Raw genomic sequence first — 144,179 nt, 5'->3', positions numbered from 1 at the left:
GGATGAAGATCGCCAATCCTTGATTTTCAATAACGTGCTTGCAGGCAGCTGGAGATTCATCTGTAAGATTCCAAAGTGCTTTCAAAGTAAACAAGAAGGTGACGTCATCTAAATTCTCAGTAGTCTTTTGTTTTACTATTGCTAGAAGTTCCTAAAAAACAAAGAGACGGAGTAAGATGCCCTAGTGACTGACTCAATTCCAGTATAAGGAAAGCAATGGTTAAGAAAAGCTTTAGAATCAAACCTCGGTTCTAAACCCAAGTCCTACCACTTAATAGCCCTGTGACCCACTTTCTCTCTATAAAATGACTTACACCTATTTTTTAGGGTTTTTGTGAGGAAAAAATATTAAAGTTTATCAAGCACTTAATCTAGTTCTTGGTGCTTGTTAATAAACCTCATAATCAAGTACATATCAGCTATTCCATTATTCACATATTGAGAATGTTTAGTCAACATCTTTTGGAAGTCAGGCACATATTCAGATAAGAGTGACAGATTAAAAAAAACAGTTTATCTCAACTAAATAAAATAATTTTTAGTTTTGGTAAATGCTCTGAAGGAAACACATAAAAGCCTAAGAATTTTCTTTAGAAAAGGTGGGAGAGGGAAGACTCCATACAAAGGTAATATGTAAAAGAGACCAAAAGAAAAAAAGGACAAGGCAGCTAAGCAAGGAATGAGGACATAAAAGGGGGCGGGGGGCAAATATTCCAGGCAAAAAAAAAAGTTTGCTGTTCTACACCACTGAGCAGGTCAGTATGGCTACAGGATAGCACTAGTTTGTAGTATAATATGTCCTAATAGCTTGAAGAAACCACTGACTTATTTAACAGAGATTCCAATATACCATTTCAAATCAGAATTTTTCTAGACAAAAGTTAAGCCAGTATTCATGGTTTCTTTCAAACATACTAGACTGTCATGTGAAAGGAAAAAGACAGCCATTTCCACTTAACCAGCTAATGAAAAGATACATAAAGTATAACAACGCTAAACAAACCAGATTATGTCTGTTTTCAGGAGGAATGAGACCATCTCAAATATTTTACCCAATCAGGAGAGAACACATCAAGAGAATTCACGAAAATGAAGCTGTTAGAGCCAGAAGAAGAATATGAGTGCACACCACGCAGGTAGCAATCACCTAGACAGCCAACAGGGTGAGTGCACCAAGGGAGGGAGCAGAAAGTGAGGCTGACCGGGAAAGCAACGACAGCTGTGGTCAGGCCCATGGTTAGATGCTTTACACAGTTTATCTTAATAATACTCAAAATAACTGCAAAATATTACTCCCATGTCCAATGTCAGTCTTTCAGATAAAGAATCTGAGGCGCAGAGGAGATAAGTCAATTACCTAAGGGCTATGGCTAGTTAGTGGCTGAACCTAGTTTGTTTTAATCTGAAGCCTGAACTTTTTTTTTTTAATTTTTGAATTTTATTTTATTTATTTTTTTATACAGCAGGTTCTTATTGTCACCCATTTTATACACATCAGTGTATACATGTCAATCCCAATCGCCCAATTCATCACACCCCCACCCCCACCCCCCGCCGCTTTCCCCCCTTGGTGTCCATACGTTTGTTCTCTACCTCTGTGTCTCAATTTCTGACCTGCAAACCGGTTCATCTGTGCCATTTTTCTAGGTTCCACATATATGCGTTAATATACGATATTTGTTTTTCTCTTTCTGACTTACTTCACTCTGTATGACAGTCTCTAGATCCATCCACGTTAAAGCCTGAACTTTTGGTACCACTACCTAAAATGGTTTCTCCAAGAACTACAGGGCTACACTTCCCTCCGTGTTATTTTAAGCACTTGCTCTCCATATCGATATCTATCTCTCTCTACCTCTATCTATTACTGTTAGCATTCCCAGTAACTCAGTGTTCTTCCACCACATCATCTTGGCAAAACTGCTACCTTAGTTAAACCCTACTTCATGCCCCACCTCCAAAATCTGAATATTGAAAAAGACTGTGCTCGAGTCTCACTCTTAATATCTGCCTCAAAATTTCAAAAGGGCATTCAACTGTACTGGCAATCCTACTATATTTCTCAATGAATTCACTCCAAAGACTACTATTTCATAATTCTCACTCCCCAAACTTTAACTGCCATCTTCTTGTTCCTCTCATTTGATCAATTCATCTAAGTTTTCACTGGGAACCATAGCTATGCTTCCTAACAAAATCTAACAACCTGCTTGCCCTTGCATCAGTGTACTCTGCCTTCCATTCTGCTCCAAACTAAAGCCAGCATCTGGGGACTTTCCTGGTGGTCCAGTGGCTAAGACTCCACGCTCCCAATGCAGGGGGCCTGGGTTCGATCCCTGGTCAGGGAACTAGATCCTGCATGCACGTCGCAACTAAGAAGTTCATGTGCCGCACAAAGATCCAGCGTGCCGCAACTAAGACCCTTTGTAGCCAAAATACACAAATAAATATTTTTTAAAAGCCCAATGACAAAAATTTCTCCTTTAAAAAAAAAAGAAAAGAATAAATTCAACAACATAAAATTTTTTTAAAAATTTACTGCATACCAAATCATGCCATAAATAAAGTAAAAACAGACTAACAGCCAACTGGGGGAAAATTACATGCATCCTATAAACATAAAGGAATCCTATAAATTAGAAAAAAGCCAGCAGCCCTAAAGAAAAACTAAAGGCCATGAACAGACAATTCACAGAAATTATAAATGCCTCTTCCAAAAAAAAGAAAAAGGCTCAAGCCTCACCTCAGAATAAGAGAAGTGCAAAATAAAACAATGATGTACATTTTTTCATAATCAATGTTAGCATAATCATAATGTAGACATTGATTTATTAAAACTTGTAATATAAATTTATTGGGGGTTGGGAAAGGAGGTAATTTGTATAGATGTATGTAGGAGAGCCAAATTCTTATTTACCATACCAGCAGAATCACAAGATAACATCTAAAACTGATCAATCTTTTTTTTTTAATTCGAGTATAGTTGCTTTACAGTTTTGTTAGTTTCTGCTGTACAACGAAGTGAATCAGCTATATGTATACATATATCCCCTTCCTCTTGGACCTCCCTCCCACGCCCCCCTCCCCGGCCATCCCACCCATCTAGGTCATCACAGAGCACCAAGCTGACAGCTCCCTGTGCTATACAGCAGGTTCCCACTAGCTATCTATTTTACACATGGTAGTGTATTTATGTCAATCCTAATCTCCCAATTCGTCCCACCCTCCCCGTCCCCTCATGTCCACATATCTGTTCTCTATGTCTGCGTCTCTATTCCTGCCCTGGATATAGGTCCATCTGTACCATTTTTCTAGATTCCACATGTATGCTTTAATATACGATATTTGTTTTTCTCTTTCTGACTTACTTCACTCTGTATGACAGACTGAAACCACAATTATAAGCATTTTATTTAGAGATATGGAGAAGAAATAGCTATATGAGTACAGAATAGTTTCTTCTGGGTAGCAGGTCTTACAGATTGTTCATTTTATAAGCTTTTTAAAATGATTTAATTTTGTAAACTATGTTCACAAATTACTTTTACTGAAAAAAAAAGTTATAAAAGTGACAATTAACCTACCTTAACTGCCATGAAGAGCTCTTCTTTAAGTTGTGCAGTTTGCTCAGGTGAGAGCTATAAACAAACAAAAAGCCGAAAGTGAAATGTTAGACCTCCATCAAAGCTCCACCAAGACTAGGGAGAGAGAAATTTTGCATTTAGCGATCACATACCTGCAGGGCTAGAATAGAGGTTATGCTCACTGCCATTGTTTGCATCTTGGGGTTTTCATGCTTACAGAGCCATCTCATAACAAATTTGGCAGCATCGAACCTAAAAAACAGTATTTTTCTCACAATAAAGTTTGTGAAACTACATGAGAAGTGAAGAAATCAGTTAGCCTCCCCAACAAATCTTGTTTAACAAAAATAGTCTTGGACTTGTAAAGCCTCCGCCATGAAAGCAAAGAGCATTTGGCAAAAAGAAGAGAAAATCAGAAGAGGAAAAGGAGAGCATGCAAAAAAGAACATGAGTGGGAACTGCACAGCAGGCCAGTGGTTAGGACTATGCGTTTTCACTGCCAAGAGCCCAGGTTCGATCCCTTGTCAGGAACTAAGATCCCAAAAGCCACGAGGCATGGCGATAAAAAAAAGAATGTGAGCAAAATGCACAAGATTCAAAGATTGACAGACCTAAAAAAGACTTATTTTTAGCAGTTTCAACTATGATGGGTCCGAAAAAGGAAATAAGTTCCCAAGAGGTAGTAATTTATAATCTGAATCGCAGACGGTGCTAAAATGCCACAGCAAACAAATCACTTAGCTAGACAGAATTCATGGCCCTTTATTCACGGCTTTTACTCAGCTCCAACAGATGACTGCTATACAGGAATGAAGGCTAGTTGAAAAAGAGCTTCCAACTTGTCAAAAGAAAGTGAAAATACAGATTTTTTTTTTTTTAATGAGGAAGACCACCTTCCCCCTACTGTACTTTTAAAAGTCAACTCTCATGTTAAGTACACACTTTAATTAGATTTGAGAATGGCTTAGCCTACAACCTTGCATGCATAAATCATGGGCTTTGTTCATATCAGGCTGTGGCTAATTTTCCTGTTGGCAGCAACTATTATTAATGGCAACGATTATTAATGTTTTGGAACTCATGAATCTGAGAGATTACAATGGCCTCAAGAGGAACCCCTCTGGAGTCTACAATGATGTTTTGTGTGTGTTTTTTTTTTTTTTAAAAAAAAAGCATTATCAATAAAATAATAACAAAAAGAATGGTTAATATTTAGAACAGTCTGCACTCTTATGCTAGGCACTGTGGTAAGTACCTTACAAACATCATATCTAATCCTCCTAAGAGTCACTATTTTAAAAATGAGGAAACTTACACACAAAGATAATGAAAGGGCTAGGACTTGATTCGATGTTTTACTCTCTGGAGCCCATGTTCTTACCACCCACTGCCCTAAACTGGAATCACACTTTGGGAGACAACACTTGCAAGTATAGTACTTCCGAACACCTCTGTGGAAAAATCTCAACAGAACATTCTCCCCAAACACTTTATCCCAGCCTTAATCAGACCCTTGCTAGGCTAACAACCAAAAGCCAACAATGCTCAGAGTAACACTGGTCAACACCCCAAAATCAGATAATCCAATTTTATACTTGCCTGTCAAACGGAACATCCACAAGAATCCTGGAATTGGTTAAGGAGAGAAGGCAATTCTTCTGTAACTTAACGGAATAAAGAAAAGTAATTCTGAGCAAATGTATACTCATTCTAAATAAAGATTCTAATTAAACATTTGGAAGGTGCTACTAATAAGCTTTTCTTATTGAGAGCTCGTCGTGTACCTGGTCCTCTCCAAGTTCTTCATTTAATCTTACTATTAAACTCTGTAACATTCACCTTTGCCTAAAGAACAATCTTTCCCTTTTTTGGCAAAGAGGAGGTCTCCCTTCTCCCTGAACCCTAGAAGGATCTATGTGGAGAGTTGCCTGCCTGTGTGTCAGTCCAAATCAATTACCGGAAGTCTGGCCCATCTACTGAATGATAAATGCCTTTACCAGATCTCATAACTAATTCTGTGATAGAGCTTCTACTTTCTACCTATGATTGGTAGGGATTGAACTATGTCTTTAAAGATAGGAAAGAAAGAGAAAAGGCCTTCTAGGAAAGCTTTAGGAATAGAAAAATATAACAGCTCTTTGAAAGGCCATGAGTAGGCCAGTGACATGCACTGCCATGACAGCAGTGTATGAGGCAGGGATAGCAAACCTGAAATGCCAGCAGGAACTAGGCAGTAACATAAACAAGTGAAGAAAGCAGAGTACGAAACAATAGGGTAGTGGTAGGAATTATGACAAACTGGAGAATTCATACCCTTCTATAGGGGCAGCTGTTACTCAGCTCCAACTGATGACTGCCATGCAGGAATTAAGACTGAATTGAGAAGGATCATCTAACTTTTCAAGAGAAAGTGGAAATACAGATTTTTTTTTAAACAAGGAAAGACCACCTTCCTTGTATTTTTAATAAATTGATTCCCATTTTAAGTACACACTTCAATTAGATTTGACAAATTTATAAAGATGTGTAACAATACCACCCACCACCACCACAAGCAACATAAAAAATATTTCCATCACCCCAAAGAGTTCCACTGTGCCCCCTTCCACTCAGTCCCAACCCTGAAAATTCCAGCCCCAGAAAATTATACTGTCGTTACAGATTAGCCTTTATTAAGATTTCACATAAGTAAAATCATATGGTATCTACTCTTTTGCGTCTGGCTTATTTTGCTCAGCATATAATGTTTTTGAGATTCATCCATGTTGTATATGTATCAGTACTTCATTCCTTCGTATCACCAAGTAGTATTTCCTTATATGAATGTATCACAATTTGTTTATCTACTCACCTGCCGCTGGACATTAAGTTTTCAGTTTGGGGGGGATTAAGAATAAAGATATTATGAGCATTTGTGTATAAGTCGTTATATGGTTATATGATTTCATTTCTCTAGGAGTAAAATGACTACGTAGCATGAAAGAGGACTTTCATGTCTAACTTTCAAAGGAATTACCAGACTGTCGAACTGGTGGTTTTACCATTTTATCTTAACATCAATATATGAGAATTTCAGTTTCTCTACACTCTTGTCAACACTTGGTATTGTCAGTTTTTTATTTCAATCAATCTAGGGGATGTGTAGTGGTACCTAGGTGTGCAGTGGTATCCAAATGTGCTTTTAATTTGCATTTCCCTGATGGCTAAAGATACTGAGCATCTTTTCATGTGCTCATTTACCATCTGCCTATCTTCTTTGGTGAAGTATCTGTTCAAATCTTTTGCCTTCTTAAAAAATTGGTTTGTTTGTCTTGTGTCACAAGGCAAACAGTTCTTCACATTCTGGATAAAAGTCCTCTGTCATATACATAAAATGAACATTTTCCCCAGCCCTGGATTACCTTTTCATTTTTTAATGTCTGTGTGTGTTTGAGCAGAAGCTTCTAACTTTGATGAATTCCAATTTGTTATTTTTCTTTTATGATGTATGCTTTTTGTATCCTAAGGAAACTTTGCTTACTCTGACATCACGTTTTCTTCTAGAAGTTTTTAGCTTTTATATTATTTAGACCTTTAATTTAGCTTTTATATTTAGGTCTATGATTCAATTCAGTTTAATTTCACACATGATGTTAAGCCTATAGGATGTGCTAAAGTGTTAATAGTAGATGTTTCTGGGTAACTGGTTTCTGATCAATTTAAAAATTTTAAACCCTATTACTTATTTATATTTCTTATTTTTTCTATAACAAACATGAATTCCTTACCTATTTCTCTCTCCCTCCCTTCCTCCCTCTTTCTCTCTCTCTCAGGATGAAAAATCAGAACTAAATAAAAAATATTTTTCATATATTTGTCCTCAAGTAAGCAGCAGTCAAATATTCAAACCAAATTACCTGCTGGTAATGGGGGAAATTTTTCAGAGCCTTGAAAAGTAGACAGGTAACCTCTGACAACAGACGAACAGGCATCCCCCTGGCCAGGTCCTGGCGTGTTAAGTTGAGGGCACAAGCACTGGCTGTGAACTGCACTGGCAAATCCAATGGATGATTCCTCATTCCTATAGCCACAAGCTGAAGATGAACTTGTTTTTAGTGGCATGTGACAACATTAGCATTCTTTACACAGTCTTATTTTTGTGTTAGTTGTCAAAAATATTTGCTTATTGGGACAAAAAGTAACAGATTTCCCCCTTCCTCGGCATTTATTTTTTAGGACACCAGCAATACCTTTCAATCCAAATGTAGCCATTAACTAGCTGTGTGACTTTAGGTAACTCACTTCCTTTCTCTGGACCTCTGTTTCATCATCTGTGCCTTCACAGTCATTTATTGAGCCTCAATCCACCCAAGACATTACGATAAGCACTACAGGGGACATAACATCAATCACTTATACCCTACTCCTGAGCATAAGGCCTTATGAAAGAAATAAGGTATGTTAACAAATAACACTGTAAGGGAGGTCAAAACATGAAGCTGAAAAAAAGCACCAAAAGAGAGGTGTAAATAAAGTGCTGCCTAAGGTGGTTATGCGGGGAACAATCATTTCTGGTACGGAAGTCAAAGGCTTCATTCAGAGGACGCATTTAGGCAGGGTCTCAGATGGGATCTGGATAGGAGATGGAGGTAGGGGTGGAATGGAGAGGAATTCCTAGGGAAGGGAAATGTGATAAGAAAAAACATAAAGTGGACAAAAAGGTGGGATGAGTCCACCAAGAGAAGGGGAAGAAATCTGAATTTGAAATAATCTGAAAAGTGGTAAAACCTAATATTAGGGAGTTCCCTGGTGGCCCAGTGGTTAGGATTTGGTGCTTTCACTGCTGTGACCGGGTTCAATCCCTGGTCGGGGATCTGGGATCCCACAAGCCATGCAACACAGCCACAAACAACAAAAAAAACCCGTAACATTAGAAAGGCAACTAGAAGAGAGACTGCGTAAGACCTAGAAACAAATGTAAAATGAAGGTGTTATACTAAGCTTAGACCATACCTGCTCTAACATGCAGGGACAACGTGGTCTGCTTTGTCTATCCAATAGGGATAATCATCCTTACCCACCTCAGAGACCAGTCTGCTGATACACGCATGAACCATGATTTTATGAACTGTTAAGAGACCAGAGCCCCTGACTTTGACACCTACATGAACTCAGACCTGGGATACACTTCTCCTATGGAAAATGTCTTTTCTATATTGCTAAACTGCTCTTAGGATTTCACTGGATTGCCATCATCGACAATATAAACATGTATGAAGTAAAATAAACATGATTTTCAAAATCAAAAATCACACAGTCTTAGATATGAAAAGGACTTTTAGAACATCTAATTCAAACTCCTCCTTACAGATGGGAAACAAAGATCCCCAGTTTTTTCCTTTATACAGTACCATTTTTAAGTTATGAATAAATCTAATCTCCCATGGTACAGAAATAGCCCTAGTTTTATGGAACTACAAAAAGTTACAAATGATAAAAACAAGGTGACTTTAAGACTCTTCATTTTTATGTTACATTTAATTTTAAATAATTGCAGTTTTCCTTCCCAAACCACTTAAAACTTCCAATTACATTTAAAATAAATTCATTCTTCCGTAAACCAAAGCAAAGTTGGCCCGATCGATACTGGTAATTTTACTTTATTCACAAAATAACTTTAAACGGTAGACTTGGTTACCTTCAATTATTGTTATTTTGTTCTGTTCTTATTGGGGATACTGTGTTTTCTTTCAGAAAACCATATTTTAGATTTTAAAGAGTAAAGAAATAAAACAATGTTTAGGCAAAGTGAATTCATGTTTAAAGATTAAGTCCTGCTTTAGACAAAATAGTGCAATGCTTCTAGAATCCCCTGCTCAGACCAAATTCAAAAATTTGAATGATTCTAATTGATTCAGAGGCTCAAAACAAGAGATGTTCTAGCAGTTTAAGCCTAACACCATTCTCCTCTATTTGTGAGGGCACTTTGCCTCACGATAGAATAAGGCATATAAGTTAACCATATTCATCGTGTCTGATGAACAACTTTAATTGAACCAAATAATAAGTAGTAATAAAAACTACATTTCTGAGGTGCAGTTACCTTTAAAATAGCAGGCATGGCTACTTGCGTTGCAAATGTCTCTGCGAAGAGCTTGTAGAGAGCTTCCTTCATAAAACATGACCTATTCCTGTATCGGCTCAGTGCTTCTGAAATCTGACTCATATTGGCTCCTCCGGCAACCTGGAAAACAAGGATGTTACCAATAGGTTTCACCATTCACCTTCAAGCACAGGCTTTTAGAGCGTGTCCAGTGTTTGAAACAACAGATTTTCACTTAAATGTTTTAAGAGCTTAAATGTTTTAAGAGCTTGATCTCATTCAATCATAATTCTAGTAGGTAAAAGTTCTTCTCAACCTCATTTCTACATGGTGGGTCCAGAGAGGTGATGTACATTGTTAAATGTAACAAACCAGTTAAGTGGTGGGGCCAGATTCAAATACCATCTCCCTACAACTATACTACAGTTGAGACCGCAACTGAATACTAGCTAGCATGGAAATTCTTAAACAACCAATAAATAACCATGAATGCACGTCTTCTAAGTACTCATATAGAATGAATTAGACAATAAAAGACAGGGAAAAGACCACGTAAAATAACTAAGATGAAAAAGGAGTTAACCAGTTATATAATTAATTAATTAATATTAATATAATTCTTCCTTGCTACCACTGAAGTAATAATTTCAGAAAGTCTATATATAGACTTTGGGTCTGGAGGATAATGGTATCCTCCTGATCCAAACCATCAAATCAACAAAGAATGTAGATAAAACTAGATATTATGCAGTTTTCAGCATTCCTGGGTGGTGAAGAAAAGAAGAAAATAAAGGGGTAAAATTCAGGATCCTACAAAATGAAAAGAAGAAAAACAACCTCTTCTCCACTCCACCATGACCAGTAGTCACATCACCCATTGAAGAAACATCACATCATTAAATTGACAGAAGAGTGCTTTTGAATTAGGAACCCTGTCAATTAAATGCCAATAAATAAAAAGATTCAAACCAATTCCATAAAAGCTACTGTAAGAAATTTTTTAAAAAGCAAATCTACACATTTCAGCTGAGAAAAACTCTTCCCATAAACCAACAACAAATCAGAAGAAAATTGTAACACAGGACTTTAAACTGAATTAAATCTTCTTAATCAGCATGTTAGGATGTGAAAAAACACCTTCAACAGAAAGATGAAACAAGGGATGATTAAACTCAGGAAAAAGACAAAATCATATCAAACAAAAATTAAGTTACAAAGTACCCAAGGAAGAGTAGAGTTGAATAAATATTTAGTAAGGAGAAGAAATGCAAGAAATAAACAAGAGAAAGAAATTTTAAGAAAGAAGAAGTAAAAAGGAATCTAAGATTGAGTGCTTATATAGAAAAAAATAAAGAAGATCCAACACACATATACTTGAAGTTCCTGGGGAAGAAATGAACTAATGTTTAAAACTACTACCAAGAAAAACTTTCCAGAAATAAAAAAAAGACCTAAATCAATACACTGAAATAATCTACCAGCTACCTGGGAAAACTGACCCAGATCAAGTCTGAGACATAGCACAATATAAGGATTAAATTTAAAGATAAAGAAAAAAATCTTCAGGGCCTTCACATAAAAAGATCAAACAAATTAGAGAATTAGATTGTCATCAGACTTAACAAGCAACACACAAAGCAATGTAACAGTGGACAAGCATTTTCAAGAAATAAGGAAAAAAAAAGTAAACAAAGGAGTTTATATCCATGCTTGCAACTTCTAGAGGAAGTATGGACAGTAAATTGTGGTTCAATTCCATAAATTTCAGCTCTTACCACAATAACCGCTGTCCATGCCCCAACCTACCCCCCAGACACCAGCACATGCTCCTAGAGCTCCCTGCACTTAGCTTGTGAGAGCCCATGTGGGAAAACGGACCCTGCCCTCCAAATATCAGGGATCCGTGCTCTGATCACTGCTTGCTGCTTCTGATAACAGGTACAAAGAGGTGAGCAGCCACTGTTGTTGCACCCCCACCCCACCAACTGTTCAAAGCCCCTCTCCCACAGCTAAAGTGACTTCCAGGGGATTTAAAGGGCTGCCCCTTCATTGTTTTCTTTTTCCCCTTTTAGGAGACATTAATGACTATGACATTCAAAACAACTGCATATACAAAGGAAATTCCAAAGTGACTGCACATGCCCAGGAAAAGGCTCAAAAAAGACCTAAAAAGACCTTAAAGTTTATACTTCAGGCTGATCCTCAACACAGACCCAAAATACAAAAACAATAACAAAAGCATCAAAACCCAGGAAAGGAAAAAAACCTGATTTCCAGAGTTTCCATATTATTAGTTTCAAATGTCCAGTTTTCAACAACAACAAAAACAAATCATAAAGCATATTAAAAAATAGGAAAGCATAGTCCATTCAAAAGGAAAAAGAAGAAAAATCAAAAGACACAGTCCCTGGGGCTTCCCTGGTGGCGCAGTGGTTAAGAATCCACCTGCCAATGCAGGGGACACGGGTTTGAGCCCTGGTCCGGGAAGATCCCACGTGCCACGGAGCAACTAAACCCATGTGCCACAACTACTGAGCCTGTGTTCTAGAGCCCACGAGCCACAACTACTGAGCCCACGTGCCACAACTATTGAAGCCCGCACACCTAGAGCCCGTGCTCCGCAACAAGAGAAGCCACCTCAATGAGAAGCCCATGCACCGCAATGAAGAGTAGCCCCCACTCGCCACAACTAGAGAAAGCCCACACGCAGCAACAACAAAGACCCAATACAGCCAAATTTTTTTTAAATTAATAGTTTTTAAAAATCTTACAATAAAAAAATCAACTCAAAATGGATCAAAGACTTAAATTTATGACCTAAAACTATAAAACTCTTACAAGGAAACATGGGGCAAAATCTTCACAATATTATACTTGGCAGTGATTTCTTGGATATGACACCAAAGGAACAAGCAACAAAAGAAATGCAGACAAACTGAACTTCATGAAAAAAGACAACCCAGAGAATGGGAGAAAATATTTGAAAATCATATATCATAAGGAATTAATATCCAGACTACATAAAGAACTCCTATAACTCAACAACAACAACAAAAAAAACCCCAAGCAACCTGATTTAAAAGTTGGCAAAGGACTTCATCAGACGTTTCTTCAAAGACATACCAATGGTCAATAAGCTCCTTATAAAAGACGCCCAATATCACTGATCAGTATGGAAATGCAAATCAAAACTTCAAGGGATTTCTCTGGCAGCCCAGTGGTTAAGACTCCGTGCTTCCAATGCAAGAAGTGTCGGTTCGATTCCTGGTCAGGGAATTAAAATGCCACAGGCCGCACAGTACAGCCAAAAAAATAAATAAAATAAAAATTAAAAGGGTTATCCCTGTAAAAAGAAAAAAAACTTCAATGAGATACCACCTCACATCCATTAGTATGGCTACTACTAAAAAATTTAAAAACAGGGATTTCCCTGGTGGCACAGTGGTTAAGAATCCACCTGCCAATGCAGGGGACATGGGTTTGATCCCTGGTCTCAGAAGATCCCACGAGCCATGGAGCAACTAAGTCCGTGCGCCAAAACTACTGAGCCTGTGCTCTAGAGCCCACAAGCCACAACTACTGAAGTCCATGTGCCCTAGAGCCCGCATGCCACAACTACTGAGCCCACACGCCACAACTACTGAGCCCACACACAACTACTGAAGCCCATACACTCTAGGGACCACGTGCCACAATTACTGAGCCCGTGTGCTGCAAATACTGAAGCCCACACGTCTAGAGCCTGTGCTCCACAACAAGAGAAGCCACCGCAATGAGAAGCCTGTGCACCGCAACAAAGAGTAGCCCCCCGCTTGCCACAAATAGAAAGAAAGCCTGTGTGCAGCAACAAAGACCCAACCGAGCCAAAAATAAATTTAAAAAAATTTTTTTAAAGTCTCTGCTGCTATTTACAATAGCCAGACAGATGAATGGACAAAGAAGATGTGGCACATATATACAATGCAATATTACTCAGCCATAAAAAGAAACAATAAAATTGAGTTATTTGTAGTGAGGTAGATGGACCAAACTCTGTCATACTGAGTGAGGTAAGTCAGAAAGAGAAAAACAAATACCGTATGCTAATACATATATATGGAATCTTAAAAAAAAAAAAAAAAACGGTTCTGGAGAACCTAGGGGCAGGAGGAATAAAGACACAGATGTAGAGAATGGACCTGAGGACATGGGGAGGGGGAAGGGTACGCTGGGATGAAGTGAGAGAGTGGCATGGACATATATGCCAAATGTAAAACAGCTAGCTAGTGGGAAGCAGCCGCATAGCACAGGGAGATCAGCTCGGTGCTCTGTGTCCACCTAGAGGGGTGGGATAGGGAGGGTGGGAGGGAGACGCAAGAGGGAGGGAATATGGGGATATATGTATACATATAGCTGATTCACTTTGTTATACAGAAGAAACTAACACATCATTGTAAAGCAATTATACTCCAATAAAGATGTTAAAAAAATTTTTTAATGTCTCTGCTAACCTTTAAAAAATAAAAAATTTAAAATTAAAAAACAGAAAATAATATATGTTCGCAAGTATGTGAAGAAAACGGAAGATTTGTGCACTGTTAGTGGGAATGTAAAATTGTACAGCTGCTGTAGAAAACAGTATGGCAGTTCTTCAAAAAATTAATAGAATTACCATAAGATCTAGCAATTCCACTTCAGGATATATACCAAAAGAATTAAAAGCAGGGTCTTGGGAGTTCCCTGGTGGCCTAGTGGTTAGGATTCCGGGCTTTCACTGCTGTGGCCCAGGTTCAATCCCTGGAACTGAGATCCCTCAAGCTGTGTGGCACAGCAAAAAAAAAACAAAGGCAGGGTCTCAAAGAGATATTTGTATACCCATGCTTGTAACAACATTATTCACAATTACCAACACAGCCAAAACATGGAAGCAACCCAAGTGTTCATCGATGATAAACAGAGAAGCAAAATGTGGTAAACACATAATGGATGTTATTCAACCTGAAAAAGGCAGTATGCCACAACACGGATGAACCCTGAGGACGCTATGCAAAGTGAAATGAGCCAGTCACAAAAAGACAAGTACTGTATGATTCCACTTACATGAGGTAGTTAGAATAGTCAAATTCATAGGGACAAAAGTAGAATGGGAGTTGTCAGGGTCCAGGGAGAAGGGGTAATGGGAGTTACAGTTTAATGGGTATAGAATTTCAGCCTTACAAGATGAAAAGAGCTATGAAGATGAATGGTGGTGACGGTTGAACAAAATTATGAATGTATGTAAAACCACTGAACTATACACTTAAAAAAGATTAAAATGATAAATTTTATGTTATATGTATTTTACCATCCCCTCCCAAAAAACGGGAACATGAACTGACACAGGATGATTTCCAAGACATACTGCTTAGTAAAAAAAGCAAAGTGTAGAGTACATATACTATGCTACCTATTGTGTAAGAAGAGGAAATTTTAAAACCTAAATATATGTGCTTAGTACTTTGACGATACTCTCAGTCAAGAGGGAAAAGAAAGAACTGCAAACATATCTTCAACTTTTTTTAGTAGGTTTGTGTTTCATAGTATAGGTGTGGGACTTCCCTGGTGGCGCAGTGTTTAAGACTCTGCGCTCCAATGCAGGGGGCCCGGGTTCAATCCCTGGCCAGGGTACTAGATCCCACATGCATGCCTCAACTAAGAGTTCCATGCCACAACTAAGGAGCCGGAGACCCGCAACTAAGGAGCCCTCCTGCTGCAACTAAGACCCGGCGCAACCGAATAAATAAATAAATAATGTAAAAGAAAAAAACAAGTAGTATAGGTGTAGCAACTCTGAAACTATTTTATATGTGTTGTAGGATTAAGCAAATGTGCTGACGCTTTTGAGAGCCAAAGTTCTCACTGTGGGAAAGAGAGATACAAATACAGAATGTGGAAGGGCAAAGAACAGTGTGAGGATGGTCATGTGGAAGTATCACTTTTAAACTTACTTCATCTATTTCTTGGCTCTGTTTGCTGAAAGGGCTTAAAAACACATCTAGTACTCAAATATTGGTTTCCTCCTAAAAGGAACCAGGGCTTCTGGGAGAAATGTCTAATTCCAAGGCCAAAACAGAGAAGTATAAGAAGCCTAGAAAATCTTAGTTTGCCAGAAAGTAAAGAAGTACTCAAAATAATAACAACAACAAAAATGGGGGCATGTAAAAACTGACACGGGAGCTCTCATTGGCCAACCTGTGACAAATTGAGCATCACAATAATTAAGAAGAGTAATGAGGGGCTTCCCTGGTGGTGCAGTGGTTGAGAGTCCGCCTGCCGATGCAGGGGACACGGGTTCGTGCCCTGGTCCGGGAAGATCCCACATGCCGCGGAGTGGCTGGGCCCGTGAGCCATGGCCGCTGAGCCTGCGTGTCCGGAGCCTGTGCTCCGCAACGGGAGAGGCCACAACAGTGAGAGGCCCACATACCGCAAAATAAAAGAAAAAAAAAAAAAAAGAGTAATGAACTATAAATCATTGAAAACATCAGGAATCAATGAGTCCACATTAAGGATACGTTAGACATGCTAAATGTAGAAAGGAGAGCTGGAGTTGGAAAATCACCACTTCGCAACCACTGCAGTAAAGATTGGTTCAGGTAAGAAACATCAATGGATGCTGTATCTAGATCAGAAAGTTTGATGAGGACCAGGATATTGGCATAGTCTTCTAATATCTTATATATTGCTTATTAGTTTCAAGAGGAATAGTATTACCTATGTAGTGTAGAAACAATACAACAGTATATAGATAATATTTTATCTGCACCTGGCTATTTTACCTAGTACCTGAACAATACTTTGACCAAGTGATGAAAAGTAACTTCACTAATGAGGGGCACTGTGTGCTTCATGTTGTAATATACTTGAGAAGGACACAACAACCCTTATGTGGTATTCCGGGCAGAGATGGGAGAACCTGAATATAATTATGAGGAAGCATCAGACTAACCCAAAATGAGGAGTATTCTTCAAAAAAGCCAACGAAACAATGCTGGTCTGTATTCTTCAAAAATATCAATGTAACAAAGGACAGGAAGGACTAAGGAACTCTTCTAGTTTAAATTATAAAGAAATATGACGACTGAATGCAAAAATAATCCTGGACTAAAAGGAAAAATATTTTATAAAGGGCATTACTGGGATAATATATATAGTAGATTATATAAAAGTATTGCATCAATGCTAAATTCCCTGAAATTTGATAGCTGCACTGTGGTCATCCTTGAGACTATCCTTGCTCTCGGAAGAGTCCAGGAGACTATCCTTGCTCTAGGATATACAAACTAAAGTATGTTAAGGGGCAGAGGGACATGATGTATGCAACCTACCCTCAAGAAAAAAACTCTGTGCGTGTGTGTGTGCACGTGTGTGTACACGTGCATATAGAGATAAAATATGAAAAAACAAATTTGGAAAAATGTTTAAAGTTAGTGATCTGCAAAGTTAAAAATTATTTAAAAATAATTTTTCAAGTACTATACATAGATCAACTGCCCAACGACCTACACATTATTAAGAATCTAAACGCTGGATATATTCTAAAATTTTTTAAATTTTTGTGATCATCCAGATGTAAGAGCTGAAAGAGAAACAAAGGATAAGCCATAGTAAGGCTAAGCGGAAGACCAGATAGCTGTTGCATCACCCTCTCTCTCCAGGGCTTCCTACAGATGTCATTACAAAACAATCCTCAAAAGGGATTCTTGCTACGCCCCACCAGTGGATCAACAAGGATTTCTTAGCAAATGAAAATGTTACATGGCTCTTAATACTAATGGCGGGTGCCCTTTCCACCCATTTTAAAGCAATTAAGTACACGTTGCCCACTCTAACACTGGGTGCAGGAAATAACACATACTTGTTCTGTTAGGTTTTCACTAACACTTAATTTTATCCATTTTAATTTAAGCAAACTTTTGATTAACCCAAACAAAAATACTTAGTATATTTTGCATCTGATTCTAGCAATACATGTTTCTCTTAAATATAAGATTTTCTGAAAAACACCTTTTAAACTTACCATACCTTACACTCCATGTAAGTCTAGATTAAGATCTTTAGAGTTTCTTAGTACTAGGAAGATTATGGTCTCTCCTCTCCATCCCCACAATATCCAACACTGTATATAAGGCATAATTTAAAATTTTCAAAATAAACTAAACTTACATGTATACCAGATAAAGGTTACTGAAAGAAGACTTCTCTCATTTTCTTTTGGTGTACCCACTTTGACAGTATCTTAACTACATGCATAATCTGCCTACAGAATAGTCTAGCACTTGTCCAATATTACTGTATATATCAGGAGTTGATGTGTTAAAATCTATTTTTTTAAATCACTGTGGTCTTTTGATCATTGTGACACTAAATGCCATTAATCTGAAACTGGCCTAGGTGTTCATTCATGGTAAACATCTCTACTATACACATTTAATTTGAAAGTTCAAATTATCTATTTGTAGCCTAATGATGTAACTGATGGCTTCCACCTTCATTAACAAGCCAGAAAATTAAAAGGACTTTAAAATACAACAATTGCTATTTTCAAATCAAAAGAATAAAACTGTGAAAACAACTAATGACTGTAAATCACTTTTCTCTCTCACCCTAGGAAAAATTACATACGGTATAATTATTTTTTTAAAGGGGTTCTTTTAAAGTGGTGGTTCTGAACCTCGGCTGCACGCTAGAATTACGTGCAAGCTTTCAAAATCCTGATGCCCAGAACAAGTCCCAGACCAATGAAATCAGAATCTCTGGGGAGAAATTCAGTGTATTTTAAAGCTCCCAAAGTGTTTATAATGTACAACTGAGGTAGAAAGCCACTGTTTTAAAAGAGAAATATTCTAGATATTTAAATATATGCTGCTTTAAAAACAGCACCATGAGAGGCTATAAACATATTCCAGCAGTGTTCAATGCTTTTTTCTTAAGACTCTTCTAAAAATTGCTTTTTGTCATACCTTCACCAAAAAAGGTGTTAGGCATATTGATCACCTGCCTTATTCATTATATTTAGCTGTTACTAGAGGTGAAAACACTAGCTTTAGAGTCACAAAGACCAGGATACAAGTCTCAGCTCTATCATTTAATACTTCTATGACTGTGGATAAGTAGCTTAACTTCCCTGAGCTTCCATTTCCTCATCCATAAAAAACAATGTGCATGACATCTGGCACATAAGAGGTAATGTATAAATGGCTCTGCTTATCATTATCAAACCAGACTCGAAGACGTGGAGGCTAGGACTGTATCTTGTTTACAGTTATATTTTCACAACCTACCACACAGTAGCTACGCAATAATTCTTAATTAAGCTCCTTAAGAATTTTTTAATCTGTCTTTGTAACCCTAATGCCTAGTACAGATTCTGATATACAACAAAAACTTAAAACTGTTTTGAACAAATGAAACAAACTTATTTCAGTAAAGAACAAACCCTCAAGTCTTGCGCTGTAGCAAAGAATTCAGAATAACCAGCATCCGTAGCCAACAGTCCCACAAATTGCATCGCAGGCCGCTGCTGTATAAACAGTTCTACAGCTTCATCAGTGATGCAACTGCCCCCAGAAATGTCCAGTGACACAATGTTAGGCAGAATATCCTTCTGCTGTAGCAAATGAAAAGCTAGATCTGACTTGAGTTGCCTGTGATCAGATATATCAAGGTGAAGCAGACATTTAAGTTCTCTAATGACTGCGAGAATCTGTGGTTTGGTCATGGTCAGGCATTTTAGATAGTGCATTGTGAGAGATCTGAGTCGATCCTTACAGGTGAGGAGTGCAGAGATGTTAGTGACCAGAGTATTAGAGATATCCAAGCTTTCCAGTCTGGGTAACTGAGAAACATTAGCCAGGTCTTCACTATGAAAACAAACACTGAAAACACTTAAGATGCGAAGACCGGTGAGCTGACCAAAGAACAACAGTCTTGAATTGCGAGGGATGCTTGCTGAGTCCAACAGGAGACATCGGAGGTTTTGCTGGATCCAGCTATTGCTGCAGAGTCCACTTAGGATGTCTGGAATTGAGAGGTCAGTGTGTACTGCAGTAGCATCCAGTTCAATGAGTCTGTGATGGCAGAAGGCTTGTATGAACGCAGCTGTAGATATTTTAGCTTTCTGAATACTGACCAGCTTCAGTTTCATTTGGTTGCCTCGGAAAATGCTTGCCGTTCTATCAGTCAGCTTGCCTATAAGAGAACAAGAACCAGCTCGTAATAACAACTAAATCTCATGCCTTTTCCAGGAGGTGTTATGGCCAAAGAACTTTGACAGATGCTAATAATAACAACAATAATGACCTACATTTACTGCTTACTCTGTGCCAAGCACTGTTCTAAACCCTTTACTCAAATCATCTCATTTACTCTTTACAATAACACCATAAAAGAACTATGATTATTACCATCTTATAGCTGAGGAAACTCGAGCTTAAAGAGGTTAAGTAACTTGCTCAAGGTCAAAATGTGTGGAAGAATCAAGCATCAAAACCAGTTTGACTCCAGAGCCCACAGTTTTAACCACAGCAACCTTGTTCACAGAAAAAAAAGAACAAAATAAAAGAGGTAGGTAAGTATAGGGTATATAATATGAAAACAGCACTAATGACTACTTTTAACCAAATTAGTGCACAGCCTTTGGTAAGTCACTTACCTCTCTAGGCCTCATTTTCCTCATCTGTAAAATGAGTGGGTTACACTAGATTTCATTTAGAAACGATTTACTAAGCATCTTCTATGTGTGAGATCCCACGTTAAGTAATAGGCTCACAAGGTAATTAGACACCTGTGACCATAAAGAATTCAGTCTAGGAAGCATGTCAGGCAAATAAATTATTATAATAATGTATTATATCCAATGGTGATTCATACCAGGTACTGAATTAATACAAATGAGGTTAACATCGGGGAAGGTTTTTAAGATGGAATATCAGTCTCCCAGGGTGAAGGTGGAAGGTGGAAGAACACGCCAAAGACACGGAGGCACAGAACAACAGATTTTCCAGAATGACCCTAAGTAGATCAGTGCTACTGGCCCATAGCGTACAAGGGGAAGCATGGCTGGAAGTGAAAGTGGAGAGGGAGGTAAAAGGCAGATGGGGCCCGTAAACAAAGCTAGGAAACGCAGACATTTACCCTATAAACAACAATGAACAACTCAAAATTTTTAAGCAAAAACAAAATGGTCATAATTATTTTTTTAGAAAGACCAATTATGTGATAATGTAACAAGAATTAGGATGGTATTTGATGGGAGTGAGATGGGGCAAGAGATTATTAATGATTTTAATGATGAGAAATGAAAGTTTAAACTGACAGAACATGGTAGCTGAATGGACTAGGGGAAAGAATTGAGGAAAAAGGTGTATAAGATGGTTCACAAGTTCCCAGTTTGAGTTGGTCTGTGCTACTAAGATAGGAAAAAGGAAACCCCAATATTCAAGGCTTTGAGAAGGAACTTATTACATTTATTCAACAAATATCAAGTGCTCAAGGTATGCAAAGTGCTATGCTACAAGCTGAGGACGGTGAATGAGACAGACATGGCTCCTGCCATCTTGGGGTTTATTTACATCCTAGAAGGAGAACACAGATACAAAAGAATATAAAACAAGCAGAATACTACTAACATTAAAAATGTAGTCAGTGTTCTAAAGGAAACAAACAAGACAAGAATATAATACAGGGGTGGGGAAAAGGAGGAGGAGGACAAGAATCTTCTGTCTCTCGGTGAGGTATGAGGAGGCGACATTTAAGCTGAGACCAAAAGGATATGAAAAGCAAAGGCAGCTGTCATTCCAGACACGAGGAGCTAAAGACCTGATATGGGAAAGAGCTTGGCTTTTTCTGTGAAATGAGAGAAAAGCAGTGTGGCTGAAGCATAGTTGGTGAACGGGATACCAGCATCTGACAGGTTAGAGACAGAGGCAAGAGTCAGACCTTACAGGCCAGGGTAAATAATTGGCATTTTATCCTAAGTACAAGGAGAAGCCTTTAAAGAGTGACAGAGGTGTAGACAGATCTGATTAAGGTATGAGAGGACTGCTCTCTGCCGTGTGGCAGAGCTTGGCGAGCGGCAGAATTGGAGGTAAGGAAACCATTTGGGAGACCAGGGGAGAAGTAAGAGAAAGGTGTCAATGACAGGGGCTAGGAGGAAAAGAACGTTTGAGATATGTATTTTGAAGACAGAAAATGTGTCAACAGAATCAAGGGTAGAGGGAGGAGGAATGAAAAATGACTCCTAAGTCACTGAACAACTAGGAAGATTTTGAGATGGGAGGAAATGGCAGTGTAGCAGATGCTGTGATGGGACACCAGATCACATTTAGAGATAAAGGACTTACTACTTGAGCTGCTGGGAATGCCACCAACTGACAGCCCTCATCTATGGGGACTGCATCAGCTGAAAAGAACTGCTTCACCCATGGTCATACCACTTTCCCATGGAAACCCATATCCCAAGACTGTGTTGGGAGGTATAAAGATCCAGCCCTCACGCCCTAATGCAACACAGATCTGAGTAGTTATTCCACCTTCAGGACTTCCCATAAGATCAGCCGAGGCCTTCTCAGTTCTACATATTTTAAATCTAAAAGACTGAAGCATAAATATTTGGAATTAATCAGCATAGAGACAGTATTTAAAACCATGGGAATGGATGACATGAGAATGTAAGAAGAAGAGGAACAAGGACCAAGTACCAAAAAGCATCTACGTTTAAGATCAAATAGCAGAATGAGGAATAATAGCCATGATAATAACTAACCATTTTTGAATGTTCTGAACATTTTAGATATACTAACTCCCTGAATCCTCATAAAACCCAATGAAGTATGTATTACTATTAGTCATACTTTACAGATGAGATGAGGCATAAGGAACTTAAGTAACTGGCCCATGGAAATGGTGGCAAACCCAAATAGTCTGGCACCAAAGCCAGAACTCTTACCCTTTCTGTACTACCCTTCAAGGGAAGCTAGATGAGCAGACAGATAAGCAGCAGCCACTGAGGTAGAAGAAAAACCAAAAGAATATGATGATTCAGCAGCCCAGAGAAGAGTTATAAGATATGTAAGAGGCATCCTGGATATGTGGTTCTGGAGCTTAGAATAAAGACTTGCACTGGAAACTCTGGGAAATTCAAGTAGAAGTGGTAGCTAAATCAAACAAAATTACCCAGGTAGTGTACAAAGTGAGAAGGGTACCCAAGACAGAAACTTGAGGAACATAAAACATTTCACATATATATGGAGAAACAGAGGCATACAAACGAAACTGTGGAATAGTAACCAAGGATAAAATTAAAAAACAGAAAAACAAAGTACTCTAAGCCAGGAAAGTTGAGAGTAATAAACATTGTCATACATACAAGAACCCCTGATGATTTAATAAATCTAGGAAGGTAACAATCATCTGGCCACCAAAAGTGAAAAACAACCAGGCAATCAGACTTTATTCACACCCTTAAGAAGTATAGGGCACTACCAAACATCAAACCTGAATCTGATCAAGACTCTACCTCTAATTTCCAATTTATAGGAATTACAAGGATCAGAGAAACATGTCAAATCATTGCAGTCAAACAATGGTAAAGTCCAGATTGTAGGACACTTTACAAAACAAATGACCAGTTTCTTTAAAAAAAAAGAAAATAACTGGAAAATCCCAAAATACATGGAGATTAAACAACACACTTCTAAATAACATGAGTCAAAGAAAAAATGTGAAGAGAAACTGAAAAATATTTTGAATTAAATGAAAATGAAAACACAACTTATCAATATCTATGGGATGCAGCAAAGGCAGTGCTTAGAGGGGAAGTTATAGCCCTGAATGCATATATTAGAAAAGAAAGATCTAAAATCAATAATCTAAGTTCCCATTTTAGGAAACTAGAAAAAGAAGAGCAAATTAAATTCAAAGTAAGCAGAAGAAAAGAAATAAGAATTAGAGCAGAGAGAGTAACATCAGCAACATGGCAGAGTGAAACACTACCGTGGTCTCTCCCCTTCAGTCTACAACCAATAAAACATCCATCCACAATGCACATATAAACAGCTCATACAACTCAATATCAAAAAAACAAACAACTCGATTTAAAAATGGGCAAAGACCTGAAAAGACATTTCTCCAAAGACATGCATATGCCCAACAGGCATAAAAAAAGATGCTCAACATCCCTAATCACCAGGGAAATGCAAATCAAAACCACAATGAGATGTCACCTTATACCTGTCAGAATGGCTATCATCAAAAAGAACACAAATAACAAATGTTGGCGAGGATGTGGAGAAAAGGGAACCCTCATATGCTGTTGGGTGGGAATGTAAATTGGTACAGCTACTGGGGAAAACATCATGGAGGTTTCTCAAAAAAACTGAACTACCATATGACCAGCAATTCCACTCCTGGGTATACATCCGAAGAAAAAATGAAAACACTAATCTGAAAAGATACATACATCCCAATGTTCATAGCAGCATTATTTACAACTACCAAGATACAGAAGCAGGGCTTCCCTGGTGGCGCAGTGGTGAAGAATCTGCCTGCCAATGCAGGGGACACGGGTTCGAGCCCTGGTCCAGGAAGATCTCACATGCTGTGGAGCAACTAAGCCCGTGCACCACAACGACTGAGTCTTCACTCTAGAGACCACGAGCCACAACTACTGAAGCCCACGCGCCTAGAGCCTGTGCTCCGCAACGAGAAGCCACCACAATGGGAAGCCCATGCACTGCAACAAAGAGTAGCTCCTGCTCTATGCAACCAGAGAAAGCCCGCGCGCAACAACTAACACCCAACGCAGCCAAAAATAAATAAATAAAATTAAAAAATAAAATAAAAAAAGACACGGAAGCAACCGAAGTGTCCATCAACAGATGAATGGACACCAGCCTTACAACAAATGTTAAATGAACTTCTCTAGGTGGGAAACACAAGAGAAAAAGACCTACAAAAACAAACCCAAAATAATTAAGAAAATGGCAACAGGAACATACATAAAGATGAATGGATAAAGAAGGTGTGTATATGTATGTGTGTGTGTGTGTATATATATATAACATTTATATTTATATATTACATTTTTATATATAATTTTTATATTTATATATTTTATATATTTATATTTATATAAAATTGACTACTACTCAGCCATAAAAGAGAACAAACTTTGCCCATTTGCAGCAACATGGATGGATTCAGAAAGCATGATGCTAAGTGAAATAAGTCAGACAAAGAAAGACAAATACTGTATGATATCACTTATATGTGGAGCTTAAAAAAAATACAACAAACTAGTGAATATAACAGAAAAGAAGAAGACACACAGATATAGAGAACAAACTAGTGACTACCAGTGTGTGTATGTGGGCAATAATAGAGGTAGGGGACTGGGAAGTACAAACTACTGGTGTAAGAAAGGCTACGAAGATGTACTGTACAACACAGTAAATATAGCCAATATTCTGTAATAACTGTAAATGGACTATAACCTTTAAAAATTATACACAAATTTGAAAATTAAAAAAATAAAGAGGATGAATGATGTACCAAAAAAACCCTATTATCAAAATGGCAAGAAATAAGTACTGGCAAGGATGTGGGAACCCTCATACACTGTTAGTGGGAATGTAGATTGGTGCAGTCACTATGGAAAACAGTATGGAGAGTCCCACAAAATTACAAATAGAACTGCCATATAATCTAGCTATCCCACTTCTGGGTAGTTATCCAAAGAATACAAAAACATTAATTCAAAAAGATACATGCGCCCCTATGGTGACTGCAGCATTGTTTACAATAACAAAGATATGGAAACAATCTAAGTGCCCATCAACAGATGAATGGATAAAGAAGATGCGGAATATGTACAATGCAATACTACTCAGCCATTAAAAAAAATGAAATCTTAGCATTTCTGACAACATGGATGGACCTTGACGGTATTATGCTCAGTGAAATTAGTCAGACAGAGAAAGACAAATACCATATAATTTCACTCTTATGTGGAATATAAACAAACAAAATAAGAAAAACTAAAGCAAACAGAAACATGTAGATAGAAAAAACAGAGTAGTGTTTATCAGACAGGAAGAAGTGGAGGGGAGGGCAAAACAGGTAAAGGGGATCAACTGTATGGTGACAGAGGAAACTAAATTTTTGGTGGTGGGTACACCATATTTCTATACGGAAGTAGAAATATATTCTGTACGTGTAAAACTAGTAATGTTATAAACCAATGTTACCTCAGATCAATAAAGGAAAAATCAATAAAACCATAAACTGGTTCTTTGACAAGACCAATAAAATCAGTAAGACTCTAGCCAGACTAAAATAAAGAGACAAATTACCAATATCAGAAATGAGAGAGAGGACATCACTACAGATCTCATGGACATTAAAAGGATATGATGGGGCTTCCCTGGTGGTGCAGTGGGTGAGAGTCCGTCCGCCTGCCAATGCAGGGGACACGGGTTCGTGCCCTGGTCCGGGAAGACCCCACATGCCGCGGAGCGGCTGGGCCCGTGAGCCATGGCCGCTGAGCCTGCCTGTCCGGAGCCTGTGCTCTGCAAGGGGAGAGGCCACAACAGTGAGAGGCCCGCATACCACAAAAAAAAAAAAAAAAAAAAAAAGAATATGATGGGCTTCCCTGGTGGTGCAGTGGTTGAAAAGCCGCCGGCCAATGCAGGGGACATGGGTTCGAGCCCTGGTCTGGGAAGATCCCACATGCCTCAGAGCAGCTAAGCCTGTGCACCACAACTACTAAGCCTGCACTCTAGGGCCCACGTGCCTCAACTACTGAGCCCATGTGCCACAACTACTGGGCCTGCACTCTAGAGCCCATGAGCCACAACTACTGAGCCCGCATGCCACAGCTATTGAAGCCTGCACGCTTGGAGCCTGTGCTCCGCAGCAAGAGACGCCTCCGCAATGAGAAGCCTGTGCACTGCAACAAAGACCCAATGCAGCCAAAAATAAATAAATTTATTAATTTTTTAAAAGAAGGATATGAAAGGAATACTATGAACAGCTCTATGCCCACAAGTTTGATAACCTAAATTAAATGGACCAAATCCTTGAAAGGCACAATCTACCAAAACTCACACAAAAAGAAATAGACAATGTGAATGGATCTGTATCTATTAAAGAAATTGAATCAATAATTAATAACCTTCCAAAACAAAAAGCACCTGGATGGGTTCACTGGTGAATTCTACCAGACATTTAAGGAAGAAATTGTACCAGTTCTCTACAATTTCTTGCAGAGCATAGTAGCACAGTGGATACCTCCTAACTCATTCTTTGAGGCCAGCATTACCCTAACACCAGAACCACAGAGCACCTGGGACTTTCCTGGTGGAACAGTGGATAAGACTCCATACTCCCAATGCAGGGGGCCCGGGTTCAATCCCTGGTCAGGGGACTAGATCTCATATGCATGCCGCAACTAAGAGTTTGCAAGCCACAACTAAGGAGCCTGCATGCCGCAACTAAGGAGCCTGCCTGCCGCAACTAAGACCTGGTGCAACCAAATAAATAAAAAATAAAATAAGAAACAAACCACAGAGCTACTATGAAAGAAAACTATAGACCAATATCTCTCATGAACACAGATGCAAAAATCCTCAACAATAACAAAAAAACCTCAACAAAATATTAGCAAATCAAATCTAACAATGTATTTTTTCTTAGGGTGGGGGGGCTGCATTGGATCTTTGTTGCTGCACACGGGCTTTCTCTAGTTGCAGCAAGCAGGGGCTGCTCTTCGTTGCAGTGCGCGGGCTTCTCATTGCAGTGTTTTCTCTTGTTGCACAGCACAGGCTCTAGGCACGCAGGCTTCAGTAGTCGTGGCAAGCGGGCTAAGTAGTTGTGGCTCATGGGCTCTAGAGCACGGGCTCAGTAGTAGTGGCACACAGGCTTAGTTGTTCTGCGGCATGTGGGATCTTCCCAGACCAGGGCTCGAACCCGTGTCCCCTGCATTGGCAGGCAGATTCTTAACCACCGTGCCACCAGGGAAGTCCCAACAATATATTTTAAAAGTACATGTATATCCTATTTAGCATGAATAACAAAAAGGATTAAAAAACTATTTTCTATACAGAAAAACTACAAAAGATTGACAGTGAAATAGAAGATTAAAACAATTATAAACCAACTAGATCTAACAGAAATCTACAGAACAACTCACCCAATAATGGCAGAATATATATTCTTCTCAAATGCACTTGGAACATTCTCCAAAATAGAGCACATATTGGGCCAAAAAACAAATCTCAATAAATTTTTTAAAACTGAAATAAAGTATGTTCTCAAAGTACAGTTAAATGAATTTAAAAATCAATAACAAAGAAACCTGGAAATTCAAAAGTATTTGGAAATTAAACAATATATTCCTTAAAACACAGTGGGTCAAAGAAGAAATCAAAAGGGAAAAATCAGAAAATAATTTGAGATGAATGAAAAATAAAGACAACATACAAACACTTACAGGATGCAGCTAAAGCAGTGCTTGAAGGAAATTTATAGCTCTAATTGCATATATTTAAAAAAGAAGCTCTCAAATCAATAACCTAAACTTCTACCTTAAGACACAGGGAAAAGAAAAGCAAACCAAACACAAAATGAGCAGGAGGAAGGAAATAATAAAAATTATAATGAGAATTAATGAAATGGAGGACAGAAAAGAAAATAAAGTAAAAAAAAAAAATCAATGAAATCAAAAGATGGTTTTTGAAAAGATCAACAAAGTTGACAAAACTTAGCTCTACTGACCAAGAAAAAAAGAGAACTCAAATTTCTAGAATGAGAATTGAAAGGGACAGAACTACTGACCTTGCAGAAATATGAATTGTAAAGAATGAATTGTAAAGAAATATCACGAACAGACTGTATGCTGACAAATCTGATAATTTAAATGAAACGGATAAATTGACAGAATAACACAAACTACCAAAGCTACTGAAGAAGAAACAGACAATATGAATACACCTATAACAAGTAAACAGATTGAATTAATCATCAAAAAACTATCCACATAAAGAGGCCAAGAGGGCTTTACTGTTGAAATCTACCAAACATTTAAAGAAGAATACATACCAATTCTTCACAAACTCCTCTAAAAAAAAAAAAAAGAGAACACCTCCCAATTCATTGAGGTCAGTTTTAGCCTGATGACAAAAATCCATATAAAGACATCACAAGAACAGAATATCACAGACCAAAATCCTTTTAAATTATGGATGCAAAAATCTTCATCAAATTACCAGCAAACTGAATCTAGTAATAAACAAAAAGATTTATACAATGTGACCAAGTGGGATTTATCCCAGAAAAGCATGGATTAACATCCAAAAGCAAATTAATGTAATACACCACATTAAAAGAATAAAAAACAAAACCCACGTGAACATTTCAACAAATGCAGAAAAAGCCAACACCCTCTTCCTGATGAATACATTCAACAAACTAAAATAGAAGGGAACCTCCTCAGCCTGTTAAGGGCAATTACAAAAAACCCAAAGCTAAAATCACTCTTAATGGTAAAAGACTAGATGCTTTCCCCCTAAGATCAGGAAAAGAAAAGGGTGAATGTTTCAATACTTCAACTTTGTATTGGAGGTTCTAGCCAGGGAAGTTAGACAAGAAAATCAAATAAAGGCATCCAAATTGGAAAGGAAGAAGTAAAACCATTTCCATTTGCAGATGACATGATCTTGTATACAGAAAATTCTAAGAAATCCTTTAAACTATTAAAACACATAAATCAATTCAGCAAGTTTCCAGGGTATATGATTAACATAAAAAATCAATTGTAGGGACTTCCCTGGTGGTCCAGAGGTTAAGACTCCGTGCTTTCAATGCAGGGGGCACGGGTTTGATCCCTGGATGGGGAACTAAGATCCTACATGCCGCATGGCACAGCCTAATAAAAATTTTAAAAATAATTTAAAAAAATCAATTGGGGGCTTCCCTGGTGGCTCAGTGGTTGAGAGTCCGCCTGCTGATGCAGGGGACACGGGTTCATGCCCCGGTCCGGGAAGATCCCACATGCCGCGGAGTGGCTGGGCCTGTGAGCCATGGCCGCTGAGCCTGCGCGTCCAGAGCCTGTGCTCCGCAACGGGAGAGGCCACAACAGTGAGAGGCCCGCGTACCGCAAAAACAAAAAAACAAAAAAAAAAATCAATTGGATTTCTGTACACTAAAAATGAACAATCCAAAAATGAAATTAAGAAAGCAATTGTGTAACAGCATCAAGAATAAAATACTTAGAAATAAATTTAACAAAGATGTAAACTTATACCCATAAATTAGAAAACATTGTTGAAATAAATTAAAGATCTATTTTAAATAAATAGAAAGCTCTCCCACGCTCATGTATTAAGGATTTCAGATCGTTAAGATGGTAAAACACTGGTGAAAATAACTAAAGATGATCTAAATAAATAGAAAGACATCATATTCATGGATCAGAAGACTTAATGCTGTTAGGATGGCAATAATCCCCAAATTGATTATACATATTTGATGCAATTCCTATTCAAATCCCAGCTGGACTGTTTGTAGAAACTGACAAGTCAATTCTCAAATTCACATGGAAATATCAGGAACCCAGAATAACCAAAACAATCCTGAAAAAGGTGAACAAAGTTGGAAGACTCACACTTAACAATTTCAAAACTCACTACAAAGCAAACAGTAATCAAGCTACTTGGTACTGACATAAGGATAGACACATCGATCAATGGAATAGAATTGAGAGTACAAAAATAAACCCATACATCAATGGTCAACTGATTTCCAACAAGGATGCCAAGACTATTCAACACAAAAAAAAGAACAGCCTTTTTAACAAATAGTGCTGGGACAACTGTATAGCCACATGCAAAATAATGAAGCTGGACCCTTACACCTCATGCCAAAAATTATTTCAAAATGGACCAAAGTACTAAACATAAGAGTGAAAGCAATGAGACTCTTAAAAGAAAATGTAGGTGTAAAATCTTTAGCACTTCGCAATGGCTTTGGCAATGGGTTCTTAGATATGATACCAAAAGTATAAGCAACAGAAGATAAATTGGACTTCATCAAAATTAAAAACTTTTGTGAGTAAAAGGACACTATCAACAAAGTGAAAAGTAATCTACAGAATGGGAGAAAATAACTGCAAACCATGTTTGATGAGGGACATATCTTACAACTCAATGATAAAAGGCAAATAACCTAGTAAGAAATAGGCAAAAAATCTGAATAGAGCCTTCTCCGAAGAGAAAAAACAAATGGCCAACAAGGACATGAAAAAATGCTCAACATAATTAGTCACTAGGGAAATGCAAATCAAAATCACAATAGATGCCACTTCACATCCACCAGGATGGCTATCAGAAAGTCAGATAACAAGTTTTGGTGAGGATGTGGAGAAATCTGAACTCTTGTAACACTGCTGGTGGGAACATAAAACGGTGCAGCCACTTTGGAAAAGAGTTTGGAAGTTCCTCAGAAAGTTAAACACAGCAATTCCACTCCTGGGTATACACCCCAATCCAGCATTTCCATTTTATCCAGCAATTAATCCAGCAATTCCACTCCTGGGTATACACCCAAAAGAAATAAAAACATATGCCCACACACAAATGTGTACACTAATGTTTATAGTAGCATTATTTATAATAGCCAAAATGTAAAAACAACCCAATGTTCATCAACTGAGAAATGAATAAAAAGGGGTATATCAATACAGTGGGATATTATGCAGCCATAAAAATTCAGTCGTGATTGATGTTACAACATGGATGAACCTTGACAATGCTATGTTGAGTGAAAGAAGCCAGACACAAGAGGCCACATGTTGAATGATTCCATTTATATTAAATGTTCAGAAAAGGCAAATCCGTACAGGTAGAAAGTAGATTATGACTGCTTAAAATTAGGGTGGAATGGATAAGGAGATTTTTTTTAAGGTGATGAAAATTGACTGTGATGATGGCTGCACAAATCTGTGAATATACTAAAAAAGTAAAAAATAAAAAAATAACTGAATTGTATACTTTAAATGGATGAATTATACAGTACGTGAATTTTATCTCAATAATGTGTTACCCCCCAAAATTTTTCATTAAGAAAAAACTGTAACATCGCAAATTAAACATAGCTCTTTGAAAGCCCCACTACAATAGGAGGTAAAGGAAAAAAATTTAAAGGTTCATATTCACAAAGAAAAGAATGGGATGAGACTATAGCAAGAGCAGGGCAAGCCTAGATGCAAGACAATTTCCATCAAGGGATCCCAGAAAGATTTGGAGAACCAACCTCCACACAAATAAAATGGGAATAACTTCTGTATTTCTCACCGGGTTGCTGTGAGGAGCAAAACAGGAATTATATGTGAAAGTGCTTTTCAAATAGTAAAGTGCTATAAAAGTACACTATAAAGGAGCCTTATCATTACCTTGCCAAGTCATGACCCCAACGAATTGATCAGCTAATTCCTGAGGGAAACTCCAATGCTCCGGAAGACAAAGTGTTCCATCAGATCTTTCAGAACACAATTTCTCCAGGTTAGCAACCAGGACGTTCAGGCAGATGTTGACCAAAGAGTAGGGAGACGCCTCCTCCTAGCAAACAAACCCCCAAAGAAATTTGTTAGAACACATCTATAAAAATACAACATAAAAGTGGTCATGCCATACATCAAACTACTTAATGAGGATATCTTAAGATACATTTTCCTCACTCTAATGATTTATATGTAATAAAACTACCTTATTCCAACTATTAACTGAATGGAAGACTTCTATCTGTTGTAGCTTCTGTTGTATCTTTAAAAAAAATTAAGTTCTCTCAACCCTTCACTTATCTCCTGTTCTCTGCCAGCCACTGAAAATACAGGGATGAGTAAGATATAGTTCTAATCTTTTTGGAGCTAACAGTTTAGTGTGGAATACATCCAATAAATCTGACAACTTCATACAACATAAGGGACTAATCAAGCAGAAATCACATGGTCATTCATTCAATAAATATTTATTGAATGATTACTACATGCCAGAGGATAAGAAGGCCTGCCTATTCCCACCCTCATAAGTGTTCACACTGTAAAAGGTTGCTATACCCAGGAGGTTGTAGAAGAATTAGAACTGACAGATGTAAAACATCTTCTCTAAGAGACTAGCATTTGTTCATTCTACAAATATTTGAGGGACTTCCTGGTGGTCCAGTGGCTAGGACTCCATACTCCCAATGCAGGGGCCCTGGGTTCGATCCCTAGTCAGGGAAGTAGATCCCACATGCCTCAACTAAGAGTTCGCATGTTGCAACTACAGATCCCACATGCTGCAACCACGACCCGGTGCAGCCAAATAAATAAATTTTTAAAAACATATATTTGAAAGGTATGGCACTCAGACATGAAGAGAGAGTGATTAGCCAGAGACTGCATTTTTGTCAAAGGTTTCAACATGCAATACATTCACTGACCTCCACCTCACTTTTAACTGATTAAATTCCCTCCATAGTCCGAAGTATAAATTACTCCTTTACACATATCCTCAACTCCTTGTTCCCTCTCCTCCATTACACTCTAAGACATTCTCCTGGAAGAACTTCACTATTCACCTTTTTTATGGCAACACCCAGCAGCTAATCATCTATGAAGAGGGGAAGAGGGGACTACCCTGGTGGTCCAGTGGTAAAGAATCCACCTTACAATGCAGGAGACCTGGGTTCGATCCCTGGTCAGGGAACTAAGATCCCACATGCCACAGGGCAATTAAGCCCACGCGCCACACCTACTGAGCTCGCACACCTCAACTAGAGCCCATGTATCCCAAACTACAGAGCTCACGTGCCCCAAACTACAGAGCCCACACACCCTGGAACCTGCAGGCCACAACTAGATAGAAGCCCGTGCACCACAATGAAAGATCCCACATGCCTCAATGAAGACCCTGTGTGCCGCAACTAAGACTCAACACAGCCAAAAATAAATAAATAAATATTTTTTAAAAAAGAAGAAGAGGGGAAGAGTCACACAACATAGTATGTCATGGAAAATTCATAAACATTAACTTCAAATGAGCCCTCAGTAGCTGGAAATCCTTCAAGGTCTCTTTAGACAGGGCACTTTCTCACCATCAGGCAAGAATTATTTCATGCCTTCTACTTGTTCCTCAAACCCATTTCATGCTGGTAACAGAATCTGACTCACTTCAGTGAGAAAAATGAAGCCACCTCACCATCAAATTTAGTTTGGAACTGCATGCATCTTTTCCTTGGTCTCCTCTTATATGGAAAACATGTACCTCCTTGCAAAGACCAACACTTCCACGTGTGCTGGCTGGATTTCATCCCTCCTGCCTTAGCCCCTCCTTGTTATTTCTTCATTCATGCACATCTTCAAACTCTCCTTCTCAAATGGATCATTCTTTTTTTTTTTTTTGGCCAGGCCACACAGCTTGCGGGATCTTAGTACCCTGAGCAGGAACTGAACCTGAGCCCAGGCAGTGAAAGCACCAAGTCCTAACCTCTGGACCACCAGGGAATTCCCATCAAATGGATCACCCTTTTTTTTTTTTTTTCCAATAAATTTATTTATTTTTGGCTATGTTGGGTCTTCATTGCTGTGGTGGGCTTTCTCTAGTTGCGGTGAGCGGAGGTTTCTCTTCGTTGCAGTGTGCGGGTTTCTCATTGCGGTGGTTTCTCTTGTTGCAGAGCACAGGCTCTAGGCACACAGGCCTCAGTAGTTGTGGCACACGGGCTTCAGCAGTTGTGGCACGTGGGCTCAGCAGTTGTGGCTCGTGGGTTCTAGAGTGCAGGCTCAGTAGTTGTGGCGCACGGGCTTAGTTTCTCTGCAGCATGTGGGATCTTCCCAGACCAGGGCTCGAACCTGTGTCCCCTGCATTGGCAGGCGGATTCTTAACCACTGCGCCACCAGGGAAGCCCCTGGATCACTCTTAACATACAATTTATGCTCTATTATTTGCCTTAAAAACAAAAGCCTTCTGTTGACCCCCACATCCTCTTCAACCATATTTCTTCAGTAAGTTTACCCTGCACACTGTAATCACTATCCTGTTATTCATTTTTGTTTTTCTTTTAACTGTGGTCTAATTTACATATAGCAAAAAAATTACTTTTTGGTGTAGTTAGTTCAACAAGTTTTGACTGATGCATACAGTCGTGTACTACCACCATAATAAAGATATAGAACAGTTCCATGACCCCAAAATTCTCTAGTGTCCCTCTGCAGACAATCCCTCCCACCAACCCCAAGCAACCACTTATCTTCTTTCTGTCCCCAGTGTTCTGCCTTCTCCAAAATGTCATATAAGTAGAATCATTAAGTAACTGGGCCTTTTGAATCTGACATCTTTCATTTTGCATAATGCATTTAACAAAGATTCATCTGTGTTGCTGCATGTTTTTGTAATTTGTTCCTTTTTATTGCTGAGAAGCATTCCACTGCAATGAATATACCACAATTTCTTTATTCACCAACTGAAGGGCATCTGGATTACTTGAAGTTTTTGACAATTTTGAATAAAGCCGCTATAACTATTCACAAAGTCTTGTGGGAACACAGTTTTCATTTTTCTTGGGTAGTTACCTAAAAATGGGATTCCTGGGTCCCTGGAATTCAACACTTCCTACATGTTAAGCATGTATTTAACTTTACATAACAGAGTGCTAACCCGTTCTTAGAATGTGACTGTACTATTTTGCATTCCCAAAAGAACATATGAGAGTTTCAACTGCTCCAAATCCTCGCCATTTCAGAATTCATGTCAGAAAGGAGCCAACGAAGCAAAAAAATTCCCTGAAACAGTCTCAGTGGACTTTTACTTGGGTCTCATACCCAGAATTGGTTCATATGCCCATGTGAAAATGGAAATTCTGCTTCCTGTGGGTAATTTCTCTAGATCTATCTTCCAGGTTACTATTTCTTTATTCTGTGGCATTTAGTTCTTCATTGTTGAATTGTATATTGTTCTTTTTTCATTTTTATTTCATCTTTTATTTCTTTAATAAATTTTAAATACACTTATTTTATACTGTTTCAGTAATACCATTTTCTGAAGTCTCTGGGAATCTAATTCTGTTAGTTATTGATTCTGTTGATTTAAGATTTTTTTTTTAATGTGGACCATTTTTAAAGTCTTTATTAAGTTTGTTACAATATTGCTTCTGCTTTACGTTTTGGTTTTTTGGTTGTGAGGCATGTGGGATCTTAGCTCCCTGACCAAGGACTGAACCTGCACCCCCTGCATTGGAAGGCGAAGTCTTAACCATTGGACCACCAGGGAAGTCCCTCTGTTGACTCTTAATCATAGAGGTTCATGTTTTATAATTTAAGATTGTGAGCTAATTTTTTTTTTTTTAAGGCCACACAGCATGGCATACAGGATCTTAGTTCCCTGATCAGGGATCGAACCCGTGCCCCCTGCATTGGGAGCGCAGAGTCTTAACCACTGGACTGTCAGGGAAGTCCATGAGCTAATCTTTAGTGAGAGTTTACTAGACTCCTGTGAAGCCTGGGAAGAAGATATGTCACATCAGAGAGATTATGCTAAATGCTACTTACTTAGGGGCATCACCAGGGGCCATTTTGATAATTTCTCAGCTACACATTTCCTGAACCAAGCTAGAAATGTCAGTGAAAACCCTTAGTCTGTATGAGGACAGACCTGTCATAGCAAATTTTTAGGACATATTTTTCTCACTCAAAATCCAAGCCAAAACTGACAAGCTTCCCTGTTTCCCTTTCCCATAAGCAGATTGTTTCAGACCTACCATTTCACTGAAGTATGACCAGGCTTTGTCAACCCATGTTTACATATACACATATATATGTATATATTACAGTTCACAGTCTCCATTCAAACTTCCCGCCGGCTTTTGGCAAATGTCTAGTCTCTAATATTTGGTTATTTTAGGGCCTGCTTACAGTGGTGATTTCCAGCTTCTTTGAATTGGGTGGGGATGCTCGGGATTTTCCTTACTTTGCATTTGAAAGTGTTTGTTATATTTTATCCAGAATATTTCCTTTTAAGACTTTATGACATTATTTGCCATATTATTGGACATGGCAGCCTCGTTTTCAAAATACAGTAAAGGGGACTTCCCTGGTGGTGCAGTGGTTAAGACTCCGTGCTCCCAATGCTGGAGGCCGGGGTTCAATCCCTGTCAGGGAACTAGATCCCACATGCATGCTGCAACTAAGAGTTCACATGTCACAACTAAGGAGCCCATGTGCTGCAACTAAAGACCCAGCAAAAGCAAATAAATATTTTTTAAATACAGTAAAGATTAAATCCATATAAAAGATGTTTAGAACATATGTAAAATATTTAAATAATATAATAAAATATAAAACAATATAAATATTTTTAGATATGGGGATATATGTATATGTATAGCTGATTCACTTTGTTATAGAGCAGAAATTAACACACCATTGTAAAGCAATTATACTCCAATAAAGATGTTAAAGATAAATAAATAGGGGGCTTCCCTGGTGGCGCAGTGGTTGAGAGTCCGCCTGCCGATGCAGGGGACACAGGTTCGTGCCCAGGTCTGGGAAGATCCCACATGCCGCGGAGCGGTTGGGCCCGTGAGCCATGGCTGCTGAGCCTGCGCGTCCGGAGCCTGTCTCCGCAACGGGAGAGGCCACAACAGTGAGAGGCCCACGTACCACAAATAAATAAATAAATAGATAGATAGATAAATAAATAAATAATAAAAATAAAAAGAACTCGAACACAGTAAAATATATATATATATAAATACTTTTAAAACATTCTTGTATTCACCACACAGCTTAAATAGAATATACCAAATTTTTGAAGTTCCTTATATACCCTTCCCTGATGCTACTCCTCATCCCTTCACCCAGAGGTAATCATTATCCTGAATACTGTTTAGTTCTGCATGTTTTTGAACTTTATATAAATAGAATTATACTACAGTATTCTGTTACTGGTTTTTGTTTTATAAATCAGTAGCATGTTTTAGAGATTGATTTCCCATCAAGACCACTAATGACTAACGACTCTGCCTCTATAATATCTAACTACTGATTACATGATTCTAAATATTATCTATAAATCCAATGAATTCTAGATTACTACCTCCAGGTCAGATCTCTCTTTAAGCCACAGTGTTAGATAACCAGTTGTCTCCTTGACATATCTACTTAACTGTGTCACAAATACTTCAAACTCACCATGTATGAAACTGAACTTCCCCGGTCTTTCCCTACTCAGTAAACAGCATCACATCTACTCAGCTGCTTAATCTTTACTGACATTTCCTTACCCTTAATCAACATCCCACACAAGACAGACATCCAATAAATTAGCAAATCCTGTTGGTTCTACTTGTGCCAGACATCTTCCATTTGCTACCTACCTCACACCCAGACCCACTCCTTAATCTTCTCTACCTCTACTCTGAGGTGACTTGTGTGGAATCACTTCAGATAATTTCCCCAGCTCTTTCTCTTTTAAAGTACCCTGGGCTGGCTATGTCTCCCTCATCACTCCTCTAAAATCAGTCCTCTCTCCTGCTACTGACTAAAGGTTTGCATTCTTCTGAAGTTTTTTTTTTTTTTTAAATATTTATTTATTTATTTGGCTGCACCAGGTCTTACTTATGGCACGCGGGATCTCCATTGCCACCTGCAAGATCTTCATTACAGCATGCGGGATCTTTAGTTCCGCATGTGAGATCTTCAGTTGAGGCCAGTGGGACCTTCACTTGTGGCCTGCAGGCTCTTAGTTGCAGCATGTGGGATCTAGTTCCCTGACCAGGAATTGAACCCAGGCCTCCTGCATTGGGTCATGGAGTCTTAACCACTGCACCACCAGGAAAGTCCCCCCAAAATTCTTATGTTGAAATCTAACCTCTAATTTGATGATATCTGGAGGGAGGAACCTCAGGAAGTCATTAGGTCACGAGGGTGAAGCCCTCACTGAATGGAAGTAGTGCCCCTATCAGAGAGACCCCAGAGAGTTCCCTTGTCCTTTCTGCCATGTGAGAACACGGTAAAAAGATGTATATGAACCAGGAATTGGGCTCTCACCAGACACCAAATCCCCAGCACCTTGATCTTGGACTTCCTAGCTTCCAGAACAGTGAGAAATAAATTTATGTTGTTTATAAGTCACCCAGTCTACAGTATTTTAGTTATAGCGGCCCAGATGAACTAAGATATTCCTTCTGAGAGGTCCTTTGGGCCTAGGGGTGGCAATAGCTACTGTTACTGGACATTGAGTAGTATATTATTGTGGTTTTCCATACCTCTCCCTTATCTTTGGAAGTAGTCCCTTAATTAAACTCTCATTAAATTATCCCTATTCTGAATGTGTCATCTATTTCCTGCTGTGAGTATGACTGTTAAACCTCCCAAATAAATTTCTAGTTCATCCCCTTCTTTCTAGCTCCACTACTAATTTCTAATCCAAGTCACTACCATATCTTTTCCTAGAATACTAAAAAACTGCAAATTAGTTTCTCTACTTTCACTCTTAATCCTTTTCCAATCCATCTCTACCCAGAGTTTAGACTCATCATTTCTAAAATATAAACAGTACTATATAACTCTCCTAATGAACATGCTTTAATGGGTACAAGGTAAAAAAACAAAACAAAACAAAAGCTGCATTTTATATACAACTGACAATTAATTGGAAAATTAAATTTAAAAAATTTACAATAGCATTTTTGTTTTCTTTTGATTTGATTTTTGGCCACACCATGTGGCATGCGAGATCTTAGTTCCCCAACCATGGATCAAACCCGTGCCCCCTGCGCTTGGGAGCGCAGAGTCTTAACCACTGGGCTGCCAGGGAATTCCCCACAATAGCACTTTAAAAACCTCAGTGGGGACTTCCCTGGCGATCTAGTGGTAAAGAATCTGCCTTCTGGGCTTCCCTGGTGGCACAGTGGTTGAGAGTCCGCCTGCCGATGCAGGGGACACGGGTTCGTGACCCGGTCCGGGAGGATCCCACATGCTGCAGAGCAGTTGGGCCTGTGAGCCATGGCCACTGAGCCTGCGCGTCTGGAGCCTGTGCTCTGCAACGGGAGAGGCCACAACAGTGAGAGGTCCGCGTACCGCAAAAAAAAAAAAAAAAAAAAAAGAATCCGCCTTCCAATGCAGGGGACCAGGGTTCGATCCCTGGTCAGGGAACTAGGATCCCGCATGCCACAACTACTGAACTTGAGCGTCTCAACAAGAAAGCCTGTGTGCCCCAAACTACAGAGCCCACGTGCCCTGGAGCCTTTGTGCCACAACCAGAGAGAGAAAACCTGCATGCCACAACTAGAGAGAAGCCTGTGCACCGCAATGAAAGATCCTGCATGACTCAATGAAGATCGTGTGGGCTTCCCTGATGGCGCAGTGATTGAGAGTCCGCCTGCCGATGCAGGGGACACGGGTTCGTCCCCCAGTCCGGGAAGATCCCACATGCCACGGAGCGGCTGGGCCCGTGAGCCATGGCTGCTGAGCCTGCACGTCCGGAGCCTGTGCTCCGCAACGGGAGAGGCCACAACAGTGAGACCCGCATACCGCAAAAAAAAGAAAAAAAAAAAAGATCATATGTGCTGCAACTGAGACCCAATGCAGACAAAATAAATAAATAATAAATTTTTAAAAAATAATTGAACAAAAATTTAAAAATTAAAACCTCAGGGAATTCCCTGGCGGTCCAGTGATTAGGAATATGTACTTCCACTGCTGGGAGCACGAATACAATCCCTGATCAGGGAACTAAGGACCCGCATGCCCCAAGGCATGGTCCCCCCTAAAAAAAAATCTGTTTTAAAAACCTCACATACAGGCCTGACTCAGGAAGACGACAAAAATCTAAATACAATAGTATCCATAAAGTTTAGCTTACAATAAAATATGGTAAGAATCAGGACAGAAAATAAAATTAGTCAACAGAAACAGACCCAGGGAATCCCCTGGAGGTCCAGTGGTTAGGACTCCGTGCTTTCACTTTCACTGCCTAGGGTGCGGGTTCAATCCCTGGTCAGGGAACTGAGATCCCACAAGCTGCGCAATGCCAGGAAGGGAGGGAGGGAGGAAGGAACCCAGAAATAACATAATTAGCAGACAAGAACTTTAAAACAGATATTATAATTCATGGATATAGAGGAGAATATGAATATAATGAGGGAATAAATACGCAATCTCAACACAGAAGTGCAAGATCTGAAAAAGACCCAAATGGAACTTTCAGAGTTGAAAAATACATTATTTAATGTAAACAACACATTAGATGATATTATCAACAGATTAGATACTACAAAATTAAAGATAAGTGAAGTTGAAGGTAGCGCAATAGAAACTATCTAAACTGAAACAGAAAAAGTCTGGGAAAAAAAAAGTGGAGAATCATAGAACTCTAAGGGACAATCTTAAGCAGTTTAATACAAATGTATAATTAAAACTCCAGAAGAGAGGAGTTATTGGGGAAGAAAAAATATTTTAAGAAATAATGGTCAAGGAGGACAATGTCCTACACTTGGAATCTATGAAATTATTTTACAGTGTAATATTTATTGAATTACACAGTTAATTCACCAGGTACAAAGAACAACAAACTTAATAGCTTTCTTTTTTAAAAAGTCAAAAAATATTGACTTTAGATACAAAATATAAACCCACTGATCCCAGAAGCAAAAATGGACCCAAAGTGAAATAAACAAAAGATACCACAACATAATAAATGTCTAGAAACCAACAATAAAGAGAAAAACCTTAAGACTGGGGGAGGGGGGAACCAGAGGTAATGTGGACACAGTTTAAAAAAAAAAAAAAGGAAGTATGACCACTAAATTTTCATCAGAAGCAATACTAGCCAGAAGACAATGAAATAACATTTTCAGGGATTTCCCTGGTGGGTCAGCGGTTACGACTCCACGCTCCCAATGCAGGGGGCCCAGGTTTGATCCGTGGTCAGGGAACTAGATCCCATGTGCCACAACTAAGAGTTAGAATGCCACAACTAAAGATGTCGCATGCCACAACTAAGAACCAGTGCAGCCAAATAAATAAATATTAAAAAAAAAAGAAAAACTAAGTGCAATGAAAATATCTTTCAGAAATAAAAGTAAAATAAAGACATTTTCAGACTTTTTTTCTTATTTCCTAATTCCTTTAAGAAATAATTGATTGATCAAAGAAAAAGTAAAAACAATATATTGTGCAATTTCTAACATGGAGAAGTAAAATGTATTATTTCAAAAGTACAAAGTACAGGAAAGAGGTTAGAAAATGAAAGAATACTGTTGTAAGGTGAAGCGATATATTTAAAAGTAGACTGTGGTAAGTCAAACATGTATATTTTAAAACCTGGAGCTGTGACTCTCAAACTTAGAACCGCTTTATACTCTTAAAAATTGTATTACATCTTTCAACATTTTCTGCATTAAAACTAAGAAATCTTTAAAATATGTATTAATTCATTTAGAAATAATAAAAGTTAAAATAAAAATCAAATGTTGACACAAAGAACATTTTTTTTTTTTTTGGCCACACCGTGTGGCTTGCAGGATCTTAGTTCCCAGACCAGGGATTGAACCCTGGCCTCGGCAGTAAAAGCACCAAGTCCTAACCACTGGACCTCCAGGGAATTCCCAAGAAAGAACATTTTTTTAAAACAGCTATATTTTCAAAAAGAATTTTTAAAAGTTTAGTGACAACGGCAGCACTGTTTTACATTTTTGCAAATTTCATTAATGTGTGACTTAATGAAAGAGAATGCAGTCTTAGAGACCCCAGAGGTCTTGAGTCCACATTTAAAAAACTGCTATCTTTGAGTGACCATTAAAGAGAGTTGGGGTGGGGCAGGGAAAGGAGAGGAACAGAACTAGTAAGTCAACAGAAGAGATAAAATGAAACTTTAAAAATACTCAACTGAGGGAATTCCCTGGCAGTCCAGTGGTTAGGACTCCATGCTTTCACTTCTGAGGGTGCAAATTCAATCCCTGGTCGCAGAACTAAGGTTCCGCAAGCTGCGCAGCATGGCCACAAAATATATATGTGTATACTCAGTTGAAAAGAAGCCAGGCAAAGGAGAAACATGACAACAAACACATAGGACAAATAGAACACAAACAGCAACTTAAACACAACAATTTTGATAATTATATTTACTCTAATTTAAAAGGCACAGACTGTCAAACTGGATTAAAAAAGCAAGCCTGCTGTTTACAAGAGATGGGCTTTAAACAACACAGCATTGTTTAAAAAACACTAACCATACGGACCCTGGAGTGACTATGTTAATGTCAGAAAAAGAAGCCTTCAGGAAAAGAATATTATCAGAAATCAAGATGGACATTTCATAATGATAAAAGGATGAATTCATCAAGAAGACATAATTCCTAATGTATATGCACTTACTAACAGCTTCAAAGTTCATAAAGTAAAAACTGAAAGAATAAACAGAAAAATTGATGATTACAGTTGGAAGTTAACACTTGTCTTCAGCAACTGATAAAAACAAGTAGATGGAAAATGAATAAGAATATAGATTAACATTGGGAAATCCCTGGCAGTCCAGTGCTTAGGACTCTGCGCTTCCACTGCAGGGGGCACAGGTTGGATCCCTGGTAGGGGAACTAAGATCCTGCATGCCACACTGTGTGGCCAAAAAAAAAAATGAATATAGATTAACATTCTCAATCAACTTGACCTGACATTCATAGAATACTATACCCAACTACAGAACACATACTCCTTTTAAGTGCACATGAACATGCACCAAGATAGATAATATCTGAGCCATAAAACAAATCTCAATAAATATAAATGGATTGAAATCATAGAGCATGTTTTCTGACAACAATGTATTTGCATTAAACAAAAAGATATGTGGAACATCCCCAACTATTTGGGAATTAGGCAGTACACTTCTAAATATCCCATGGGTCAAAGAAGGACTCTTAACAGTACTTATAAAGTATTTTTAACAATATATCAAAATTTATGAGCACTTCCCCCAAGAAGTAGATATAGTTTAAAACCTTCCCTCAGGGGGAGGGATAAATTGGGAGTTTAGGATTGACATAACACACTACTATATTTAAAACAGATAACCAACAAGGACCTACTGTATAGCACAGGAAACTGCTCAATATATTCTGTAATAACCTAAAGAGGAAAAGAATTTGAAAAAGAATAGATATATGTATAACTGAATCACTTTGCTGTACACCTGAAACTAACACAACATTGTAAATCAACTATAGTCCAATATAAAATAAAAATTAAAAATAAAATAAAATAAATTTTTTTTTTAAATCCCCCAAAGAAATTAAAGTCTCAGTGGTTTCACTGGTGAATTCTGTTAAACATCTAAGGAATAAATAATACCAATATCCCACAAACTCAAAAAACTGAATAGGGAACACTTCCCAACTCATATTTTAAGGCCAACATTATCTAGATACTAAAACCAGATAATTTTTTTTTTTTTTTTGCCCTTGCCGCGTGGCTTGTGGGATCTTAGTTCCTAGACTAGGGATCAAACCCGGGCCCACAGCAGTGAAAACGCAGAGTCCTAACCACTGGACCACCAGGGAATTCCCAGATAAAATATTTTTAAAGAGCAATTTGCCTCATAAACATGGACATAAACAATATTTCAAAAATATTAGCAATAGAATTCTTCGATATATAAAAATAATACATCATGACCAGGTGGTGTTTATTCCTAGAATGTAAAGTTAAATTCACAATCAATAAAATCCAGCACATTAACACAATAAAGAACAAAAACATCTTATTAAATGCTGAAAAAGCACTGAACAAAATTCAACACACATTCATGATTTAAAAAAACAAAAACAGGGCTTCCCTGGTGGCGCAGTGGTTGAGAGTCCGCCTGCTGATGCAGGGGACATGGGTTCGTGCCCCGGTCTGGGAGGATCCCACATGCCGCGGAGCGGCTGGGCCCGTGAGCCATGGCCGCTGAGCCTGCGCGTCCGGAGCCTGTGCTCCGCAACGGGAGAGGCCACAACAGTGAGAGGCCCGCGTACCACACACACAAAAAAAACTCATTAAACTAGGAATAGAAGAAAAATTCCTTAATTTGACAAAGGGCATCTAACGGAAAAACCTACAGCCAGTATCATACTTGGAGGTGAAAGATCTAGAACAATACAAATATGTCTATTCTCACCACTTCTACATTCTACAAAAGGTCCTAGAAAATGCATTTTAAAAAAAAGAAAATAAAAAGCACAGACTGAAAGAGAATAAGTAAAGCTGCCTTTATTTGCAGATGACAGATTGTAAAGAAAATCTTAAGAAATCTTAAAAAAACTGGAGAAAATAGGTGGCTTTAGCGAAGTTGTAGGATACAAGATCAATATACCCCCCAAATTATAAACTGTTAAAAAGTATTTACAGAGCTTCCCTGGTGGCGCAGTGGTTGAGAGTCCACCTGCCGATGCAGGGGACACAGGTTTGTGCCCCGGTCCGGGAAGATCCCACATGCCGCGGAGCGGCTGGGCCCGTGAGCCATGGCCGCTGAGCCTGCGCGTCTGGAGCCTGTGCTCCGCAATGGGAGAGGCCACAACAGTGAGAGGCCCGCGTACCGCAAAAAAAAAAAAAAAAAAAGTATTTACAGTACTACCAAAAACAGGGATAAATTTAACAAAATATGTAAAAGACCTTTACACCAAAAACTACAAAACACTGCTAAATAAAATTAAAAACAGCATAGAGAAATATATCTAAAGGAAAAGTATTCATGCATTGTACAACTTTTAAAATTAATTAAAAATAAAATCTTAACCAAAAAAACGAGTGTACACAGTACAGTATGGAACCAGACAGAAAATGGATTATTAGTCTGATCACTTTTCTAAAGAAAACCTTGTTTTTCAATTCCAGTCAGCGCCAACAAAAAATGTGCTTGATACCCTGTATCAGTACATACATTAAAAACGCAGCTTTTCCATTAGCTACAAACAAATTTACAAATTATTTAGGCAGCTTTCAAAAGTGAGTCCAAAAGGGTCTACAGGAATACAGGCTAGATCTTTGAAGGACACAAAAGCCAACACGGCGTCAGCGTGTAAAGTACAACCTCAATCAGGATACTTCCTTCCCCCCCCCCCATACTAATTGTGGGTTGAGCGTTCATTAGATTTTGAGTTCTAAGAGCGGTAGCCCTTGGGATGTTGTAGAACATGGAGTCTGACATCAGAACAACTGATGTCAGGCTCCAGATCATTAGAAAGTCAAGGAACGGTTCTCAATTTCCCTCTACACCAGTAAAATGCCTACAAAAAAATCCGAGATTACTCTAGAAATGCAATACCTGACACACAGTAGGCGCCAAATACAAACTCTTTTGGTTTGCATTTTACTCAGTTTAGTCTAACAGGCATTCCGACGGAAAAGAGAGGGAAACAAACACGTGGAATTTAAGGAATTTCAGTCTTCCGGGCTCCAGTGCCCCCCGCCGGGCTCAGAAGGTCTTTCCTGTTAACGATCCCGGGACCGACAGGTCACGGCCTCTGGGAAGCAACAGATCCCCAACACACGGGGAACGGTCGAGGTTTGAGGCATTTGGGTGCATCATGACAAAAAGCGCCACCGTCTACTACGGGCCAAGTCTAAAGCCATGCCCAGCACTTACGTCTACATTTACACCACCCTGCAAAATAGCTGCCGCCCTCGCAGGCACAGTTGAGCATCAGAGACCTGAGCAGGGGACTCGCCCAAGGTCACGCGGGAGGCGGGACTCATCCCGCCGCCCCTCCTCTCAGCTGCGCAGGGTCTGCTCGCTCGGCTCCAAGGCTGGGACGCCCTGGGAGGAAAACTCTTCTCCGGCATGCACTTCCCATAAAAGATAGAAGCCTGGCAGGGGGCTCAGCCTCTTCAGACTTTACCCCCGCGTCGGTCAAACGAGCCAACAAGTGCCTCAACACAGTCCCCGACGACTCGCCGTGCTCGCCAGGGGCCTGGCGTCCCACCTAGGCTCGCGTTCCCCCCTCCCCCTCCCCGGTGCTCACCTGCGCTACGCCGCAGCCCAGGTCGTCCTTATGAGCGTCCGGAGGGACGATAGTCCGGGGCGAGAGGCCTGGGTGCAAGAAGTGAACCATGGCGAGCCCCGCCGGAGAGGCGTCGAGGAGAGAGCGGCCGTCGAGCGGGCCCGGATCCCGCGAGAGGTGGTCTCGACCGGCACCGGAAAGCAGCTGAACAGCGCCCGCTCGGTGGGCAGGCACTCTGCGCTCTTGCGGAAGGTTTGGGCTTTTGTAAAGCACTCGTCCGCCGCAGACCCCGCCCCCAGGACGGCCTTCCCCACCCACACCGGGCCGACCACCCCTCCACGCCTTGAGGGCCCAACAGCCCTTCTTCCGCCTTTTTGACGCTCCAGAGACCAACCTTAAGCCTTCCGAACCACTCGCCCAACTCCTACACATCCCTCTGAGACCGTCTCCCTCCAACCGACACCATAGGGCTAGGTACCACATTCTTGTCGCCGGTCAAAGGCATGGCCATGGACCAGCTCTGTGGAGTTGGGAAATAGAATGTGGTGGGCCCTCCGTGTCCCCAGGGACATTGGTTTCAGGATCCACCATATGCAAATCCTCTGAAACTGAAGTACCTTATATAAAATGGTGTAACATTTGCATATAACCTAGGCACCTTGTCCACTATACTTCAAATCACCTCTAGAGTGCTTATACTAATACAATGTAAATGCTGTGTAAATAGTGGCTGGTACTGGCAAATTCAACTTTTGCTTTTTGAAATTTTATGGAATTTTTTTCCTGAACATCTTCCATAGCGGTTGAATCCAGGGATGGAGAGCCCGTGGATAAGGAGGGCTGATTGTATACATTTTTTAATTACTTATGGCTGTGTTGGGTCCTCGTTGCTGGGCACAGGCTTTCTCTAGTTGCGGCGAGCAGGGGCTACTCATTGCGGTGGCTTCTCGTTGCGGAGCACGGGCTCTAGGGCATGCAGGCTTCAGTAGTTGTGGCACACGGGCTCAGTAGTTGTGGCTCACAGGCTCTAGAGCACAGTCTCAGTAGTTTTGGCGCACAGGCTTAGTTGCTCCGCAGCACGAGGTATCCTCCCAGTCCAGGGATCGAACCTGTGTCCCCTGCATTGGCAGCGCAGGCGGATTCTTAACCACTGCACCACCAGGGAAGCCCCTACATTTTGAAATCTATTTTTTAAAGTCCTTTCTCCTACACATCTGGCAACAGCACCTCTCTTATATCAGACCTCTGTTTCACCTTCTACTGACATTGGATGAATCAAATATCAAAACCACTTCTGATCTAGTAAGTACACAAACTGAACTGCTCAGCTTTCTTGTGACCTAAAAAGTATGGAGAAGACCCTTCTAACCTGCTGCAAGAAAGAAACCCTGAGAGAGAGTAGTGAATTAGTACACTTTAGCTAATTTAAGAGAAAATATGTCTTGGAAAAGGATAGTTATTGAGAGTAGGGGGCTTGGATTTGAATCCTGCTTTGGAATGCCTGCTCAGCCACCTACTAACTTGTGAACCTTGGACAAGGTTTTTAATTTCTCTGAAGCTCAACTTCCCCATCAGTAAAATGGGATGAGAATGCCTTATCTCACAGGGTTAATATAAGGATTAAATAAGATAATGTATGTAGGGAGTTCCCTGGTGGCCTAGTGGTTAGGATTCCACGCTTTCACTGCCATGGTCCAGGTTCAATCCCTGGTAGGGGAACTGAAATCCCTCAGCTGCACGACAAAAAAAAAAAAATAGAAAAAAAAAGATTATGTAAAACACATGAAAATGAGTAATGAAACAAGTCCTTGATAAGTGGATTCAAATGTTAAAGTTATTTTTCAAGTTCAAATAACTGCAAAATGCTTTCCTTTCACATTTATTCTTTTATTTAATCCTCATACAAATAGAAATCCCAGGCCTTAGGTATCTCCATTTTACCCATAGAGAAACTGAACTACCTGAGGGATTGAGCAGACAAGTTAAATTTTACCTACATGATGCGTGGAAAACCTGGGAGTCAAAGTTGAGTTTTCTAAATCCAAATCCAATCAATGTTCTTTTTTTAATTTAATTTTTATTTTAGATTGGACTATAGTTGATTTACAATGTTGTGTTAGTTTCAGGTATACTTTTTTAAATTTAATTTTTATTTTATATTAGAGTACATTAAACGGACTATTTCCTAACTTCTGTCAACTCTCCAACACCTCTTCCCCCAACCATACTGTCAGTTTCCTCTTTCACTGAAAAAAGAAAAGAATCAAAAAGAACATTCCAAGCTCCCCCCATCACATCTACCCACCTACCAGTATAGGCTCTCTGTCTTTGCATTCCCTCCTATTACTATGAACTATTTATACCCTTATCTAAGGCCAACTCTGGACTTGTGCAATAGATCTCATCTTCCCTTGCTTAGTCAAAGACATCATCCAGCAACATCCTTTCTCCTAAATTATCATTTTTCCCCCTCCTTCTTGGATCATTCCCACCAGCTGATATTTTTCCCATAATTAAAAAAAAAAAACAACACTTCTTTTGACCTAATTTCCCTATTCAGGTATTGCCCTCACATCTCTTCCATCCTTTAGAGCAAAACTTATCCAAAATGTGGTCTGCACTTGCTGTCTCCAATTTTTCTCTTACCATTTTCTTTCACCTCTGCCACTCTACTAACCGTTCTTGTCAACTTCAAAGTTGCTAAATTCAGTTGTCACTCCTCTCTCATCTTATTTGTTCAGCAGCATTTGACCCAAGTGACCCATTTGACCCATGCCACGGAGCAACTAAGCCCACGCGCCACAACTACTGAGCCTGCACTCTAGAGCCCGCGAGCCACAACTACTGAAGCCCACGCACCTAGAGCCTGTGCTCTGCACCAAAGAGAAGCCACCACAATGAGAAGCCCGCACACCACAACGAAGAGTAGCTCCCACTCACTGCAACTAAAGAAAACCCACACACAGCAACAAAGACCCAATGCAGCCAAAAATAAATTTAAAAAAAAATTAGGTACTGAAATTGTTTCAGTTCTAGAAATGTACCTTTGCACATTCATTGTTGTCCATGCCACCTCCCCCTACTAAGTAATTCCTATTAATCCTTCTGATCTCACTGAGATGTCACTTCCTTTAGAGAGCCTTCACTGACATGCCCCCACCCTTTTCCTGAAAACTCTGAATAGGTAGGGGAAGGATAGTGCAGAAACATAGAAATTGGGAAGTTTCAAGAAATTAAACTTCTGAAATGAAATTAGGAAACCAGAGTCAAGATTTCTTTAAATCGTGATTGGATATCTTTAAGGACTTTGTAAAATTCCTTTAGCTTTGTTGGCATGAAGTATAGGGGAAAGGTCATGAGCTCTGATGTCAAAAAAGCCTGAATTCAGATTCCATCTCCACCTTACCTTTGGGTAGTTACTTAACCTGTGAGCCTCAGTTTCCTCTTCTGGAAAGTGAGCTAAATAAAGAATAATACCAAACTTGCAGAATTTCAAAAACTAAGAGATTGTCTAACACCCCATGTGTTATTTTTGTGTTCTCAAGTAGACAGGATGATTTCTAAGGGTCATTTGAAGCTCTGTGACTTTGAGCAAGTCTTTGTCTCTTTCTGGGCATCAGAAACACAAAGACTAGCTACTAAGTCTTTGTCTTATCTATGTCTGTAGATTCGGTTTATTTCTCCTACTGTAGTGATCAGCAGTAAAACCTGTATTATCATAGCCTGCTTAGGAAACAAAGAAACTGGAACCACAGAGGAGTACAAATCATCAATGGCCCTAATCATCAGTTGCCTCTATTTAGGGAGGGGCAGCCTAGAGTTCAGAGAGCGGCCTCTTGACTAGTCTCCTTCTTTACTAACTTAATTAGTAAAAGGTAACACACTGAAGTAGTGAACTTGAAGAAAGAGAAACCACTCCTGGGAAACCAAATTAACTAAGGAAATGGTTCCCTAAGGCTGATCCAAAGACTCTTGTTGTCTTTATCACAGGTGGGCATCAAAATGAGTAAAATAAGGACAAGTGATACATATAAAACTACATGCATCCACTTGAAGTACTGTCCTTTATTCTGACATTATGTCTTCCTATTTATTGGTTTTAACGATTTTTTTTTTTTTTTTTTTTAAATGAACTTACTGTGAACCCTGTTGGGAGGAAAAACTCCTCTACCAACTTAGGTCCGATTGTTGGAAGTGGAAGGAGACCTGTAAATTAACTGAGAACAGATAAACCAGAGAAAAATTTATTACACACAGTGGAATATCCTACATAGAAAGTAACTCCTCGTACAGCTATGGGGAAAGGTTTACATCCTGGCTTAGTAAGACAGGGGAGTTGGTTTAGGGCTTCAAAGGATGGAAAGTTATGAGTGTTGTTTGTACAATTATTTGGAAATGTCCTGATGCCCAAGGGCAGTGCCTCTCTGATTGGAGACCTCCCTAGAAATGGGGTTTGTGGCAGCTGACTCTCCTGAAGCTCTATACTAGTTAGATAAGCCATGTTCAGATGTTTTCACATTGAAGTAACCTCTATCTCTATCAGTTTCATGGGTTGTTGGTCTCGTTAGCCCCATTATTTGGGGGAGGAAATTTTCTCCCCAAATTTGTAAAATCTTATGTTTTACTGTAGGAGCCACTACCATAATGACACTGAGGGCCCGTGAGGTTGAAAGTCATAAACTTGGAAAGCTGTCAATGGTCTCCATTCTCTGAGACAGGCCAAAAGTGTGCATGGGAACGGCCTTAATGGTTAAATTGGATTTGGGATTGTCCTTAATGGTAAAATTGGTTTTTCCCCTTTATAGCACAGTGATTAAGAGCATAGATTTCAGAGTCTGACAGACCCAAGTCTCATGTGTGACTCTGAAACCTAATAACTTGTGACCTTGACAAAGTTATTTAATACCTCACAATTTCCTTATCCATAAAATGTAATGATTACCTTTTTTTTTTTTTTTTCCTGTACGCAGGCCTCTCTCTGTTGTGGCCTCTCCCGTTGCGGAGCACAGGCTCCGGACGCACAGGCTCAGCGGCCATGGTTCACGGGCCCAGCTGCTCCGTGGCATGTGGGATCTTCCCAGACCGGGGCACAAACCCGTGTCCCCTACATCGGCAGGCGGACTCTCAACCACTGCACCACCAGGGAAGCCCATGATTACCTTCTTTACAAGGCTGTTGCAAGGCTTAGTTGAAAAAATATACATTAAAAAAAAATGCTTAGCATAGTGCTTGCCTCGATGTATTTTCTGACTGCATTGGAATGTACTGAATAACTAATGCTATTTGAAACTGTAGACCCCTTACAATAGAATTTGGTGCATAGTGGTAATTGATTGACCCCCAAATCCTAAACTATAGTTGATCTGTTCCCATAGGTCTTGAAAAGAGAAGACTCTAAATCCATTGCTAGTACCCACAAACAATAATGTGGTTTATTTCATGAACCAGTTTCAGAGGGCTTTTGATTATACATTTGTCTTTTTATTCAAAGACATCACTACTGAGATTGTACAAAGCAGCAAACATTCTTCAGAGTGGGGACGCTGGTGTTAAAACAGTATCTAGGTTTAATCTACAAATTCCTCTACTTACTATCTGTGTGATGTGAGGCAACTCATTTGACCTCACTAGGCTTCCCCTCATTCGTAAAACAGGGGATAATTATCTTCCCTTACAAGATGTTTGAGGGTTAAATACAGCACTTGACTCATTACTCATAATATATCCAGTTTCGAAAGGGCTTTATTTAAGACTGAATTGATGAGACCAAGAATTAGGTAGAAAATGTGTTTGGTAACTCCTTAATCTCCGCATTCAAACATGACAATCACACTCTAGATATGTCATTGAAAATAGTTCCTTTTTTTTTTTTTTTTTTTGCGGTACGCGGGCCTCTCACTGTTGTGGCCTCTCCCGTTGCGGAGCACAGGCTCCGGACACGCAGGCTCAGTGGCCATGACTCACGGGCCCAGCCGCTCCGCAGCATGTGGGATCTTCCCGCACCGGGGCACGAACCCGTGTCCCCTGCATCAGCTGGCGGACTCTCAACCACTGTGCCACCAGGGAAGCCCCAAAACAGTTCCTTTTGTAATGTGTTTTTATGTAAAGTAACAGGAGAGCTGAGGGCTTTTTTTTTGTTTTTTTGTTCTTAGCTCTTATTGCCTCATCACAGTCTAGGAGAGACACTCTCTAGTGACAGTCCTTGACTGAGTCATTGCAAGATGATTTTAAACAGCTGTCATACTGAATGCACAGGAGTAAGCCATTCATCTGCAACATCTGGTCACTGGTATCATTTCCCCAAACCTGCTGTGAAGTCTGGTTTCTGGAAGCCAAGAGCTCAGTCAATACGCCCACCCTATGACTTGCTCTTTTATAGGCTGAATTTTCAGACTGCATTAGAATCTTAAATTATAAAAAGACAAAAATGATTAATGTGAGTGCTCATGGTTTCCGCCATTCACCTACTCTTCTCAATGTGAGGAGTTATGCAGTTACTCAGAGCTGTGCACTGGAGTCTTATGATGCAGATTAAGAATGGGGAATAGAAGATGGAAAGATAATCAGGAGGAAAGGAAGAAATTTAAATTTAGCCAAGAGACTGGGTTGATCTACATCATAAAAACTGTGAGAAAGGGTGGGGGAGGGGAAGAATGTTGGAAGGTTTGATTTTGTCTTTTTGAAGATAGGCTATAGACAACACAGCTCAACAACTTGTTTGGTTAAATATTGGCCAGAGGTATTTATCTTCCTCAGTATGTATGGCCCATAGTAATACCATGTTAGTATTGAGTGAATTATTGGAGACAATAAAAGGTTAAGAAAAGCTGGGCTTCCCTAGTGGCACAGTGGTTAAGAATCCGCCTGCCAATGCAGGGGACACGGGTTCAAGCCCTGGTCCGGGAATATCCCACATGCCGCAAAGCAACTAAGCCCGTGCACCACAACTACTGAGCCTGTGCTCTAGAGCCCACGAGCCACAACTACTGAGCCCACGCGCCACATCTACTGAAGCCTGTGCACTCTAGAGCCCGTGCTCTGCAACAAGAGAAGCCACCGCAGTGAGAAGCCCACGCACCGCAACGAAGAGTAGCCCCTGCTCGTGGCAACTAGAGAGAAAGCCCGCGCACAGCAACGAAGACCCAACACAGCCAAAACTAATAAATAAATAAACAAAAATAATAAATAAAATAAATTTTTAAGCTAATAATTATTATAAAAATTATAATAAAACTACTATTAAAAACCCTATCACTAACACATCTAATCTCATGTTTGTGTATTAGTGAAGCATTAGTATTTGTACTGATCGTTCATTAACAATTCTATAGCATCTAAACACTAATGCTGCCCTACACCATCTGTAAGGATGGTCAACTTCCACTTCTGACCATCTGGCGCACATTCTTTTCTGTACCATTCATTTGATGTTTAATCACATATTCCCTAAGAGCTAAGCAATCTCATGCGATTATGCAATAATAGGGGGAGAGGGGGCCCATTGGATTGTAAATTTGGAAATAAGAATTGTAATGCAGAGTCTGTTACTGACTTGCTGTGTGATTTGGGCAAGGTCATTTTACCTATGACTTAGTCTCTTCAACTATAAAAATGACGTTTCTGAAACTAAAGTCACTAAGAATTCTTCCTGGTCATGGGGTTCTTATATTATACTTTGTTTTTTGGTAACCTCCCTCACTAAATGCACTCATACAATATATATTATATCAGTTAATTATCTCAATAGTTGTGTGAATGACTGTCAACCTAGATATGCTCTCTAGGAAGTGTTCTTGGGCTGTCTGATGGGTGCCCGGTCTGGATTAGGTATAGTCTCTGTGGCTTTATAACAAGTACCATGGACTGGTCTGTAATACAATGTTATGTAGTATTTATCTGTTTATTTGACACTTCCTCTTCTCCACAAAACTGTTAAGTTCTCTGAAGGATTTATAAATTATGCAAGTTCCAACACATAAATAGTACCCACTGGCCTTTTCCAGAAAGCAACTGTTACAAACGGATGACCAAGGAATCTGAATCTTGAAGCATTAGTTTTAAATTTTAAAGCAAATGCCCAGAATAAATGTAGACAAGACACACTTTACATAAAATTTGTAACATTTATTTAGGCCAAAAAAAAAAAAATCCCCAAAACAAAAATCTGTATACACAACAGTAATACCTAAGTGATGTCCTGATTTAAAACACCATGATTCATGTACAGGACACTCCCATTCATCTGGCCACAGTAAGAACAGTGCCTTCAGTCCAGACAATTGACAGCCTTTGAAATGTATACACATTACACTTTCCAACGAATTTTTCATATCCTTTAAAAGGAGTTAAACTCTTCCATCAGAATTCAAGCAAAAGATAGCTTTTTCCATACTCACAAGTCAGTGAGAATTTGACAGCGGGAATTCTACAAAAGTCAGGGATTTAAAAATTTTATTCTTACAGATTATCTGAAAGTATAAATCTTGACATAACATCCTCCCATTTTTAAATGCTCTCAAGAATTTCCTGCTTTTATGAAAGTATGTCTCAGCTTTCATTAGCAAAGTAGTTTCTTGCTTCTAAGCTGATTAAAGTAAGCTTAAAAGAACCCAATTTGAACAATTTTCCAAAATAAGTTCAAAATTAAGCACATATTATTAATGAACTACATTTATGATTTCTCATAATTTGATAAATTTGGATTTTCTAAATATTCTCGATAACCATTCTATCTAGCTATGCAGTTAGGTTGTGCTGTCCAAAGGAGCTTTGCTTCATCCAGAGAAACGAGAAATAGCATTGATTTTCTTTACCCAAAAAAAATTGGGGGAGGGGAGAAACAGGCAGAGAAAGTTCTCTCTTAGGCTATCAATCAGTTAACATAAGAATGTCTTAGGTTAAGATTTGGAAACCAAAGAAAGCATAATTAGGAGTGTACATGTCACACAAAATCTATGAAATACTAAAAAAAGATAAAGCAGTTACTCATTTAAAGCACACTCAGCAAAATTTCCTATCATACCGCTATTTTCATCACTGGATGAAGTCTGGATTTGCATTATTACTTAAATAAACAGTTCGTGAGTTAATACAAAAAATGAAAAATGTGTCAATACAAAGCAAATGGTAAAATTTAAATATCCAATATCCACACAATCATTTGAAACTGCTACAATGGATTTGAGAGGGAAACCATAAGTTTGCAAACCTCTCTGTAAGCTATCTCGGAACACTACTCTGAAGCCCTAGCCATATAAAGCCCCCAAATAAGTAACATACAGATGAAACTGCCCACGTCAGCCAACAGTATGATATTGCCTTTAACTTACACCTTCAGTTTAATAATACTGTTTATCTCAAGATAAAAGTTGCACAATAACCAAATAATGTAAACAGACCATTAGAGGGCAGGAGAGGGGTGGGTTTCAACATATACAACAAAGTAAGTTTATTTTCCTGGCTACTCATGACCTCTTTTCAACCTTGGGTATTGCTGCACCTTGTTCTATGGGGGGACAGGGTGGGGTGTCAGGCATTTTAAAGCACTAAGCCAAAACCACGGTTCATTAATCGATTCTACCCTAATTTAGCACATAATGAACCATAATAAAATATGTTTTCATCAAAATGTGCTCCAAAGGTCTAGATGATGGCCCAATACTATCTTGAGCATGGCATAATTTAAAATATAGCCAAATGAAAGTGACTGGGGAGAAAAAGGGCCAACTCAAAAGGTCCCACTAGCAAGATCAACTTCCTAGGCTGGATATACAGCACTGATATTTTAAAACATGAATCCTTGATTCTTTGGAAGCTTGCAAACAAAAGATATCATGAAATTAAATTCCCATAGTTGCTTTGTGGGATTCACCTCTACCTTGGGTAATTCACTTAAATTGACTAGTGCCACTAAACGGCATTTCTGTCCAAGGGTGAGGAGCGGCAATATTTAAGGTCAATTCCTGGATCTGTGAGTCTGATATGACTTTTTTAATTCTCAACTAAGATCAGTAACCACTGAGTCCTTGGCCAGAGAGTAAATTAACCCCTTATTACTATTTGATTTGATTTATGTTCCTTTTCAACTGCAAAAGGAAAAAATGATTTTTTAGAGTATAAAGAGAACAGCAAAACTTACTTGATGGAAAGAATGAGATACCCTAATTATTTTTGCTTTAATTTCAGACTGTTCTTGTTTTACTCAATAAATTTACACATGCATCCTTATAGTTTAAAAAGTCTAATTCCATTTCCCATTTCCTTTAGTAGATCTATTTCCTTTTTCCTTTAGTATATCTAAACCTTGCTGTTGCTTGTGGACTGATGTAGTGATAATTTGCAATATCTGAGCACACCAATGATTTGAGCAATGAGTGGTTCAACCCTAGTCTAAATTGTGCTTGAAACAGCACCTCTAAGTCACTGAAGAGGTAACCCTTGAAGGCACCAAGTTCTGTTACATTCTAGTGTACAAATGCAAACGGGAGGCCTAATAGATTCTTTCTGTAGAGACAGGCCAGTTACACCTCATAATTTCAATTTTTATATATATATACATGTATATATACATATACATATATACTGTATTATAGCCAGATTCAAGACCTTATAGACAATTCAGTGCCATAATTAGATACACAATTTTAAGAGCTATCCCAGCCACAAAGGCACTAAATTTTTTATATATTTGGGATGTGCCTAATTATTTTGCTTTTAAGATTCAAAAGTATCTGGCCATTACCAGTGCTCAAAGTAGCAAATTTCAATTTCAATATATTTGAGTCTTCATCTATCAACAACTTATTCTGAGTAATGAAGGGATTTATTGTTTTCCATACATTTTTAGCCATTTTTGAAAACAATTCATAAAGACAAAAACCTAGGATTAGCCTAGAAGGAACATGTACTTTTGTCTTGAATAGGATACAATAGAAACGTGAAGCCAAACTTCTCAATTAGGCTTTTCCTTAACTACACAAGCTAGAAGACCTAGAAATGCTCTACATAGCTAGCGACTCCAAGCTTTTGTAGGCCATCCTATTTTCTACATTTTGCCTTAGATATTTAAAACCCAGAAAAAGGGGGAAAGTTTTAAAAGAATTTTCCATTTCCTCTGAAATAGAAATCATCTGTGAAAATTTATCTCACACCTATAAACATTCCTTAAACTGGTTAAGTCAGAATTAACCCATAATTTAATATGGTTTTTAATGATTGTAAATATCTATTTTCATTTAAGTTTTCACTCCTGTGAAGGAGTACCAAATAATTCAAGTATGACTACTGTGATAGTGGTATGAAATGTGTATGTCAAAAATATTATCAGCATACTAATAAGCCAGCTCCTTTCTAAATAAAAATGCTTCTGAATAATCACCATGATTTTAAACGTATTATTTAAAATCTCTATTGAAAACATTTTGGAATGTTTTCCAAATGAAAACATGCAGTCATCTAAGACTGTAGGTTAACTTTATTCACAAACTAAAATTTAAGGTGGATACTCTGGTTTCTCTTCAGATCGTATAAATCCTTTGCCTTTTTTTTTGTTTAATGAAAAATAACTCTCTTGGTGACTTGCTGCCTCCCAACTGCCATTATTGACAACTGATTCTTTACTGTAACAACTCTCTTAAAGGAAAGGCAACTGTCTAAAAAATAACCCATCACAAAATATTTCCTTTTATGCACTGCAACTAGAATCATTACATTTAACAATAGTCTAATTCTTCTTGTTTACTTTTGGCAGTGAGATGTGGATATCCTTCCCCAACATGAAAATATTAAGATACATGTAGTCTGAAACAAAAGAAAATTAACTTCTCATGGCAAAATCTACTGTTGTTAATTGTATTTTAAGTGAGCAGGTAATACCATGTGTAGTCTCTATTCCACTGAACAAAATGACTTTGAAATAGAGGGAAAAGGATGGTCTGTTTGAGGAAGAGACGATTTTTGTAAAATTCACATTTTCACAACAATATGACATAAAGAAATTCAGACAGTTAATCTCTAACGCAGAATGCTGTAATATTTTAAACTGTGGTGTTTGGGGAAATATTTCTAGAGAGTAACCAGCAGTCTGTGTAGGAAGCAGCAGCCCATGCCTCCAGGAATAAATATGAAGAACAAGCTACTGCGCAATGCCTCAGGAGAGGTGGGCCCCAGAAGATTAGCCAGTCCCAGTTTAAAAACTATATACCACAAGAGCAGACCTTTTCCCAGTTCCTAAACTCTATTTTCCCTTAGTAGTTCTTCTTTTTAATATATTTTCTGCCAGCCATCCGAGCACCAGCCAGTGAGTAGCTTTCACAAGGAGAGGACTCAGATTTCCATTCTTTCACACTAAGAAGGACATCTTATAAAAGATACACAGACAGAGAATAAAGGCATTTTATACAGAAGCAATATAAAATTTACAACTGAAGCAGTGCCAGAAATCAGGTTAACAGCTTATCTGAAGCTGCAAATTGAAGGGACTTTCAGATCAGAAAAGTCTGGCCTAAGGGTCCGTGCAAACTTCCTCATAAAACTGTAGAATTTTAAGCACAAGTAAGTTCAAACACTGAAGGATGTGGAAATTTTCCTAAAAGGCAATGATCAAGGAAGAGACTCTTCTCATCTGATAAGTTAAAAATCACAAGACAAATCAGAGACTGTTCACATGGGCAGTACTGTACATTATCAATCCCATACTCACTTTATGACTCTTGTTGTAGAAACCCCCAAAACATCAGAGAGGGTAAGATATTCCAAGTGAACCTATCACGAAAAGAATTTCTGTGATTCAATTATCCAATTACCTATAGCTATCAATTTAGTCTGGCCTGGGGCTGCTTTTTACAGGGAGGTGGTCTTCCATGGCATACAATGTGTTTCTCTAAGCTGTCCAGGATGGCCACAGCAATCTGTTGGACATGAGGATCAGTCTGTTCATGTTCTTTGATGTTGTATAAATGCTGCAATCCTCCTTCCTCAATCAGCATGCTGCAATACCTTGAGGCTGAAAGAAAACAGGAGAAAGAGCTTTCCTTAAAAAACTTAATTTGTTTTTTTGTGGAATAATTTTTATTTTTTTGCTTAAATTTAAGCTGTTTTGTTATTGCTCACTAATGTAAGTTAGAGCTTGAAAAACATCTCTGTAATGATGTTATGCCTACACTACAAGGCCCACACATAGATCATAGATAATACACATACCATTATATATATTATATATAATATATATAAAAATCATAACCGTAAGACATAGACAATCTTCTTTGACCCCCAAATCATGAGTAAGATGGGTACTGTTACACTTTTATGCATTTCCTATGTTAAAGAAAAAATTTAGGGCTTCCATTGGGGCGCAGTGGTTAAGAATCCGCCGGCCAATGCAGCGGACACGGGTTCGAACCCTGGTCCGGGAAGATCCCACATGCCGCGGAGCAACTAAGCCTGCGCGCCACAACTACTGAGCCTGTGCTCTAGAGCCCGTGAGCCACAACTACTGAGCCCACTCGCCTAGTGCCTGTGCTCTGCAACAAGAGAAGCCACCACAACGAGAAGCCCGTGCACCACAATGAAGAGTAGCCCCCACTCGCTGCAACTAGAGAAAGCCTGTATGCAGCAACGAAGACCCAACACAGCCAAAAATAAATAAATAAATAAATATTTAATAGCAGTCATATTGTACATGCAGTATTCATTATTTTTAAATATTTTTTTCCTTTTGCCTTTTTTTACACATACCTTTTAAAGTTTATTTTTTTAGTTTTAGTCATATTTAGTCATATATAAACTTTATAAAGTTTATTTTTTTAGTTTTAGTCATAAAGTCTAATTTACACACAATAAAACACACCTAATTTAATCTATAGTTTTATGAGTTTTGCCAAACGTATACACTTGTGTAACCACCAACACAATCAGGATATGGAATATTTTCAACAACTAAAAAGTTTCCTTGTGCACCTTTGAAGTCAATCTCCCCTGCACCCCTCAGGTAACCACTGTTCTAATTTCTGTGATATAGACTTTTGCCTACAACTTCATATAACTGGACAGCATGTAACCTTTTGTGTCTGTCTACTTTTGCTCAGCATGATGTTTTCGAGATGTTTCCAAGTTGTTACCTGTATGTAATCTTTTTTTGTTGTTCTAAGCTGAGAAGTATTCCGCTGCATCGAATACGTCACGTGTTTTTGATGTTATTGTACTGATGGACATTTGTTGAATGTTCTCTCTCCCTGAGCATTTCATTACAATGACTAAAAATGCTATAATCATTCTTTCACAAGTTTTTTGGGAACTTTTCATTTCCTGGATCTTGAGAAAATACCTAAAATGATGGGCAAATGCTAAATGTATGTTTATTTTTTTATTTTATTCTTGATTTTTATTTTATTTTTTTATACAGCAGGTTCTTATTAGTTGTCAATTTTATACACATCAGTGTATACATGTCAATCCCAATCTCCCAATTCATCGCACACCCATCCCCCCCCACCACCACTTTCCCCCCTTGGTGTCCACACATTTGTTCTCTACATCTGTGTCTCAATTTCTGCCCTGCAAACCGGTTCATCTGTACCATTTTTCTAGGTTCCACACATATGCATTAATATACGATATTTGTTTTTCTCCTTCTGACTTACTTCACTCCGTATGACAGTCTCTAGATCCATCCATAAATGTATGTTTAACTTCATAAGAAATCACCAAATTGTTTTCTGAAATGGTTGTATAATTTTTCATTCCCATCAGCAATGAATGAGAAAGTTGCTTCATGTCCTCATCAACACTTGTCATTGTCCACCTTTTTGATTATAGGCAGCCTTCCTAGCAGGTGTAAAGTGGCTTACACCTCACTGTGGCTTTAATTTATATTTTCTAATAACTAATGATGCTGAACTTTTTTTTGGCCATCATGACAGTATCTTTATTTTTTTAATTTTATTTATTTATTTTTTTGGCAACGCCCTGTGGCATGCGGGATCTTAAGTCCCCCGACCAGGGATCAGACCTGTGCCCCGTGCAGGGGAAGCATGGAGTCTTAACCACTGGACCACCAGGGAAGTTCTGAACTTCTTTTAATGCTTATTGGCCATTTGTATGTTTTCTTTGAAGATCCTTTGCCAATTTTTAAACTGGGTTATTTTCTTTTTTACTATTGTGTTTATATATTCTGAAAACAAATCTCTCATCAGGTATATAATTTGCAAATATTTTCAACCGTTCTGGGAGTCGTCTTTTCACTTTCTTGATGGTGTCCTTTAAAGCACAAAAGTTTTAAAATTTTTTATTAAATCCAATTAGACTAGTTTTCTTTTGTCACATGCTTTTGGTGTCCTATATAAGAAATCACTGCTTAATCCAACATCATAAAGAGTTATATCTATGCTTTCTTTTAAAAGTTTTATATGCTTATGCATATGTAAATGTAGTTCTTATACTTAGGCCTGTAATCCATTTTTGAGTTAATTTTTGTATATGGTATGAGGTAAGGGTCAAAGTTGTTTCTTTTACATGTGCCTACTCAGTTTTCCCAGCACCATTTCTTTAAAAACCTGTTCTTTCCCCACTGAATTGTCTTGGCACCCTTGTTAAAAATCAATTAACCATAGATGCTTGGTTATTTTTGGACTCTCAATTCTATTGCATTGATCTATACAACTATCCTAATGATGTTAAGCATCTTTTCACGTGCTTATTTGCCATCTGTAAATCTTTGGTGAAAAGTCTGTTCAACTCTTTTGTCCATTTTCTTGTATTCTTTTCTTATCATTAGGTTTTGAGAGTACATGGTATATTTTGATCACAAATGCTTTATCAGACATGTGATTTGAAAATTTTGACCCAGTATGTGCACTGACTTTTCATTTTCTTGATAATGTCTTTCAAAAAGCTGAAATCCTTAAGTTTGATTTGTTCATGTCCAATTTAGCAGGTTTTTCTTTTTCTTTTTTTTGCTGCTCCGTGTGGCTTACGGGATCTTAGTTCCCCAACCAGGGATTGAACCCGCGTGCCCTACAGTGGAAGTGTGTAGTCTTAACCACTGGACTGCCAGGGAAGTCCCTAGTTTTTTCTTTTGTAGATCATACTTTTGTGCATATTTCAGAATTTGATCTCAACAGATGCAGAAAAAGCTTTCGACAAAATTCAACACCGATTTATGACAAAAACCCTCCAGAAAGTAGGCATAGAGGGAACTTAACTCAACATAACAAAGGCCATATATTACAAACCCATAGCCAACATCATTCTCAATGGTAATAAACTGAAACCATTTCCACTAAGATCAGGAAGAAGACAAGGTTGCCCACTCTCACCATTATTACTCAACATAGTTTTGGAAGTTTTAGCCACAGCAATCAGAGAAGAAAAAGAAATAACAGGAATCCAAATCGGAAAAGAAGAAGTAAAACTGTCACTGTTTGCACATGACATGATACTATACATAGAGAATCCTAAACATGCTACCAGAAAACTACTAGAGCTAATCAATGAATTTGGTAAAGCAGCAGGATACAAAATTAATGCACAGAAATCTCTTGCATTCCTATACACTAATGATGAAAAATCTGAAAGAGAAATTAAGGAAACACTCCCATTTACCATTGCAACAAAAAGAATAAAATACCTAGGAATAAACCTACCTAAGGAGACAAAAGACCTGTATACAGAAAACTATAAGACACTGATGAAAGAAATTAAAGATGACACAAACAGATGGAGAGATATACCATGTTCTTGGATTGGAAGAATCAACATTGTGAAAATGACTCTACTACCCAAAGCATTCTACAGATTCAATGCAATCCCTATCAAACTACCAATGACATTTTTCATAGAACTAGAACAAAAATTTTCACAATTTGTATAGAAACACAAAAGACCCCGAATAGCCAAAGCAATCCTGAGAAAGAAAAACAGAGCTGGAGGAATCAGGCTCCTGAACTTCAGACTATACTGCAAAGCCACAGTAATCAAGACACTATGGTACTGGCACAAAAACAGAAATATAGATCAATGGAACAGGATAGAAAGCCCAGAGAGAAACCCACACACCTATGGTCACCTTATCTTTGATAAAGGAGGCAAGGATATACAATGGAGAAAAGACAGTCTCTTCAATAAGTGGTGCTGGGAAAACTGGACAGCTACATGTAAAAGAATGAAACTAGAACACTCCCTAACACCATACACAAAAATAAACTCAAAATGGATTAAAGACATAAATGTAAGGCCAGATACTATAAAACTCTTAGAGTAAAACATAGGCAGAACACTCTAAGACACAAATTACAGCAAGATCCTTTTTGACCCACCTCCTAGAGAAATGGAAGTAAAAACAAAAAAAAACAAATGGGACCTAATGAAACTTAAAAGCTTTTCACAGCAAAGGAAACCATAAACAAGACGAAAAGACAACCCTCAGAATGGGAGAAAACATTTGCAAACAAAGCAACTGACAAAGGGTTAATCTCCAAAATATACAAGCAGCTCATGCAGCTCAGTATCAAAAAAAAAAAAAAACCCAATCCAAAAATGGGCAGAAGATCTAAATAGACATTTCTCCAAAGAAGATATACAGATTGCCAACAAACACATGAAAGGATGCTCAACATCACTAATCATTAGAGAAATGCAAATCAAAACTACAATGAGGGGGCTTCCCTGGTGGCGCAGTGGTTTAGAGTCCGCCTGCCGATGCAGGGGACACGGGTTCGTGCCCTGGTCCTGGAAGATCCCACATGCCGCAGAGCGGCTGGGCCCGTGAGCCATGGCCGCTGAGCCTGTGCATCTGGAGCCTGTGCTCCACAACAGGAGAGGCCACAGTAGTGAGAGGCCCGCGTACTGCAAAAAAACAAAAAACAAAAAAAAAACTACAATGAGGTATCACCTCCCACCAGTCAGAATGGCCATCATCAAAAAATCTACAAACAGTAAATGCTGGAAAGGGTGTGGAGTAAAGGGAACCCTCTTGCACTGTTGGTGGCAATGTAAATTGATATAGCCACTATGGAGAACAGTATGGAGGTTCCTTAAAAAACTAAAATTAGAACTACCTTACGACCCAGCAATCCCACTACTGGGCATGTACCCTGAGAAAATCATAATTCAAAAAGAGTCATGTACCACAATGCTCACTGCAGCTCTATTTACAATAGCCAGGACATGGAAGCAACCTAAATGTCCATCGACAGATGAATGGATAAAGAAGATGTGGCACATATATACAATGGAATATTACTCAGCCATAAAAAGAAATGAAACTGAGTTATTTGTAGTGAGGGGGATGGACCCAGAGACTGTTATACAGAGCGAAGTAAGTCAGAAAGAAAAACAAATACCGTATGCTAAGACATATATATGGAATCTAAAAAAAAAAAGTGGTTCTGAATAACCTAGGGGCAGGACAGGATAAAGACGCAGACATAGAGAATGGACTTGAGGACATGGGGAGGGGGAAGGGTAAGCTGGGACGAAGTGAGAGAGTGGCACGGACATATATACACTACCAAATGTAAAAAAGATAGCTAGTGGGAAGCAGCTGCATAGCACAGGGATATCAGCTCCATGCTTTGTGCCATGTCCATCTAGAGGGGTGAGATAGGTAGGTTAGGAGGGAGACGCAAGAGGGAGGAGATATAGGGATATATGTATATCTATAGCTGACTCACTTTGTTATACAGCAGAAACTAACACACCATTGTAAAGCAATTATACTCCAATACAGATGTTAAAAAAAAAAAAAAATCTGCTTAAGACAAGGTTACAAATATTTTGTCACATTTTCTTGTAGAAACTTTTAATAGTTTTTGGTTTCATATTTAGACTTATGATCCATTAAGAGTTAAATTTTTAAAAATTAATTATTTATTTTGGCTGTGCCAGGTCTTAGGTGTGGCATGTAGGATCTTTGTTGTGGAATGAGGGATCTTTAGTTGTGGCATGTGGGCTTCTTAGTTGTGGTGTGTGGACTCTTAGTTGCAGCATGCATGCAGGATCTAGTTCTCCAACCAGAGACCAAACCTGGGCCCCCTGCACTGGGAGCTTGGAGTCTCAGCCAATGGATCACCAGGGAAGCCCCAAGAGTTAATTTTTTTATACAAAGTATGAATCAAAGTTCTTTTTTTTTTGCAGATAGAGATACACTTGATGCAGTACTGTTTGTTGCAAAGACTCTTATTTCTCTATTGAATTGCTTTGAACTTATATCAAAAACTAACTAACCAGGGGCTTCCCTGGTGGCACAGTGGTTGAGTCCGCCTGCTGATGCAGGGGACACGGGTTTGTGCCCCGGTCCAGGAAGATCCCACATGCTGCAGAGCGGCTGGGCCCATGAGCCATGGCCACTAGGCCTGCACATCCGGAGCCTGTGCTCCGCAACGGGAGAGACCACGACAGTGAGAGGCCCGTGTACCGCCTAAAAAAAAAAAAAAAAAAAAAAAAGCCAAAGTGTACAGAGAAAAAAAAAACAAAAAACCCTAACTAACCATATGTGTATAGGTCTGTTTCTGTACTCTCTATTCTGGTCCTTTGAACATTCTTTGTTTATGCTTATGCCTGGACTTCCAATTGGTGCCTGAAGTGAGGGCACTTTTGTGGGACTGAGACCTTAACTTGTGGAATCTGACACTATCTCGAGGTAAATAGTGTCAGAATTGAACTAAATTTGTAGGACACCCAGTCAGTGTCGGCTGAGAAATGGAGAACTTTTAGGTGGGATGTGGAAAAAACACATATCAGAATTGGTGTCAGAAGTGGGATTTGCTATCCTGGTCCTGGCTTATGGAAACATGTGGTTAGGGAACAGAAAGGATAAAAAGGTGAGGGATAAGGAACCTCTGGTTTTTGGGTGGCTACTCCATGATGTGGAGTAGCAGCTGTGCTGCAATCAGTTACTAACAGTAAAAGTTACCAATGGAATTTATTTTTTTATTTATTTATGTTTTTAAGAGTTTTGTTAAATGTTTTTTTATTTTTTTAATTTAATTTTATTTTTTTGCGGTACGGGGGCCTCTCCCGTTGCGGAGCACAGGCTCCGGACGTGCAGGCCCAGCGGCCATGGCTCACGGGCCCAGCCGCTCCACGGCATGTGGGATCTTCCCGGACCGGGGCACGAACCTGTGCCCCTGCATCGGCAGGTGGACTCTCAACCACTGCACCACCAGGGAAGCCCAATGTTTGTTTTTTTTTTTAAAAAATATTTATTTGGCTGTGCTGGGTCTTAGTTGCAGCAGGCATGCCCCTTAGTTGCGGCATGCAAACTCCCAGTTGCAGCATGCATGTGGGATCTAGTTGCCCAACCAGGGATCAAACCCGGGCCCCCTGCACTGGGAGCACAGAGTCTCAACCACTGCGCCACCAGGGAAGTCCCAACCAATGGAATTTAGAGATGACTCCAAACCTGACCTTCAATTGTTTTATCTAATCAAGGCAAAGATTGACAAAAGGCCAGGATTCCTTGGCTTGACTCCTTACTGGGGACTTAAAGCCTTTTGCACAAGAGTGGGTAACTTAGGAAGTGGAGAAGTTCCTGGTGAAGTCCTGATATGGGCTACAATTAGAGAGTTTAAAAAAAAAAATGTAAGGATTGACAGGATTATGAAAGTTGGGAGTGTTTTTTTAAAAAATATTTATTTATTTATTTGGCTGTATGGAGTTTTAGTTGCGGCCCACGGGCTCTAGAGCCTTTGGGCTTAGTTGCCCTGAGGCATGTGGGATCTTAGTTTCCCAACCAGGGACCGAACCCACATCCCCTGCATTGGTAGGCAGATACTCAACCACTGGATCACCAGGGAAGTCCTGAAAACTGGAATGTTTAAACAGACTTTATGTAAAGAAGTTGTGTCTCCTTTGCCTCAATATTTTATGGAAATGAGTATTATGTCTGGCTGGGGAACACTCTCCTACCTAGTAGTGTAAGACCAAAATCTGTGGATGGTTACAGTTAGGAATATAAGGGTTAAAAGAATTAAGGTAAAAGTTTGTAGGAGAATTGGTATGGTTGAACAGACTTTATGTGAAGTGGTTACATTTCTTTTACCTGAGGGTATTATGAGAATGAACATTTTATTGACTGGGAAATGTTTCCACTACCTAACATCACAAAACAGAAAGCATGTAAATCTACCTTTCAAGCAATGTTAATTGGGCATGCTAAATGGGAACCAGTAAGGTTGCCCAAGCCAATGCAATGTAGAATAGAAGCTGGAGTGCTGGTAGGGACAAATTCTCTGTGCCATAGCCCTATGTGAAGGACTGACTGGGGTTTATGGCAAAAGCCTGTGAGTGCCTACCAGAGATGATTACTGGGACTTTGGACTTGAGAATTTCCATTTGAGGGGCATTTACTACCTTGCTATTTGACATTAATTGAAGCTACCCTCATGACTGAAGGACAAAAAATGATCTGCAAACCTGAAATACCCAAGACGTTTTGAGTGATGTCAGAGAAACACTCTAATGGGGATGGCAGTGCCCAGAAGAGTTCCATGATAAAACAGAATTCGTTTATACAGGATCGTGCTACCTGGAGAATGCAAGGAGATACTCATGAGCAGGGAGCCTCTTTCTCCCTAGTCAGTCCCTAGGACTGACTTTGGAACTGCACAAGGAGCTGCCAGATTGTATAGTCACTTGGACAGTGCCCTATAAACAGCTCGCCAACAACCAACAAACAGCTGCTTGGTTTGTGGATAGCAGTTCCAAGGTAAACAGACAACATCCTGTTTGGAAGGCCACCATTCTGATTGAAATAGGTAAAACCAAAACAGCTCTGTGGACTGAACTGCATGCTGTTTTCCCATCCTTTCCCAAGGATGAAATACTGAATAGTGGTAAAACCCTCTGTTTGGGTTTTTTCATGGGCAGTGGCCAATGGTCTAGCCGTGTAGGTGGATACAAGGGCAATGGAAACCTGGTCATTAAGGCAGGACATATCTGTGCCCATCAGAAGAACTCTCTTCCATGTTCAGAAGCTGACTGGAACTGACAAGCAGATATCCCAATGTGCTTGCTTGAGGTGGCCACCTGAGTCCATGAGATGAGTGGATACGGAGGAACTGCAGCAATGCAGAAATGGACTGAATCTAGACATATTCCTCTTGCATTTTAAGGCACAAAGCGCCAGAGTCAAGGAAAACGTTTTCTATCCCTACAATGTCCAACAATGGGCAGAGAGATATCCTCCTCAGAGGAATAGTTCGATACAGAATTGGAATGGGCAATTAAAACATTAGTTATCTAAAATCGGAGATGGGAGGGAGGGGGGAGATACAGGCCTGAAGGGCTAGCTTTCACACCTTCACGAGTATATGTATGCTCACACTCAATATGAGTGGAGCTAAAAGAATGTCCCCACTAGGGACTTCCCTGGTGGAGCAGTGGATAAGACTTTGCACTTCCAATGCAGGGGGCACGGGTTTGATCCCTGGTCAGGGAACTAGGTCCTAGATGCATGCCACAACTAAAAGTTTGCATGCCACAACTAAGGAGCCCACATGCTGCAACTAAGAAGCCCTGGAGCCGCAACTAAGGAGCCCACATGCTGCAACCAAGGATCTGATGAGCTGCAATTAAGACCCAGCACAACTAGATAGATAGATAGATAGAATGTCCCCACTAGATATTCTCCTGTTTTTCTGGGGAACCTGGGGAAGAGGGAGTCGGAAAGGATGTTGATATGATTATGTAATTCTTGCTAAGGGAGGATACTGGTATAATGACTATACTTTTTTCTTCTTCTTCCCCATATCACAACGTTTTTTAATTCCCCTACCTGGTGCAGTGGTCACAGAACCAAGGCTGCAACTACAAATGCTGGAAGCAGGGATGATTCCTAAGCAAGAAATTGTACCTATGTTGTAAACTCTTTTTGTCAGGATTCCCAAGGGCCTAATGGGTTGGGTTATGCCTTAACTCCATCTGGCAAAATTGGGAATAACACTGAATGCAACTGTATTGCCTCCTGGTAAAAACAGCCCGCTAGTTCTGCACCTATGTAATCTTACCCTATCTGAATGACAGCGGACTGAGGGGGAGACACTTGCTAGACTAGTATTGCTGTTGGCAATCTAGACCAACAGTGGTCAAAATTAATGTCCCTTCCAAAGGTGGAAAAGTTTGAGTGTACATAAAGAGGAGGAGGATCAGGAGCTGAGGGTACAGGAATGAATAAATAGGCTACGTAATAAGAGAAATTCAATATGACATTAACACATCAAAAAAGGCTCAGAGCGGGGCCTCCCTGGTGGCGCAGTGGTTGAGAGTCCGCCTGCCGATGCAGGGGACACGGGTTCGTGACCCGGTCCGGGAGGATCCCACATGCCGCGGAGCGGCTGGGCCCGTGAGCCACGGCCGCTGGGCCTGCGCGTCCGGAGCCTGTGCTCTGCAGTGGGAGGGGCCACAGCAGTGAGAGGCCCGCGTAACGCAAAAAAAAAAAAAAGTCTCAGATCAAGAGATGATATTATTTCTTAGTTGAGCAATATATGGCTTCACCCTAAGACCACTTCTGCTTTTGGAGCCTTACAAAATCTACTGGAAGCCTGCAAACCTCAGTGGCCTTGCCCTGGGAGACATCCCACTCTGTCACCTCATTACCGTATGTCAAAAGGGGATCCTTATGAATGACAAAAGACACTCCTATCACTCAGGAAATTATAAAGGTTTGAGGAGTTCTGTGCTAGGAACCAGGAACAAAGACCAAATATAGTTCTTATTATATCTTCTGGTCTTTGATGACAGATCCCTTAAAACAAAATGACTGTAACAGTTAACAGATACTAGCACATTACTAGAGTCCCATTCAGTCATTAATAATTAGTCCAGTTTATCATATGAAAATGTCTCTCAGGGCAAGGAAGCATTCACCACGTTGGTGAATGCACTCACATGCCTGGATGATGGGACAGCCTAGTTCCGTGGGGACAGAAGCTCCTGTGCTCAGAATCCTTCAGAACCCTGCCCTATGTATCTCTTAACCTGGCTGCTCATCTGCATCCTTTATAATAAACCGGTAAATATAATTAAATGTTTCTCTGAGTTCTGTGAGCTGCTCTAGAAAATTAATTGAACCAGAGGAGGGGGGGTCGTGGGAACCTCAGATCTGCAGCTAGTCAGTCAGAAGCACAGGTAACAACATAAACTTGGGATTGGCATCTGAAGTGGGGACAGCAGTGTTGCGGGATTGAGCCCTTAACCTGTGGGATCTGACACTATCTCCAGGGAGACAGTGTCAGAATTGAGTTAAATTTGTTGGACACCCAGTCAATGTCTGCTGAGAATTACAGAACTGCTTGATGAGGTATGGAAAAAACACACATTTGGAGCCACAAAACACCTGCCTTGATTACTGTAGCTCTACAGTATGTCTTGAAGTCAGGTAGTGTAACTCCTCCAATTTTGTTCTTCGTTTTTCTAAGTTGTTTCAATATTCTAGGTCCTTTGCATTTCTGTATGAATTTTAGAATCAGCCTGTGAATTTCTCTTCTGCTAAGACTGCTAAGATTTTGACTGGGACTATATAAATCTACAATACATTTGGAGAGAATTGCCATTTTAACAATAGTAAGTCTTCCAACTCATAAGTGCCGTCCTTCTATTTGGTTAGGCCTTCCCTAACGTCTCTCAGCAATGCCTTTGTTTTTCTCAGTGTACAGGTCTTGTACATCTTTGTCAGATATATCCCTAAGTATTTCATAGTTTTTGGTAAAACTGTAAATGTCATTTTTTCATTTATACTGGTTGCAGCTAGTATAAAGAAATGCATCTGATTTGTGTATATTGATCTTTTATCCTGGAAGCTTGCTAAACTCACTTATTAAGTCTAGTTGCCCTCTTGTAGATTTCATGGGATTTTTCTACATAGATATCATGTCACCTGTGAATAAAAACAGTTTTCCTTCATTCTTTCCAATCTGGATGCCTTCTGTTTCTTTCCTGATCACACTGGACAGAACCTTCATTACAATGTTCAATAGCAGTGAGGTTGGACATCCTTGCCTTGTTCCTGATCTTAGAGGGGAAACAGTCACATTTAATTTTTCACTACTAATTTTGATGTTAGCTGTAGGATATCCTTAGATGCTCTTTCTGCATCTACTGAGATGATCAGATTGTTTTTCTTTCCTGGTCTGGTAATAGGATGAAACACATTGACTTTCAAATGTTAAACCAACTTTGCATTCCTGGAATAACCTCCTTGGTCCTTTTTATATACTGTTGGGTTCCATTTGTTAAAAAATTTTTAAGAATTTCCTCATCTATGCTCATGAGAGATATTGTTCAGTAATTTTCTTTTCTTATGTCTTTGCCTGGTATTGATATCAGGATAATTCTGGTGTTCTTGCTTTCTAATTTTTTTTAAACCAGCTTTCTTTCAGTTTGGATATTTTCTATTGCTGTGTATTCAATTTCACCGACCTTTTCTCATTTGTATCTACTCTGAAGCTCACCCAAATATTTTTCATGTCAAATTTTTATTTTTTTCCTCCTCTTAATTTCATGTTTTCTTTAAAATCTTGGATCATATCTATAAAAAAAGTTTGAATTTTTTCCTGCTAATTCCATCATCACTACCATTTCTGGGTCTGTTCCAATTGTCTAATTTTTCTCCTGGTTATGGGTCATATTTTTCTGCTTCATCTTTCATCTAGCAACTCTTACCATATAACTAAACATGCTGTTGAGTGTATAGATTTTGTTGTCTTTTTTAACAGAGTGCTTAGTTTTCCTCTGACAGACAGTTTACTTGCAGAGCAGCTTGATCATTTAAGACTTGCTTTTAAGCTTCACAGGGTTGCCTTAGAGAAACCTTTAATTTAGGGCTAGTTTAATCTTTCCTGGCATCTGTAGTGAATGTCCTGGGTATTAAGTTCTTTCCACTGTTTGGAATTAGAATATTTTCTAACCTGTGTAAGCTCCATGTGTTGTTCAGTTAGAAGCTCCTTGGTATTTGTTCTTTTTCAGGCCTCAGGAAGTCTCACCCTAGGCATGCACAGCCTAAGACTCAAGAAACTCCTATGAAGATTTCTGAAGTTCTTTCTTAGAACAGTGTAAGTCTCATTCGCCACTGTCATTGATTTCTAATATTGCCAAGCTCATTCTGAAAGTATAAATTTAGTTCATAACTTAAGATTCTCTTTACACTGTATTTTTAAAAGTCTGTGTCCTTAAAAATCAAACACAATTTAGAAATGGCTTTCCTGTGCAAGGAGAATTTCACTTGAAAAAGAAAAACACAGTTCTCTTTTTGGTACATACGATTCTTGCTGCAGACATGCTGCATGGCCCAAACTGCCCATAGCTGGACTCCTGGTGTTGTGAAACAGCCAAGTAATGGGAAAAATGGATTAAAGGACCTAAACGTTCAAAGAAAAGAATAAAAGTTACATCCTGTACTTAGTGTCATTTTCTAAAGCAATGATTCCTGAGCTTTTTGCTACAGAAATTTCATCCTGCTATTTTTAAACTATATAATATAAATGAGCTTCTGTAGAACATCTTTTCTTTGTCTTAGCCATTTGATAAACGAGTATATTCAGACAAAAGTCTTGGTACAGAAGATGGAAGGCGATCAGAACAACATATTTTTTCTCAAAAGCACCTGTTGGTCTTGAAGATACACATTTGAAGAATTGCAGACTTTGGTTTGGAAACTTAGATAAGGAGAAGTTAGTTGATAACTAACCAGAACAACACCATGACGGAGCTCTAGAATTAGCCTTTCTATTTCTACAAGTCTTCTGCCCAAAAATGTACAGAACATAAGTGGGAATCAAAAGTGTTGGCAGCATCAGCATTTATAAAGTAGACAACAAAATAAATTGCAATAATAATATTTATGCAGCAATCTGGAATACTTCTGGTATATTAGTAACTTATCTACCAAGTCACCTGTCATAAACAGAGTTAGAATCTAGTATGCCCTTCAGTAAATTATTATAAACTGTTTCCCTGAACAAATCAGGTGCTATTTCTAGTTCTCTAAATGTGTTCTCGTTTTAGACCTCCTTGCATTAATACTCTACCTAAAATCTTCTGTCTCTACTTAATTATCTCTCAAAACTCAGCTCACAACCTACTTCCTCTGGAAGCTTTTTACCATTTTCCAGTGCAGGTTCAGAGCATTCTATGTACATAACTAGCATAGGAGTGAATTATTTCTGATTTACATTTGGTTTCCATCACTAGGCTGTAAAGTTCTTGTACGGAGGCACCATATCTTACTCGTCTTTGAATTTCAAGAGCACAGAACAAGACCTTGGCACCTGTTTTCAATAAATGTAGAATGAAGGAAGGACTGATGAATGACAGGTAGCAAAATAAATTAAAAATACTTTATTTTAAAGCCAGTACGAAGATAGATGCCAAAGGGTAAAATCTACATCTAATAGGAATGACCTCTACACAAGCAAAATGACTAGGTTACTGGCTTAATATTAATTATCTTGCTAGTTACCTGTATGCTACCATCTCACACTCTGGAGTTGGCCATTTCAAAATTGCTGAATGCTGAAAGACACAAAGCACACAAGAAAGGGTTACAATATTTATTCAGCATTGCATTTCGAGGATTTGACAGTTTAACCATTATGAATGTTGTTTGTATGCTTCCAAAAAACACCAAATTACCCTACCAGATCATCCAGAAGAGAATTCCTCTGGCTACGACTCAATGTCCAAGCTTGTTCTCCTCTAGATATTAAGTGGGCAATAATCCCAGCTGCAAAGTAACTGACTTCCACTTCAACACTATGTAGAAGGCTACTGATGTGGTCTATAAAATCCTTCCACATTAATTCAGAATGCAATTCTTGTACTTCAGCTATATTGTTCTGGAAAAAAAAGAAGATATAAAAATTAAAATAATATGTATAATAAATGGCTAAATGACACTGCAACGATTTAAATATGTATGGACAAAAGCGAATATTGTTGCTATGTTAGCACAGTGGGATTACAGGTGATTTTATTCCTCTTCTCCCCAAACAATAAAATAATAAAGAAACAGTAGCGAGTTCTGTTTCAGGTAAAACAGTAAACTAGATAACCTAAAAATTTCCTGCTATAAAATATCTAGAAGTGCTGAGTAAAAACAGGCAAACAAACTTTGTATATGTAACTTTTTTTGTGGGACAAAATGTAAATAGGGAATCAAACAAGAGCATAACAGGCTATCACAGGCCTGCAGGGGCAAGAGAACTGGGTTTTAATAGACATGCAAGGGCAAAAGTAAGGTCCAGAGATTGGAACTAATACAAGGCAAGAACTTTCAAAGGATTATACCTCAGTAAAAGAGTGGATTGACATAGATACATAAAAAAGAAGTAATCTGGGCTCTGGCCAGTTTAGATTGTGCTTGATCTTCTCCAAAACGATCTAAGATTCAACTTATCTCACTACTCTGAAGATTAATCATCATTCTTTTTTTTTAAATTATTTATTTATTTCTGACTGCGTCAGGTTTTAGTACAGCATGCAGGATCTTCGTTGAGGCATGCGGGATTTTTCATTGTGGCGTACGGGCTCTTTGTTGCGGCGCCTAGGTATCTCTCTCTAGTTCTGGTGAGTGGGCTCAGTAGTTGCAGTGCACAGGCTCTCTAGTTGTGGCACGCAGGCTCTGTAGCTGTGGTGTGCAGGCTCCAGAGTGCGTGGGCTCTGTAGTTTGCAGCACGTGGGCTCTCTCATTGAGGTACGCGAGCTCAGTAGTTGTGGCGCATGGGCTTAGTTGTCCCATGGCATGTGGGATCCTAGTTCCCCAATCAGGGATCGAACCTGTATCCCATGCACTGGAAGGCAGATTCTAAACCACTGGACCACCAGGGAAGTCCCTAATCCTCATTCTTAAAACTTCATTTGATCTACTATGAAATCATAATTCTCTTCCTAACACATTGATTCCATTTCTTAGGAACCAAAAACCCTGGCCTTTTCGTTGGTAAGAAACTATTCACTCCCTAGCTTGTCATTCTATAACAAATGAAAATGAAAGCTACCGTGTCCAAATGTATTCTCTGTAACGACTAACAAGTTTTCTTTTCCAATCATGGAAGAGTGAGGATGGAAGAGACAAGTTAACTTTACTCACTACATGAATGTGTATAATCCTGTACCTTTCCATCAGCATTAGTGATAAATCAATGTCTCCTATGCCCCTCTCTAATCTCACATATTCAAACAAGAAAAGGAATTTCACATTTTTAAAAAATTAATTAATTTATCTATTTTTGGCTGTGTTGGGTCTTCGCTGCTGCGTGCGGGCTTTCTCTAGTTGCGGTGACCGGGGGCTACCCTTCGTTGTGGTGCTCAGGCTTCTCATTGTGGTGGCTTCTCTTGTTGCGGAGCATGGGCTCTAGGCACGCGGGCTTCAGTAGTTGTGGCTCGCGGGCTCTAGAGCACAGGTTCAGTAGTTGTGGTGCATGGGCTTAGTTGCTCTGCGGCATGTGGGATCTTCCCGGACCAAGGATTGAACCTGTGTCCCCTGCATTGGCAGGCAGATTCTTATCCACTGCACCACCAGGGAAGCGCTCACATTCATTTTTTATACTCTTCCCTATTTATGTTTTTTAACACAGCATGTATCATTTTATAGTGACAAGAAAAGGGAAGATAGATATGCCTTTTAAAATAAACAAATTATAAAAAGATAGTCCTCTGTCTCCTTCAAGCTTGGGGAAGCTTGATAGAAAGAAATAAAAAGACCCTCTGAGAAGGACACACCTTGTACTCAAAGCCCCACAGATGGTGATAAATTACAATTCACAATGAAAACAATCCATAATGAGTGAAATCATCAAATACAGTAGAAAATTAGACTCTCCCAAGAACCTCGTGTAATATAAGATAGTACCTGATTTTAAAAAGTTAAACACACACACATACACATACACACGAAAATGCAAAAGACAACACCATTAAAACAAAAAACAACAGATAAGGAAAGATTTGGAATAGAGCATCAAAAGAATTATGGCCATTCTTTCTTGCCATAAACAAGTTGCTGGAAAATCAGACAAAATATATGAGAGAACTGTTTTCAGACGGCAGACAACTAGCTATACAGGAATGTGATCCCTGAGAGAAGATATTCAAATGGGGCAGTTTCTAGATTGCTACGCATATAAGGGGAACCTAAAGAGGTGGCAGTTTTGCTGAGTTGAGGAGACAGAGATCAGTCTTCAGGGTGGCCAAGGCAGCAAAAATTTGTAGAACAGAGCAATGTAGAGGAAAAAGTTCCAGAGAAAGAGAAAGAGAGGAAAGACATCTGCAGAGGGATCCCCTAAAATCTTTGGCTGAGTACTGATACGGAGTGAAACTCCATAAGGCCAGGGAAAGAACCACCAGAAAGCAGTACGTGAACAAATCCCAAAGTCACGCAGGGTTAGGAATAATTCACATTCTCACCAGCCAGAGTGAAGAGATCTCATAATAAACAAAACATTTGATAGTAGTGGGGTAACTAGGATAAAGTAGTAGGGTAAAGGTTGATCTGAAGCCACTTTAACAAAGCAAATATAGGCATACCTTGGAGATATTGTGGCTTTGATTTCAGACAACCACAATAAAGCAAATATTGCAATCACGTGAGCCACCCAAATTTCTTGGTTTCCAGTGCATAGAAAGTTATGTTTATACTATATTGTAGTCTATTAAGTGTGCAAAAGCATAACGTCTTTAAAAAAATGTAAATACCTTAATTAAAAAATATTTATTGCTAAAAAATTCTAACCATTATCTGAGCCCTTCAGCAAGTTACAGTAGTAACATCAAACATCACTGATCAGAGATCACCATAACAAATATAATCCTAATGAAAAATTCTGAAATGTTGCAAGAATTATTAAAATGTGACACAGAAACACAACGTGACTTAATGCTGTTGGAAAAATGGTGCAGGCAGACTTGTTCGACACATAGTTGCCACGAACCTTCAATTTGTAAAAAACACAGTATTTGTGAAGTGCATAAAATGAGGTATGCCTGTAAATAAGCTTTGAATGGAACAACTTGATCTGTGAGTAGCTTAACTGAATGCCAGCGCAAAGTCCAAGATTCTTTAAAGGAAAACAACAAAACTACTAATCAACGAAGTAAATTAAATTTCACAATGACTGCAACCAACTAAAAATTACCAGGCATACAAAGAGTCAGAAAAACATGATCCTTAAACAGGAGAAAAGTCAATCAATAAAAATAGACCCAAAAATGACAGGGATAATAGAATCAGTAGACAAGGATTTAAAACAGTTATTATAGGGACTTGCCTGGTGGCACACTGGTTAAGAATCTGCCTGCCAATGCAGGGGACATGGGTTTGAGCCCTGGTCCAGGAAGATCCCACATGCCACGGAGAAACGAAACCCGTGCGCCACAACTACTGAGCCTGTGCTCTAGAACCCACAAGCCACAACTACTGAGCCTGCATGCCACAACTACTGAAGCCCATGTACCTAGAGCCTATGCTCCACAACAAGAGAAGCCACAGCAATGAGAAGCCTGAGCACTGCAACAAAGAGTAGCCCCCACTCACCGCGACTGGAGAAAGCCCATGCGCAGCAACGAAGACCCAACACAGCCAAAAAAATAAAATTAATTAATTTAAAAACACAGCTATTATAAATGTTATAAATATGATACGAATGAAAGAAAAATATAAGCTTGAGGAGAAAAAAATGAAGATATAAAAGAGATCTAAATGTAACTTCTAGAAATAATATATACATGTACCTGAAATGAAAAATATACTGGATGAGATTAACAGCAGATGATATGCTGCAGGAAAAAAATAATCAGTGAACTAAAAAACAGTAATAGAAAACAGCAAGGTCAAAACACAGAAAGAAAAAAGGAAAGACACCTGCCAAAAAAGCCAGCAGAGTATTTCTGTGACTTCTGAGACAATTTTAAGCAATCTAACATACTTGTAATTGGAGTCTCAGTAAGAGAGGAGATAAGAGAGGGTACAGAAAAATATATTTGAAGAAATAATGGCCAAAATTTTTTCAATTTATGAAAATTATAAACCTCAAAACCCAACAGAAAAATATCCACTTGGACTTCAATAGTGAGCAAAAATTTCTTTTGAAAATTAAATCAAAGACTTTTTCACATAAACAAAACCTAAATGAAAATTCATTGCCAGCTTACCTACACTAAAAGAAATGTTTTTGAAAAAAAAAGAGTAGTATGAGAAATACGTGGCTAAGTATAAAAGACAAATTTCTCATTCTTAAATCTATTTAATGAAAGATTGATGAGTACTCTTGCTTCTGGCCAAGATGGACTAAAAGGGGCCAGATTTACTCTCCCTTCTAAAACAACTGAAAAAACACAACATGAAACAACAGTTTTCAAGATACTAGACATTAGGTAATAAAGAACAGTGACGTTTAGAGATGGAAAACAAACAAGGTGAGATGCTGCCTTGAGAGAGTTTCCAGGCTGTGGCACAGGGATATAGAACTAAAAGCAGAGCCCAGTGGGCTCATGGAGTTGAAGAGATGGAGCTGAGAGTCCAGGGAGACCAAGGCAATTCATAGGACAGAGTACCAGAGAGAAGACAATGTATATGGAGAGAATCCAGAGAGCTGCAGGGAGTAGCACTCTATTCAGCAGAGAGTACTGATCAGAGCATGACTGTGAGAAAACTATTTGAGGGAAGAAAAAAAGCCATCAAAAAGATTAGAGAAAAGTTCCCAGCACTCACAAAGGGCCAGGAATAGTGCCTGTTCTCACCATCCATTCTGGAAAAACTCTTCATTCACAGGGCATTGAGCAGAGTACTCAGGAAGGTCTTGTTTCAGTAGTACAGAATAATCAACCCTAGCCTCAGCACTGCTCTGGATCCTCCTAATAGATCATAAAAGCAAGATCAGCTCTGCCCTCACAACCTTCTCTGGGCGCGGGCCACCGGGTGGTTCTCAGCAGAGCAGGCTGAGCTGCGGGAAGGGAACCCTGGGGAAGAGGAGGGCGCAAGGCATTGAGGCAGGGGAAAGTGACCAGCTGCCCTTCATTACCAGCTAGGGACGAGCATGTGGCTGCTGCCCCACCCGGCTGTCCACGATCACTCGTCTGCAGAAATGTCAGCCGCCGGCGCCCGGGGCCTGCGGGGCACCTACCACCGGGTACTTGATAAAGTGGAGCTCCTGCTGCCTGACAAACTGAGGCCGTTGTACAACCAACCAGCAGGTCCCAGAACAGTATTCTTCTGGGCTCCAATTATGAAATGGGGGTTGGTGTGTGCTGGATTGGCTGACACGGTCAGACCTGCAGAAAAACTCAGCACAGCCCAATCTGCTGTTTTGATGGCTACAAGGTTTATTTGGTCAAGATACTCACTTGTAATTATTCCCAAAAACTGGAGTCTGTTTGCTGTTAATTTCTTTGTTGGGACAGCAGGAGCCTCTCAGCTCTTTCGTATTTGGAGATACAACCAAGGATTAAAAGCTAAAGCAAACAAATAAGAGTTCTGATCACCCTAACAACCTAGATGTGGACATAACCACTGGGACCTAGTTTGATTTATTATTCAGTTGTCAATGAGGTGATGCTAACTGTGCTAACGTTTGTAATGCATAAAATCTAACTGTAATTAGGAGGTAGTACTTGGTTCAACAGAAAAATACAGCAAACTTTTAATAATAAAAAAAAGCAAGATCAAATAGGATCAAACTGTTTAAAAGTAAGTCAATTAATCCCAGAACAAAATTCAAGAATATTTTATAGGAAAATAAAAATATCCAGCATCCAACAAGGTAAAATTTACAATGGTTGGCATCCAATCAAAAACTACCTGGCGGGCTTCCCTGGTGGCGCAGTGGTTAAGAGTCTGCCTGCTAATGCAGGGGACACAGGTTCGAGCCCTGGTCTGGGAAGATCCCACATACCGTGGAGCAACTAGGTCCATGAGCCACAACTACTGAACCTGCGCTCCGCAACAAGAGAGGCCGCGATAGAGAGGCCCGTGCAGCGCGATGAAGAGTGGCCCCCGCTTGCCACAACTAGAGAAAGCCCTCGCACAGAAATGAAGACCCAACACAGCAAAATAAAATAATTAATTAATAAACTCCTACTCCCAACATCTAAAAAAAAAAAACTACCTGGCATGCAAAGTGGCAGGAAAATGCAACTCTAAAGGAGGGGAATAATCAATCATTTGAAATTTACCCAGAACTAACAAGGATGTTAAAATTAGCAGAGAAGGACAGTAAAACAGTTATTACAAATATATTTCATATGTTCAAGAAGTTAAGTAAAAATATGGAAGATATAAAAAAGACCCAAAATGAAGTTCTAGAGGAGAAAATGACAATGTCTAAAGATAAAACTACACTAGCTGGGATTAACAGCAGATTAGACACTGCAGAAGAAACAATTACTGAATTAGAAGGCATAGGAATGGAAACAATTCAAACTGAAATATACATAGAAAATAGAACAAAGAAAATTTTAAAGGCACCAATAAATTGTGAATTTCAAGCAGCTTAATATATGAGAAATTGGAGTCTCCAAAAGACTCCAGTGGGTTGGAGGGAAGGGGGTGCAAAACTTTTTTTTTGAAGAAATAATGGCCAAAAACTTTTCAAACTTGAAAACTATAAACCAAGAAATTCAATGAATCCCAAATACAGGAAGCATGAAGTAAATTACACTAAAATACATCATAATCAAATTACTCAGAACTGTTGTTGCTAATCCTAAATCTTAAAAGTAGCCAGAGGAAAAAATCATATACAATATAGAGGAATAGAGATAACAATGACATCAGATTTCTCACTGGAAAGATGCAAATCAGAAAAAAGGTAACAAACATATTTAAAGTACTGTCAACCTAGAATTCTACACCTGGCAAAAAATCTTTCAAAAATGAACGTTAAATAAATAAAGATGTTTGCAGACATACAAAAGCTGAAGAATTCACCATCAGCAGACCCACACTACGAAATACGTTAAAGGATGTTTTTTAGGTAGAAGGAAAACGAGAGCAGTTGGAAATGTGGATCTACACAAAGGAAAGAAGAGCATCAGAAATAGTAACTATTTGGGCGAACATACAAATTTTAAAATATTATTTAAATCTTCTTAAAAGATAATTGATATTAAAAAAGTTTTTTTTATGTGGTTTATTACATATATAAAATAAAATGCATGACAATGATGACATAAAGGAAAGAAGAGCCGAAATGGACATGTACTATTATAAGGTTCTTAATACTATATATGAAATTATATAAAATCTCTTAAAGGGAGACTGTGTTTAAAGATGTATGCTATAAACCCACAACAATCATTAACATAACAAATTAGAGTAATAGCTAATAAACCAAGAAAGGGGATCAAATGGAATTATAAAAAAATACTCAATTAAACCTTTTTTTTTAAGGCAGAAAAAGAAGAAAAAACAAAGAACAGATAGGACAAAGAGAAAACAAATAACAAGTTGATGAATTCAAATCTAACCATACCAATAATTACATTAAATGTAAATAATCCAAACAGTCCAAATAAAAAGGAGAGGGGCTTCCCTGGTGGCACAGTGGTTGAGAGTCCACCTACCAATGCAGGGGACGTGGGTTCGTGCCCCGGTCCGGGAAGGTCCCACATGCCGTGAAGCGGCTGGGCCCGTGAGCCATGGCCGCTGAGCCTGCATGTCAGGAGCCTGTGCTCCGCAACGGGAGAGGCCACAACAGTGAGAGGCCCGCGTACCACAAAAAAAAAAAAAAAAAAAAAAAAGGAGAAATTCTCATATTGGATAAAAAAGCAGGGTGCAAAGTATATGCTGTCTATAAGAAACACACTTTAAATATAAAGACAAATATAGGTTAAAAGTAAAAGGGTGGAAAAAGATAAACCATGGTAACATTATTCAAAAGAAAGCTGGAGGGGCTTCCCTGGTGGCGCAGTGGTTGAGAGTCCGCCTGCCGATGCAGGGGACACGGGTTCGTGCCCCGGTCCGGGAAGATCCCACATGCCGTGGAGCGGCTGGGCCCGTGAGCCATGGCCGCTGAGCCTGTGCATCCAGAGCCTGTGCTCCGCAATGGGAGAGGCCACAACAGTGAGAGGCCCGCGTACCGCAAAAAAAAAAAAAGAAAGCTGGAATAACTATATTAAGGAGACAAAGGAGATTCCAAAGTAAAGAATATACCAGGTCATTTCATAATGATAAAGGGGTCAATTAAGAGGGCATAGCAATTCTGTTTATGAACCTAATAACAGAACTTCAAAATATAGGAAGCAGAAACTGATACAATATGATAATTGCTAGAACAAGTAGGCAGAAAATCAGTAAGCCTGTGGTAGACTTGAATAATATCAACCTACTAGACCCAACTGACATTTATAGAACATTCTAACAATAGCAGAATATATATTCTTTTTTTTTTTTTTTTTTTTTTTTTGCGGTACGCGGGCCTCTCACTGTTGTGGCCTCTGCTGTTGCAGAGCACAGGCTCCGGACACGCAGGCTCAGCAGCCATGGCTCACGGGCCTAGCCGCTCCGCGGCATGTGGGATCTTTCCGGACCGGGGCACGAACCCGTGTCCCCTGCATCGGCAGACGGACTCTCAACCACTGCGCCACCAGGGAAGCCCAGAATATACATTCTTATCAAGTGCACAGGGAATACTTACCAGGATAGACCATATCCTGGGCCACACACAAGTCTCAATAAATTCAAAAGGACTTAAAACAAAGTATGTTCTCTGACCATGAAAAATTAAATTAGAATCTATATCTGAAAATAAATTATTGAAAACAATTCAATCACAAAGTAAAGGAGAAAGATATGGAAGGAAGCACACCAAGTTGTATTAATATTAATTACCTCACAGAGATGAAAATAAATAAATGTTGGGGACAAAACCTTAAACCTTTTAAATACATTTCGCACTGTTTCACTAGCTACAATAAGCATGTATTCCTTTTTTTTTTTAATATTTATTTATTTATTTATTTTTGGCTGTGTTGGGTCTTTGTTGCTGCGCGCAGGCTTTCTCTAGTTGCGGTAAGCGGGGGCTACTCTTCGTTGAGATGCACAGGCTTCTTGTTGCGGTGGCTTCTCTTGTTGCAGAGCGTGGGCTCTAGGCATGTGGGCTTCAGTAGTTGTGGCGTGCGGACTCTAGAACACAGGCTCAGTAGTTGTGGCGCACGGGCTTAGTTGCTCTGCGGCATGTGGGATCTTCCCGGACCAGGGCTCGAACCCATGTCCCCTGCATTGGCAGGTGGATTTTTAACCAGTGTGCCACCAGGGAAGTCCCCAGCATGTATTCCTTATGAAATTTTTTTAAAAAGCATTTTTAAAGCCCTATAAGATCTCTCTGAATATTTAAAATCAATTCCCTTTTTCCTTTTATAATGACTTGAGTCAAATTCTGTATCTAATAATCTACAAACCCAGAATAAAACAATCAAATACTATAATTTACTTCTCTATTACTGGGCATTTAGGTAGTTTTACATTTTCTGCTTTATATAACTAAAACTACAGTAAATAGATAGTCTTCCTTAAATGCCAGCCCTCAGCTTTCCCCAAAATCCATCTTTCATACTCCTGCATCTAGAAAACAAACACTAATCTATGCCTCCTGTGATCTAATTCCTCGAGAGCAGAGGTCTGCTTTGAAATGGGCTTTACCATATGGGTACTTTTCCTATTGCAGTGATTAAAGGTGATAAAATATCTGATCCTCACCTTTGTCTCAAAATCCTAGAGGGCTCACTTTAACATATATCCAGTATATTTATGGAACATCTGATTTGTTAAACAGTTGTTTAAGCGGTAATTATCAATTACCAAACATAGAATCTAAGGACACTTGTAGGTTAGTGACATTTTTCATGAGATTTTTTTTTTCTGATTATACAAGTAAAATACGCTCACAGTGAAGCTTTGTACTACACCAAAATATATAAGTAAAAGTATGTAATTTATATTTTTCCTTTTAGTGTGGTGAAAATCTTAATATGTATATATAATTTTGTAGCCTGCTTTTTCCCCTTAATTATATTATATATATTTTCTAACGTCATTAAGTGTTTACAAATAGAGTAGCATCTTTCTATGTATTACCTCAGATGGAAAATAATTACAGCTTGAAATTAGCAGGAAATACTTATATCTTACCAAAAGTCCTAGGACTTTCTGTTGAATGGATGACTCAGTTGGGAATGACTGTAAAAAGAATGAGAAACCTATAACTAAAGAACCAAATATAATAAATAAATGCTCAAATCAATCAATAAATCAATGTCAAAAACTGTAGGCTAAATTCCCATTCTAACCTCTAGAACCCTCATGAAGAGTTCCAACCCTTGATTTTCAATAAAGTGTCTGCAAGTGGTTGGAGATTCATCTGTGAGGTTCCAAAGTGCACTCAAAGTAAACTTCAAAGTAGTGTCCACTGAATTTTGATTGGTTTTCTGCTTCACTATTTGAAGAAGTTGCTGAAAGGAGGAAAATAGAATTAATTTCTAATTACTGAATTGTTATTACAATTACTGGTAATAACACTGACTAACAAGTCCATGAGGATTAGTTTCAGGGTTTCAAACATTTCCTATAAAGGTTCTTACAAGGACAACAAACAGCCTCTTGGATCAGACTTTTCCTTCAACAAGAAAAAAATAGAGGATTTTCATAAATACTTTTAAAATATTCTGATCACACCTAAAATCTAATCGCCTGTAAATAAAATGAAAAGCAAGATGATTAAAGCTTAGGACCAACTATCTTATCCAATGGGTCACAACATATACTCATTTCAGATCCTGGGATAAAAAAGGTGGAGGGGGTGAAGAGGGAATGAATCTAATATTTACTACACATCAGCAAATCATATCCTATATTGTAATATTGTCATCCCCATTTTTCAGGAGAGGAAATTGAGTCCGAGAAATATTAAGTAATTTGATCAGAGTCAACTTAGTAAGAGAAAGTAAGAACTGGAAGACCTAATTCTCTCTAACTCCAAGTTTTCCTTAAGAAAAAAAGAAAGGACAAACTACATACAATAGTAAGAGAATTAAAGTCTAAATTGGATTTAAATAAGATAATAGCTTTGAAATTCCATTTGTAAATTATTTCTATCATAGCTTTAACCTAAGAAATTTAAGCTTGAAAAAGAAATATTTTAAGACTTACAGGGGCATACATAATTCCATTTTTAGTTTACACTTTTGAGGGTAAAAGGGACCTCTGCAACAACAGATACAAGTAACACTAACGAACACTATTACTTAAAGTTATGTACAATTCAGGAAAAAATTTTTAAGAAACACAAACATCTAGTTGCAATTATGTAACTTAATAGCATAGTGGCTAAGAGTGTGGCACTAGAATTGGGCTACCTGAGCATAAATATAATCTCTGCATCTGATTAACTGTGTAATAACCTTGTTTGCCAATTTAACTCTTTGTTTCCTCATCTGTAAATTGTGGGTGATAATTAAGGGCTTAAAAAAAAAAGTTAGCTAGCATCATCATTACTACTACTATTAATTCCTGCTAATTCCTACTTTAAACCAAACAATTTTCTCCCAAAGCATATGAGTGCACTACTTCCTTAATATCTTTGAGTACACCTCCCGCCAAAATTACTGAAACACATGTACAGCAATAAAAAGCCATTTTTAAAACTAAAATGTCATCCCTAAAAGAGTAAAAATAAATCAAATCAGCATCCTTTTCTATTCATCTAACATACGTATCGTATTTTGTGCTAGGCACTTAGCATATTCCTTCAATTAATCTTTTTTCCTTTTTATTTAATCTTCATAACAACTGTATAAAGCATTTTATCATCCCTAAGAAAATTTAGGTGGCTTGTCTTAAATCACACAGCTAGTAAGTGACAGAACTGGGAATAAGCCCAGATATATTGACTACTCCTTCCTTTATACCATCACAGCCTTTTCCTCTTTTTACACTGCTTTTTTCACTCATATCACTCTTATTATTATATATTTATTAGACTGTATTACTGTATTACGACCAGGTCTACATAGCTATTTTCTCTACTATACTGTGAATTTCTTATGGGCAGGAATTATAGATATAATTCAGTGTAGATCCCTAACACCTAGTAAGGTGGTAGGTACCTGATGAGTATCCTATACATATTTACCAAATGAGTGACTTACTTTCTCATTACATACATAACTTGTAAGTTATAGAAAAGGGGAGTCTCTCATTTGACTTTTCCATCTACTATTATTATTCAAACATCTCATGCCAGGATTGTAACAAGCAGCTCCTAAGTGGACTTTTTCCTCAGTCCCCCCTAAGGCATGGTTTAAATTTATTCTCTTTAAAGCTTTTAACTTTTCACTGTTCACTATATTAATTCCTCAAACAAAGCAAGTAAAATCATATATCAGCTATTTACATTATCTTCTTCCCTAAAGCATCTAGCACAACCTTACGCCTAAAATAGAGACTCCACATTTGCTTCATAAATAACAAAATCACAGAATTTTAGAACTAGATAGGATCTTAAGGTTTATTCAGGCCCCAATGGTCCAGGCAATTTATCTAAATTCACAAAGTGAGTTTACAAGTTAGATCCCAGGTCATCTGACTCCTAGTTCAGGGCTCTTTCCATCTCTGTTAAGGAGTAAATCTGCCTCAATGAAGAGAAATTAATTCACTCACTTAGAAGTAACAAAAATAATCTTTTAAAATATAAAATGTCAGAAGATACACAACACTGCCTGAAAATAATGCAAATGAAAACTGTTTAGGAGTCTGTACAGACTTACCCTGACAATGAAGAGTTCAGCACCAAGCTGTGCAGTTTGTTCTGTAGAAAGCTGCAAGCAAGCAGAAGACAAAGTAAATGTCCAAGAATTCACCAGTGTGAGTTTAATATCATTCACTGTAACAGACTCCAAAGGTCAGACTAAAATCTCTGATCAACCTGGAATTCCACAATACTGAATACAGCTTCAGTAAGTTACCTGGCTTACTAAAACCTCACTGGCACACAGATTTGGGGAAAAATAGTAACTGTCATGGGAAATAGTTTCCTACAGAAGATTATTCAACAAGAGTTCAGGCACCTTGGCAGCCAGGATGGAAATGATTGCAACTGCCATCCTTTGCATGTTTTGATCCTCATGGTTGCAGAGCCACTGCATGACAAGCTTGGCTGCTTCAAACCTGAAAACACACAAAGAGTTTCATGAATTAATCCTGGAGGCCCCAGGCATTTCCCAAAGCTCCAGCTGGGAACTGATGCTACAATTTAGGTAGGTGAGAAGGAAGGGGAAAATTCCTCCTAATTGATAAGAGAATAACAAGTGCACTTAGTGTTGTGGAGATGGTGTCATTATTAATTCTGACAACACTTTGTAAAGGAACAAGAGTTTGGAAAATATGGTCAAAAATATCTGGCATTCATCTTCTAGAATTACAACATATTTCTATTCTGTAGTGATTTCTATACTATAGCAATAATTTAAAGTATTTTCTGGGTTCCTCCCAGTACCTAGCACAATGGGAACATTCATTCATTCACTCCGAAACATTTATTGAGCTCCTGTTTTGTGCCAGATACTGTTCTTGGTGCTGGAGAGAGGGTAGTGAACAAAACAGAAAATATCTCTACTCTCATTAGAGCTTACAGATAGTGGGAAGACAGATAATAAATAAGTAAGTAAAATATATGGTTTGTTTAGGTACTGACATATGCTTTAGAGAAAAAAAGAAAGCAGGAAAAGAGAGGATATGACATGTGGAAACTTTATTAGTCCCCAAACATGCCCATAATTATGAGGTAATATAGCTTGGTAGTTAAGAGCAGATTCCAAAGTCCTCTGAATTTTGGGGTCGGAATTATAGCTCTATCTAATGTTAATGACAATAATAAAATAAACTATTTTATCATGTGAGGCAATGCAGTCAGGTCATTAAGAACAAGATACACTTTGGAATCAGCCTGCATTCAAATATCACCTTCACCATTTACTAACTTTGGGACCCTGGGCAACTTCCTTAATCTCTCTGAACTTCAATTTTCTTATCTGTAAAATAATATGATCTTATTCCGTAGGACTGCTGTATATGATATCACACATAAAGCTTAAGACTTAGTACAGAACTTGGCACATACCAATTTTTTGATAAAGGTTAATTTTTTACTAGTATTGTCTTCCTCTGTGCCTTTATCTGTGCAGTTCCCAAAACACAAAACAATCACTCAACCAGCTTTCATTTTCAAGGCAATATGGCATGGATATAAAAAGTAGAAGCTCTGGAGTCAGTCTGGATTTAAATCTAAATTCTGCTACTTACTATCTTATCACCTTGAGCAAGTTACTAAACTTCTCTGTGCCTCTGTTTCCTCATCTGTAAAATGAAGATTACAAGAGTAACAATTTCACAGGACTGTTGTAAGGACTGAATAAGCATATGTAAAACACTTAGCACAGTGCCTGATAAGTGCTTCATACATTAGTTGTTATCTTTATTATCTTAAATACCATCACTAACATGAAATCTTTAATGATCACCAAGCAGATGGAATCTTTCCCTCTTTGCTTGGGGGCCCAGTACACTCTGTCATCCTCTTCTATGAATGACTGTCTTCTATTATACTCATAATTCATTCATTCATCCATCCTTCGATTAAACATCCACTTAAGTACTAAGTACTAGGGGCAAGATTAACCAATCACCGTCTCTCACCACAAAGAAGCTCAATTCTAGCAGAGTGCACGGGCTACATCAAGGGCAAATGATAGCCTACCTTGAGTGATCTTAATAGCTGTGGGCCCAGCTGCCTGTTTTCTAAAAGTTTTATTGGAACATAGTTATCCCCATTTGTTTATAAAGTGTCTATGGCTGCTTTGGAGGTACAACGGCAGAGTTAAGTAGGTCCAACAGAGCCCCAATGGCTCACTAACCTAGAACATTTATTTTCTGGCCCTTTAAGAAAAAGTTTGCCAACCCTGGGGTAGTTTATAATTTTCTTTAGGAGATTATGTCTTTTCTACCTATGACTTCATGTGATCAATACAGATGCTCAATATATTTATAAAATAAAATTAGCAATCTACATGAGATATATGTAGTTATATTTTTATCCAAACTATTTATTTCAAATAGTAAATGGAATACTTCATTGCCTCAGCCATGCCAGGTAACAGTGTACTGTTACCCAAATAAAAATAATTCACAGTAAAATTACTGCTTGAGAAAGACATTTCTCACTAAATCATAAAGTATAAATTTCTTCTTCAAAATACCATCATTAAAAAATTATATTTTAAAGTAGTAAAATGAAAAAAAATAATAACCTGTTTAGCTCCCAAATCACATCTTAGAAAACAAGGAAACCCTTTATACTTACTGGAATACAGCTATATGGTCTCCCTTAACCTCTGCTTAAAAAGTTTCTTCTATAATTAAATATCAAATAACAATAATAATGAGGTATGATACAGAGAAAAGAACACTGGACCTAGAAGGCTTGAGTCTTTCTAGCTTAGCAGTTACTAGTCACAAAACCACTGGCAAGACAGTGAATGTCTATATGCCTCAATTTCTTCAGCCCACAATATTGTACAGATATTCTAAAAACTATAATCAATATAAATTCTTATGCAAAGGGCTATGAAAACGGGCCAATCTGTTATCATGAACATCAAAGCACTAAATTAGAGAAAGTAGATTTAGCATTCTACAAGGCAACGCACAATCCCACCCACTTGACTAATTGTACACCACGAATATCCTGAATGGTAAGAAATGACCCAAGACATATTCTAGAATTCCATTTTGCCCCATTTTAAGTTCTAGTGCTATCACTTGCCTGTTAAATGGAACATCTTGAAGAATTCGGTCACTGCAAAGTGAAAGGAGGCAATTCTTCTGTAACTAAAGAACCAAACGGAGAAAAAAAATCCTGAATAAAATATTATTTTATTTTTTAAACAGGGGTAGACTCTATAAAAAAAAGATTGATAAAACACCACTTATTTCTTAAAACCTTTATTCTGCCCACCTCCTGTTCAAAGACTGACTTCCACTGGGCCCATATAAGTTTACTTGCACATTTTTTTTTTTTTTTTGCTGTACGCGGGCCTCTCACTGTTGTGGCGTCTCCCGTTGCAGAGCACAGTCTCTGGACTCGCAGGCTCAGCGGCCATGGCTTACGGGCCCAGCCACTCCGCGGCATGTGGGATCTTCCCAGACTGGGGCACGAACCCATGTCCCCTGCATCGGCAGGCGGACTCTCAACCACTGCGCCACCAGGGAAGCCCACACATTTTTTAAAATCTTTTCTATTACGTGAGAACTAGGGTAATAAATAGGATAACTCCAGCTAGTCTCCCTCCCTTCTGGTGGCCTTTGGGTGGGTCCTATTTTGTCTTCTGTTCACCTGGCTTCCAGAGTCCATGAACACCAAAGCCTAAAGTTCATCTAGTTTGGCAATTGCTCTCAATGAGGGAAGCTGGCTTTAATGACCCACTCACCTATCTGGGTTGCCATTTTTACTTGGTTTTGCACCTTTGAGTATTTTTTACTAACTTGCCAAACTGTTCAAATTTTGAACAGTCCTGTCCTGAGGACAGGACAAGTTTTGTAGTCTACCTATACTGCTAGAAATAGAAAATCCATGTCTTACTCATTTCTCTATCCCAGTACTTAAGTACTGAGTACTTGAATACTGAACCAGTACCTGGCTCAGAACAAAAGCTCTATGCCTATGCCTGTTTGCTGAAATTATCACTAACTCAAGGTCTAGGTGCAAGATGTTTTGTATGGCTTGCTTTATTTCCCTTAACATTTGGACTGAAATACTTTTAGGCAAGGAAAGCATTCTCTAGTTTTCTAATTCTCTATTGTCCTGCTCTCAGTCACATCATAAATTTATTACTTCACAGCCTCCAAAGGCATTTGAATTTCCAGCCTTGGTCTACTAAAATGAACTGTATGGAGGTGGGAGATGGGTAAGAGACACTAAAAGGACTATTTGAATGTGAGTTCCCATATGCTTACCTGCTGGTGATTGGGAAAATGTTCCATGGCTTTGAGCAGCAAATGGGTCACATCAGCGAGGAGTCGCACAGGCATTCCTGCAGCAAGATCCTGCTTCGTTAAGTTAAACACACAAGCGCTTGCAGCAAGTTGCACTGGCAAATTCATAGGGTGGTTTCTCATCCCAGTAACCACAAGCTGGAAAAAAAAAATTAATTCTTTTGATCCAACTTATAAATATAAGCTCTCTTCATATAGCAACATTACTTTGTTGATCTATAATAATTTCTAAGATGTCTTAAGTATCTTTTTTATCCTCACGTGCAGAGCCTAGGACATAGCAGTTACTCACCAATATTTAGTTCCTGTTCACCTGGTCAAGGCAGGTATCAAGTTGTTCATGTCTAGAGATTTTTCTGTAAGGCTAAAGAATCTTTTCTATTCAGGGAAAACATCTTTGTATTTCCAAGATCTAGTTCAGGGCCTATTATATGCTAAGCACTAAACAAATTCTTACTGACTTGAAGAGAGTAAACCAGTAGCAACCTTCACTTTCAAATTCCAACATTCAGTTCCTTAAGAACACTGCTAAAGTTAGAGTACCATAAAATCCATTCACTTCCCTCTGGCTGACATAACTACTTCTCTCCTTTTCCTCTCTCCTCATCCCCAACAAATCCTTCCCATTCCTCACTACTGGCTGAAGACCTTGCTTCCAGTTACCTTGAGAAAACTGAATCAATCATAAAGAACTTCAGATTCTCACTTCCACATGTACCTCCTTACCAGCATATACATGTGCATATGCTGTCTTCCTGCCTATTACCATAAATGACCTTTTGGGGCTCCTCTCTATAGGTAATCCCTCCACTTATATGCTAGATTCTTCCCTTCTTGTCTACTCAAGGACACTGCTTCAGCTGTTCTCTCCTTTCACTCCTGTATCAATTTTTTATTCTGTACTGGATCATTAATATCAGCATACAAACAAGCTATTTTTTTCTCCCATCCAAAAAAAGAAAAAAAAAAACAAAACCACACACTTCTTCAGCCAGCTACCACCTTTTTTCTTTGCTCTCCTTTGCAAGAATCACATTTCTCTCTGCATCATTCTCTAAATGAATGAATGAATGAATGAGTAAATATTTCAGATCAGGACTAGAGGTCTGGTCCTTTGTTACTCAGGTTCACAGTAACCAAAACCAAAAAATGATAATGCATATACGAAGTGCCAACATCCTCTGGTATGTACATAGGAGGTGACAGATGTTGGGGGTAACACCTTAGGACTTAAATGTTACTGGTTCCTTTCCAAACACCCCATTCTCAAAATCTAAGAAACTGGGAGGTTAAGGCATTTCTGGCTCTGACACTAACATTCTGTTACTTAACCTCACAGACCCTCAGGTACATAATCTGTAAAACAGGAGATAAAACTTATCTCTTGGGATTGTCGTGCCCACTAAACGAGGTATCAAATATAATATAGTCCTATACTCATTGGTTTCTAAACTGAATGTGCATAAGGATTATCTTGGGGGATTATTAAAATTTAGATTCTTGTACCTCATGAATTCCTGAGATACTCTAATTTTCCTTATAATTCCTGTACCCAGCCCTATTGAATCTAAATGTCTTGGCATGAGGTTCACTAATATGCTTTTTATTTTTATTTTATTTTTTTAAAGATTTATTTAATTAATTTGTTTATTTATTTATGTATTTTTTGGCTGTGTTGGGCCTTCGTTGCTGCGCGCTGGCTTTCTCTGTTGCAGCGAGTGGGGGTTTCTCTTGTTGTGGAGCACAGGCTCTAGGCGTGCAGGCTTCAGTAGTTGTGGCTCGCGGGCTCTAGAGCGCAGGCTCAGTAGTTGTGGCACAGGGGCTTAGTTGCTCTGTGGCATGTGGGATCTTCCCGGACCAGGGCTCGAACCCTTGTCCCCTGCATTGACAGGTGGATTCTTAACCACTACACCACCAGGGAAGCCCCTTTTAAAGATTTTTTTTGATGTGGACCATATTCAAAGTCTTTACTGAATTTGTTACAATATTGCTTCTGTTTTATGTTTTGGTTTTTTGGCCACGAGGCATGTGGGATCTTAGCTCCCCAACCAGGGATTGAACCCGCACCCACTGCATTGGAAGGCAAAGTCTCAGCCACTGGACCGCCAGGGAAGCCTCTCACAAATATGCTTCTTAAAATAAGCAGTATCCCAGACTTCTGATGGATAGAGGACCACATTCTGACAAACAATGTCCTAAGTAATCAACAAAATTAAGAATCCTCCTTTCTTGCCTTTCAAAAGCTGTCTTGGTTAAAATATCTTAATTGAGGAATAACGCAGATTAGTTACAAAAGCACAGGAGGTTCATAAATTGCATGGAAAAGTACCTTATAAAATTCCAATATTGTATTTCTTAAAAAAGCCTATATGGAAGCAATACAGGAGTAATATACAAAGCAGTGTCCTGATTCCAGTCATATATTCCATTTTCTACTATAGCTGGTGAAAACATATCACAGTGATTACTGGTTTTAGATAGTTAAATATGAACTTGAAGGCATTTATATTGCTTAAATGAGACTACTATAAAACTTCAGTAACACTATGCAACTATCTCCTCTCATTCTCATTTATGGCTAATAACTGAAATTATACATTATCAACCCCATTACAAAAAAACAGACTAAATGCAAATTTTCACTAATTTTCTTCACAAAACCATCATCTATCTAGGAAGACAATTTCAAATTTCTCATATGCAGTTTCTTATTCTTACCTTTAAAATTTCTGGTTTTGTTTTTTCCATCACATGAGTCAGGCTAAAAAGGTGAAATAGAGCTTCCCGGACAAAGAATGCCCGTTCACTGTACCGCTTCAATGCTTCTGCAATCTGAGTTTCATTGGCTTCTCCAGACACCTTTGAACATAGACAGAAGATGAGATTTTAGGATTCTTTTCAACCCTCTAACTGTCTCTATCCAAATGTCATTTGTGTGGATGGCATCCAGGGTAGCTTTGCAAAGCCTGAAACAAATGGGAATGATCACTTTCCAATCCATCCAGAAAAGTCATCCTATGGAGGTGTACATATGCTAAAGAGATGTATATTAGATAGGCTAAGACCCTACTATAAGTCTATGGGTAAAATTTTCTATACTGTACCTAAAATAAATCTCAAGATATGTAACACTATTTATAAGGTCTTACTACCCATGATTAGGCTCCTACTGCCTCTTAAGGTAACCCTCTCCCCCTAACTCACAATGTTATAACTACAGTGGCCTTTCTTTTATTTTTTTTTAATTTTTATAGCAGTGTGTATATGTCAATCCCAAACTCCCAATCTATCCCTCCCCCGCACCCTACAGTGGCCTTTCTTTCTGATCTTTCAATAAGCCAAGCTCTTTCCCAGGAAAAGGCTACTAAATATAATATCCTCTCTGAGTGAAATCTTCCTCTCTTTCTCTACCTAATTTCTAGTCATCCTTCCCATTTCAAGTTAAATGACACTTCTCTAGAAAGGCCTTCTCTGACCCACCAATCTAAATCAGGTCTCCCTTGAAACACCTCCTTCATAGCCATTATCATAACCCCCCTAGTAGACTGACCTATTCACCACTGTACCTCAACAGGGAGCATTGTGTGTGGCTCATAATAAGCACTCAATAAATACTTATCAAATAAATGTATTAATTAATTTTCCCAGATTTATCAAGCTCCCACTCAGCATCAAGAGGTGCTGTTCAAGAGTAAGTTTATCCAGGAATTTCCCATTTATACAGGTTAATATCCTTAAACTGTGGTTCATATACCATTGGGTAATGAAATGTATATTAACAGGAAGTGGCTTTTTAGAAAAGTAATCCAACTAATGAGTAAAAAAAGAGGGCTTCCCTGGTGGCGCAGTGGTTAAGAATCCGCCTGCCAATGCAGGGGACATGGGTTCGAGCCCTGATCTGGGAAGATCCCAAATGAGGCGGAACAACTAAGCCTGTGCGCCACACTACTGAGCCTGAGCTCTAGACCCCGTGAGCCACAACTACTGAGCCTGCGTGCCACAACTACTGAAGCCTGCGTGCCTACAGCCCGTGCTCCACAACAAGAGAAGCCACCACAATGAGAAGCCTGTGCACTGCAACGAAGAGTAGCCCCCGCTCGCCACAACTAAAGAACCCCATGCACAGCAATGAACACCCGATGCAGCCAAAAATAAATAAACACAACTATTAAAAAAAAAAAAAGAAACTTCTAGGGGCTTCCCTGGTGGCGTAGTGGTTGAGAGTCCGCCTGCCGATGCAGGGGACACAGGTTCGTGCCCTGGTCCGGGAAGATCCCACATGCCGCGGAGCGGCTGGGCCCGTGAGCCATGGCCGCTGAGCCTGCGCGTCCAGAGCCTGTGCTCCGCAACGGGAGAGGCCACAACAGTGAGAGGCCCGCGTACCGCAAAAAAAAAAAAAAAAAAAAAAGAAACTTCTAGAATATCACCATGATCCCCAATGAATAACTAGGTGTTGAGTGTCAACAACTGCTAAAATTCACAGAAAGAAAAACAACCAGACATTATGTACTTCCTTAATGAAAGAGCGTAACACCTGAGGGTCCTGCCAAAGGGATCAAACATGAGTTTGATTAAGCCACTAAATCCAACTATCAATCTGCAGAAAATACAAAGTCAGTGAAACATGCACTACAAGCATACAATCAAGAAAACCCAGGTTGAGGGAGACTCTACAAATCAAAGGGCTGGATTCGTTAATACACAAATTATAAGGAAAAGAAAGGGATGGAGAGGGAACTTATAAAAGATACTCAAAAGACATATAATTTTGAAAAATGGGTAAGATTAAGTGCCTAGAGGTAAACAGTTGGATGATAAACTATTTAAAAGAGCAAGGACATGATTATCATTAAAGTCTGGACAGAGATTACTTTTGTGGGGAAGGAGGGAGTTGTGATCAGCTTGTAGCTGACAAGTTCTATTTATTAACCTGAGTGATGGTTTCAAGTGTGTTCACCTTATTTTCACTCATTAAGGTATACAGTTGTTATTTATGGTCTTTGCATCTGTCTTATTTTACAAAAAGGTAAAAAAACACAAAAAAACACAAAAACAAAACCCAAAACCCTGCTGTTCAGAGAGAGAGAATCTTCTCATTAAGGTGGAAGACTGTCTTTTTTTGGCAGTACCATTATAAAAGGTGACACAAAAATAAACACTTTTAAAATATATTACACAATAACTAGGTTTTATATGAACATAGAGTATTCAGGCAGGAATATGCAGCTTTGAGGAAATGAAGAGCTGCATCATGGCTGACATTTCAAACACTGATAGGATATGCTACAAAGGTCTAATAAGAATTAGACTACAGTACAGATGTGTACCAAGTGACACAAAGGCACGTTTTGAGCATTTGTAAGATTGTAGGAATAACAGTGGAAGTTTCTTTACAAAATGCTTTTTAAACTATTTATGTATAATATACATACATAAACATTGGTCTTGACTATGTATTCACATATATAAGCAGTTATTGAATAATAAAAACTTTCCAAGTGTTCAGTTCTTTTGGAATTACCCTGAACTTTTTCTTAGATTTTCTCAGATTTGGAAAGACACTGAATTATTACATGAGATAAAAAAGACTGTATGAGGGAAAACACATTAACAATAATCTTCATCAGACTTCATCAGTCCACATTTGGTTGATTCCAACAGCTTTATATTAACTTACATGAAATGTAACCTCAAGTTACCTTTAAACGTAAAATTAAAGAACTTTTTTTTTTTTTTTTTGTGGTACGCGGGCCTCTCAGTGTTGTGGCCTCTCCCGTTGCGGAGCACAGGCTCCGGACGCGCAGGCTCAGCGGCCGTGGCTCACGGGCCTAGCCACTCCGCGGCATGTAGGATCTTCCCGAACCGGGGCACGAACCTGTGTCCCCTGCATCGGCAGGTGGACTCTCAACCACTGTGCCACCAGGGAAGCCCAAAATTAAAGAACTTTTGTTACTGGAATGTAAATACTCTAAACCAAATTTCATTGCCTGTATGTTTATTCAGTGATCAACACTTCTCTAGCCAGTGATAAACCCTCAAATCAAGCAATCTGGCTCCTGAAACTAAACGCATCTTCAATTCAATCAATTTCGTATGCTAGATTAAAAAAAAAAAAAAAAAACGAACAAAACAAAACAAACAAGTGTCTGTATGCACTAGTTTCTGCAAACAATTTAAAACGGAGAAAATATCCCTAACCACTAAATTAAGCCTTATTAATATTTAATATATGGATTAAAACTAAAATGTATATTCTAAGGAAAAACTTTCTTGTAGCACTCAGTATATAACTCTATTATAGCATTTCTTACAATGGATTAAAGCTATTTTTAAATTGGTCTGCCTCCTCTCCACGAGACTAGAATTCCTCAAGGGCAGAGGCCTTAGCTCAGACATCTTTAAAAAGTTCTTAGAGTTTTTAAAAATGGATTGACTCCTTTGCTTAAAAAAACTTATATGTACCTTCACTGGATGTTGATTACTGCAGTTTAATATAAGAGTCTTAGTTCTCAAGGGAGAAGTCTAGGCTAGAGATATAAATTTAGGAGTCATCAGCATATAGGTTTAGGGCCTGGGAGATCAGGAAGAACCAATAAAGGAAATTGAGGGTGAGTCCAAAAAGTAGGGAAAAAACAAGACAAGTCTGATATCCTAGGAACTAAGTAAAAAAAAGTATTTCAAGAAGGAGGACAAGATCAACTGTGTCAAATGCCACTTTAGATCAAATAAGATGACAACTGAGAATACTGGGTTTAGCACACAACCAGTGATTCTCAGGAACTGGGAACCACAGTTTGGTAAATAACCCCAGAGTCTAGGAATGAGGCAGCCAAAAAACATAAGAGTCCTAATTGTGGAGAAGTGGAAGGTTCAAGAAACTGATGCTTACAGATGAATAAATTGGGTAGGGAAACAGAGATGACAGAGTTGGTAATTCTGTGGTAAGAAAACCATCTGTGTTGGGACTAGAAACAGAGAGTAAAGGAAAGAACTAAGATTCTCAAATATAGGCAATGAGATGTAGTAGAAAGGACACATACCAGGCTCATCAGCTGGCTGTGACCCTTAAGAAAGCCATTCCCTCCCACTGAGGACAATACTTCCCACACAGAATCAAGAGATCAAAATAAATAATATATATGAAAGTGGAAAAAAACAAAACTTTTGTTCTTATAACCACCCACTAACAGTATAATATAATGCCTCATAAGGAATACTGGGGAGTCACACTGTCTCTATTTCCTGCATCTTTCAGTGTGGTCTAAAAAACATGTAAAGCCAAAAATGTCAACCTAAACTAGTTTTTAAAGCATCACAATACTAAGACAATCATTTCAGACAAGATTTTCATCAACTTTGCTAACTTGGAAAATTCTAAACAAGGAGACAGAGCAATCTCAGCTCTCTTCCCTTAACATAACCTATTATTTTTCAGCTCTCAAATTAGTAGTCAAACAAATAATTTAAAAGAAACATCAAATTTTTGGCCAAGAGGTACATGAAAAGATGCTCAACATTACTAATTATTAGAGAAATGCAAATCTAAACTACAATGAGGTATCACCTCACACCAGTCAGAATGAACATCATCAAAAAATCTACAAACAATAAATGCCAGAGAGGGTGTGGAGCAAAGGGAACCCTCTTGCACTGTTGGTGGGAATGTAAATTGATACAGCCACTACAGAGAACAGTATGGAGGTTCCTTAAAAAACTAAAAATAGAATTACCATATGACCCAGCAATTCCACTACTGGGCATATACCCTGAGAAAACCATTAATTCAGAAAGACACATGCACCGCGACGTTCACTGCAGCACTATTTACAATAGCCAGGTCATGGAAGCAACCTAAATGCCTATCAACAGACAAATGGATAAAGAAGATGTGGTACATTCATACAATGGAATATTACTCAGTCATAAAAAGGAACGAAATTGGGTCATTTGTAGAGATGTGGATGGACCTAGAGACTGTCATACAAAGTGAAGTAAGTCAGAAAGAGAAAAACAAATATTGTATATTAACGCATATATGTGGAATCTAGAAAAATGGTACAGATGAACCTGTCTGCAAGGCAGAAATAGAGACACAGATGTAGAGAACAAACGTATGGACACCAAGGTGGGAAAGGAGGGGTGGGATGAATTGGGAGATTGGGATTGACATATATACACTAATATGTATAAAATAGATAACTAATGGAAAAAAAAATAAACATCAACTTTTGTGTATAGTTGAATAAAGGACAAAGTTCCAATGATCTCTATTTTTAAAAAAATATTTTAAAACAATGATTCTCCACTTTAGCTGCATATTACAATCACCCAAGGAGCTTTAAAAAATACTGATGTCTGGGTCCCACCTACCTGTGGTTCTGATTTAACTGCTCAAGTTCCTCAGATGATTTTTTTTAATTAAAAAATTTTCCAGCTTTATCAAGATATATAATATTATACATGCATATATCACAAATACATCATGTAAGTTTAATGTGTAAAATACGATGAGTTGATACATGTAAATATTGCAAAATGATTACCATGATGTGGTTAGTTAACACATCCTTCATCTCAAATAATTACACTCCAGGTAATTTTAATTACAGTCAAGGCTGAGAATCACTGCTTCAATGTTTACAGAGGTAGAAACTAGATGATAGCAAATAAAGTAGGTGTTTCCTAAAGCCAAGATTTCAAAGTAGTAACAGTTCCATTTGTGAAATCAAACTTGTTTCACAGAGGCATTGTGGAACACAGATGTCCTACTAGCCTCAACTAAAAAACTTAGGCTAGGGCTTCCCTGGTGGCACAGTGGTTGAGAGTCCACCTGCCGATGCAAGGGACGCGGGTTCGTGCCCCGGTCCCGGAGGATCCACATGCCACGAAGCGGCTAGGCCCGTGAGTCATGGTCGCTGAGCCTGCGTGTCCGGAGCCTGTGCTCCATAACGGGAGAGGCCACAACAGTGAGAGGCCCGCGTACTGCAAAAAAAAAAAACTTAGGCTAATTCACTCTAGGGTCTGTTGGTGGTAAGAACAATCAGCAAAAATTGTACTGCTCAGGAATCACAACTATTAGAGGATCTTTGCCTTGAGAAGATTATTTTGTGCAGTGTACTAGGGACACATTCCTTTCATCCTTCAGGACACAGGTCAAGCTCACCTCTTCTGGGAAATCCTTCCGAAACTCCCAGTACACAGAGATAAGAATTCTTTCCCTTTGATTTTTTACAGTTCTTTACTGTCTGACCCACTTCTTAGGGAGTTAAGTAACACTAAAATAGTAATTTACATGTTTATATTTCCTTTACCAACAAGCCCTATGCTAGAAATCTATCTTGTTCCATAACAAGTTGTATGTAAGTTCCTCAAACTTCTTGCTGCCCTGCACCTGGCTTATGTGACCTTGCGAAATCTGGCCCTGGCACCTACTTCTCCAGCCTCACTTTATCGCTCTGCAACTTCAACTTCTTACTCTGGAACTCTAGCCACAGTGGCCTTCTTGCAGTTCCTTGGATGTACCATGCTCCTTCCTACCACACATCTTTTACATATATCATTCTCGCTGCCTGGAATTTCCTCTACCAAGCTACTCATCCATAAGATCTTCACTCATTCATCAAGTCCTCAGAGAAGCCTTAAACTAAGTCGAGTCTCTCTGTTAAACATTCTCAAAAGTAGCATTGTATATCTTCTAGATTCTTAGCACTATGCAGTTTAAAGCATATGTATGTATGCATATTATATGTTAATATATGTATATGAGGACTTCCCTGGTGGCTCAGGGGTTAAGAATCTGCCTGCCAATGCAGGGCACACGGGTTCGAGCCCTAGTCCGGGAAGATCCCACATGCTGCGGAGCAACTAAGCCTACGTGCCACAACTACTGAGCCTGCACTCTAGAGCCCGCAAGCCACAACTACTGAAGCCCACGTGCCTAGAGCCCGTGCTCCGCAACAACAGAAGCCACCGCAATGAGAAGCCCGCGCACTGCAACGAACAGTAGCCCCCGCTCACCACAACTAGAGAAAGCCTGCGCGCAGCAACGAAGACCCAATGCAGCCAATAAATAAATAAATGAATAAATAAAATACAAAAAAAAGTATATGAAATATAAATATATATATATTTAAAGCATATACCCATGACATATGAAACTTCATTGTTTGACTCCCTCACTAAATTACAAGCTCCATGAGGGCAAGAGCATGCCTGTTTCGCCTCACCATCAAATCCCCATGTCCAGCACAGTACAGAGTATGCACTTAATAAAATATTTATTGAATGAATAAAAAAGAGTGACTCAAAATAATTTCTTACATTCTATTTTTTAAAGTCTACATTTACAAATAATCTAAGAACTGAAATGTTTTAAAATGTTTATAACTAAACTTTCCTTCTCCTTTTTTGAAATCAATAATGGTTACACAAAAAAAAGGAACCCTCCTACACTGTTGGTAGGAATGTAAATTGGTGCAGTCACTATGGAAAACAGTATGGAGGTTCCTTAAAATACTAAAAATACTGTTACCATATGATCCAGCAATCCCACTCCTGGGCATATAACTGGAGAAAACTATAATTCGAAAAGATACATGCACCACAATGCTCGCAGCAGCACTATTTTACAATAGCCAAGATATGGAAGCAATCTAAATGTCCATCAACGGAAGAATAGATTAAGAAGATGTGGTATATATACACAATGGAATACTACTCAGCCATAAAAAGGAAAGAAATATTGCCATTTGCAGCAACATGGATGGACCTAGAGATTATTATACTAAGTGAGGTAAGTCAGACAGACAAAGGCAAATACCATATATCACTTATATGTGGAATCTAAAATATGAGACAGGGGCTTCCGTGGTGGTGCAGTGGTTAAGAATCTGCCTGCCAATGCAGGGGACACTGGTTTGAGCCCTGGTCCAGGAAGATCCCACATGCTGCAGAGCAACTAAGCCCGTGCACCATAACTACTAACCCTGCACTCTAGAGCCTGAGAGCCACAACTACTGAGCCCACGTGCCACAACTACTTAAGTCCGCGTGCCTAGAGCCCATACTCCGCAACAAGAGAAGCCACTGCAATGAGAAGCCCGTGCACAGCAATGAAGAGTAACCCTTGCTCGCTGCAACTAGAGAAAGCCTGCGCGCAGCAATGAAGACCCAACGCAGCCAAAAACTAAAATAAATTTATTTTTAAAAAATATGAGAAAAATGAACTTATGTGTGAAACAGAAACAGACTCACAGACATAGAAAACAAATTTATGGTTTTCAAAGGGAAAAGAGGGAGGGATAAATTAAGAGTTTGGGATTAGCAGATACAAACTACTATATATAAAATAGATAAACAAGAAGGTCCTATTATATAACACAGGGAACTATATTCAATATCCTGTAATAAACCATAATGGAAAAGAATATGTAAAAGAATTACTTTGCTGTATACAAGAAACTAATACAACATTGTAAATCAACTATACTTCTATAAAAAATAAATAAAATAATGCTCAAAAAAGATACCTTGTCATTTTGCTCACAGTATTCATTTCTAGGCCATCCCTGACTCTGCCCCCGGTAGGATCATATGATACTTCTGCTTAAGCGGTATAGGAAGTAGGGGAAGAAAAACGGGGCTCTGGAATTAGACAGATGTAGATCCAAATATTGGTTCTAACTAATAGTAAATCATGGGCTTCCCTGGTGGTGCAGTGGTTGAGAGTCCGCCTGCCTATGCAGGGGACACGGGTTCATGCCCCAGTCCGGGAAGATCCCACATGCCGTGGAGCAGCTAGGTTCATAAGCCATGGCTGCTGAGTCTGCGCGTCCGGAGTCTGTGCCCCGCAACGGGAGAGGCCACAACAGTGAGAGGCCCGCGTACCGCAAAAAAAAAAAAAAAAAAAAAGTAAATCATGTAATTTTATGACTCTGATTCTCACCTATAAAATAGAGTTAATACCTATCTATAGATATTAGCATATACAATATAAAGCACATATAGGATACAATGTATGTTAGAAGAATATTAGTTTTCCTTAACTTGTTATAATTCTATCCTTCAAAGTCTGATTCAGATACCATCTTCTATCAAGTCTAAAATTCTCCAGCTAGAAAAAATTTCTCCTACTTTCTTACAGCAACTTCACTGATCCTTGGCATTATAGTTATAACATCACTACTACTATCAGGCTCTTTGGAGGCAAATCCTATATCTTTTTCATCTTTGAATCCCAACCTGTATCAAGTCCAACAGATATTTCCTAAACGGAATTTAAACAATTAGGCATGAGAAACCTTAAGAAAAGCAAAATTTTACCATTTCTACAATAGACATCTCCTTGGAGAACTTGCTCTTCCATCAGATACTCAATTCAACAAGGAGCATCCCTAGTTTCTTTGAAGTGATCCTTTAGAAATGGTATGTTTAAGTGGTTCAAAATATCTAAACATTATCATCATGTGAACTATCATTTATCCAGGGCCTACTATAATGACTTCCACTTTACATATATAATTATTAATCTTCAGAAGAATTTTGCAAGGTACGAATCGTATCTATTTTATAAATAAATGTAAATTCAAAAAAGTTACAGCATAACTTGCTCTGGGTTGTGAAGCAAGTAAGCTGGGATTTTAATTAGGACTCTAACTCTAAAGCAAGCCCTTTCCACTATATAATGTCCTGTTTCATGAACATGTTCCATGTGTTATTAGACATTCACCTTAATGGAGTCTTATGCAACTAAAACATTGGTCAGCCAGACAAAGGAATATATTTTTAAAGTCTAACCTTCAAATGTCCTTCGCCTGTGAGGAATTCAGAGTAGCCAGCGTCAGTGGCCAGCAAACCTACAAACTGCATGCTGGGCCGTTGTTGTATAAAGGCTTCGACAGCTTTATCTGTCACATGCTTCCTCCCAGAGACATCCAGGGAGACGAGGTTGGGCAGGATGTCCTTTTGTTCTAGTAATCGAAGAGCTATGTCTGATGTAAACTGTTTATCATCTGAAATATCAAGATGATTCAGATGTCTTAGTTCCCGAACAACATCCAGTATCTGGGTAGTTGTCATTTTTAAACATTTCAAGTGATGCATGGTTAGAGACTTGAGTCGGTCTTTGCAGGCCAGCAGAGCCGTGATGTCTGTGATCGAGGTGTTAGAAATATCCAGGCTCTCTAATCTTGGCAATGAGGCAACTTCAGCCAGGTCTTCATTATAAAAGAGAACATTGGTGATGCTTAATGCTCGAAGGCCAGAAAGCCGGCTAAAGCACCGTTCATAAGGATCTTCGAGTGAGAGAGTTAATGAATTCAGCACTAGGCACTGGAGATTTTGCTGGATCCATTTGTTACTGCCAAGCCCACTGATAATGTCTGTAATTGTGATATCAGCATTCACACCTGTGGCATCAAGTTCCACTAACTTGTGGTGGCAGAAGGCTTTCCGGAACGCAACGGCAGAGATCTTGGCTTTGCGAATGCAAGCTCGTTTTAAGCGCATCTGGTTGCCCCTAAAAATACCTACAGTTGCATCATTCAGGAGACCTAGGAAAAAACAAGCAACACTTTAACTTCAAAAAACGGTTAAAGGATAGCTAAAATTTCCAAAGCACTCCCATGTAACAATACTTCATTTAATTGACGTAACAATTCAGTGAGGTAAGAATATGATTATCTACAATTTATAGATGAGTAAACTGGGGTTCAAAGAAGTGGCCTTCCAGGCTTCCCTGGTGGCACAGTGGTTGAGAGTCTGCCTGCCGATGCAGGGGACATGGGTTCGTGCCCTGTTCTGGGAAGATCCCACATGCCGCAGAGCGGCTGGGCCCGTGAGCCATGACCGCTGAGCCTGCACGTCCGGAGCCTGTGCTCCGCAACGGGAGAGGCCATAACAGTGAGAGGCCCGCGTACCGCAAAAAAAAAAAAAGTGGCCTTCCAAGAGCACAGAAATAGCACATGGCAGAATCAGGACTGTGGTAGACACTATTGATTTTATTAACATTTGGTTCTCCTCCCCTTCCTGGACACACGGACAACTACGTTTCCCAACCTACCCTTGGACTTAGATGGGGCTATGTGCCTAGATCTAGCCAATGGTATACCAGAGCCAAGTACACAGTATCATGAAAGCAAAGAAAAGGAAATAATCCATGATGCCTGGAGATCTGAAAAAGACTTCATGGAAAAGGTGATCTTTGAGAAAGTCCTTCAAAGATGAAGGAAAAGTTCAAAGATAGAGAAAGAAGGTGAGGGGAATTAAATGAAGAATAAACAGCATCAGCAAAGCCTTAGAATACCTATGGCAAATCATTATGCTGTACACCTGAAACTAATACAATGTTACGTGTCAATTATATCTCAATTTAAAAAATGGAAAAAAAAACAGCCTTAGAGATGTGAAAGCCCAGCACACAGTTAGAAAACAACAAGTAGTTCTACACTGCTTGAACATAAGAAACAGCTAGAGCTATAAGGTGTCTCCCTGGTAAAGAGAGGAAAAAGAATATAGGGGAAAACCTAGATATGAGTGAGAACATGGTACGTTTCTGGAAATTTAAGTATGGAAGTGGGAAGAGAAAAGAAATGAGGCTAGATCACTCTGAAAGGTGAAGAGAAGAAACCAGACCAGCTAGGGGTCTTGGAACACAAAGAACAATACGTTGGATACTGGGTTTTTTCCTTGCACCATACATCCCAGGCTTAAAGTCAAAGAAGTGGACAATTGGTAAATACCAACAAGCACACACAAAAGTAGCTCCCCCCCAAAATTTGCTCACTCTAGCCAAAGTATCAGGAATGGGGCAGCCTAGCAAGGCAGGCAACTTTTAGATAGTAACTACTTTACTTCAGTCAAACACCAAAGAAAAAACTGTGGCCACACCCTCATCCACACCAGCAAATGCCAAGAGGGGAACCTAGACTTTCAACCTTGCTGTAACTAGTTGCCCCAGTCTCCCCACAGGGAGGTGTTACAGAAGGCTGAGTAGGGAGCCAGGACTTTCATGTCCATCTGGCAGTAATGAGGTGCTCCTCCCCCTCAGTGCTGGAGTGGTGTCAAAGGAAGCCTAGTAGAGAGTCGAGACTTCATCACTGCCCAACAGTAAGTAATGAGGTCACCTCACCCCAACATGCTGTCAGTGGAGGCCAACTGAAGAAGAGAAATGAGGTACTCATACCTCCGTCAGCTAGGGCAGTATCAGTAGAGACCTAGTGGGGAAACAGAACGCCAATCCCCTACACAGCAATAATGAGGAGCCCCAAGTCTTGGGTGTCAACAGAAGTCAAGTGGGGAACCAGAATATTATCCCAATCTGGCGATAACAAGGCAGTGCCTCCACCTTCCACTGCTAAAGTGGTGTCAGAAACACAGACTAAAACAGTAGTGTCATGTAGTCTCCAAAACAGTAGTCTCCAAAATGTCCAGATTTCAATAAAAATTCACTCATCATACAAAGGACCAGTACGATCTCAAACTGAAAAAAGACAATCTATAGATGTCAACACTGAAATAACAGAAATGTTACAATTATTTTACGAAGATTTTAAAGGAGCCATCATAAAAAACCTAAAGTGTGCTTGAAACATGCTTGAAACAAATGGAAAACAAAAAGCCTCAAAAAAGAAATAGAAGATATAAAGAAGAACCAAAGGGAGGGCTTCCCTGGTGGTGCAGTGGTTAAGAATCCGCGTGTCAATGCAGGGGACACGGGTTTGAGCCCTGGTCTGGGAAGATCCCTCGTGCAGCAGAGCAACTAAGCCCATGCGCCACAACTACTGAGCCTGCACTCTAGACCCCATGAGCCGCAACTACTGAGCCCGCATGCCACAACTACTGAAGCCTGTGCGCCCAGAGCCCATGCTCTGCAACAAAGAGAAGCCACTGTAATGAGAAGCCCACGCACCAAAACTAGGAGTAGCCCCCACTTACCACAACTAGAGAAAGCCCACGTGCAGCAATGAAGACCCAATGCAGCCAAAAATAAATAAATAAAATAAACAAAGGAAAATTTTAGAATTGAAAAGTACAGTAATGGTTGGGCTAAACAACAGAACAGAAGGACCAGAAGAAAGAATCAGTGAACTAAAAGATAAAAAAATAGAAATTACCCAAACCTAAAGAACAAGAAATAAAAATAGACTAAAAAAAAAAAAAAAAATGGAACAGAGCTATTTGTCCCAGAGGAGAAACAGGGTAGGGTTGAAAAAGTATTTGAAGAAATAATGGCTACATACCTATCAAAATGACTGAAATAAAAAATAGTAATAACACCAAATGCTGGCAAAATGCAGAGAAACTGGGTCAGTCTTATATAGTTACGAGTGTAAAATGGCGAAGCCACTTTGGAAACAGTTTGGCAGTTTTTTAAAACCTCAACATGCAACTACCATGGAACCCAACAGTAGCACTCCTGGGTATTTATCCCAAAGAAATTAAAACTTATGTCCAAATAAGACCTGTACATGGATGATTACAGCATTATAATATTCATAATATTAGATATTATATTCACAATAGCTAATAGATATTATATTCATAATAGCTAATAGTTAGATATTATATTCATAATAGCTAAATAGCATTATCATTAGGTGGTAAAATTCTTATTCTGATTCCTAGCTTTTATCCACACATTTCCTGGAAGATTTTTAGCTTTGAGACAACAGACACAATGAGCAAAGATTATGACAAGAGAATCACAGAACCAAATAAGTAAAACTCTTTAGTAATAGTCTTATTTTAATAAGGATTGCCACCAATATCATTAATCCTTTGAGTCAGGTAAATAAGTAAAATTTTTTAATGTAAATAAATTATTTTTTTAAATCATTATGCTATTAGAAAAAATATATTATCAATTTTAAAAGCATTCATAGGGAATTCCCTGTTGGTCCAGTGGTTAGGACTCCACGCTCTCACTGCCAGGGGCCTGGGTTTGATCCCTGGTCAGGAAACTAGGAACCCACAAGCCGCATGGCACAGCAAAAAAGAAAAAAAAAATTCACAGAACAACTTTTTTCCCATTTTATTATGAAAATTTTCAAACACACAAACATTTACCAAACAACTTTTTAAAACTGTGACAAGAATTTGTTCTTTTGCATATTAGCAGTATCCACTCCTGACTGAAGGTGGATATGATTTTTACAAAGAGATTAAATAATTCAGAACACTTTTTGGTGAAAAAGGCAGGTAATCACACTGGGGAAACACAAATGGGGACAGCACATTGTTTCTCTGACTCTCACTTTCCTCATCTGAAGGCAGTTTGAAAAACAGAGGTAGAAAACACATTTTGATCAAGCATATAGCCTCCCCAAGACATTACTCTGGAGGACAATTATTTAGTTACATTTACTTAAAAACTACTTTCATTATTTTATCCATATAAAGCATTTGCCACAGTCCCTGGTATATAATAGGCATTCAATAAATGTTAGCTGCTATTATTAACCAATAGTAGTCATATTTCAAAAGGAATCTGGCAAAGTTAAAACTTCAGTTAACATTTATTCTTTTGATTGACAAGACCAGTTATATATATAAATATTTAAATTGAGCTTGGTAAGTGTAATCATTCAATTGAGACCAGAAAGAAATGTTAGCACTGGCATGATCTCTTAAATTGTTGTGCAGCTTTGTAGGGGACCTTTAACTTTTTTTTTTTTTTTTGCGGTACGCGGGCCTCTCACTGTTGTGGCCTCTCCCATTGCGGAGCACAGGCTCCGGACGCACAGGCTCAGCGGCCATGGCTCACTGGCCGAGCCGCTCTGCGGCATGTGGGATCCTCCCAGACTGGGGCACGAACCCGTGTCCCCTGCATCGGCAGGCGGACTCTCAACCACTGTGCCACCAGGGAAGCCCAGGGACCTCTAACTTTAACATGGATAATATCTACTGAAATTTACCCTAGTTCCTTTGGCAGGTTGGAAGAATTCAAAGACACTACAGACTTGAGCAGCTTAGTGAAAACCAAGGAATGTAGGTATCTTCTTCTTCCCTAAATTATTCCAAAATACCTCAATTACAGCCTTATTTCTCCCACCTTTCCTTGGAATGCATTATCTGCATTTGTGTTCGCTCTCCTCCTTCTCTCTCTCCCTCTCCCTCCCTCCCTCTCTCCCTCTCTCTCCCTCTCCCTCCCTCCCTCCCTCTCTCTCTCTCCCTCCCTCCCTCCCTCTCTCTCTCTCTCTATATGCCAGATAATGGTATACACTTTTGCTGCGACTTTAAGTATACATAATAAATTTATATATTTATATTTAATATTTAATAAAATATAATATTTATAAATATATTTATGTTATCGGATTGTCCACAAAGTTTGTTCGGGTTTTCTGTAAGATGTTTTGGCCAACTCAATAGATGTGTATGTGTCTGTGTGTATCTACATATTTAAAGTCACAACAAAAGTGTATACCATCATCAGGCATCTAGGAGCAGGAATACCTCTAATGTAGGTATAGGAAGGTTGTGTGGCAGTGAAAATAGCATAGATTTAGAATCAAACAGATCTGCATTTGAACCACGACAGTTATTAACACTGTGACTCTTAACAAGTTACATCTCTGAACCTCAGTTTCCTTATCTGTATATAAATTGGATAAAAATAGCTATGTTACAGGTTTTTGAGAAAAGTCAAATTCAAGAAAAGCATATAAAACGCTTGACATTATTACATGCAAGAGGCAATCAATAAATGATAATTATCGTTACTGCCACATTTTCATTCTATTTTATAGTTGTGGGAAAATTGTGTTTCTTACTTGTAAGAGTTCATACACCCTAAATATATAAAGGCATTATATCTCTTTCAACTTAAAACTTATATAGAGGTAACAAAAATTATCAATATACATAACCAGAATTTCACAGATAAATCTTTCATAATTTATTTTCAGAATTTGTTCTTAAAAACAGAAGTAATAAATTAGCTATGATTTCCCATTTCAAAGGTCAAAAGCAGAAACTAGTTTTTCCATAGTAGTATTTATTGATTTTCCTGCTGCCAAATGGTAATGTAAGGTGTTTTAGATCAGCAGACTTCTAAACTGCTATTTTGGAAGAGAAGTTATTTTTGCCTTGAGAATGGCTCCTCAAAACAAAACAATATAGAAGAAACAAACAAAAAAATGATTTGCCACATTAGAAAATAAAAATGCTTATCACAAATTATAAAGTAAGTGGCAGGATTGGCAAAAATAAATGAATTCCTTTTCCTAGAATTAGGGTTTTCTGTTATTTCTACGAAAATCATTAAATGGCCACAGTAGCACTTCAAAATTCAATGCCAATTAACAGCACATAATTTTTGTTTCCTCTATTTATTTCATTTCTTACCATGAAAAGCCATGGTCTGAAGCAGCCGATCAGCCACCTCCTGTGGGAATACTCCAGGTTCCTGCAGACACAGTGTTCCATCTTGCCTTGCTGAGCAGAACTTCTCAAGGTGAGTAGTCAGGAAATTCAAGCAGATATCAAGTAAGGAATAAGGAGATGCCTCCTCCTTGGAGCCCAGGAAGAAACAAAGGGAAAACAAAAGCCAACAAGTTAGTTTCCAGAAAAGTGGAGAACAAAATATTCATTTCCTTGTTCAACAAGTACTTTTATTCAAATGTCTACCTTGTGCTAGATACCGTGTTAGACAGTGGGAATACAACATGTGGTCCATGTTCTCAAGAAGCAGGAAAAGAGAAACATTTAAACAAATATTTACATAAAGTCTATTAAATACTAAATATAGAGGATATATTGGGTAGTCACATAAGCACATAGCAGAGTACCCTAATCAGTCAGGGATGGTCAGGGAAGACCTCAGAGGCACAGCAGATTAATCTTCCTAACTTACCAGCCCTAAATTACCCTCTACTGCTCAAAATGTCAATGGACTTCATGGAGCTGGAGACAAAAGACAAAATTCTTAGATTGTTAGAAAGACGATGCCCGAGTCCTTCCAAAATCTAGCCCCAATTTACTTTCCAAGTTAATCTCCCACAAAATTCCTATCCCAACCTAATAGTTCAAATATGATCAGTTTATTTGGGTAAAAGAATGTGCTATAGGTGTTATCCTCAAAAAAGAAAAAGGTTAACCCAGTTATTCCAACCTGAGGAATAAAGAACTAATCAAATAAGCACAAAGATTAAGTATAAGGGTTTTAATTACAGAAATAAACACTCTAAGTGTCCCCAACAACAATAATATAACTAAAATATAATTACAGTAGCTACCATCCATTAGGTGCTTTCTATATGACTCTGCTGAGTGTTTAACATGAATTATCCATTATTTCATTTATTCCTCACCCCTACTTTACAAAGCAGTGAAGGATTATCTTCATTTTTGAACAACGGAAAACTGGCTCAGAAAACTAACATCTTTCTCAGTATTCTACACACAGTAAGTGACAAAGTGTAAACTAAGACCTGGAGCAACTGAATAAATAAATAAATAAATAATTTTTTAAAAGGTAAGTTTTAAAAATTACATAGTTTATAGAACTTCCTCAACCTGATAAAGGTCATCCATGAAAAACCCAATTAGTATCATACTTAATGTTGAAAGTCTGAATACTTTCCCCCTAAAATCAGGAATAAGACAAAGATATCTGGTCTCACCACGTCAAATTCAACATTGTACTGAAGGTCCTAGAATTAGGCAAAAAAAAAAGAAAACCAAAAAGAAAGAAAAAGATAAAAAGAAATAAAAAGCATACAGATTGGAGAGGAAAAGTAAAACTGTCTCTATTTGCAGGTAACATAATTTTGCAAAAGAAAATCCTAAGGAATTCACACCAAAAAAACTATCAGATCTAAAAAAGAAAAACCAAAAACAAGTTCATCATGGTTATAGGATATAAGATCAATATATAAAAATACCTATATTTCTATTCACTTACAATTAAAAATAAGAAAATGGAATTAAGGCAACAATTCCATTTAAAATAGCATTGCGACTTCTCTGGTGGCACAGTGGTTAAGAATCCACCTGCAAATGCAGGGGACACGGGCTCGATCCCTAGCCCGGGAAGATCCCACATTCTGCAGAGCAACTAAGCCCGCAAGCCACAACTACTGAGCCTGCGCTCTAGAGCTTGCGTGCCACGACTACTGAGCCCATGTGCCACAATTACTGAAGCCCGCACGCCTAGAGCCTATGCTCCGCAACAAGAGAAGCCACTGCAGTGAGAAGCCTGCACACCGCAAGGAAGAGCGGCCCCCGCTCGCCACAACTAGAGAAAGCTCACGTGTAGCAACGAAGGCCCAATGCAGCCAATAAATAAATAAATAAATAATTTTTCAACTTATTAAAATGGTTACATACTTTACAGTTTACAAAGCGCTTTCACATTGACACATTTGATATTGTAATAACTGAGTAAGATGGACAACAAAGACATTATTTTTTAAGATGAGGAAACAGACTTCACAAAAGTTAAATGGTTGGCCCAATGAAGCAGAGACTGTGAGCTGCCAACCCTAAAACTTGTTCTTCTTTTCTTCCATGTTAATAAAACCTTTTATTTTTACCTGGGCACAGGACCACTTGTAACAAAGACTATATATCTCTGTATCCTCTGCAGCTACGTGTAGCTAGGACAAATAAGAAAAAGTTCAGAGTAAGTAATTCTTCAAATTCAACTTCTGCATCACAGAACTTTGCCTATTCTCTCTTATTTCCTGTGTTGTAAGTATGAATTCTTTCTGCTTTTTCTACTCTTCATTGTACCATCTTTCTAAATGTCTAAAATTCATCACCCAGATGAAACAAGATGCCCTTTGACCTCCATTGGTAAGTTTCAAAATGATCTATTTATTTTACAAAAGAGAAAATAAATGAAAGTTGGGTAACTATCAGAGGGGAGACATCTGAACCTTCTGAGTACATAATTTTTAGAAGTCATTTTAACAGAACAAACCCAGGTAGTAACATATGGACATTTATAATATTTAATTAATCATTCTAAAAAATTTTTTTCCAATTGATAAAATATGTCCACAAACAAAAACAGGTTTTTAGACCCCACAAATTTTTCCTTTTCAAAGAAAACTTCCCGTCATCTCTATGTTAATTCCGATTAGTAAGCATAAGACTTTTCTAGTCAGCTGCTCTTCTTTTGGGAAGTACATGTGCCTAACAGTTAATCCACCTGGGCTTTGGAGCTACAGTGCAAATCCCAACTTTTCATTTACTAACTGTGTGACATTACACAAGTTACCTATCCTTTCTGCTCCTAAGTTTTCTCATCTTATAATGTAGATAATAATAATACCTACTTCATAAAGTTGCTGTGAGGATTCAATGAGATAAAACAGGAACCAAAGAACTTAGAATAATGGCAGTGCGTCTGGAAACACAGAGCTTGTAGGGGTCAGAGGCAGGATTCAAACCCAGGAAATGTAGCTCCAAGAGCTTATGCCCTTATCCACCATAATATACTACCTTTTCAACTTTATATACAAATTCTAAGTATGTTATCTCACCTGATACTCGAAGGTCTGTGATGTGAACAAGGATAATCATCTCCATTTAAAGAAGAAAACAGAGACGTTATATATCAAGCCAGGGCAGGACTAGAACTGTACTCAGATTATCTGAGATCTACTCCAAAAACCATACGGCCATCTGTGACTCTCCAAATTCCAGTACTTTAAGCTAACATAGAAGTACTGATAGATCAGTATTTCCTATTTTAGTAGTAGTAGTAGTAGTAGTAGTAGTAGTAGTAGAAGAAGAAGCCATGCTGCAGCTTGCAGGATCTTAGTTCCCTAACTAGGGATTGAACCCAGGCCATGGCAGTGAGTGCCGAGTCCTAACCACTGGACAGCCAGGGAATTCCCCTTATTTTTAAACACACAGCAGCAGTACAGGAGGACTAACAAAGAAAGGACAAAGCAGAAGCTGGAATTCCATGTCTAAACAATTCATCTCTTGGAAATTCCTGCTCAGAAAGATTTTTCCCTTCACCAATTAGGCATACCCTAGGCAAAGTAAAAACAAAGTTCCTACTAAAAAAAGCAGAAGGGAGAGAAGGTCAAGTCTGATTTCATTTGGATCATAAGGAGATCCACACAGTTCAAAGACTAAACAATTTCTAGGAAGAACAAACAGGAAAGTTCTTTCTAATTAATTGAAATGGCTTCTACTCAATCTGGACCAACCCAGCTCTTCATTGCATTGCTTTTATCCTATCACTCTCCTAAAAAAAATTTCAAAGGCTCCATATCATCTATAAGCACAGTTCTCATGCTGGGAACACATTCAAGGGGTTCCTAGCAGAAGTGTGCCAGGGGACTAAAGCTACAGTATTAACTTGGCACATTTCAGAATAGCAAACACACTCAAAGCTTATTTGAGGGGATGAGAGTATGGGAGGTTGGGGGAGAGGTAATCAAGTTATGCAACCAGTAAATAACTTAAAATATTTTTGTACTGAAACAAATATATTATGTAAAAGGCAAACACTATATGAATTTTAAGATAAAACACAAGATTACCAAGAAATTCCTGTTCGTAACACTGGTTTCAAGTAATTCCCTTTTCTATCCCACAGCAAATTTAGTTCCCTCTGCTGTTAGAAGTTGGAAAAACAGAGACCTAAAGAATAAAGTGTAAACAATTTAGTAAGGTATTCGAAATGTTTTACTAACTGGCTCCAACCTTCCTTTCTAGCCGCATTTTCCACTTTTTCCTTCTCCCTCCAAACATGCTACCTACTAGATATACTAAACTGAGTATTCCCTAAAGAAACCTACTATTTACCATCACTTCCTAACCACTTTAACAGGCACTTTCACACCTCTGAACCTTTTTTTAGATTAGTCCTTCTATGTGGCAAAATCTCACACATCCTTCAACATTCAGTTCTGTGACTATCTTTCCTAATTTCCAGGGCAGAATTAATTTGACCCTCAGCACCTGGGTAATTAATCTGCACCATTAACTATTAGCTATTATGTACTGAATGACAGTTGTGTGGTACCAGGCACCAATCCAGCAACTTTATATACACTTGCAATCTTCCAGACAACGTTGTTTTGAACAAAGTAGGTAAACTAAGGCTCAGAAAGATTAATTTACTATGAAAGATAACAGAGCCAGCAGATGGCAGAGCAAGAATAAAAATTACAAGAGTTATCATTCATGAAACACTATGTCTCAGGTCCTGGGTCAGAGCTCTTTAGATACATGAGCTCTTTCAATTTCTAGATTCTATGAATCAAGCACCATTACAATATGCATTTTAATGAGGAAACTGAGGTTTAGGTTAAATATCTTCCCCATATACACATGGCTAGCATGTTGATAAACTCGAACTCCAACTCAAAAATGAGGCCAAAGCTTATATTTTTAAGCTCTTAAGCCACTATACTATAATAATATCATAATCATAATTATTGGGCTCATTATTTGTTAACATAGGCTATGTGCTATATGCAATAAACTGCTAAGTACATTACATATATAATTTCATTTACTTCTCATTAAAATTCTGTAAGTTCTATCAGTATCCCCATTTTATGAAGATGAAGACACTGAGGCTTTAAGGGGTTTATTAATTTGCCCAAGATGATACAGCTAATAAGTGCCAGAGCCAGGATTAGACCCCAGGCAATCTGATTCTAGAGTTAAGTCTGTGCTTTTACCACTACATAGGCTGCCCTCTATACCTGACTCCAAAGCTAGTTTTCTTTTATAATTCTATGTTACACCATAGTTACTTATGACTGTATCTGTCTCCCCCACTAGACCATGATGCTGTTCAAGTTCAAGGAACATATTAACCCTTCCTGTATATCCTTAGCAGCCAAAACACTCCCTGATAGTTACCTGTTAAAAGAAAAAAAAGAATGAGTTCAAATTAGAATAGTGGTAAAGATACTTGCCCAGAGTTACAGTATTTGTAAGTGGGGCAAAGATGCAAACCTAGGTCTACTGATTATGAAGTCCATATCTTTTCCACTATACTGTACCATACCTCAGGACAATTATTAGTTTGTCACTGACATAAATGCCAAAAAACAACTTGGAGACCTGTTGGTTGTTGCAGTGACTCACACATGAGGTGATAATGCTATAGATTAGGATAGAAGCAAAGAAAATGGAAAAAAAATCAGAAGTGAAAAATAATTCGAAGGAAGAATTGACAAAATACAGTAAGTGACCGAATAGGAAATAGATGCTGATTTTTTCTGAATCCCCAGTACTTAGCACAATGCCCGGCACTGTACTAGATACACGAGTATTCTCTGAAGGACTGACCAGCATTCATACAGCATACTTTTGACATACATTAGCTCATTTAGCCCTCACAACAGTTCTGTGGAGCTGGTATAATAGACACCATTTTGTATATGAGGATACTGGAGATCAGAAAGAACAGTGTACCCAAGTTCATCTAGTTAAAAATGTGGCAGAATTGGGCCTTGAACCAAAGTATTTAATTACAAATACCATGTCCTTTCTCCTATCCCATATAGGCCGCTCAGATGAAGGAGGGAAAAGGCTAAAGGAAGGAGAAGTCGAGATTTAAAAAAAAAAAACTCCATGATTTAAAGTAGTAGTTAACCAGGAGTAAATATGTGTGTGTGTGTGTCTAAAGAGCACAGTTAATCACACAGGATAAAATGCTAACATTTGGGGAATTTGGGTGAATGTCTACATGAGAATTCTTCGTGTTAGTTTTGCAACTTTTTATAAGTCTGAAATTGTCAAAATAAAAAGTTAGAAAATAAAAAATGAAATAGTAATTAATACTCCGATGAGGTCACTGACAAGACTGATAAGAAGACAAGACAAGGAATTATTTCTTCAGGGGAATTTGTTAAGACTGTGGAGAGTCTGTCTGCTTAGGCAAGTACAGAAAAGGAACTAATAATGCTTCTGTGAGAGAATTCAGCTGAACATACAGATTAAAATATCATCCCCTACTGGTGACAGTGGAGTCATAAGAATAGATAAATTCTCAGGGGAAGTGATCAGAAGCGATAACTAAGCCCTGTAATTAACTATCACATGTAACAGCAGGCAGAATGACATGGTCCCTGAACAATGGCTGAAAAAATATCCTATGGGAAACAGCAAAATCACCACCAGCCTGAAAGAACACCACAGCCCTTTATTTAATTTTTTTGGTTAACACAGTGTTTTCTAGAACAGGATATAATCCTGACATTGTGAATCATTCAAATCAAGTGTACCCAGATTAGTCCTCTCAAATGATGCTGGTCAAAGTATAAATTGGCACAATTTTTCTTGATAGAAAAGACTTAATTACAATCTTAAAAACACCCAGTCTCTGGGCTTCCCTGGTGGCGCAGTGGTTGAGAGTCGCCTGCCGATGCAGGGGACACGGGTTCGTGCCCCGGTCTGGGAAGATCCCACATGCCGCGGAGCGGCTGGGCCTGTGAGCCATGGCTGCTGAGCCTGCGCGTCCGGAGTCTGTGCTCTGCAACAGGAGAGGCCACAACAGTGAGAGGCACGTGTACCACAAAAAAAAAAACAAAAAACAAAAAACACCCAGTCTCTGGATCTAGTACTTCATCTAAGAATTTACCCAAAAAAACCCAAAAAAACAAGCAAAGGGAAATAATCAGAGATATTAACAAAGGTATTTACACAAAGGGATTAATCAGTTTTTCTGACCCCCCTAAAATAAACCCACATATAGAAATGTCTAAAACAGGGGGGAAATGGCAAGCAAATTATGGTATTATCAACTCTATAGATAATTACATAGCAATATGTATGTTTCTGAATAACTTTTAAAGACAGTAAAATGCTAAGAATAAAGTTAGTCTAAGCAAAATAAAAACTGTACGTGCAGCAGGATTTCACTTAAACATCTATACAGGCATAGGAAATGATATTGCCTGAAAAGTTATTTCAGAAGATTATAAAGCTACCTCTAAACTAAACAATATGTTATGATAAATCTATAGAAAAGCGCAAGGGAAAGATTTAAAATAAAAAAGGATGGTTGACAGGACTTCCCTGGCAGTCCAGTAGTTAAAGAGTCTGAGCTTCCAATGCAGGGGGCGTAGGTTTGGCAAGGCCCCACCCCCCCAAAAAAAAACAGACAGTGAATACCTTGGATACCTTGGGGGTGGGTGGAAGTGGCATAGAAGAATGGGGCACACAAGGGAAAAAATGGCAGTGGTTATCTTCTATTTCTTAAGTTCGATGCTGGTCTTTAGATATTTGTTTACTATGTTCCATGGCTTACCTAAATGTTTCATATAGTTTTCAAAATTAATAGATTATTAAAAATGAAAAAAGACAAAAGTAAAAATTTGTGGAAATGTAAATAAAGCTATATTCATGTTTCTGCTTTTCAAATATTACAAGATAACCAAAAATCAGTGTCAACTGAATCAATGATAGCCATACTTTTCAATAATATATGTATTCAACTAGTAAAAATAGACATTTTTTATTAGACTCAATAAAACTATCTTAATTTTGAATGAAAACATGTGCTTGTGTATTTATATACACACACTTTTATTCTTCCTAAATTGGCCATAATGTAACTTCTTACCACTGCTCCTATACCCTTTCCCAGTCTTACATTCTCCAGAGGTTTCACCATCTAATAATGGTGGACTGGGTTGGAAAAGGAGTCTTGGCAGGGTTTTCAGGGGAAAGGCAAGGGACCAGCTATGATGTATAAAGGGAAGTAGATAGGAAATAAAAAGGGAATTTTAAGAAGCACATCTGTGAATTCTATTCTATTTTACAATGTTCAAAAATCCACAAATAAAGACTTTGAGTTACTACAAAATGACTTTTGGCTGCAGGATTACATTCCATGGATTATGACACTGCTCTAAACTACGTGGATCACAGCTTAAATAGTTATACATAAGCAATTAAAGAATTTCTCCTGCTATTAAAGCTAGGTATATACACAAATATCTGCTCTTCTGCTCCTGTCTTTAGATGTCACAAAGCAGAACCTTGAAGGAACAACAAAACAAAACAAAAGAAAAAAACAAAGAACATTGAAGAAAAGAACTAAGCTGAAAGGAGGTTAGGAGAGGTCTTGAAATGACACCACCTAGGAGAGACAGAGAAGACTTTCAAATGTTGAAGAAAAGAAAAAAAGAAAGTAATAATGAGAACCTTCATCATTAAACATCTGTCTAGCACTTCAATTTACAAAGCCTTTTCAAAACAATCATTATGACTCTATGAAGTAAGGAGAAAAGAGATTATTTTTGTTGAGGAAGCTGAGGTTCAGAGAAGGAATGTTACCAGTGGTAGTTATGCCTCCCCTTCTTTATATATGCTGTCCCCTCTCCTTAGAGTGCCCTTCCCTACCTGTCCATCTATCAAATTCCTACTCACACTACAAGAGCCAGTATATATGTCCACTCCTCCATGAAGTTGTCCCTCATATCCCAAAACACAGATTTAATCACACTACATTTTGTATATAGTTCTATTACAATCAGCCACTGTATAACTTATTTGTTTAGATGGCAGTCTCCCCCTCAAGACTATGAATTCAAGGAAAGTTAGTAGTTTTCAAATGCTTTTTGTCTATGGCCCACTTAAGTGGGGCAAAAAACCTCACAGCCTACCCATCCCTCTTGGTTCCCAAGTTCCAGTGGAGAACCATATTAACAAAGAAGTATCACTACAAGGGACTTTTATAGACATCTGCTTTAACAATAAAATGGCTGTTTCCGGACTTCCCTGGTGGCGCAGTGGTTGAGAGTCCGCCTGCGGATGCAGGGGGCGCAGGTTCGTGCCCCGGTCTGGGAGGATCCCGCGTGCCGCGGGGCGGCTGGGCCCATGAGCCACGGCCGCTGAGCCTGCGCGTCCGGGGCCTGTGCTCCGCAGCAGGAGAGGTCACAGCAGTGAAAGGCCCGCGTACCGCAAAAATAAATAAATAAATAAATAAAATAAAAAATAAAATGGATGTTTCCTATTTGAATAACAATACATTGTCAGTCTAAATTTGGAAATTTTTATGTCAAAAGTTCTATTAATTCAAATTTATATCACCACACACTAGATTAATAATAAAGTTAAATCAATGATAATTCACAATTAAGGTACAAAACTAGTAACAGGGCTTCCCTGGTGGCGCAGTGGTTGAGAGTCTGCCTGCCGATGCAGGGGACATGGGTTCGTGCCCCAGTCCAGGAAGATCCCACATGCCGCGGAGCGACTGGGCCCGTGAGCCATGGCCGCTGAGCCTGCGCGTCCGGAGCCTGTGCTCCGCAACAGGAGAGGCCACAACAGTGAGAGGTCTGCGTACCGCAAAAAAAAAAAACTAGTAACAATAAAAAAAACTACTATCAACTCAAGACAACATTGCTGAGGCACTGATTACAAAGCTCTCTTCCAAGAAATTACTGGAATTCCAACAAGCTACGTTTGTATGGTACATATTTGGTAGGAGCTTTGCAACACTTCCAAGTATCAGACAGACTTCTTCATAAGCAGTCTCTGAGGAATCACACATTGATACTCATTAGCTCTTCCTAACCTTCTTCTCATGGCTTTCTTTTAATCTTCCTAAATTTAAACTTTTCTTTCTTATACTCTCCTTCCTTGAAGTATTTAGTCATCTATGCAATACTCAGCTAGAGACATACTCAGTCACTTCCCTGTGACTTAGTTATATAATTTGCTGGTTGCTTTGTTTTATATATTTAAAAGCTTCATTCTGTGACTATATTGCCAGGATCATGACAAAGAAGCATTTCAGCATTCTAAGCAGTAGGCTACTTATTTCTAGCAAGTGGGGAGGTGGGGGACACTGAGAATTGACTACATATTGCAATTGTAGTCTACTGTTGGAGGAGACTGGGGCTTCCACTGTTGCTGGTATGATAAAAAATGAAATAGATCAGGCATCTTTTATATTTGGGAACTAAAGTCCTCAAAAATGCATCCAATAAATTAATAGTTGAATGAATTAGTAAGTTACTAGATGGTAACTTATCTAAAAATTCATTTTATTTCTCCTCATGAAACTACTTCAGGAAATATCTGACACAAAAAGTATTAAGATTTGGGGCTTCCCTGGTGGTGCGGTGGTTGGGAGTCCGCCTGCCGATGCAGGGGACGCGGGTTCGTGCCCTGGTCCGGGAGGATCCCACATGCCGCGGGGTGGCTGGGCCCGTGAGCTGTGGCCGCTGGGCCTGCGTATCCGGAGCCTGTGCTCCGCAACGGGAGAGGCCGCAGCGGTGGAAGGCCCGCGTACCACAAAAAAAAAAAAAAAAAATGTTAAGATTGCCTTAATTTCTCAAGACAGACCTTGTGGACTTCAAAATTGATGAATAATAAGGTCTCTCTTTTGCTTAATTAAAAGGAAAAATACACTTTACAGATGATGCCAGTAACAGTAGCTTACAGTGAATAAAGCAAATTCACATCCTTTATTTCATTTGATAACTTTATGAAGTAAAAAAGGAACTTTATGAAGCAAAAGGAAGTAAAAAGCAATATATTACAAATTTCATTTTACAGTTAAGGAAGCTGAGGCACAAAAATGACGTGAACGCTTCCAGAGGCATTGTGCTTAGCAGCAAGAATACTGGACCAAGATTTGAATTCAGTGCTGTTATACTGCAAATAACCTAGCTCTTCTGATCCTCAGTCCTGTCCTTTGTAGAATGGGGATAATATTAGTCCTTATCTCATGATGCTACTGTCAGGATGAAGGGCAAAGATGTGTTTAAAGCCCCCAGCACAATGCCTAACAGAGTAATAACTCAGTAAATGTTCCCATCTCACTTAATAGTCATGATCTTGCACAAGTTATATAAATTCAAGTTTCAGACACACAGGGCAGAAGGTTCATGATTGTAAATTCTCAAGAGAGAATTTTCCCATCCAGAGACCATGTCAAGATAAATAAGTTCCTTTGTTTCCCTACACCATCAAGCAGATATTTTTTAGTCTACATTTTCACCAACAGTGTGGGCATTTTGTTAGGTGTTAGGGTCCTGGGTTTATGTAGTTGTCTCAGTTCCGACTCATATGACAGGCTAAAAAATCTCATCTCCTACCTGAAAGTCTCCTAGGACTGACAGATCCTCCAATAGAAGGTAATGGCTCTGACAGTGCTCCTTTTTTTTGTAACCCTGGATGATTTTTTCCTAAAGATTGGACCAGAAACCAGGTGACTACAAAGATTACAAACTTGACAATTTCAGTATTAGAAATAAATTTTTTTACTGACATCTCTCTGAAGGACTATGTAACACTGCAGTGAAAAGCATGGGTTTGGGAGTCAGACTGCCTGGATTAAAATGCCAGCTCTACCACTTACAAAACAATATAACTTTAGGCATAAATACTTAATCTCCCCATACCTCAGTTTCCTGATCTGTAAAATACAGACAATAACAGTACATTACAGGATTGTTGTCAGAATTAAATAAATTTTAGGTGAAAGACACTTAGAACAGTGACTGGCATATATTAAATGCTCAATAAATGTGAGCTACTACTATACAATATAAACTCCATAGACCAAACACTATGTTTTGTTCACTGCTTTATTCCCAGAGCCAACAATAATGCCTGCTACATAGTAGGCACTAAATGTTTGTTGAATGAATAAATGAACAGTCAAGCACAAATTTATTATTAGGTGTATTTAAAATACTTATTTGCTCCTAGAGAAAGAGACTATATGTCTAGAGAGAAATATTAAGTCCCAAGTCTAGCCTTGAAATTAAACAATGGGATTGAAAAGCAGACAAATGTCATTTGAGTTCATTTTGATATAAGAAACTTCAGATACTTTGAACAATATCTTTGAACAATCTTTGATTCCTCATTTTAGTAGTATTCCATGGGAAATCTCTTTTTAGTTTATGGGTTTTTTTTCCCCTTGTATTTTTTACTGATTCAACCAAGTTAGACTTCCAGGAATAAACACCTAATGTAACCTTAGATTTGATTTAATCCCTTTACCTTCTCTTTCCCCAAATACAATCATTTTACAAATGAGGGAGAAGGTCAAGAAGGTAGTACCAAAGGCACAGATATATTGTGCTCAAGGGTACAGATCTTTTGAATTATTTGGCATGGACTGAGGGGAATTATTTTTCTTTTTAAAAAAACCCACCAACTAGGGAATTCCTTGGCGGTCCAGTGGTTAGGATTCTGCGTTTCCACTGCAGGGGGCATGGGTTGGATCCCTGGTCAGGGAAACAAGATTCCACATGCCATGTGGCGCAGCCAGAAAAAACAACCACCACCAAAAAAAAAACACCAACTACTCTTTAGAGATCCCTAGACACCAAATAAAAATGCAGGTAAGGCAAGCTTCTTGCATGTGTCACTTCAAGGCTTGGGCAGTGTGGCAAATGGCGGTGTGTTATAGGGCAAGGAGCTAGATTTCTATCTAAAAAAGATCAAGGCCTGCAAAGGTAAATAAATCCCCTTCCCATCCATCTTAGCTCATGTAATAAAGCTATTCTAAGAAACAAAACAAAAATTCAGGTCAGTAATCACTGAGCAGATGAGCAGATCATAGGAATCAACAACTCATAGATATACTTCAGCATTATTTTCCTCTAAACTACTAGCATTAGTTTTGAAATATAATATGGTAAACAGAGAAGCTCGGTTAATAATGGAAAGAGCACTGGGCTTGCAGTCAGTCCTGGCTCTGCTACTTAGTAGCTGTGTGTCCTTAGGCAAATAAATTAACTTCTCAGTTTGCTTATCTGTAAAACCAATGCTAAACCTCCATCTCGACTACCTCACAAAATGGCAGTGAGGAATAAATGGGATGTGTATGAACGTGTCTTTAAAATACTAAAGTACCATGGAAATATTAACATAATTGAATGAAGGGTTTCTGGTGTGAAAAATTGGGTAATACATTAATGGAGTTTACACAAAATTAAAACCTATAAAAGCAGCTTGGGACTTCCTTGGTGGTGCAGTAGTTATGCATCCGCCTGCCAATGCAGGGGGCACGGGTTCGAGTCCTGGGCCGGGAAGATCCCACATGCCCCCGAGCAACTAAGCCCGTGCGCCACAACTACTGAGCCTGCACTCTAGAGCCCGCGAGCCACAACTACTGAGCCCGTATGCCACAACTACTGAAGCCCGTGCACCTAGAGCCTGTGCTCCACAGCAAGAGAAGCCACTGCAATGAAAAGCCCGAGCACCGCAACGAAGAGTAGCCCCCGCTCACCACAACTAGAGAAAGCTGGCGCGCAGCAACAAAGACCCAAAGCAACGAACACCCAATGTAGCCAAAAATAAATCAAATTTATAAAGAAGAAAGAAAAAAAAAAGCGGCATGCCCTGACTCCATAGTACTATAGGTAATAGAATATATCTACTTTACTAAAATATTTACCTTTAACATGCTAGAATCTTACATTTTTTTAAGAGGTGGAAGGGATCACAGAGAGGATTTAATACAACCTTTTCACTTTAGAGATTTAAAAATGGAGGCACAGAGAGATAAAACGATTTGCCATAGGTTAAGAGGCCTATGAAAAGAATATAACTGATATTACGTAACTAAGAACATTGAAACTTTTTTTAAATGCCCTTAGAAAAGGAGAATATGACATTGAACAGGCATTAAGATGCTTTTGAGAGCTAAGAAAAGTGTTTATACGAGGGAGAACTGGAGATGGGAAAAAAGAAAAAAGATCTTTATACAGAGCTAACAAAATGTTTAAATAATTAACCACCCCTCTACATTTACCAGTCACTGATTCTTTACTATCTGTATTTAAATATTCTGTTCTCCAGAAGGATACCTCCACAAATTACAGACAAATAATTTGTAAATTTTTATACAAAGGGATATTGCTTTGCAATTCATCTTGAAATCACTTGGCTTCTTCCCCAACTCTTTCTGATGAACTCTTCTGTACAGAAATGCTTATCCTAGGTCAAAAGTATCACTTAACACTAGTAAGAGAAACTATCTGATCCAAAGTTTCTTACCCATCAAAACTCTTTTTCCCCTCTGGGGACCTGTACAGAGTGTCACCTTTTTTTCCCCTTTTTCATGACTCACATCTCAGTTAACATCACCTTATGCACTTCTCTACAAAATACACACATTCCTTCATTGAACAAATATTTATTTACTTACTGTGTGTCTCATGCATTATGCCAAGTGCTTAAGACATGAAGCTGAAAAAATACAACTCTGTTCTTACCCTCAGGGCACTCATAATCTGGAGAGAAAGGCAGCCTCCTTAAAAAAATACGGCGACCACCCACCGGGTAACTGCTGTAACCAAAGCACACACAATGTACAGGGGAGGCAAACAGGAAAGGAGGAACCCAAGGCTGCCTGAGGGTAAATGAAGGCTTCACAAGGAGGTAGGGTTTAAGGGGACACCTGAAGGTTAAATAATCAAGAAGGGCACAGCATCTAGGTTAAAGTAACAGTGTAAGCAAAACTAGAGGCACGATAAACAAGCATGTGTGCTCAGTATTACTGAGCAGGAAATGAAATGACTTTTTCTCATAAAATGATTAGCTCATTAAAGAATTAGATCTTAAGGGCTTCCCTGGTGGCGCAGTGGTTGAGAGTTCGCCTGCCGATGCAGGGGACGCGGGTTTGTGCCCCGGTCCGGGAAGATCCCACATGCCACAGAGCGGCTGGGCCCGTGAGCTGTGGCCGCTGAGCTTGCACATCCAGAGCCTGTGCTCCGCAGCGGGAGAGGCCACCGCGGTGAGAGGCCCGAGTACCGCAAAAAAAAAAAAAAAAAAATTATATCTTAAGAATCCTAGTATACTACGCAAAACTATTTGCTGAGCCCCCACTATGTGCTAGATGCTGCCAAGTACAGAGGATACAGATCTTTGTAGACCCATTGCTGGCCATATGTACAGCTGCCACCTGAGTTGTGCAGTACAATCTGTGTGGCTGCAGCAGGGCTATAAGACCACTATAAACTAGTGGGGCCTAAACTGTAGGTTCCTTAAGCATAGTGAAGAGTCCACAAATTTACATGCATACCAAGTATGCTCTGTCCACAATAATATCTTGAAATGTACACTTTCAGTGCACAGTAGATACTGTTAGAATTAAGAGTGCAGTATCACTTTAAAATAATACTTAATTTCTACCAGCCTTTTGGTTTTCTCCCCCAGCTGATGTATTCTAAAAGCATATTCCTGTCACGTGTCTCAAGCTTTTCAATGTTAAAAAGGTATCTAAATGCTAAACACAGAATGCCACCAACATCTGATACTCTCCAAATGCTTTGTAGAAAGACGATTTGGCAATATGGATCAAGAACCATAAAATTATATATACCCTTTGACATATTCAATAAATATGAATTACTTTTATAATGGAAACAACAGTACAAATATTTTAAATGCCTGAATTCAGTTTAGATTCCTACAGTCTCATAGAGTACAGGGAAGGTATTTGAAATAGCACAGACTTAGGGGTTGGACAAACCTGTGCTTGAATCCTGTTCTGTCACTTATTAGGTATATGACTATAGGAAAGTTACCTGATTTCTCAAAGCCTCAGTTTTCTTAACTGTGCAATGAGAAAGCATCATCAACCTCATGGAACTGTAAAGATTAAATAGTATATCATCTGATACACTGTGTGCTCACTAAATGTTTGAGATCATGCTCTCTAAATAAATGTCCCAGCATTCAAGAATTTTGTTTTGGGCTTCCCTGGTGGCACAGTGGTTAAGATCTGCCTGCCAACGCAGGGGACGCGGGTTCGATCCCTAGACCGGGAAAATCCCACACACCGTGGAGCAACTAAGCCCATGCGCTCTGGAGCCCGCATGCCACAACTACTGAAGCCTGTGCACCTAGAGCCTGTGCTTCGCAACAAGAGAAGTCGCCACAATGAGAAGCCCGCACACCGCAACGAAGAGTAGCCCCCGCTCGCCACAACTAGAGACAGCCTGTGCACAGCAACGAAGACCTAACACAGCCAAAAATAAAAAAACAAAGTTCTGTAAAAAGAAAAAGAATTTTGTTTTAACATTATTTTCCCATTTTAATTATTAGCATTAAAAATGTCTTTTATTCTATTGCAGATAATGACTATTTCTGCTACTTATTGGTTATATGTTTTTAAGGGTTAGCTTTAGAACCTATGCAAAAAGTAGTGTTCTAGCCAGCATTTCCTAATTCATGGATGATTCAATCATTAAATTCAACATTGATACCTATTTCATTTTGTATATTTAAAAATATTTTTTAATTGAAGTATAGTTGATTTACAATGTTGTACCAATCTCTGCTGTACAGCAAAGTAACTCAGTTATACACATGTAAACACCAATTTGTATATTTTTGACCATCTAATAAAATAATTATTTAAATTTTTCTCCTGTAAAAACAGAATAGTTGAGAGTATCCAAAAATTTATCCACTGAACATGTGTGAATTAGTGGAAATGAGAAAACTGGCTCATCATATTATAGTCACTCAGTTGTTATAACTTCATCTGAACACAGAACAACACAGTAATTTTAAATTATTTTTATTCTTAGAATGAACTGTTGGTTAAAGACAGGAAACACAAGCTGCACTGATGATGAAATAAGAGTAAATGAGTGCATTTATCTTATCAGGATTTTTAAATGGTACATCAAGGTATCTCCGTATTTTTTTTAAGTATTAAAAAAAGAAATGTGATGACAGTTATATCCAATTTGGATTTTCAATATTAGAAATAAACTATCCGTACCTCCAATGTTTTATTTGTGGAGACAAGCTTGCAAGCAACAGCCTAGAACCATTCTTTTTGTTTTGTCACTTAGAAACAAAACAGAAAAATTATAAAAACTTACTGATTTTTATTGATCCACCTCCTAGAGTAATGAAAATAAACACAAAAGTAAACAAATGGGACCTAATTAAACTTAAAAGCTTTTGCACAGCAAAGGAAACCATAAACAAAACAAAAAGACAACCCACAGAATGGGAGAAAATATTTGCAAATGAAGCAACTGACAAGGGATTCATCTCCAAAATATACAAACAGCTCATGCAGCTCAATATCAAAAAAACAAAGAACCCAATCAAAAAATGGGCAGAAGATCTAAATAGATATTTCTCCAAACAAGACATACAGACAACCAAAAAGCACGTGAAAAGATGCTCAACATGTCTAATTATTAAAGAAATGCAAATCAAAACTACAATGAGGTATCACCTCACACCAGTCAGAATGACCATCATCAGAAAATCTACAGGGCTTCCCTGGTGGCGCAGTGGTTGAGAATCTGCCTGCTAATGCAGGGGACAAGGGTTCGAGCCCTGGTCTGGGAGGATCCCACATGCCGCGGAGCAACTAGGCCCGTGAGCCACAACTACTGAGCCTGCGCATCTGGAGTCTGTGCTCCGCAACAAGAGAGGCCGCGATAGTGAGAGGCCCGCGCACTGCGATGAAGAGAGGCCCCCGTTTGCCACAACTAGAGAAAGTCCTCGCACAGAAAGGAAGACCCAACACAGCAAAAATAAATTAATTAATAAACTCCTACCCCCAACATCTAAAAAAAAAAAAAAATCTACAAACAATAAATGCTGGAGAGGGTGTGGAGAAAAGGGAACCCTCGTACACTGTTGGTGGGAATGTAAATTGGTGCAGCCACTATGGAGAACAGTATGGAGGTTCCTTAAAAAACTAAAAATAGAGTTGCCATATGATCCAGCAATCCCACTCCTGGGCATATATCCAGAGAAAACCATAATTGAAAAAGATACGTGTACCCCAATGTTCATTGCAGCGCTATTTACAATAGCCAGAACATGGAAGCAACCTAAATGTCCACTGACGAAGGAATGGATAAAGAAGATGTGGTACATACATAAAATGGAATATTACTTAGCCATAAAAAGAATGAAATAATGCCATCTGCAGCAACATGGATGGACCTAGAGATTGTCATACTGAGTGAAGTAAGTCAGACAGAGAAAGACAAATAGCGTATAATATCGCTTATAAGTAGAATCTTATAAAACGGTACAAATGAACTTATTTACGAAAGAGAAATAGAGTCACAGATGTAGAAACCAAACTTATGGTTATCAAGGGGGAAGCAGGGTAGGGGGTTGGGAGATTGGGGTTGACATATACACACTACTATATATAAAATAGATAACTAATAAGGACCTACTGTATAGCACAGGGAACTGTACTCAATACTCTGTAATGACCTATATGGGAAAAGAATTTTTAAAAGAGTGGATATATGTATGTATAACTGATTCACTTTGTTGTACACCAGAAACTAACACAACATTGTAAATCAATTATAGCCCAATAAAAATTAATTTAAAAACATCCACTGATTTTTAAAGTACAAAAAAAGCAAGAATTCCTAATTTTAGGTTAAAAAGTCAGTTCTTATCTATTTTGATGCCATAAGCATAATTAATTTCAATCTACACTGTAATATATATTCATTTAAAAATATGCTTTATCTTATGTTAATGTGTCATTTGTTGAACAGTAATGGCTGAAATTTAAGGTATTTTGTTCAGTATATTATTAAATAACCTATATATATAATTCAAAAATAAATATATTAAATATATATATTAAAATTTCTCCTTTCTCATATCATACAAAAACTATTTTAAAAAATTAAATAATGTTGGGAAGTGCTAATTCTCCCTCTATATGACCTAACACATGACCTGTGGGAGACTTACTGTTTGTAAATTAAGGACTTTGGTATGGTAGATTTACCTTGTTTTCATATTCTGATAAATCCCTAAAGGCAGCATAATATATGAAAACCGAGGCCCAGAGAGCAAAACTGCAAAGCTGTTAGTGATTCTATAACTCCTTAGTAATGCCTCTGTGGAAAATTCACTTAGCCAAAAAGTGGTGTGCCAGATCTTCCTATTTCATTTCCCTATACTCACCTTCCTCCAATTTATATCATCACCACCACCACCACAAGGTTAGGGTGAAAGTTCATGCACTTCCTTTTCACCCAGACTAGTGCAACAGCTCTTGCCACTCCAAATCATATTTCATATTGATCTGGAGTGATCATCCTCAAAATCTCTTATGATAATTCCTTCACATCTTTCAAGGTACCCAAGGTTTTTACAATGAGGCCCAAACTCCTGAGCCTATAATTCAAGGTCCTCCATAATTTGACCCTAGGCTCACCTAGTCTCGCATCCTATCACACCCTTAATGCTAGAATCATACATTTCCCTGCATACATCCTTCAGTTTCAGCTTCTATGCTCAAGCTAGTCCCTTTGCCAAGAATGGCTTTCCTGGGCTTCCCTGGTGGCACAGTGGTTTAGAGTCTGCCTGCCGATGCAGGGGACACAGGTTTGTGCCCCGGTCTGGGAAGATCCCACGTGCCGTGGAGTGGCTGGGCCCGTGAGCCATGGCCGCTGGGCCTGCGTGTTTGGAGCCTATGCTCCGCAACAGGAGAGGCCACAACAGTGAGAGGCCCACGTACCACAAAACAAAACAAAAAAAAGAATGGCTTTCCTTTCCTAACTCTTACCCAATAAAACCCAGAAGTTAAAACTCCAATTCAAATGTTCCTTTTCAACAAAGCCTCCCTGACTTTTTCTAACCCTCCCCAAAGTCATCCATCCATTCAACAAATATTTATTAAGCACTTATTATGCACCAGGCACTATGTAGGTGTTAAAGATACAATATGAGGGGCTTCCCTGGTGGCGCAGTGGTTGAGAGTCCGCCTGCTGATGCAGGGGACGCGGGTTCGTGCCCCAGTCCGGGAGGATCCCACGTGCCGCGGAGCGGCTGGGCCCGTGAGCCATGGCCGCTGAGCCTGCACGTCCGGAGCCTGTGCTCCGCAACGGGAGAGGCCACAGCAGTGAGAGGCCCGTGTACCGCAAAAAAAAAAAAAGATACAATATGAGCCAAACAAACACGATCTCTACCTTCAAAGAGCTAATACTTACCTCATTGGGTTGCTATGAGGATTAAATGAGATAAAATATGTAAAGCACTTAAAACAGGGCCTATACACAGTCACGTTCAATAAATATTAGCTATTAGTGTTGCTGCCTAACCATACTATTTAAAATAGTTGCCATACACAAATAGATATCACTTTATACCTTACCCTGATTCGTTTCTTCTTAGCATTTATAACTATTCTCATTACACATTTGTTTACTGTCTATCTTCCTTACCCCAAGGGACCATGCCTTTTTTTTTTTAAAACCGCTGTAACCACAATGCCTAGAACATTACCTGGCCCTCAGAAGCTAGTCAAAAGCCACTTCTGGGGGCTTCCCTGGTGGCGCAGTGGTTGAGAATCTGCCTGCTAATGCAGGGGACATGGGTTCGAGCCCTGGTCTGGGAGGATCCCACATGCCGCGGAGCGACTAGGCCCGTGAGCCACAACTACTGAGCCTGCGCGTCTGGAGCCTGTGCTCCGCAACAAGAGAGGCCGCGATAGTGAGAGGCCTGTGCACCGCGATGAAGAGTGGCCCCCGCTCGCCATATTACAGAAAGCCCTCACACAGAAACGAAGACGCAACACAGCAAAAATAAATTAATTAATTAATAAACTCCTACCCCCAACATTTTAAAAAAAAAAAAAAAGCCACTTCTGTATCATTGACTTTTATGGTCTGGGGGTAGAGACAGACATTAACCAAAAAGTCAGAGCAAGAAATACAAAATTACAATTGATGTGTATTCTATGAAAGAGAGTTACATAATGGAGGTGTGTGACTTAGGGTTGTTTGGGAGTTTTTCTGATGAGTAGGCAGGGTAGCTGGGGTTTCCCTGACTTCCTTGAGCTGAGAACTCCAGGATATGCAGGGTTAACAGGCAAGAGAGAGTACTATTACAGGTCATTCACATGTGCTATTTGTTCTATCTGGTTTTCCACAACACAACTCCTGTAATTTAATCCTTTAGGTTTCTTCCTGAAAGTAGGATCCTTTGGGAAGCCATCCCTAGCTATTCAAAACACAACATAACAATGAAAATTTTGAAAAATATAAAATACGAAGCTTTATAATAATGTTTGGTTCTATTTATTGAGTGCCTTACTACACCTGTTACACAAGGAAATTTTTTAAAGTAGCCTCTACGAATAATTCCTAGCTCATAATAAGGTAATACTTTGCCTTCTCTTCACCTCTCCCATACATCTACTTTTACACTGTGTGCATGTGTTTTAACAAGTAAGGAAAAATCCAGTTAGTTGGAGACAAAGTCTAAACCATAACCATGTCTAATGTCTTTCTAGTCTCATTTCCTACTACACATCCTCATTCCTGCATTCTTCATGTCACATAAAGGTAATCCTGCTACCTACAATACATCCTAATTACTTTCTACTCACATTCACAACAAAGCATTCTTCCCCTACCCAAAATGATCTATATAAATCCTGCTCACCTTTCAGGCCCAGCTCAAACGGCACTTTTGGATCCTAAATACCCAAAAAGGAGTTCATAACTCCCTCTGTACTCATACATTCATTCTCAGTGGGATGGCTAACACTTCCAAAAATCTAGCCATTTGGTGTATCTGATGGGACAGCTCTTTATTCTGAAAAGAAGATCATCACATCTTACTAAATTTCCTTTTTGCACCAAAAATAAGATTCTCAAACTCACTCTGTGTAGTCCACTAGTTGCCTCAAATTTCAGTTCAAGATTATATTTGTCAGATAGGAAAATGAGACCATAAAGTGAAATCATTCAAGCACCTACCTGGCCTGGGCACTGGTAATAACAGGAGTTAAGTAAGGCATAGTCACTGCCTAGAAGAACTCACATTTCAGGGGAAGAAACAGGTTAACATACAATGACAGTGTGATGAGCTGTGAATGTGAAGGATTGTTGTGGAGTCAGACACTGGAGAATGACAACCTAAAAATGCAGAGTCAGTGAGTTAGGGAAAGTTCACCGATTAAATAACTTTATAATAAACCACTTTCCAAAAAAGCAGATGGGGAAAAAACAGAAATTAACTAACCTCCTAGGAGAACATAATTACCAGGACTTCGTTTTGACTAGAATGTCTTATTCCTCCCAGAGACCAAAATTTAGATTGCTGTATATAATGGAGCAAAGGGTTCATTAAATGAACTGCAAACCATGTGTAACCCAACTCAATGAAAAACCCACTGAAGCTTCAAACAGGCAAGAGAGAGAAACAGGAAGGAGAGAGAAAATTTGCAAATGTAAGGCTCTCCCAACTAAAAGCAGAGAGGGCAAAACAAATGAAGATAATACAAGGTATTAAAGAGACTGTCACAATCTGACTGCCAAGCTGATTTTCGGTCTCCAGATGCTCTGGTCTCTGCCTCCAAACAAAAACCATTTGTTCTGAGTAATAGTAAAGCTTGTAAATAAATATTTTTAAATTTCCCAAACTGTAACTCGACATTAAAAGATACTCAAAAAAAACATTCATTTTAAAACGTTTTAAGTTATTTCTGTGAAAAGGCTAGATATCTCATAAGGCCATAGTATGCATGCCGGCCCTCACCCCATGCCTCACTCCATCACTCCAAAACACACTATCACTCAGGTTTTGCATTGACATTAGGTAATAAGGCTTGCAGACTCTCGCCAACACCTCCAATCTCCCTCTTCCCTCTACAAAAAAGAAAAGGAAGAAGAAAGAAAGCCTGCGACCCGCTATCTGCCCGCCCTACAGCTCCTGGGAAGCAATCGTCCTCAAATTGTTCCTGCTTAAACCCTTGAATCCCGTAGAAGGAAATGGGGACAGCTGTGAGAGCGGGGAAGAGAGGACATCCGATAAGGGGGAGAGGAAATGTGGATGGTGGAGGACGAAAAGGAGAAAGGATACAGAGAGGAGAGGGCAGTGGAAATAAAATGGTGAAAGGGGGTAAGAAGCGAGAGCAAAGAGCAGGAGCGAAAAAGAGGGAGGAAAAAGAAGGACGGCGTAGACTTCCCAAAAGAGAGAACAAGGCAAAATGGTAGAGGAGAAAAGGAAGGTCGGGTTAAAGGACGAGGAGGAATAGGCAAAGGGGAACGCGAAAGAAGCTGTCACTGGGGGTGATTTAAAAAAAGGGTGTCACCGAGTGGAGAGAGATTAAGGGGGGAGGGCTGTCACCCCAGTAGGTGGCCGGAGACCAAGGGGAAGAAGGAGTCGGTCACCGAGGGGGAGGTAACAAGGTGGGGAGGTAAAGGCAGGAGCAGACGGGGCATCAGAGCTGGGGAGGGCAGGGCCGCGGGGGCCCGGGTGGCTGGCGGCTGCGGCTCAGGCAGGCCTCGCTCCCTCACCATGGCTGCGCCGGCCTGGTCCTCGGGCATGCAACCTCTATCCTGGGCTCCGCGGCGGGCCGGGCCTGAGCCCGCCCCCAGGCTGAACCTGCGCGGGGGCTCCAGGAGGCTCCGATGAACAGCGGCTCCGGGCTTGGCCCAGGCCTCGGCCTCCTTGCCTCACAAGCTGGAAGGGTAGCAGCCGCAGCTGCAGCCCGACCCGGAGCGCAGACTCCGCCCCCGAGGCCCCGCCCTCGCCGCCAGCAGAAGCTTGGCCCCGCCTCCTCTCTGTCACTGCGCAGACTCGGCGGAGGAGTACCAACAATAACCCCCCCCACCTGCCCCGCCCCCGATTTCTGGCTTCTCCCCCTCCCAGGCCCTTAAAGGAGCCACACTTACTCAAATAACTAGAGCTTATAAATAAGAGCCTTAAATACACGACGTAACAGGAGATTAGAGCTGTCACTCCTTTCGGTCACCTATAGACCCCTGTGCTCTGGTTTATTGTCATTCATTCTTATTGTCATAATTCTTGGTGATTTCAGTTGTTTTAGATGATTCCTCCAATGCCCTAACTTCTCAGGTTCCTCTCCTCTAGGGATCACCCTTGCCTCAGCCTCTCATTTCCTTGTTCATACTTTAGGTCTTCTCATTTCCAGTAACTGTAACTCCTCTATAATCTCAGTTTTAATCACCCAACTCTCCCACCTCAGCCTCCTTCCTTTCTAGCTCACTTCCTCTAATACCCAACTCCAAAAACTCTTCAGCTCCACCAAGACTCAGAATCTTACTACCTTTTCACTATTCTTCGCACTATCCTATGTCCTCATTTCCTTTCATGAATAGCTTAGCTTCTATGTCCATTATGAAAATCAGTCCTAGGTATTCATCTTCATTTCTCCAGTCCTTCTTTCCTTTCCCTGTACTCACCTGAGGAAACTGTAATCCTGTAGCAAAAGGGGGTAGAGGGCTTCCCGGTGGCGCAGTGGTTGAGAGTCCGCCTGCCGATGCACGGCACACGGGTTCCCGCCCCGGTCCGGGAGGATCCCACATGCCGCGGAGTGGCTGAGCCCGTGAGCCATGGCCGCTGAGCCTGCGCGTCCAGAGCCTGTGCTCCGCAACGGGAGAGGCCACAACAGTGAGAGGCCCGCGTACCTCAAAAAAACAAAAACAAACAAAAGGGGGTAGAGTGGAAAAAAATGCAAAATCATACTGACTGGCCTCCACCTACATTTGATATCATTATCATCAAATAAGCCCTTAATGCTTGGCTATCCTACTACATTTCTCCAGTTTCATCACTCCCGTACCCCACCAGATAACTATTTCATATCTCTCTCTTCAAACTTCCAATACTTCTTTTTTTTTTAATAAATTTATTTATTTTTGGTTGCATTGGGTCTTCGTTGCGGTGCGCGGGCTTCTCACTGCGGTGGCTTCTCTTGTTGCAGAGCATGGGCTCTAGGCACGCAGGCTTCAGTAGTTGTGACACGTGGGCTCAGTAGTTGTGGCTTGCGGGCTCTAGAGCACAGGCTCAGTAGTTGTGGCTCACGGGCTTACTTGCTCCATGGCATGTGGGATCTTCCCGGACCAGGGCTGAAACCCGTGTACCCTGCATTGGCAGGCAGATTCTTAACCACTGCACCACCAGGGAAGCCCCCAATCTCACTTACCTGATGATTTCGCTTCCAATTTACTGTGAAATAAAGCAAACAAAAGAGAACATCTATAAGTTCCCACCACCACTACCACCACCATGACTTGCAACCTACCTATAACTCTGCTCTGCTTGTAACTCTGCTCCTATACTCTGCCTTCCTTTCCTTACTACAAATGAACCATTTGCGTTTTAGCTAAGGTCAAACCCTCCTCAATTCTTCTCAAACTATGTGCAAAAGGACTTGTTTTCTTCCCGCAATTAGCCATAAACCTATATTTTTGTAAAATGCAATAAAAATTACTAGAAAATTAAATTTAAAAACAGACATACAAAATGCAAGCCCAAGTATAGATATAGTTTTTTACCTTCCTAACCATTCTTAAGTGTACAGTTCAGTGGCATTAACTACCTTCACATTGTTGTGCTACCATAACCACCATCCAACTCCAGAGCTCTTGTCATCCTGCAAAACTGAAACTCTGTATCCATTAAACAATAACTCCTCATTCCCTCCTCCCAGCAGATCCTGACAACAACCATTCTATAATACTTTCTGTCTCCATGAATTTTGACTACTCCAGTCAGATTTTTTGTTTGTTTTTTATTAGATCCAATAGACATAACATTTTTCTGTCAAATTGCTATAAAAGTTTCTAAATATTTACTCTTGATTTCTGTCACAAACTGGTGACAAACTTTTGTGGACCATCACTAGTATACAGGTCACACTTTGAGTAGCACAGTGCTAGGTTCCTACCATTTCACTTTCTCAGAGACATCTAGCCAGCAATTCTCCTCTCTTCTACGTCATGATTTTTCTGTTTTTCTTTCCCGTTGGCATACCAAAATGAATGTATTTCTTCCATCTTAAAACAAAACAAAACCTCTCTTGACTGAGTTTGACCCTCCAGCCCCCATTTCTCTGCTCTTTTTTACAGCAAAATGTCTCACAAAGGTGGTCTGTACTGTACTTGATGTCTTCACTTCCTTTTTCCCATTTCCTGTGGAACCCTGTCCAGTTGAGCTTTCTCCTCACCACTCCACTGAAATGCTCTTGTCAAGGTCAGCAGTGATGTCCATTTACTCACAACGATCAGTCATCAGTGTTACTTGACCTACCAAGAGCACTAGACACAGCTTATCAATTCCTCCTCCTTGCCTACTATGACACTCCACTGCCCTGGTTCTTCTTCTGTCTTACTGGCTGCTCTTGGTCTCTCCACATTTCTCTGACCTCTAAATACTGCAGTGCCAGGAATTCCCTGGTGGTCTGGTGGTTAAGACTCTGTGCTTCCACTGCAGGGGGCACGAGTCAGGGGAACTAAGATCTCTCAGTGCAGCCAGAAAAAGAAAAAAACACTAAATGCTGCAGTGCCCCAGGGCTCAATACTTTGACCTCTCACCTTCTCCATTTATACTCACTCCTTAATGATTTTATCCTATCACATTACTTTAAATACGATCTATGTAATGATAATTCCCCAAATTACACCTCTATTCCAGACATCTCTTCTGAATTTCAGACTTATATATCCAACCGCCAACTTGTAAACATCCCCCTTTGTATGTCTAATAGAATTTTATTATTCCTAGTAGCCATGCAATAGAGTTCCCCTCAAGTCTACTGGCCATGAGTAAACCAGCAAATAGCAAAGGGAATAAGACCACTAATATTAGCTTAGACCAATAATGATTTACTGTCTGTGCCTGAACTGAGAATCACTTCCCCTGAGGACCTGGTGGTAGTGGAGGGAAATCACCATAAAAAAATCAGTACTCTGCCATCAAGAAAGAATGGAGCACAGTTGACCTGTAATCAATGAAATAGAATAGAAAGGCCAAAAATACATCCACCTATACATGAGAATTTTGTATAATAAAGGTATCAAATCAGTAAAAAATGTGGCATTACATTTGGTGTTAGAATAACTGGATAGCCAGTTATTCTAGAAAAATGTAACGTGGATCTGCACATCACACTGTTCACCAAGAGCGATTTCAAATACATCAAAGATTTAAATGTTAAAAAAAAAAAAAAAACTTCTTGAAGGAACCATGGGAGTTTCTATAATCTCAAAGTGAGGAAGTTCTTTTAAAGTATAAAACAAAACTTAGATGTTATGAAAGACTGATAAATTCAACTATGTGGAAATAAAAAAAATCTGTAAAGCAAAAGCCACCATAAGAAGAGTCAGATGAAAATGACTATACATATATATATATATGTTTGCATTTTGTATCATAGGAAGATGGGTAATTGTCATATTTATAAACAGAGGTGAAATCTATAAGAACAAAAATCCATGGGGAAAAAGTGCAAAAGACATGAATTAATAGTTCACACAGGGGCTTCCCTGGTGGCGCAGTGGTTGGGAGTCCGCCTGCCGATGCAGGGGACGCGGGTTTGTGCCCCGGTCCGGGAGGATCCCACGTTCCGCGGAGTGGCTAGGCCCGTGAGCCACGGCCGCTGAGCCTGCGCGTCCGGAGCCTGTGCTCCGCAGCGGGAGAGGCCACAGCAGTGAGAGGCCCGCGTACCGCAAAAAAAATAGTTCACAGAAAAAGAAATAGCAATGGCTCTTAAATGCTCACTCTTGCCCAAGGTAAGAGAAATGCAAATTAGAATTTCTTTGAAATACTATTTTTCACCTGTCAGATTGACAAGGATTTGTAAGTCTGATAAGACACTGTGTGGTGGTGGTTTTAACGGGTAGTCTCACATTTTGTTGGTGGGAGTGTAAATTTGAACAACTTTTATGGAGGACAGTTCGGAGGTGGTATTTATCAAATTTTTAAATGTACATTCACTTTGACCCAGCAATTCTACTTCTAAAAAAAATTTTTTTAAAGAATGTTTGTCACAAGGACGTTTTATTTTTTTATTATTAATTTTTAAAATTATTTATTTATTTATTTTTTGCAGTGAGGCATATAGGATCTTACTTCCCCTACCAGGGATCCAACCCGTGCCCCCTGCAGTGCAAGTGTGGAGTCCTAACCACTGGACTGCCAGGGAATTCCCTCTACTTCTAAAAATTTTATCTACACACATGCTCAAGCATATGTACAAGTTTTGTTTGTAATAGCAAAAGAGTGGAAACAACTTAAATGTTTATTCATAAACATTAATAGAGTTTATTAATAAACTGGTTAAATACGGTAATAGTGTATTCATACGAAGCTTACTCTGCAGCCATAAAAAAGAACAAGAAAGTTTTTTGATATAGAATGTTCTTCAAGATCTACTGTTAAGTGAAAAAGCAAGGTCCTAAACAGTGTATATTGTATACTATTTTTCCTGTAAGAAGTGGTGATAGTAATATGTATTCATGATTGCTTGTATATGCAGAAAATATCCCTGGAAGAATTTAACAGAAACTGACATCCTCGATTGTCTGATTGCTGCTAGGGAGGACAAGTGGATGGCAGCAGACAGGTAGAAGAGAGACTCTTCATAGATTAGCCTTTTGTATCTTATGATTTTCTTAATCATGAGAATGTGTTACCTATTCTAAAAGTAAATAAATAAAATTTAAAAGATTGAGCCGCTTATTTATTTTACAATTAAAACATTTTTTTTACAATGAGGAATGACTTATCAATGTTCCTAATTTTAAGAGATTCTGTACAATCTTTTATTATTGTTGAGTTAATCAGAACTAGATCAGTAGTTACTCATCATGTTTGGTGAATATAATCAACCTCCTCTGGCAAACAGAGTTTATAACTTTAAGTGAACAAATGTCACCTTCTACAACAGAGGTAGTTTCCTATAACTGCTCGTAATCTCAAGGTTACAAATCAACAGTCTTTGGAACCATCAAAATAAACCTTTTGATATTATTGGGAAGGTCTGTTCCTTTTATAAACATAGAAATTCAATTTCATGAGAAAAGATTCAGACTAAGTATAGCTTTAACTTAAATTCAGTGATAAATGGCATATAATTAAACACTATTCTTTCCTCTTATCTATGTAAACAGAAGTTAATGGTTAATTCAGTGAGTGCTTCACCCTTTCAAAAACACTTGTATCCTTAAAAATTCCTGCTGTTGAAGCTTGTGACCTTTGGTCTCTGACTATAATCAAGGCTGAATCTAAGGTATTCAGGGTTTATGATAATTTATTTCTCTAGAAAGTCAATTGTTTACAGAATTTGGAAGATTCTTTATTTATTTATTTTTTTTTTGCGTACGCAGACCTCTCACTGTTGTGGCCTCTCCCGTTGTGGAGCACAGGCTCCGGACGCGCAGACTCAGCGCCCATGGCTCACGGGCCCAGCCGGACCAGGGCACAAACCCGTGTCCCCTGCATCGGCAGGCAGACTCTCAACCACTGCGCCACCTGGGAAGCCCTCCTTTATTCTTAAATGATAACCGTATTGTTATTATTATTATGAGGAGAATATCAATTTTGCTCTAGAAGGCAAAGCTAGAGGCAAAGAGAGGATGGGAAACTATTGGAAGGTAGATTTTTAGCTCAAAAAAGGGAAGAACATTCTAAGAGCAAGAACTGTCTCACATGGAATGGGCTGTGTACTCGTGAGGCAGTAAACTCTTGGTCACCAGAGGCGTACAAAAAGGGGCTAAGAGACAAAATATTGGGGATATAATAGATGGGAGTTCTATAATGAGTTTTAAACTGGATTTGATGATTGTTCAGTTTCCTCCTAATTCTGAAAGTCAGTAGCTCAAGAAAGTTAAATGGGAAAAGACAAAAGCAAAGAATAGGAATTTCATTACAACTCACTTATTTCCAAGGCAGAATTTCCTGTTATTTTTAATAGTCAGTGCCCTGAATCTTTAAGGGAGGGGACCATTCTAAAGGTCTACTGCCTTTTGTACTACTCTGTTGGATAATGAAAAAGACTCCCAGTTAGAAATAAACAAGTTCCTCCTTAACAGTATGGGAGAAAACAAACTTACTGGGTATGATGAAATTTCAGCTCATTACTCCTGAGCATGAGGTGCTGAGCTCCATTCCAACCACTCATCAGAACCCAAGACTCAGGGCAAAAGTTTCCAATAAGCATTATCTATTAAGAGAAGTCCACCCTAGTTGGTGGGCTGGCTATTCTCTGTGTAGAGCTAGGCTGTATCAAAGGGATTTTTTTTCAAGCTGAAAGTAGCAATACAAATATTAACTCTAGCAATCTCTTACAAAGTCACAGCAGTGTTTTAGAAAGCAGTTTATCAGCCAGCCTCGCATTCAAGCCTCATAACAATCCCCTGGGGCTGGTAAAAGCGGTGACTATCCCATTTGATAGATGAGAAAACACAGGCTCAGAGATAGGAAACCTCACAAGTCAGCCATGTAAGAACTAATTCTGACCCCAGAGCTCATTCCACTACCTCAGAGCCTTGGAAAGAATTGGAATTTCTCTTTAGGATAGGAAGGACCTGGTGAACAGGAGGTCTTTCTAATGTGGAATTAATTTTCTATTAGAATCTGTTATAAACTTTAGTGTCTATCAGAATCAGCTGGAGCACTTGTTAAAGTAGTTTGCTATGTGTCTCCCCCAGAGTTTCTGATCCATTAGGTCTGGGTTGGGGCTCAAGATTTTGCATCACTAGCATGTTCCCAGGAGATGCTGATGATACTGGTCCAGGAAGACACTGGGAAAGTCACTCTCCCACTCTACCCTTCCTTCCTAGTATCTTCTATCAGATACCAGAAGGCAAATGAGGGTGATTTGAGGAGAAAAACAGAATGATTTTATAGCTCTCTGTGCTGCTGAGACACAAGTGTACGCTCAGGATAAGACTGAGGAACACTATGCCAGAAGTCGGAAGGGTTGATTTCCAGTCCTTGGCTCTGACACCGGAGAGGTGGGATTTGTTACCTTTATCAAATCCCAGTTTATCATTTCATTTGGAGCCCTGAAATGCTGAGGCCTTGGGCAAATCTTTCCTCTCTCTGGGGCTCAATGTGATCATCTGTAAAATGTCCTGAGGGGGTACATGGTCAGGAAGGGTGACCTCCCAGGTCCCTCTACCAGTTCTAACATTCTGGCTCTGAACTTACCTAGCCAGAGTCTTGATTTCCCTAGATACCTATGCCTCCAGGGTGGACAGAGAGTAGGTAGTATTTAATGGGCCACAGGAGCTCTGAAAAATTAGAATGTACATGAGAAATCCTCTTCACATGATGCTCCAAGCCCTCATGGGGGAACTGGTGAGCATTTCTGACTGTGGAATCAGAAATTATGTCTCCAGAGAAGAGAAATGTGGATTAAAAATCAATTAAGTATTTCTTGTCTTGTCTTAATTAAAAAGGAACAATGAACAGAGGTTTTTGTTCAGAAAGGAAACAAACTCCTTGGACCTATAAGTACAATGATGTAAAATAAGCTTTTTTATGTGACTAACCAGTAAGATTACACTTCTTTCTCTTTCTTTCTTTCTTTCTTTTTTTTTTTTGGTTTCGCCTCATGGCTTGTGGGATCTTAGTTCCCCGACCAGGGATTGAATTGCCCTCAGCAGTGAGAACGCAGAGTCCTAACCACGGGACCACCAAGGAATTCCCTACCATTCTCTTCTATTAGAAGTTATGAGTCCTTCCTGTATTTTCCTGACCTTTCATGTGAATAGATAAGATTAACTTCTAAAGTTTGTAAAATATGTTTCAGAGAGTTGCATAAAGGCGCAAAACATGTTTATTGTGAGAAAGAGCATTAGTTTGAGAAATATGCCAGCTATTATTCATGTAATCTATAAATGGCCTCTGTAGTTTTTTCTTTACCTTTTCTTTTTTTCACTCCCCAACACATAGTGAAACCTCTGGGGTTAGAAAGCAGTTTGGCAGTTCAGTGTTCTGTTTTTCCCTTAAAGTTGCTGGTGTTAGAGTAAAGGTACCTCTAGCTATTTCTGATTCAAACATCAAAGTGAAACGTATTCCGTGCACTTGTTTGATTCAAACAAGAAATCAAAGCCCTAGGAGGTAGAGGTTAAAACTTTAAGCCAAGAAGGGGAGATAAAGGCTCCCCAAACTGCTGGTATAGGTGGTAGGGAGAAATATATGCCCAAGATGGGCAAAGAACTGACCATCAGGTGAAGTGTCCAAGTGTCAGGACCACATTCTAAATCAACTGTTTAGGGTTGGTATCACTCCCTCTTCATTGCTCTCACCAACTAAACACATTCATAGAAGACCTTGACACTTGACCCAGTCTTCACTCTATTGCAGTAATTGTCAAAGTGTGGTCCCCAGACACCAGTATCGGCCTCACCTGGGAACTTGTTATAAATGCAAATTCTTGGGCCACTGAGACCAACTAAATCAGAAACTCAGGGTGTGGGACCCAGAAGTCTGTTTTATCAAGGCTTCCAACTGATTCTGATCCACACTAAAGTTTGAAATCCGCTAGGCTATTGCAATCCTACAACAACACGGGTGACTTCAACATTCACCTTCATGACCCATCCAGCTCTCTGGCCTCTCTACTCCTTGACCACCTCAGTTCTAATGACACCCCCTTCCACTTCAGCCACCCACTCCTATGACTGCACCCTGAACCTTGTCAAACTCAAAATTCCTTCATGTGTGAAGTCTGAAAACATCCTACACGTGCATCACAATCTCTTTATCTTTGTACATCTCTATGCTTTTCTTGA

At 39.1% G+C, this 144,179-nt stretch overlaps 2 protein-coding genes and 1 pseudogene across 4 annotated transcripts in view; 1 reads left to right on the top strand and 2 right to left on the bottom strand.

Annotated features, from left to right (window-relative positions):
- Positions 1-46,800, bottom strand: part of ZYG11A (zyg-11 family member A, cell cycle regulator) — a 58,123-nt gene extending 11,323 nt beyond the window's left edge. The window contains exons 1-9 of the mRNA XM_067726159.1: positions 46,711-46,800; positions 32,129-32,294; positions 19,121-19,872; positions 9,667-9,807; positions 7,481-7,657; positions 5,184-5,248; positions 3,737-3,836; positions 3,585-3,638; positions 1-151 (exon numbers count right to left, since the gene is read on the bottom strand). The exon at positions 1-151 is cut by the window's left edge and continues 11 nt beyond it. Coding sequence (XP_067582260.1) covers positions 1-151; positions 3,585-3,638; positions 3,737-3,836; positions 5,184-5,248; positions 7,481-7,657; positions 9,667-9,807; positions 19,121-19,872; positions 32,129-32,294; positions 46,711-46,800 — 1,696 coding nt within the window. The remainder of the gene's footprint in view (positions 152-3,584; positions 3,639-3,736; positions 3,837-5,183; positions 5,249-7,480; positions 7,658-9,666; positions 9,808-19,120; positions 19,873-32,128; positions 32,295-46,710) is intronic.
- A 7,998-nt stretch (positions 46,801-54,798) lies between these two features.
- On the bottom strand, positions 54,799-135,134 carry ZYG11B (zyg-11 family member B, cell cycle regulator). 3 transcript variants are annotated; one of them, XM_067726155.1, is made up of 15 exons: positions 134,931-135,134; positions 113,250-113,312; positions 111,061-111,226; positions 104,512-105,266; positions 94,436-94,576; positions 91,679-91,855; positions 90,489-90,553; positions 87,736-87,835; positions 87,436-87,486; positions 84,961-85,122; positions 84,803-84,850; positions 74,319-74,516; positions 74,141-74,193; positions 72,943-73,040; positions 54,799-59,692 (listed from the first exon to the last, which is right to left on the bottom strand). In XM_067726155.1, exons 1-15 carry the CDS (start codon positions 134,958-134,960, stop codon positions 59,502-59,504), a joined length of 2,298 nt encoding a protein of 765 aa, XP_067582256.1. In that variant the 5' UTR covers positions 134,961-135,134; the 3' UTR covers positions 54,799-59,501. The 3 variants fall into 3 exon arrangements, with proteins under 3 accessions (XP_067582256.1, XP_067582257.1, XP_067582259.1); XM_067726156.1 differs by lacking the exon at positions 113,250-113,312; XM_067726158.1 differs by lacking the exons at positions 54,799-59,692; positions 72,943-73,040; positions 74,141-74,193; positions 74,319-74,516 and adding an exon at positions 83,266-83,948.
- Positions 79,723-80,324, top strand: LOC137210478 (mitochondrial pyruvate carrier 2 pseudogene; annotated as a pseudogene).
- Positions 135,135-144,179: the final 9,045 nt, after the last annotated feature.

The sequence above is a fragment of the Pseudorca crassidens genome, chromosome 2 (assembly GCF_039906515.1).
Source record: "Pseudorca crassidens isolate mPseCra1 chromosome 2, mPseCra1.hap1, whole genome shotgun sequence".
NCBI classification, from domain to species: domain Eukaryota; kingdom Metazoa; phylum Chordata; class Mammalia; order Artiodactyla; family Delphinidae; genus Pseudorca; species Pseudorca crassidens.
Note: the sequence above shows the minus strand (reverse complement) of the source record. Positions and strands in the feature narration are given on the sequence as shown.

Excerpts from the sequence above, each read along its gene's own strand:
- ZYG11B (XM_067726155.1), bottom strand. The coding sequence starts at position 134,960 with ATGCCCGAGGACCAGGCCGGCGCAGCCATG. Across the intron at positions 90,554-91,678 it reads ATTTTCCCAATCACCAGCAG|TTACAGAAGAATTGCCTCCT; the intron begins GTAAGCATATGG and ends TTGGTTCTTTAG. Across the intron at positions 74,517-84,802 it reads AGAAAGTCCTAGGACTTTTG|AACAATATAGCTGAAGTACA; the intron begins GTAAGATATAAG and ends TTTTTTTTCCAG.